Source organism: Anopheles merus, chromosome 3R, assembly GCF_017562075.2.
Source record: "Anopheles merus strain MAF chromosome 3R, AmerM5.1, whole genome shotgun sequence".
Lineage (NCBI taxonomy): Eukaryota > Metazoa > Arthropoda > Insecta > Diptera > Culicidae > Anopheles > Anopheles merus.
In genome coordinates, this window is record NC_054084.1 from 43254400 (window position 1) to 43361285 (window position 106886).

General features: G+C 43.5%; 10 protein-coding genes and 3 long non-coding RNA genes across 20 annotated transcripts; 7 read left to right on the forward strand and 6 right to left on the reverse strand.

Moving 5' to 3' along the window:
* The first annotated feature begins 19632 nt into the window (after nt 1-19632).
* On the forward strand, nt 19633-22392 carry LOC121595799 (cuticle protein CP14.6-like). Its single transcript, XM_041920027.1, has 2 exons — nt 19633-19796; nt 21341-22392. Exons 1-2 carry the CDS (start codon nt 19788-19790, stop codon nt 21725-21727), a joined length of 396 nt encoding a protein of 131 aa, XP_041775961.1. The 5' UTR covers nt 19633-19787; the 3' UTR covers nt 21728-22392.
* A 10070-nt stretch (nt 22393-32462) lies between these two features.
* On the forward strand, nt 32463-34025 carry LOC121596082. Its single transcript, XR_006005243.1, has 2 exons — nt 32463-32571; nt 32644-34025. It is a non-coding gene; the product is annotated as an uncharacterized LOC121596082 (long non-coding RNA).
* A 3139-nt stretch (nt 34026-37164) lies between these two features.
* On the forward strand, nt 37165-39287 carry LOC121597542 (cell division cycle protein 23 homolog). The gene is made up of 2 exons (XM_041923365.1): nt 37165-38431; nt 38505-39287. Exons 1-2 carry the CDS (start codon nt 37318-37320, stop codon nt 39263-39265), a joined length of 1875 nt encoding a protein of 624 aa, XP_041779299.1. The 5' UTR covers nt 37165-37317; the 3' UTR covers nt 39266-39287.
* Nucleotides 39288-39446: 159 nt separating this feature from the next.
* LOC121597437 (protein FAM92A-A-like) lies at nt 39447-41322 on the forward strand. 3 transcript variants are annotated; one of them, XM_041923189.1, is made up of 5 exons: nt 39447-40209; nt 40330-40362; nt 40433-40708; nt 40778-40933; nt 41047-41322. In XM_041923189.1, exons 1-5 carry the CDS (start codon nt 39544-39546, stop codon nt 41320-41322), a joined length of 1407 nt encoding a protein of 468 aa, XP_041779123.1. In that variant the 5' UTR covers nt 39447-39543. The 3 variants fall into 3 exon arrangements, with proteins under 3 accessions (XP_041779123.1, XP_041779124.1, XP_041779125.1); XM_041923190.1 differs by lacking the exon at nt 40330-40362 and having other exon boundaries at nt 39448-40209; XM_041923191.1 differs by having other exon boundaries at nt 39449-40209; nt 40778-41138.
* Nucleotides 41323-41569: 247 nt separating this feature from the next.
* On the reverse strand, nt 41570-42371 carry LOC121597438 (heat shock factor-binding protein 1). The gene is made up of 2 exons (XM_041923192.1): nt 42084-42371; nt 41570-42008 (listed from the first exon to the last, which is right to left on the reverse strand). Exons 1-2 carry the CDS (start codon nt 42180-42182, stop codon nt 41853-41855), a joined length of 255 nt encoding a protein of 84 aa, XP_041779126.1. The 5' UTR covers nt 42183-42371; the 3' UTR covers nt 41570-41852.
* A 164-nt stretch (nt 42372-42535) lies between these two features.
* On the reverse strand, nt 42536-44554 carry LOC121596108 (growth hormone-inducible transmembrane protein-like). 2 transcript variants are annotated; one of them, XM_041920750.1, is made up of 5 exons: nt 44350-44554; nt 43630-44108; nt 43094-43563; nt 42943-43026; nt 42536-42800 (listed from the first exon to the last, which is right to left on the reverse strand). In XM_041920750.1, the coding sequence occupies exons 2-5, from the start codon at nt 44098-44100 to the stop codon at nt 42791-42793; spliced, it is 1035 nt and encodes a 344-aa protein (XP_041776684.1). In that variant the 5' UTR covers nt 44101-44108; nt 44350-44554; the 3' UTR covers nt 42536-42790. The 2 variants fall into 2 exon arrangements, with proteins under 2 accessions (XP_041776684.1, XP_041776685.1); XM_041920751.1 differs by having other exon boundaries at nt 42536-43026; nt 44350-44551.
* Nucleotides 44555-45111: 557 nt separating this feature from the next.
* Nucleotides 45112-48662, forward strand: LOC121596107. Its single transcript, XM_041920749.1, has 8 exons — nt 45112-45419; nt 45525-45724; nt 45835-46033; nt 46130-46228; nt 46296-46432; nt 46496-47490; nt 47559-48189; nt 48266-48662. Exons 1-8 carry the CDS (start codon nt 45240-45242, stop codon nt 48480-48482), a joined length of 2658 nt encoding a protein of 885 aa, XP_041776683.1. The 5' UTR covers nt 45112-45239; the 3' UTR covers nt 48483-48662.
* On the reverse strand, nt 48569-52315 carry LOC121596109 (mediator of RNA polymerase II transcription subunit 15). The gene is made up of 4 exons (XM_041920753.1): nt 52052-52315; nt 51822-51961; nt 50685-51662; nt 48569-50165 (listed from the first exon to the last, which is right to left on the reverse strand). The coding sequence occupies exons 1-4, from the start codon at nt 52108-52110 to the stop codon at nt 48715-48717; spliced, it is 2628 nt and encodes an 875-aa protein (XP_041776687.1). The 5' UTR covers nt 52111-52315; the 3' UTR covers nt 48569-48714.
* Nucleotides 52316-53120: 805 nt separating this feature from the next.
* On the forward strand, nt 53121-55424 carry LOC121597144. Of its 4 annotated transcripts, none has more exons than XR_006005382.1 (3): nt 53121-53833; nt 53960-55144; nt 55251-55424. XR_006005382.1 is itself a non-coding variant. In XM_041922704.1 (3 exons), exons 1-3 carry the CDS (start codon nt 53300-53302, stop codon nt 54535-54537), a joined length of 969 nt encoding a protein of 322 aa, XP_041778638.1. In that variant the 5' UTR covers nt 53121-53299; the 3' UTR covers nt 54538-55424. The 4 variants fall into 4 exon arrangements, 3 of the variants coding, with proteins under 3 accessions (XP_041778638.1, XP_041778636.1, XP_041778637.1); XM_041922704.1 differs by having other exon boundaries at nt 53960-54391; nt 54535-55424; XM_041922702.1 differs by having other exon boundaries at nt 53960-54391.
* Nucleotides 55425-56655: 1231 nt separating this feature from the next.
* LOC121596157 lies at nt 56656-57846 on the forward strand. 2 transcript variants are annotated; one of them, XM_041920847.1, is made up of 4 exons: nt 56656-56771; nt 56840-56931; nt 57031-57132; nt 57251-57846. In XM_041920847.1, the coding sequence occupies exons 1-4, from the start codon at nt 56754-56756 to the stop codon at nt 57630-57632; spliced, it is 594 nt and encodes a 197-aa protein (XP_041776781.1). In that variant the 5' UTR covers nt 56656-56753; the 3' UTR covers nt 57633-57846. The 2 variants fall into 2 exon arrangements, with proteins under 2 accessions (XP_041776781.1, XP_041776783.1); XM_041920849.1 differs by lacking the exon at nt 57031-57132.
* Nucleotides 57847-59039: 1193 nt separating this feature from the next.
* On the reverse strand, nt 59040-60006 carry LOC121596270. The gene is made up of 2 exons (XR_006005267.1): nt 59858-60006; nt 59040-59789 (listed from the first exon to the last, which is right to left on the reverse strand). It is a non-coding gene; the product is annotated as an uncharacterized LOC121596270 (long non-coding RNA).
* Nucleotides 60007-67546: 7540 nt separating this feature from the next.
* On the reverse strand, nt 67547-72333 carry LOC121597440. Its single transcript, XR_006005416.1, has 2 exons — nt 70155-72333; nt 67547-69135 (listed from the first exon to the last, which is right to left on the reverse strand). It is a non-coding gene; the product is annotated as an uncharacterized LOC121597440 (long non-coding RNA).
* A 2605-nt stretch (nt 72334-74938) lies between these two features.
* Nucleotides 74939-80751, reverse strand: LOC121596178 (dendritic arbor reduction protein 1-like). The gene is made up of 2 exons (XM_041920892.1): nt 80171-80751; nt 74939-76876 (listed from the first exon to the last, which is right to left on the reverse strand). The coding sequence occupies exons 1-2, from the start codon at nt 80273-80275 to the stop codon at nt 75317-75319; spliced, it is 1665 nt and encodes a 554-aa protein (XP_041776826.1). The 5' UTR covers nt 80276-80751; the 3' UTR covers nt 74939-75316.
* Between the last annotated feature and the right edge of the window lie 26135 nt (nt 80752-106886).

The window sequence follows — 106886 nt, forward strand, 5'->3', positions numbered from 1 at the left end:
CAGCAACCTACGTAGAACGCATCCGAGGTGGTTGAGATGGGTGGAGGGCGAGGTGAACCCCCATCACTCGCTGTTAGGGTGTTCATTTGAATGCCATTATGATCCGTCTTACCGTACCTTACCGGGCCTTTCCATTCAGGCTAAGATTAATGAATTTGCACCTCGTTGAAGGTATGAGATGGCTAAGATGCAGCAAAAAAAAAAAAATAGAACGAAAAAGCACGCTCTACAGTGTGGTACAAAAGTGATACAAATGTAGTACATAATATGCACGTACAATGTAAATATTTCCAATTAAAATTTGTTGTCCTATTTAAATGTATATTGTACTCATTATTAATATAAATATTACTATTACTTATGTTTAACTAAATTATTGATGTCCTATAGACAAAGACATAGAAGAGCTTGAAAAATAAAGTATATGAAATAATAAACATGGACAAGGACAATGTGTATGATTGTATTTAGGTATTGTTCCTATAATCTAGATAACGTGTACGTTTTAGTGATATTTATCAAGAAAGCTTAGCCGCGTTCGAGAGGAAGATGCTCAGAAGGATACTTGGCCCCGTATGTGTGGAAGGACAATGGAGGAGCCGCTATAATGACGAGCTATACGAGATGTACGGCGACCTCACTGTCGTACAGCGTATAAAGCTCGCCAGGCTCCGGTGGGCTGGCCATGTTATACGCATGGAAACGGACGACCCAGCCCGTAAAGTCTTTTTTGTGCCGTCCACAAGGACAGAGGAGGCGTGGTAGGCCCAAATTGAGGGGGCAAGATGGCGTGGAGGCGTCCGCCATTAAGGCCGGGATAACGGACTGGCAGACGAAGGCGCGAGACCGTGAGCGGTTTCGGACACTCCTGAGGCAGGCCAAGATCGCAAAGCGGTTGTAGTGCCGGATAAGTAAGTAAGTAAGTAAGTTATCAAGAAAGCCTGAACAGCACTAAATATCATTGGAATGCATATTAGTTTTGAAGATACCTAATTTGATATGAGAAAACATCATTACTCATACATGAATTATGTTGATGGAATAAACCTTTAAACGTAATAAGCACGTACTGTTAATACTGTAAAATAAAATTAGAGTACTTTGAATTACGTCTGTCATTAACGTGAACCGACTGAGATTAGAACTTTTTTGATAATATCAATGTCAAATGACTTGAAATGAAATTTTATTATCACTATGATTGAAGAAGAAAATTCCAACGTATTAATCAAATTTTAAATATTTAATGTGAGGCAACATATATATATATATTTGTTTTATACACCAACATTAATTTTTACTTACAATGTATTGTAAGCAATGGTGTAACGAGAATAAATTATTTAACTACATCTATATTTCAAATAATAATTGTTTTGATACGATTGGTACAATTACTGAAGTTTTAACCTTTTTTTCTTACATTCTTATAAAAGTAATGTGATTTAAATAATCCTAGTTGTGGATGATGTAGTGGAAATTAGCAATTATCATATTAAAAAATGACCGCTTTTAAACTTGCCACTTTTACGCTCCTCTTGACAAACACTGTAAGTCAAAGCATGAATGATGCTATTTCTTACTTTTTAACCCTAAGCAAGAAACTCACAAAAAAACGACTCTTCGTCTAGAAGAAAACAAACCTCCCTTCCCAAAAACATTATCCCCACTCGAAACCGTGAACGAATCTCGCACAATTCTTAAGACGGATTGAAACGCACCCACACGACTGCAATAAAGCATGTTAACACATCGGCGTACTGCTTACACCCATCGGGCCGGCAAAGAGCGGGCCGCCCAAAAGGGAATCCCTTCTTGCGCGGGCCAATCTCACAATAAACCAACAAACACACCGTTCATCTTTACCGGTTGATTGCATTTGCATTGACCGCGGCAGTCCCAAGGTTTTTGAAGGGTCCACGGCCGGAGGATGTCAAAAAAGACGGACTTCCATTACTCATCACTCAGTGTGGCTCCGTTACCGCGACCGAGAACCTTTTTCCCTCATCGCAGCCTGCGGTTGGTCTGTGCACGATTGCGTGTTGAAAGCACCGTCCGTCCGTCGGGGAATGTGACGATTGCATTGTTTCAACTGGGGATGATGATGTACAAAGGGAAGATCCACATGCAGTGATGCCGTTTCTGTTAAAGGTGGCGCCCCACCACAGCAAGGAGGGACCAACCGCACTCGCGGTATCGATTTCAGGTGTTCGAAAAGACCTCCCCCCTTAAACTTTTTCCGTGGAAAGTAACAAACAGCAACAAAAAAATACATCCTCACAAATTAACAAATGTATGCCACGGGTCGGGTTCGTGTCTTTTGCAGCATTCAAGTCTTTTTGTTCTTTTGGCTCAGAAAAAACACCTTGAAAGTAACGCAAAATACAAAGGGATGTACAAGCCCTGTTTTTTTAGGATACCGAAAGGGATTGGTAGTAGAGGAAAAGGCATGTTGTCTCAAATTGTAGCCGCAAAAGACTAAGGCGTGTTGAAAATTAGTTTTATAATGCCCGTGTTAGGTAAATGTGAACAATTCTTGTGCACCTTCAAGTCTCTTGACGGCACTCACTATAATGGTGATACTTGCATACTATTAGTGAGGTTATACCCACCTTTCCTAATACTAGGTTAATAGGTATCAATAGGTATAATACGTTTCATCAATCCTGTTTAGCAAAAAAAATATTCATCTTTTGTAATAAATATGCACAAAACAGTTAAAGATAATGCTTAATACCGGCAAACACACTGTATTTTCCTTACAACTTTGTATCTTCCTCTATCTGCAATCGATGCTTGATCAACTGTCAGCATGACAGAGCATTGCGATGGTAAATGTTAGATTTTAGACAAACAAACAAACAGTCAAAAATGCAGCTTCTGAAGACACAAACGACACAAACGTATCGTATCGTAATGACCCCTCAATTATATATGCTCTCCGCATCCAGGTAATCGGCACCCTGATAGGGGTACTGAGTTATTGCTCCTCAAAACGTTATAATTTAAAAGACACGAATCGCCTGTGGGCACTTCTGTGATCTTCCATCATCGCCACGATCGTGTTCAGATCCCGATCGCGTACAATAGCGATTGTAGGTAGTAGACATGGAGGTGTAAGTCTTTGTTAAGAGACCGGCATTTGACGGTGTTTGTGATCTGTTTCGAAACCAGAAGGTTCAATGTCAGGAAACGAGTGACGATGTTATAACAGTGCTTTTGTGATATTTTGGCATGTGCAAGAAACCGGGCAAAAAGGTCAGTGGCCCGAGGGGCAATGAAGATGTACTTCGGTGTCATGGTGTGGCTGTGGCTAAATTTGGCATCAGAAGATTGTTGCTTTAATAAAACTACCTACCTGTTACACTGTATGGGAAGATGACCGATGGATAGGTTTATCAAACAGGTGCGTGATGAGACAACAGGGAATTGAGTAAGCGAATAGACAAGCTGCTCGGTTAATGCTTCTGTTTTGTTATGTCTATGTTGAATGTATGTTACGATGAAAAATGGCTTCTAATGAAGAGTTGTTATTGTAACAACTTGTCTTTAAAGGTTAGATTTTGAAATACAGTCATTATCCGATATACACTATCGTACGGGACCGAGCACAATAGCGTATCTCGAGTTTTCGCGTATAGCGGATTCCTATATACAAATAGTTTACACTACCGGTTCGAGGGTTGAAAAATATCACCATAGAGTTTTGCATTAATGTTTTTTGTTGTAAAACAGGTATCTTTTACACAAATTTAATGCAAAATGCTTTAAGAACATCTAGGAAATTCAACAATAGCATACAATATTTCAAAGAATTGAAATATTTGCAAAAAACACATGGAGCTGTCAAATTTAGAGGAATCGCGTACTGCGAATTCGCGTATATCGAGTATCGCGTACTGCGGATAATTGGTGTTATTCGCTGGACTTGAGGATAAATTATATTATGATTTATGGTGTCAGAGCCTTTTGCGTACAACGTTAAATTTCAATGTTAAAAAAACTTTACTTTGAAATTCCTCCCCATAAAGCGGTAGATTATTGTACATAAACTGTTTGTTTTAATGACAACTACCAAACTTCTTCTTCTTCTTTTTGGCGTAACGTCTTACGCGGACATGCCCGGCCTTTCGAGGCAGGCTTTATACAGGCTTTCGAGACTTAATTCATTACCACGCAGCCGGATAGTGAATTCTTGCTACGGGGGGACGGTTAATTCTAGACTTGAATCCATGACGGGCATGTTATTGAGTCGTTCGAGTTGACGACTGTACCACGCGACCGCCCCAAACTATTTTATTTGCCATGAAGTTTATGTACAATTGTGGGCTTCCCAATACTAAGAATATACCCTTGTATTACCATGAAATGATAATTCCAAAATGTGCCTGACAATAAAAAAATCTTTCCAAATTAAGCTCATTTGATTTGTTTCAAACTTCATTTAAACTGAAGCTTGAATAAAATGCAACAAGTCGTTATAGGTTAAGGAAAAGAAAATAAAAATACCACGAAAAGCTTTACAGCTTTCAACCTAAACGTACAGTCCTCATAAATACTACTGCAATCAACTAAAACACTAAGAATGTATGTGCGTATTACATAAGAATAAACTTTCGTAGTATTTTCGGAGAAGTTGATTCAAATAAAATATTTTTATATGATATAAATTGTAGTGTAATAAAAAAAAACTATATACCTGGGGTTTTTACTAGTTTTTTTTTACAAAATAAATGTTCTGCTTATTTTAAAATGAACACAAAGTAATGGCAGATAATAAAGAAAATGTAAAACCTCATGGAAAACTATTTTTAATACATTTTCTTGAATCATAAAAACAAGCATTAGCAATATTTTAATTAGCATTGAAAAAGTACACATTAAAACATGTTACTGCAGTTGTAAAAAAATAGTTATTCCCGTTGTTTTTTTTCATTTATTTTATTTTATTTCCGGTGGTTAACATCGTTGAAAAAATAATAATAGCTTTCGTGTCTCTAAAACTTCAACCCATTTTTTACTTGGTTTATAACCAATAGCATCAAAACGTAGAGGTCACAAGAGATCACAATCTCAATAAATACTGCACAACAACAGTCATCAACTGGTTGACATTTCAATTCTGACATCGGTAGTTGTTATTGTTGTTGCTTTTTCATGTTTTCGTCGTTTCCCATGTTTGAAACACTAATTAAAAGCAAAATTTACACAAATAATTTGTAGTATAATTGGGACGAATCATTCCACGATCCTAAACATTTATGCTTGTGCATTTTAAATATATCGGGCAATAATTCAGTATGATTAGTTATATTGAACATAATGCAACCAATAATTAAATATGTTAATAATTATGATAAAAAACAACACTAGCCTAAGAAAAATAAAATGGCTTCGTAACTAATTAAACCTTGAGCAAATTTTCATTCAAAGCAATATTCACACATCTTAATATTGGAGCCACGTTCCCTGCCGATCACGAACCGTATGAGTTGTCGATCACACCCTGCACTATCGCGACACCGATGGTATTTGATCGATAAAGTGCGAAAATTAATTTGTCATCCATGCTGTACTTGAACCGTGCGGAGGTCGAGTGGCGTACACTCCCCGATCGGACGAGCAAAAAGAATTAACATGGTTTCGAATCCGGCATTCCCACTGTCGCAACTCGTCACCACTTTAATAAAGAGTCGTGTCGTGTCTTCATATATCATCATTTTTTTTTTTTTTCGTTTTTTCTCAATCGTCATACCATTACCATGCAACAGCGCCGATATGTTATACCCTTAGGCATATTAACTAAACACTATTGACACCGTTTTCCTGGAATGTTGTACAGCCCTGTTTGTTACTGAAGTGATCGAAATAAAGAAAGGACATCCAAACAGTCCAGCTTAATAGGTCAGCTGAGATGCACATTCCTTCCATTTCGTGAACCTTATGACGGGGCTAGAATATCCACATTCACAAACATCAAGCGCCCCAAGGAACTAGCAAAGATCGCAAAGATAGTGAACCACATAAATTTTGTTTGCCCTTCCGATTAAGGTGTGCGTTTCATTGCACGCCGCCTTTTGTCCCCACTGCATGCGAAAGATGAGTTATTGCTACAACGAATTAAAAAGTAATCGCAATTTTTCGCAAAACACAGCCCCATCTCTCATCGTCCTGGAAGACGGAGCAAGCAAAAGGAGAAAATGAGTTTTTCATTTCTCACGCTTCTCCGCGAAGATGACAGATATTTATTTTGACTTTTTTTCTATTTGTCTCGCACCGCTGTGGTGTAAAAGGTGTGAAAGAATGGCGCTTAAACCTGAGGTTGAAAAGGTTAGAAAGAGAATCGGCAAGGAAGGAATGCTGGAGCGGTATGGTAGAATTTGTTTTGTTGCTGAAAAGAGGAAAAATATTAATAAAGATTCGTCCACCCTACTTCGAATGCACTTCTGCAACGCAAAAAGCTTTTAGCCAACGTTATCAAAAGGTAATCGTTTACGAAGGTTTAACGCGAGTAGAATCGTGCCGTCGAAATTATGGCCGTAGTGGCCATTCAAAACATCGCATCAAAAGAACGAATGAACCTCTAGCTCCCAGTAGCGCATACAGCGGCTACAAATGGCTAAACAGCTCAAAATAAAGCATAATAACAAGCCATGGCTAATGTTCGCAACGTGTACAGTGGCAATTGCAATTCATCCGTATCATGTTTCACTGCTCGTCTATTAAATCGGTCCCGGTCGTTTGTGACATGCTTCGGAGGGATTTAATGTTTTGGAATTATGGTAGCTTTCCAAGGAGTTAATGCTGTTACGTGATAGTTGCTTATTAGTACAATAATTGCATAAAATTTCGCTGATCTTTAGAGTGCGAATACTAGTGATAACGATCGATACCCCGCAGACAATGTTGCATTGATCACATCCCCATTATCCACTATTTAGCAATGCCTTCTTTTAAAAAAAGAAAAAAAGCACGTACATTTACTACCTATTTATGTGTGTGACGTTTATGCGATTTCTTAAGACACTGTTTTTGACATTCGTTCCATACCGACAGTAACGAAATGAAGAGTCCAACCATGAGGCGATCGTGCATCGTTTGCCTTTCGAAGTCAGCAGGGTTAAGTGTTACGATCCAGTTGCGCGAGCAGATAAATGTTACGTAGAATCGCCCAGTCGACCCTTCCATCTTTGCTCCTGCCCGACGCGTACTTGCAAGATTGTGGGCAACCGAGATGGGGTGCCCTTTTGAAAAGGCGAGAACCTCTCTAGCTGGCGCTGACCCTACTGGCGGATGGCGCGCAAGTGGTTCATGCTCGTGGTTGGAGATAATCTTGGAAAGTGATCCCGAACAATTTCTGGGATACCATAAAATTACTCTATCGTGCGATGCGATGAGGTGTAAATGATTTCGCACGAAACTCAACCGCCAATGGAGGCTGGTAGAAACTTAATCTGTGATGAATCAGTAGTTTCCGTTTGAGGGCCAGCGGTTTTTTACGACCCCAAACAGCGCCAAACGCTTTTGCTGTTGTAAAGTATGCACCTGTAAAAACGATCCTAGAAACAATCTCCCCGAGGGTGTGTGGAAGCTATGCCATCATCAATCATGGTTTATTACTTCCAGCATAATTCGTACCATTCACCAGCTACGGAAGATATCTCACGACAATAAAACAAAAATAGGTAGCTCGCATTTTAATGATGGCAATTAATTTTCGATTAAGGGGACAAGCTGGTAGAAGCGGAATCTTACGAGTGTGAAAGTGAAAAATGGGTTGAGAAGAACGCGGCCTTGGCGGAGACACCCACGACAGAATGCTGCAAAAACGATGGTAATTTGTTTTTGCACTACCGATGGTGCGGGTGTATTGATTTAATCCTTTGTTTCAGATTAATAGAACATATTTTAAAATCCACCTTTAGGGAAGTCTGAGAAATTGAAAGCTGCTGATTATAATTGTATTGGTTAATAAAATATGTATTTAATTCAATATCATTTCTCAGCTATTAATAATACAGCTAATCCTAATACAATTCATCTCACATTAAATACGTCAAGAATACGTTGAAAATTCATAATTTAGCAATAGGGAGTTTTGAGATTACTCACCAAATTAATTATTAACTACTAAAATCTCAGTTTTTTGACAAAAATGCAACTTACACTATTATTAAGCATTAGATCAGACAGTCGGTTCTGTGGTATAGTCGTCATCTGGCAAGACTTAACAACATTTATGAGTTTATGTATTTTCTTTTTTTAATTTATTTGTTTATTTATTTATTCATTTCTAATATTTTTTAGATACTCATCGATATTTGAGAGAACGCAGTCGCGTGCGGTAGTCAGGCATATTGAAATTTCCTCTCCAAGCGAGGCAACGAACCGCGACTCTAGCAAATCTATGTTGCAGATCAGATTCAATTTTCGCACACCGATTAATTCAGAACACCACACTACACAGCTGTACTCAAGGATGGATCGGACTAGACAATTATACAATGACTTTAAACACAAAGGATCTCTAAATTCAGTAGACTGTCGGATAGCGAAACATAACATTTTCTTTGCTCTGTGAGTAATGTTCTCAATATGTATATTTTGTTAAAATGATCAACGGACCTCATAAGCCCACTGGATATATGTATGAGTACAATACGAATATAACATATATTGTGTGTCCTAAAGTTTAGTTTTTCGTCCAGATCCCTTACTATTAATTAAGAACAACGTTTTAATTGCGTTTCAGTATTGTAGTAGCTGATGACAAATGGCCGTTTTAAGCGATGGAAAGACACGATAAAACATTTATGGATGGAGATTTCCAAGTTATTGATCGCACACCACAGACAGAATGAATTGATTATCTCCTGATGTCTAATACTATCATCACTGTTCCGTACTCTACTATAAAGCCTCACATCTTCCGCGTGTAAAAGAAAAGAGTTATCGGGTAACATATATATCAGATCGTTAATATACAAGGAAAATAGCAAGGGGTCGGGGTTGCTTCCCTGTGGTACTCGGAAGGGACAACTGATTTGCGAAGAACTTTGTAGTTAAATTTGACTGAATATGTGTGGCCTAGGAGGTATGATCTGAGGGGATCCGAAGGACCTTATTTAATCAGTTTGGCCAATAGGAATCGATGATCCACTCTAACGCGGCTTTGAGATCCGCATACACAGCATCATCCTCAGCGCCTATGTCTATAGTACGTAAGCAAAAAGAAACGAATTCAGTCAAGTTAGTTGAGACAGACCTACCAGGAAAGAATCCATGCTGATGGAACATGCTCATCATGTGTTCATGGACGGACCGTGCCTATCATACTTTTTTTTTACTACCAAATAAGAATAAGAAGACCAGGCAGCCATTTTCATCCAAATCTTCTTCTTCTCCTTGTTCTATTCTGCGTTCTGTACAAACTACGCTTTCATACCGGCCTATACAACAGACTTTATAGAACTATGTAGATTTATTTATTATGTTATTATAATGCAGATTATACACAAATTTATTAAATTTATTAGTAGCACGCATCCGTATTGTCATTATGGTTTCAGTCGTTGTAGGTTTGGTTTGGAATCTATATCGTCTAGCCTTATAAGATCCAACATAAAATCATAGGAATTTTTTTTCCGGATGAAATATAGGAGGCACTAAAAGGACTGGTTGACGATGTACTATGTACATAAATACTTGACATACTAACAGGTTGGCTGATAAGTCCCCGGTCTGACACATAGATGGCGCCGCTAGTATTAAATGCATATTATGTTGATATAGTACCAACCTTCAAATGATTCGTGTCAAAATTTGACGTCTGTATGTCAATTAGTTTGTGAGACAAAGCGTCTTTTGTCAAGCAACTTTTGTTATTGTGAAAAAAAATGGAAAAAAAGAAATTTCGTGTTTTGATAAAATACTGTTTTCTGAAGGGAAAAAAAATACAGTGGAAGCAAAAACTTGACTTGATAATGAGTTTCCGGACTCTGACCCAGGGAAATCAACAATAATTGATTGGTATGCAAAATTCAAGCGTGGTGAAATGAGCACGGAGGACGGTGAACGCAGTGGACGCTCGAAAGAGGTGGTTACCGACGAAAACATCAAAAAAATCCACAAAATGATTTTGAATGGCCGTAAAATGAAGTTGATCGAGATAGCAGAGGCCTTAAAGATATCAAAGGAACGTGTTGGTCATATTATTCATCAATATTTGGATATGCGGAAGCTCTGTGCAAAATGGGTGCCGCGCGAGCTCACATTTGACCAAAAACGCACCGTGCCACAAGTCATTGAGAACGATGGCAAAAATTCATGAATTGGGCTTCGAATTGCTTCCCCACCCACTGTATTCTCCAGATCTGGCCCCCAGCGACTTTTTATTGTTGTCAGACCTCAAAAGGATGCTCGCAGGGAAAAAATTTGGCTGCAATGAAAAGGTGGTCGCCGAAACTGAGGCCTGTTTTGAGGCAAAACCGAAGGAGTACTACCAAAATGGTATCAAAAAATTGGAAGGTCGTTATAATCGTTGTATCGCTCTTGAAGGGAACTATGTTGAATAATAAAAACGAATTTTGACAAAAAATGTGTTTTTCTTTGTTAGACCGGGGACTTATCAGCCAACCTGTTACATCTGATACCAAATTTCCCACTAGATAATCCTGTAAAACATTGTTAATATTTCCTTTCCTTCTATGAAATTAGTTAATTCGAATGTACAGCGACACACACAATAACCAAGGAACAGCGAATTTCACGAACGCTTAACACTTTTTATCTTTTTCAAAATGTTTAAATGATTAATGACGTCAATCGTTCACAAAAGTACACAGATCAATCTTACAACATAACGAACAAACTAGCTCATATCAAAAATATCAATAAAACTTTCATACTTTCCCTACACGTTCCCTTTAAAGTTTAGCCACCAAACCAGGATGTGTACATATGCAAATTGATTTCAATTGATGTAAAACTGCTCAAAAGCGCTTACGCGTCGCTTATGCAATATTGCACCAGTTACGTGTATTGCAATGATTACTACTCCCAGCAAATTGCCCTCTTCCTAGCTGCTGCCAGCTGGCTTGATTTATGGGATCGCACCGGTCAGGCAAAAGGCAAACAGGAACGACTCCAAAAGGCAAGCCAGTGCTCCCAAGAATGACTACAGAACGAGAAGCAGGAAAGAAGGAGGTAGGCAAACGGGACGGATAGAAATTGAAGCACTACTCTCCGATCCTCACTGCCCAAACGTTGCGACAGTAATCGGTCATAAATCATAGGCATTGTAATGACGTTTCTGAACTTTCCGGCACCGTACGCAGTACGGTCGGGGTTGAGTGACAGATGCGCACACTGGATGGACATTCCACCACACAAACACGTGGTAATGATCGGGTTGTGGTTAGGTCAGCCTAAAGAGATGCAACATTTTCCCGTGCGCTGGTGGGACAAAAGAGGTGGCGCACGTTGGTATCCACTCAATCAAAAATTTCCAAAAATAAATAATGCGACCGGAGTTTGTAAAGAGACGATAGAACATTAGTGACAAGGGATGGGCAGAATGGAGCGGCTCGGAAAGAATAGACTAGAGGGGAGAGGACACTATATTTATTCTACTTCGGCGGGCAGAACGTCACCCCGGATAAGTTGCTTCACTTGACATTTCAATTCACTGGGGAGCTCTTCGGACGGACACTGTGAGCGTGAACCACACGGACAAATGGGCACCATGGGAGCCACCTCCGGTACGGTGCAATTAGCTGCCGACATTTGGTGGTGCCTTGGTCGGTGCAGTTTGTTTAAGTTTATGGAAATTGTTACTCTAATGTCGCTTGTCCCCCTAGTCCGATGGATAAAGAGGGGGAGGGGGGGAGGGGAAGTTTCGCAAGGTCGTACCGTACCGAACCGGAGCTTGGACTCTTCTGTCAGATCTTTGGACGAACTTTCGATTAGTTGTTCGCACTCGAGCGTAACCTTGCCTACCGCGATATCGTTCTAATGAGAATTTTATGGATGGAGATATACCAAAAGCAAAATCCAACAGTATGTAGGGCGGTAAAGTAAACTTTTATTATGATTTAACAATATTCATTAATACCCAAAGGTAAGCAAGGTTTACCTGCTAATCAATGGGTTGTTAATTCGCTTCACCTTTGATATCGGTCGGTAGCTAATTCGTCTTCATCCACATTGCACGCGCGCAGGACGAGTCTGGTGTCGGAGGACTGACATTTTGATGTGAGCCCATCCGTCAGCAGACATCAGACACTGGTGAAGATGTCGGGCAACAAAACGATCCAATCGTCCATTAATCTCCACCTCGGAGCCAGCAAACTTCACCGCTTCGGGCCACGCGGGGTAAAGCACGCGTCCGCCGGCCATAATATACGAGCTGCGAACGGCGCGAAGGTGACGACGCCGGAGCAGGCTGCTTAATTAAAAGCAGTTTTCAAGCAAATTTATTGACAAGATACGGCAGTTTTATGAGTGCCCGCAGTACTTGCGCCACCTGGACAACTACTCCGAAGAGTAATGGACCGCTTGTTTTTTGCTTTCTTTTTATAAGCCTTCTTCATGTTGCCCGATCACGCCGGGTAAAGTCAACCGGTTAAAGTTTCGAAACGCTCATGTTCACACGCTCAAAAGTTGTGTCAGTGCATCGTTTATGTCGGGCTACCGGATCGTAAAAGATATGTTGCGAATGTAATTTGCCTAAACTCACAAGATCAAGTTCGATCGGCTGTCGGCCACCCGGTACTGATCGATAGAATAGAAAAAATGCGTCGTTTACCTCGATCGCTGCACTTTATCCTGCTCATCTTGATAAGGCGAGAAAAAACCAAAGCCTTTACCCTACATTGCAACATGCCCACGCGCTGGACGGCTTTATGAAAATTGCTTTATCCGAACCAATCGGACCCCCGGCCAGTCCGGCGACTGGCGTATCGTGAAGAAGCGCACCAACAGCAGCATCAGCATCCACAGCAACTGTCCGGATGATGCAATGCACCGATATTTCCATTGCGGTTTGGGAGGATCCTCCACCGCCAACGCCAGAACACACCGCCCAGATCGCCATTTGCGCAGCGTCGGCACGCGGCCGATCCTAGATTCGCGTGGCGGAGCGTGCATCAAACCCAGCCTTGACGCTCTTGCTCTTGGTTGCGCGTAAAATTGACTGACATTTAACGGTTGGCGCGCGGAATAATAAACTAATAATTTGTAATCATTCCAATACAGCATCATTGTACCGGTTTTCATGACGGTCCCGTTCAACCGAACGGAACGACATCATTAAAACAGAGAAAACGCAAATTATCCCAAGTGCCGCGGCACCAAAGGAAGAAGGTTCGCGTTGTGACGGACACGCTGGAGTGTTTTTGTTCTTTCCATACAGTTTTGCAGCACACCAACTATGCACCTTATAATACTTTGCATTGTGGCCTTTCGATCAATCAAAACAGATCACGTGCAGGTTTTTGGGGCGGGCGTACGCCTTCGACCCAAAGTCGAAATTAAAAGCCATCAGTCGTTAATTTTAAGTCATTTGATTTCACACCTGCCTGATAAGCCGTACGGCACGAATATTGGTAATGATTTTAAGCTTCCCGTTTGCGAACCAGATGTGAGAGGGCTAGTGTAGGACTGTTAAGGGTGTGATGGTGTGGAGCGATATTGGATTGTCGTGCGAGTGTGAGGGTGATTCTGATCTGACGCCTGAATCGTTCCATTTTACCTGTTAGTACCGGTTTAAAGCAACTAATGTTTTTCAAGAAGTCAGTGATGCGTCTAAGTCTGGATAAATTTAATAACCGTTCAGGCTATCTAATTGAGATAAATTATAATGAAATTACTCATGGATCTTGTTTCTCAGAATTTAATACGTGTAACTAATACATAGTTGTTATGAAACGTATTTCCAAACAGTATGCAAACATATAAGATGTATTCTTCTTCTTCTTCTTCTTCTTTGGCGCAACAACCGCTGTCGGTCAAGGCCTGCCAGTACCCACTAGTAAAGTGAGCTTGGCTTTCAGTGACTTATTGTTACCATAGCAGGATAGTCAGTTCTGCGTATGGGAGCACGGTCTATTCGGGACTTGAACCCATGGCGGGCATGTTGTTAAAGTCGTACAAGTTGACGACTGTACCACCAGACCGGCTCAATAAGATGTATTACTAATATTAAAAATATGTACAAATATGTTTTTAGAACCAACTTATGCCAGAAATAGTCTTTATACTTAACATGAATCTAATAAAATGGCATTCTAGTAGGGTGAAAAATTTGGAAATATTGCTTATTAATATCTTAATAATAATTAATCTTAATATCTTCTTCTATCTTCTATCTAATATTTTTTATTAATTTATAAATTGTATAGCATGATTATTGTTTATATTTATCAATAAATCTAAAAAAAAGTTATGTATACATACATGCAAATAATACTGAACTATCTTCTATAAATCAATGGAGTATTTTTATGACTTTATACAATTCTTCCTCTTGCAACAAGGACGTACAGCACAGCCAAAGCGCACAGACACAAATGAGCCCCCAATGAGGATGTGCAACTAATACCCGACCTAATCTCCGCCTGCACCACGACCTAGATGGAGACCTTACTCACTCACTGACGCCCGAGTATACGCCCCGGTGCATACAACCATCTCCACACAGGCAAGTCTAGCAAAACTCTGCGTTCGCGAATAAAATGTAGAAAAGTGCTTCATAAACGTGCCCTATCGATTGACCGAAACGATCGGCATCGCGATTCGCACTCGTGCCATCCCCGCAATGAGCCTATTAGCATACGGAGGCAATTAATGTACGAGGATGAAGCTCACTTTTTTTTGAGCTGCTCAAAAATGAGTTGTGAGAAAATGAGCACCGCACACGGTCTGACGTAACGCTGTGCAAACGGAACTGCGCCAAACCTTTGCAAGGGGGGGAGGGCCTTGGGCAGTGCATTACAACGCATTAAGTTATGGTACTGAAGGTGTTGCTTATGATATCACGAGCACTTGGCACAGTTGAGTGATGGTTGAAACAAAGTGCAAAATCAGTCAACGCATGCAGCTAAATAACGACTGGCAATGTAAAGAGCCACCCTACTTTAAACTGCAACCATTATCTGAACTCCTCATCCGGAATCGAACAAATATATTCGCAGCTCGACAACCTTAGCAAGAACACATTTTTGGGGTGACGCAGCGGTGCAAAACTGACATGATGAATGGGCAATTAGAATACACACCCAAATCATTAATAACCACTGCCCACGCAGATCGTGCTCGCGGTTCTTTTCGTTTTCGCCATCTGAAAGGTTTGCTCGCACCATAAGATTGTTAGAGCTGCCAACAAAGGAAAACAGTTCAATTTAATTAGTTCTTGTGCTTGCAGCCAAGCACTTTCTTCCAACTAATCTGTGAACCATTATCGAATGGTCACGACTCTACCATTCAAATCAGTGGCAAATCGATTAGTTCTTGAAAAAAGGAGGAATTTAGCCAACTGCCCATGATTAAACCGATCAAATGGCGGTAACCTTTTCTCCTTTGACATTGATAGGGTTTTGGGCTATTAATTTAAATTACGATAGCTTTTCCATTAAGGCCCAATGGCACGCTTATCCATGCGGCCGCTGTACTCGTTCGGTCGTCGAATGCATACCAGGCTCAAGCGACCGAAGATGACTTAAATGTCGAAAACAGAAGGATGAGTTACTACTTTGTAGCACACAAACCTGTGCAGTTGGGTGCGTGGGAAACGCTATCTGATCTAAGGTGGGATGACGCTTGTTCTTCAACGATGAGTAGTAGCAAATAGTATCAGTAGTATTAGTGGAAGAAGTAGCTGAAGCTTTAGTGGCAGTAGAAGTACTGGAAGCACGCATACTAGTTATCTCTAGTTTACACGAATGCATCAGAATCGTAGGCGGTTCAAAGACAAGGAATGCGGACGCTCGTAAACATCCGGTTTAATTGAGGCTAAGCTAAAACAGTGCTCCTAGATAAGTTGCTTTACAGCTGCAGCGCTCCCAGGTAGAACGCTGCTCCACCAGTGTAATTGAGTAAGTGATTGATGAAGCTAGAATTCAATGTTGCCAGGGCTCTTGCTGCACTGGACGAGCAGAGCTCGAAACGAAAACGAAAGGACGCATGAAAATAAAAGTAGTCCAGGTTAAACCCTAGCAAGCGCCTGTAATAATCTTTGAAAAAAGCGATAAGATGACGGCAATTGTAATGGCAACTATTTAGCAACTAGCAATTCAAAAGCGCTCAGGAGGGTATATAAATCATGAAGCTAATATTAAAATAATCCGTAAACATAAAATATAGAATTGCATATAAATTATCAGTGAATACAATGTAATATTTTAAATCGTATACATTGTTTCTAACGAGATCATTTGATAATCATTATTCCTTTTTGAGGGCTAAATTATCTGTGAGTAGATATTCCCATTTGAATTGCCTTTTTTATGAGGTACAGTATTGAATTTTTGTATCAAATTCTATTGTACAAACTACAAAAGATTCATTCTATTGAACAAACAACAAAAGATCATTAAGCACAGGCATCGTTAGGTCCATTTTCAAGTAAAATTCTAGGAACATGCATTTTGTACGGTAAAATGGTTAATAACGCGAATTATTTATTTAAAAAAATTAGTTTTTTGTATTTGTTTTAAGTCATAACTACAACTAAATGTAATTCTGTTTATTTTTAACCTTTTGTTAATTTATAATGAATAATAATAATTAAATAATTAATTACATTAATCTATCGCTTATTCAATGAGGCTACTTTCATGTAAATAACGTTATAAGCAACAACATCAACATTTTTGTTGGTCAATTCAGGAAATTTGATTAATAATATAATAAACAAATATTTTTCTCTTCTATGGGGATTCTTCATGTTCAGGTTCTGTAACGTGTAATTATTTGTTTATTTAACTTATGGCGATCTATTTGTACCGTTTCGATTATATATAGATTCATCATGACGACTCATTAATTGCGCCTCCACACATACATGTCATACATATTCTTTTGAGCATCGCATCGACTGTATGATATATTCATATAGAACTTACGAATAATTTAGGAAGATATTTGAACTAATTCCGATGTTGATTTAAAGCGTAAAATTAACTCTGTTTGGATTGTGTTCAAGATAATGCGGTTAAATAAAAAAAATGCAATTTTGGAACAGGTTCTGCGCTACATTTCGTTCGAAAACAAGAAGTCCTATTCTTTTTCTTTGAGCAAAGCATTTCCTGAGTCACAATCTTCATTATGTTTTGAATACAATATAATCGAATGTCTTTTTAATTAAATTCTGAAGAAAGTATAACTAGCGTTCCACTTTTTTATTTTTTTATTTTTTTCATGCGGTATTGTAGACTTACTTCAACGATTTCCCGACAAAGCATAATGTGTTGCGATGAGTCTTTGATTGGATCCACTTCATCTTATCTATCGCTCTTGTTATCTTAGAACTGTCATTTACATAGTTAGAACCACCTTGAGAAATTCTTTTTAGTGTGACAAAATAAGGCAAAATTACAACCTCTTCGCTGGGAAACATCTTTGGACTTTATTTTTGACTTTGAGTGCAAACTAATAACAATTTCTTTGATTCATATTGAAATAAACTAAGCTTTTTAAGAAAACGGTGCCTTGAAGCAGTGTTAATGTTAAGTTACATGATCGATTTCATCCAGGAATTGGCTCCAGGAATACAAGGAATTGAGATTTTGTTTATTTTGTTTTTGTTTTTGTGGCTGGTTATTCACTTATCTAGCAATGTAGAGAATTGATCATTGATATTGAGAATGTTTTGTTGAAATTTAAATACTTAGTTGTAAATTCATTTAAAGCTTATCATTTTTGAAACTCAAGCTAGGCCAGACTGCCACATTAAATTTTTATTTACACTGATTTATTTTAATGGATTACTACACATCTGACAAAATACACCATTTCTAATCACCAGCATCACTCACCATACAGCGAACTGGAATTATAATGTCCACCAAACGAACGACAAACACACACAAATATCGCGTAATTACAGTTTCGCGTGTATCACACACTAACGGATGCGCTTCGGATACGGGTTTGTCCAAAGCTGAAAGCAAAAAGAACCTCATACCACCCACCGCACGCAGCACGGAATAAAAATGCTAACCCAAAACTCAACGGGCGTTTCGTGGGAGGGAACGAAGCGGGGTTCTAAATTCTCGCCTGACCACCTGCCAAATAATGGATGATTAATTACGGTAGCATCGGTTACCCTTGTTTTTCGTCTAGATCGTCTCTTTGGAGTGCAATTAGAACGACATTTGCGGGTGGTATGCGATAAGCTTTGTTTGCTTTTCATACAAAGCAAGCTCGGTTCGGTTTCTCCCACCGTGTTGCGGGGGCATCTAGAGAGACTCTTCTTACACCTCCTCCATCCAATGTGTAACCTCTGAATGGGATTTTCGATCTAATCTACTGACCACCGGGGCTTCGAAACCTTGAAAACTGCCTCCAGCCACCATTCAAATGATGATCGCGTCACACTTTGCGCAGAAGTGACCTTTCTGTGGGGTGTTTTATTTGAGCCCTCTGCACTCCCGCCCCATTCTGCGCCCCATAGGTGGTAACTGTTTTCCGGGAGCGTTGTGCAAATAAAGAGCAGAAGATGTTGGGAATCGAGATGATGTCCACGGTGGTGTGACACATGTCGGTTTGGCAAGCTCCGAAATTGCCCCGCCGCAATGCTCCGCATGTCCATGCTGAATGGCGTGTGATTTCTCATTAATGTTACACCTAGCTGTAGTACTTTGCTTACGTAAGGTAGCGAGCCCGGCTTAACACGGGTCCAGTTCGGCATGGGTCATCTAATTAAAGTTCTTACCTTTTTTCGCTCAAACTATCCTTAGTCACCATCCTTAGTTCGGGGTAGTGTGGTACCGCCTATCACCATCGACAAGTGCAAGTTGGTGTTTGGTTGAAGAGGGGATATCGCCTAACCCCAACCATCGCGAACTTTTGCCAGCATGTCTACTATTCCGTGTGGGGGATGACTCTTCCACCGCCCGACCAGCGTTCGATGGGACGTCGAGCAAGAAATATTATGATCCCCTGCTTCTGGCCTTTAGATACTGCGGAAAATCCCTCGATTGAACTACTATCTGCAAGTGTGATTGGTTGCCGGAGGGAGGTTACTGGGCCGCCAGGTATCGATGCTCCTTGCAGACGAGCCGACGAGTGCATCACGCCATACAGCGGGCAAGCAGCTGCACTCCACAGAGAGTTTGTGTGTGAACGGGTTTGTGGATCCAGCGCGAGTGGGGATTTGAAGAATCATCTACAACCCTCACCAGGAACGCAAAGAACCTATACATGTGTATAGATGTGTGTGTGTGTGTGTGTGTGGGGAGGGATTAGATGGCGCGTAGTCTAGCGCCGCATTTAATAATAATCATATACTTTTTTTTTGTTCGTGCCTACTCTCGCTCTCGCACGATCGAGCTTACAAAGCAAACCGACTGTGCAGAGTGTCTTCAGGAAGGGAGGCCTGGGAAATTGAACGACACAGTGTCGAGTATAAATTCGCATCGGGTGACCCATCATCAGTATCATACCTCAGCCAAGCATCCAGTGCACAGCATCGCAGCATCAGCACACAGCGTTCCACAGTGCAGGATAACAGTTTGCAAGGATCAGTTTTTTAGTTCACCAGTGAATCTTAAACCATACAGAATAGAATCATGAAATTCGTAAGTGTTTTTTAGCGAGGGGTGGTGCGACCGAAATTAGTGGGATGAGCGGGAAGTGGGGTTGGTGGGAAGTGTGCAGTGTGTACAAAAATTCGAAGAAGCCTGTCGTGTTTTGTGGTCAGGATTTTATAAGGACATTGAATGTTTTAGATGTGTGAAGAGTGTCCCTGAAGTGAATAGAAACACACATCACAAACTTTAACGAAAGTGTTTACTAGAAGTGTTATCTACTTTAAACATTGTCTCAAACTTATGAAAAACTAAAAAACACTTAAAATCCTGGAACAAAGGAATATAAAGCCTTTGGCTCACTAATCTCTGAAGCTCACATCGATACCGATAGCCAGCCGTTGGAGATGTTATTCCGGATGGAAATAAGTCTGCTTCGAATCGTGTACCAGTCGGTGGGACTATCTGCTTGACGTCCAGCCTGGTACAACAAATCTACAATTTTCGCCTCAAATAGAAATTTGCACATGAAATTTTGAACTACGAAACAATGAGAAAACGTACTGTCTCATTCGTACTCTAAGCCTCTCAAAGTCTTGGAAATTTTAAAATATATAATTTGATATCAAAATAAAGTTTAAGTTTAATCAAACTTTTTAATTATTTTTTATATTTTAAAGTAATGTTTTAGCACTGAACTTTTCAACAATATTGCAATTATATTCTGTTGAAGTTTTATTTAAATTATATATTTATTCTAGAGCGGCAAAACAAAAGTTCAATTTCTCTTTTAATTAAAAGACACGTTTCGTATCGTGCGCTTGCGATCGACTCATTTCACGATTTCCATTCTCGGTTACTGGCCAATAAAAAATAATGGCCCATTTATTGAGGTCACTAATGACAGTAAGCTCCCAAGGAGGAGGATGCTGTGTATCGGGAGGCTGAGCCGGTTCCTGCCAACATAATCCACCCGTGCAAATTAACTGCAATTGAAATGAGCCACCATCGCCAGGAGTAATCCATCTTTGCTCCGATCCGATTGTCCTGGCAGGCGATTTGCATTAGTCAAGCACCCTATTTTTGTAGCTATTAATCGTTCAATTACTGTCTACTTCACTCATCTTGCGCTCGGCTCGTAAACTATGCGCTGAATCGATCGATCGATCGATCGTACGATTGCCGTACGCAAAGAAAAGTGGCAAACAACCGCTCCTAACGATACTGGCGAGCGACCGACCCCTAGTAGCTGGGACTGAATTTGCATTGCGTACTGGTCTACAACTCCCCCGATGACGATTGACATTCGCGGATGCGGTGAACGGCGATACCTCTAAATCAGTGCCACCTTTATCTGACACATCAAATCTGCCAATTTATTGTGTATGGAAATTGCGCAAAGAAGCTCCGCCATAGTAGATGCGACTCTAAAGGATGGGCGTAGTGTGTGTGGGTGTGTGGCATGTGTGGCTGTAAAACCGATCCGATGCATTGCAACAATGAAATGATCGCATTCCCGGAGGGTGCCATAAAGCTTACCATCGATCAAATCACGGTTCCACTAATCAGCGTACCGTTGGCGTGTTTCTCCACAGATCGTACTGCTCGTTGCCGCACTGGTTGCCGCTACCTCGGCCCAGATTCGCCCGCTGCCCATCCCGCTGCGGAATCCGGGCGTTTACGGTGGTCCCGAGGCGAGCGCCGTTATCCTGAACCAGGTGTACGAACCGAACCCGGACGGCTCGTACGTGTACAGCTACGAGACGAGCAACGGCATCCGGGCCGATCAGCGCGGCTTCCTGAAGAACCCGGGCACGCCCGGCGAGGCACAGGTGATGCAGGGCTCGTACTCCTACACCGGACCGGACGGTGTCGTATACACCATCAACTACATTGCCGACGAGAACGGATACCGTGCCGAGGGTGCACACATCCCATCCGCCCCACGGTACAACCCGCGCTATCCTGGCCAGTTCCAGTAGACGCTCCTAGTGAGGACGGTTGAGGGAACCGGAGGGTGATAAAGCGCGCGAGATCTGCGGGGTCTGTGATATTTATTAGCTAAAAGATCGAGCTGCTAAAGATCACTCGTACCCTTCGGTTGAAACGCCGTAATGATATGATTGCCCATCCTGTCGTCCAACCTACGAGGACCTGCGTCCTCCCATTTACCCATTTCCATACTGATCGGTCACCCTTCCACCTCACTCGAGCTCCATCCAATAGCCATTAGCCAGCCAGACCCAGCAGCAGCAGCAACCCGTGATTTGTAGTACAATGCTTCTGCTCCGCACGGCTACCACCTTTAAGTCCAACCATGACACTTCGACACCGCGGTAAAGCATCCGCCGTGCCGTGTGCGGATTGTACACGGTGCGAATTCGAAGACATTTAGCCCTGTGCGGACGGACGGACCATGATCGCCTAATGATGGTCGGTTCGGACTGTACAAGCACTTTTGTAAAATAACTTTATGCCCATCCCGCTTGACCAGCCGCCTCTGGCTGGGCCAGTATACTCTCTTGTTTATGTATCCATTCGTTTGCTGACGTTGCAGTTGAATATTGTATTACGTACCGATTTTAATAAATCACGCAACAGCCTTCACAAAACAGGCCACACCGAAACCCACCTGACCTCTGTTCTGTTTTGCAAGATAACTAACGAAGAAAGAACTCTTTGCGTCAAAGGTTTAATTAATGTAAGTAATAGATAGTGTGGTTTCTTCTGAATGACTCATTTTGCTAGGGTATTTACCTAGCATTCATTATTGTTTAAAACATCTTCAATTTTGTTGACCATTACGAGCATACAGTTGTTGAGAAAATCTTTATAGGTAGCATATGGATCAATCATCTGATCTGGATCATGCCGCAAACTTGATTATATTATAGACCAGGGGTCTCCAAACTTTTGCTGTTATAATTTTATAAGAAAATACAAATTTACTGTATTATTTTTTACAAACTTATATTATTTTTCCAAGGTTTTTGTCTTTAAAACGCAATATTTAAAATATTCATTGAAATATTTTTTATAATAAATTATTTATTACAACCTTTACAAAGCCATTGCAGACCGCATATTAGGCTCTCGAGGGCCGCACGCGACATGTGGGCCGTAGTTTGGAGACCACTGTTTTGGACTATTCGCAATAAGTATTTTAATACACTTAAAACAAATTCTTGACGTTTCTTCCGTTAGATTGTTACTACTTTTTGTCGAATCACTCACAAGTAAACGGTCTATTCTGGCAGACAAATTAAAACCATTATTCATCAGCCCTACATATTCCACATACACTTTAACACATACTTTAGAGCGGCCAGTAGTACCATGTACTGTGGTAAAGGTGAGATAAAACTGAACTGACTGAAGGAACCCTGCTAGTTGACTTACTGTATTGCAATACCAACCAGGCCATTCTACAGCTCCGCTTCTATGACTCACTCATTTCTATCAGTCTCCAAACAACTGTTTTACGTGTTTCGTTACGCTGTGATGAATATGAGCCTGCTGGAATGAAGCACAAAATTAACGTGATACCTTTATGTCCAGGTGCTAAAACTCACCCAGCTGTGTGATTGCTAAAAAATAACGCACCACGGCTGCAACGCAGGCCCACCAATCAATCGAACGAACCAAACCGGTAACATTCTGTATGTGATGCGAGACGAGCTCACCAGGTGATCTAACGCTTCCCAGCTTTGGCCAGGACTGTGGTTTGTGTTCAATACCGGTTGCTAGTATACCATTTCCGATTCGTGTTGCAACACAGCGCAATCTCGAGGAAGCGATCGACATACGGCTACTACACTAAGCGCTAATTACTACGATAAATAAACCATTAACGAAGCGCTGTAAGTCAAACATTTGTAAGCCATGGGAAGGAAGATGATGATCAGATTTATCGGAACGAAAGCATTTGTAAAATTAAATACGCAGAATGAGCGGCTACAATGTTGCATAAGCAAAGAGAGCTCATGATGTAACTACTCGGATACTAATTAGGAGATACAAAGAAATCGCAACTACGACTTCGATCTAAAAACGTTTGATGTGATGTGGCATTTGATTCCCTTCCCGAATATCCCGTGGTTCTGTGCGTGAATCTGATTTAGATTAGTGCATGCAAAACTCTGTAAGAACTTGTTATACCTTCGAAAATTATTGGACCAGAAGATAAACATACCCACATTATTCGCTTGCATAAGGTTGAGATGAGACGAAGCTATCTTTAAAAATGTTAATAAGTCTTCAAATAAATTCTGATATATCTTAGTCGACTGGATAATTGCCATACAATAAAAGCAAATAAATAATTTCAACAAATAAACTCTAAATTTGTTGAAATTATTTATTTGCTTTTATTGTATGGCAATCATCCTGTCGACTTGTAATGTGGTAGTGGCCTGTACGGTACATACTGTACATCGAACAGCGTCGCGGTAGATCAGTTTTTACTGACATGAGCCGAGGTGGAATAATACATCGATCGAACGGACTTTTCAGCACTTGATCGTCCAGGCGATCATAGAAACCTTTAGGAGGTTTCCCTTACTGGAAACGTTGGAGTTTAGAAGCCTTACCTTGGGTAGGGGGACATAACTAAACTCTTGAAATAAGTTGGAAGGCGAAGTATTAGGAAGTGTAACGTCCTATCTTGGCAGTCCGAACGAATCTGACTTGCCACGGTCGGAATTGGTTTTATTTATACTCAATAAGTTTCGTACATTTGGTTTTGGAATGTGTTTTTGTCCTAATTAAAGGTTATTGATATGAGGTGCAATTTATACATTGTATCGGAAGTGAGGTGTCTATCAATTTGTGCCTATGCTGCACTTTTAGTGTTTTTACAAAGGTTCTGGAAAGTTTCAACTGTTCTAGCCAAAGAACGAGTGCGTTCGTTGCTCTTTGCCTACACTGCGTTTTTAGCAATAAGTTGCTATGCGTCTGCTTTGCTGCAGTAACGCTTGAATTGCTTATGCTGCGCGATTCGGTTGTTTTCGATAAAATGTGTCTCAATGGTTTTTTCTATGAACGGTATGGTCTAGGTATGTTGCTATGGAGTGGATTGATTTGCTGATGCAATATAATGACTGTGTTGCAATAATGTGATTTGACTTTACGGAGTGTGTTACAATGTGTCTATAGCTGATAGTGTGTATTATAATAAGTTCTGTATAGCAGATATGCTACACCTCCCCCCTTTAATAGAATAACGTAATGAAATACAATGATTGAAGTTATTCTCCTGTGTACTTAATTAGTCTGTTTTTGTGTACTGTAGAGGTTTTCTTTGTTGTATTGTTCTGTATTACGCAATTAGGCCCTTGGTCGCTTACTACTGTGAAAGGTCCAATGTAGACTGGATCTAATTTTTTTCTGTTTTCATTTTCCAAATAAACCTGATCTCCTATCTTTATAATGAGTGGAACTGTATCTTTATTTAAAATTTGCTGTCTTTTATTCTTTGCTTTTATCAAATTTTCTCTGGCAATTTGGTTAGATTTTTGGAGTTTATATTTCATTTCGAAATAATATTGGTCAATATTATAAACTGGTTCTATTTTTGTTTTAAATATATCTTGTGGTAAATTCGCTTTTCTTCCAAATACCAGTTCGTATGGTGTGTAGTTTGTGTCTGTGTGTTCTGTTGTATTGTAAACAAATTCGTAAAATTTTGTCCAATCGTCCCAGTCATCATGATGTTCGTTTGTATAACTTCTTAGATATTCGTTTAGACATCTATGATTTCTTTCTAATGAACCTATTGTCTGAGGGTGGTAAGCTGTGCTAAAAGTCTGTTTGATTTTTAAGATTTCTGAGATTTTGTGTAATATTTCATTGTTATATTCTAGCCCTTGATCTGATTTTAGTTCTATAAATGTTCCAAATGTAAGAATAAAGTTTTCTACCAATGCTCTTGCTATAGTATTTGCTTCTTTGTTATGGATAGGTATTACTACGATATATTTTGTTAAGTCACATTGTATGGTTATTGCATACCTGTTGTTTTTGTTAGTTTTTGTTAGTGGTCCTACTGTGTCGATTGAAATTATGTTAAAAGGTTTTGTCGGTGTTGTAGTTACAACTGTGTCTTCCTTAGTATGTCTAGTCGTCTTATTAACTATGCATGCCTTACAATTTCGTACGTATTTCTTGATATCATCTTTCATATTTTTCCATTTGTATTTGTCCCTTATTTTCTGGTACAGTCTGTACTGGCCTATATGTCCTCCCGAAGGGGTCATATGATAATCTGAAATTATTCTCAGCCTATCTTTCTCTGTTGTTATGCATCTAGTTGGAGTAAACAGGATTATTTCAAACTTGGTAATGGCTCTGTTGGCGATTTCCTTAATAGTTTGTTGGGAATATTCTTTGAATAAATGGTCTTCTTCTGACCACGCTAGCTTATTTCTTCCATATTGCTTCGCGATTTTGCACATTTCTAGAAGAGCAAACTCTAATGCTTGACTTCCATTTACATCTTTTCTCAAAAGAAATTTTCCTAGTGCTTTACCATATGAAGTGGTTGTATATAATGAATTCAACGTTGTTCTTATTTCTCTGCGTACCTATTTTCAATACCTTTCTCACTTCTGAAGGTCTATCTGTTTTCCACATCGCGGGGTGATCAGTCCCTGTTGTTGCGATTGGTTTACCTTTGTTTATATCAGTTTGTGCGTTATTTTTCTTAACCATGGCTCTCGTATTAACCATTAAAATCGTTTTGGATTTTGGTATTGATGCCTTCAGGTCATCCGAGTTAAGGATTATTCTTGATAGTGCGTCTGCCGCAACATTAGCTTTACCTGCTAAATATTCTATTTCAAAGTCAAATTCTTCTAAATCTAGTCTCATTCTAGTCAGTTTAGAAGTAGGATTTTTCATACCAAATAAGTATGCTAATGGTCTATGATCTGTTCTAACTATAAATTTTTGACCATATACATAAGGTTTAAAATAATTGATTGCCCAATGTATAGCTGTAAGCTCTTTCTCGATAATTGGCTTATTCTTCTCTCCTGGTGTAAAACTTTTACTCGCAAACGCGACTGGTAAATCGTTTCCATCTGATATTTGTGATAACACTGCACCACATGCCATATCCGATGCGTCTGTCGTAATTATAAACTGCTTTTTAAAATCTGGATATTGTAAAATTGTGGGTGAGAGTAAGCTTTGTTTCAAGGTATCGAAAGCTGCTTGACATTCTGATGTCCATGCAAACTTAACGTCTTTCTTAATCAAATTATTAATAGGTTTAGCTGTCTTTGCAAAATTTTGTACAAATTTACGATAATAGTTACAAAATGCGACAAAACGTCTTGCTTCATCAGCATTAGTAGGAATCGGGAAGTTTTTAATCGTATCAAACTTCGCGTCGTCCGGATAAATTCCTTTATCTGTTATTTTATGACCTAAGTACGTTACTTCTGTTTTGAAGAAACAACATTTCTCTGCATTTAGTTTAAGGTTATACTTTCTTAGTCTATCAAAAACTTTACCTAAATTACTGATATGATGCCGTGCACTGCATCCAGTAACTATAATATCATCTATATATACAAATGCTAGCTCTGGTGTTAAACCAGCCATAGCGATAGCCATCATCCTTTGAAAGCTGTTTGGGCTAATGTTGAGTCCAAATGGCATTCTTGTAAACTGATAGTGGCCTGTAGGCGTGGAAAAAGCTGTATATTTTCTGGAATTTTTATCAAGCTCGATTTGATGAAACCCTGACATCAAATCCAATGTGCTGAAATATTTGGCTCTTCCTAACTGATCAAGTATCGTGTCTATGCGGGGTAAAGGGAATTTGTCTGGTAAAATTTTCTTGTTTAACTGCCGAAAATCCACTACTAAACGCCATTTCTTCTTGTCTTCAACTGATTTCTTCGGTACTAATAGTATCGGTGAATTATATGACGAAACAGAATGTTCAATAATATTATTTTTTAACATCTTTTCTACCTGCGATTGCATTTCCTCAGTTTGTGAATGTATTTGCTTGTAATTTGGTATATAAGAAGGAATGTTATCTTTCAATGAGATTTCCTGGGTATAAAAATTGTTAGTAGAGACCGGTTCATCTTCTAAACAAAATATTTCCGAGAATTTTGTGATAAGATTTTCTAATTCTTCTCTTGCTATTTGTGGAATATTTTCTACATGAATTTTGTTATGAATTTTCTGTATTCGTTCCCTAGATGTGTTTGATTTTCTCTGTAGCTGTTCATAATCTGCTAAAGGTTCGATTTCTGGTTTGTAAGATTTTATCTCAAAAGAAACATCTTTATCTGTGGTATTAATGAATTTGATATACTGATTACGTTTGGAGACTATTGTGTTTCCGCAAAATACTCCTGGTTGGATTTCCTGTGATAAGATGATTGAATCTTCTGTCAAGTTTGGTATGGTTATTTTTCGTACTACTTCACTTCGTTTTGGTAAAATATAATTTCCATTTACATTGTCTTCTATTGGATGTGAAATCAATCCGTTATCAGATGAGAAGTATATCATCCAATTAACATAATCAACAATACATCTGTGCTTTATAAAATCTTTTCCTAACAGTCCGTCAGAAAAAATGGATTCTACGTCTTCTATTATATGAAATTCATGTACAATGGAATAATCGCCAAAGTGAATTGTTGTCATAGCAGTTCCTAAAGTCTCTGATTCATGGTCACTAGAGCTTATCAAAGTTAATTTTTTAGATGTATTGATCTTGCAACCTGGTTTTAATTTACTAGCTTTAAGTACGGATACGGTTGCTCCTGTATCTATGATGAGTGTGCTATAGAATTCCTTTGCAATTTCTATTTTAACTTTAACAAAATTATCTGCATCAGTGTTTATGGTTAGTATAGGGTATTTTCTGATGCTTGAGAGTGGGCTAAAAAATTATTCTGTTCTTCTGCTGTTACTGTATTATGAATAGGCGCTCGAGTATTTTGCCCATTGCTATTATTCCTCTGACTGGATTGTACGTACTGATTTCTGTTGAAATTATTTTGTCGATTTGACTGCTGATTTCTGTTGTTGTTAGTATTGTTATTGTTGTTATATCTGAAATTATAATTATTTCGGTTGTTGTTCTGTCCATATCTTATGGGTGGGAACCTGGGTGGGTTTTGTGTTTGAAACCTATTATTATTTGGGAATTTGTTGAAATTGTTCCTTCCCTGGTAGTTGTTTCCATACCCTCTATTGTTCCTGGTAGCGTTTGAATATAGGATCTTTGTCTGATCATTCCTTCCCTTTTTCGTTTTGTCTTCTAGCTCCAACTTTACTGCTTGCTCTATTGCTTCATGCAAGGATTCAAATTTACTCGATCTCATTATAATTTTGGTCTCGCCATCTTTAAGTCCATAACTCAATGCACTGATTCCTGATTTAGTTGCCTTTTTTCTGGCTACTTCTGGCGCTATCTCTTCTGCAATATATGCTTCTTCTAGTTGTTGTGTTAATTTTTCAATAACGCTGCCAAAATCTTCTATCGTTCCAGTCTGTTTAGTATTGTCCATTTTTGATACTAATATCTCTGGTGTTACCTTTATGCTGCACCTATCTTGTAATTTGCTAACTATTTCTTCAATTGAGGTTGGGGTTTCCCCTACAACAATTCGCGCTTTTCCTGTAAGACGTCCTAGTACCAGTTCTATTACTGTTTCTTTATTTTCTGGCTTTACTATTTTCTTTAATACATTTAAGTTTGATACCACACCTTTCAAATCCTTCTCATTACCATCATACTTCGATATGAGAGAAGTGGTGATTTTAATTAATTCCATAATGTCCGCCATTTTGTCAGGTTTCGTTTCTATTGTTATGTCAAATTGGTTCTCTGATAATGTCGTATTTAATGAATCTGGGTGTCTTTCGAAATGTATTTTTATGCACTTATTTATTTCGTAGTATATGTATCTACTCTTTTTAATTAGCTTCGTTAATATTTCATCTTTAATATGCGATTCGTGCTTTCGTAGGAGTTCTTGTATTTCGTCGTATATTTCCTTAGTATTATCCCTTAATGTTGTTAACGCGCAAAGCCTATAACATTTGTTCAGCTGTTTCACCTGTTCATAAATTCTATCTAATATTTCTATTTTTTCGAATAATTTTTGCATATTTATGCAGCCTCATCTGTAAAATTGCATATTTACGGTACCTTGTTTAAATACATAGCATGTATTTGTTGTTGTTGCTGCTGATGGTGCTACGCTCGTTACCGGTGCTTGGTGTTTAATCGGTGCTTGATGTGAAGTTCTACGGTGTCATCATTCGTCGCTCGATGTCTTGTCGGGGTTGGGACACTTGTCCATTCTCGCCTGCCAATCCAGATTGGGCAATGAGCTCGCCTTATCTTTTCGTCTTCCACATTGGGAACGGCTGTTCCTTTCAATCTCGCTGGCCAAAACTTGTTTTGCACTGCTTTTTATTATTCCATATCACTTGCTCCACGAATCGTATAGATTACCAAAATGAGTTATATTATATAGGAAGTTGCATGTTATTGATTGCATCACGTTTTGCTAGAGTTTTCAATATTTTGAAAACGGTTTTAATTACTTTTTGCATGAGTATGATAGCAAGAAGTATCAGCACAATGTTCAGTTTTAACTCATGGGTTTCATGTTGCTCTGAGTGAACATTTTGTGTTTGAATAATGGCAAGATCATTATCACCATTAACATTAGCTTTGGGGTTTGATGCGTCGTTACTTATTTTATAAATATGTGCTTTATTGGTAAATCTATCGCATGGCAGTTCATATGTTTTTACACATTGGGATAGGTTCTCACAACAGTGTGTACGGGGAATGTTTGTACATCAATTCATTTTGCACTACACTGCACTAAATGTTTTTATTTTTCTTTCTGTACTGCACTTGTTTCTGGCAGTTCATACACCGTTATTGTTTACATGTAGGTCACTTGTGCTATCTTCACTGATTAAATTTCCGTAAAAAAAAATGCACATTTCACACTTTTGTTCATGCGTATACGCGACACTGCTCATATGACTTTCGGCGAGTTAACTTGCGCTTTACGTTACCGTTATACGTATCACATTTTTCTTGTTTTTACTTTAACTTCTGCCCGTCGATTGCAGATTATGGTCACGGTCGCCATGTAATGTGGTAGTGGCCTGTACGGTACATACTGTACATCGAACAGCGTTGCGGTAGGTCAGTTTTTACTGACATGAGCCGAGGTGGAATAATACATCGATCGAACGGACTTTTCAGCACTTGATCGTCCAGGCGATCATAGAAACCTTTAGGAGGTTTCCCTTACTGGAAACGTTGGAGTTTAGAAGCCTTACCTTGGGTAGGGGGACATAACTAAACTCTTGAAATAAGTTGGAAGGCGAAGTATTAGGAAGTGTAACGTCCTATCTTGGCAGTCCGAACGAATCTGACTTGCCACGGTCGGAATTGGTTTTATTTATACTCAATAAGTTTCGTACATTTGGTTTTGGAATGTGTTTTTGTCCTAATTAAAGGTTATTGATATGAGGTGCAATTTATACATTGTATCGGAAGTGAGGTGTCTATCAATTTGTGCCTATGCTGCACTTTTAGTGTTTTTACAAAGGTTCTGGAAAGTTTCAACTGTTCTGGCCAAAGAACGAGTGCGTTCGTTGCTCTTTGCCTACACTGCGCTTTTAGCAATAAGTTGCTATGCGTCTGCTTTGCTGCAGTAACGCTTGAATTGCTTATGCTGCGCGATTCGGTTGTTTTCGATAAAATGTGTCTCAATGGTTTTTTCTATGAACGGTATGGTCTAGGTATGTTGCTATGGAGTGGATTGATTTGCTGATGCAATATAATGACTGTGTTGCAATAATGTGATTTGACTTTACGGAGTGTGTTACAATGTGTCTATAGCTGATAGTGTGTATTATAATAAGTTCTGTATAGCAGATATGCTACAGACTAAGATATATCAGGCACACCAGTTCCTAAGCCAATTCCAACAATCTGAGGGATAATTGTTACTTGTATTTTACTTAGTCGCATGGCCAAGAAAGAGAAGAAAACGCCACCGACGTAATCGAAAGACTCATTTTTCAGTATATACTTTCCAGTCCAATTATTATTTGTCTTCATTGGTGCAACAGTAGTGTGTCTAGGTTTGTCGTTACGACAAATTAGCTTGGCAATCCGTGACAATTTGTTTATGAATAAGCATCATAGTTAATCTGACAAGTGAGAACTGAACGGAAATGAGGAAAAATCATCCATTTAATGTAATAAGAATTACTGATACGGTATAATCGCGTTACGTTATCTAACATTGAAACTACTCGTTACACTAAAATAAAAAAAAATCTGACGTCTTAAACATAACACTAACCACTCCAAACATCCATTTCTCCCACAATGGCACAATATGCTTGTTTACAGCTCTTTATCTCGCTCTTTGTGTACAGCAAATCACAGCCAGCAAAAAAAAAACAAACAACGAACGAGCTGGAAGCAGCAAAAATATTTACCCGTCAACCTGAACCACTTATTTTGCGATTCCGCTGCTGAATTGTTTATGTCGACCTTACCAGCACGTTCTCCAAAATCTCGTGTCACCTCCATTTACCACTTCCTGCTCTTTCTCCCGCGCCACTCCCTGTCAGCAACGACTATTTACGGGAAATAGATGGCGCTAATCAGCACGGACCATCAGCCGTGTGTACACTACCGATCAGCAAATGCCGGTGAAAATAAACTGCACAATGGGTAATGTACTCTGGAAGGCTACTCTCGGTTGGGTCGTCGAAAAGGAAAACTCCACTGCAGGACGGAGGCCTTACGGTAGTAGTACGTGCTACTAGTTTATAGTTCATAGTAAATGTGTGTGTTTTTTTTACTCGCTGTTATTTGCAGCTGGCTCCACCGAACGCAACAACATAGTATAGATAATTCGGTGCTAATTGGAGCATACGGTTTAATTTACACTATGTGCATTATATGCACCCCAGCTACGCTTCGGCCGGTGCGGGGAGTGTCAATAGGCCGATCGGTTCTATATATAAAAGAGAATCTGTCGTCCGTTTCCATATTCAAAATCCACCGGCTTGACATCAGTGCTGCAAGTGAACATTTTGTTTGAGCTAGTTCGTGATAAGCTTTCCTGTTGCGAAAATGAAAATAGTGAGCAATTTGCTTAAGGCTCTGTGTGCTGTGCTGGCAATGCTGTTACTACTTCCCGTAGAAGTTTTACCATCTCCCGTGCCTCAAAATCCAATCCGAACCATCGACGCCATCGACCAAGGCCCGTTCCAAACCGGACATCGAATTCGGCAGCGAGGACATCACAGGAAGTTCTTCCCAGCACCGCCGGCTATTACTGGATAATAGTAACAGCTTTGAGGCCAAATATAGTAACCAATAGGCGGCGAAACCATTTAGTATGTAGAGCCCTTATCATAAGTGTTGCTGAAACATTCAACAAATAGTTTCGGCCCGAAACTCCACCTTTGGGTTGTGTGCGTGTCTGCGAAATCGATTGAACCATGCTCGTCGTAAATTTGATTAGCACCAATCGCGACTTTAGCGTAAATTTGATCGAGCACGAAGATCTATATAAACTGAATCATAGCTGTAGTATGCGGTACATTCATTCAAGTCACACGCTTACTAGCGGTCACAGCGTTGGCTCTGCTAAATCGCATTTCCGGTGTGCAACGCAATGCAGCTAAGAAGCGTCCTCGTTCTGCTGGTCCTGCTGTGTGCCCTGTTCGATGCCGTCGCTGGTCAGCGGTCGAACGGTTTCCCAACGTACGACGATCATCCCTCGCCGTTTCGGTTTAACAGACCGATCGCTACGAAAAAACCACGGCGTAAGTTCTTCCCAGCACCGCCGGCCATTGTCGGATGAGCAAAGTGGAGTTCAAGCGCTTCCCATCGCCGAACGAAACAGTGCCTGCCAAAATGTGTGTACAAAAACCAAACCAAGTGATCGTTCTAGTATGGCTTCGATTAAGATAACTAAGATAAGGATAGCAAAATGGAGGAATCGATCCGGAAGTTGGACATGAAGGTGCAATCAGCAGCTAGCAGCTGAATTGTGTACATAACCATGTAACGTGTAGGAGATGAAATGAGGGTGTACGAACAGCTCAAAATTGCCACTAAACACTGTCCATTTAATTGTACAGTGAAAAATTGTACAACTATTTATACCATTGTTATTTAGTTAAGCATGTTTTGATTTGTTTTTGTTAGATCAAACATATAATAAACTTTTTTTATGTGATAATTGTTAATTTGATGTGTTTCCATGTTCCATGTTTAAAACGACGTGCTGATATTGGTTGGCTAATAGTATCATCATAAAACGTGCATCCGAATTCCCTTTAAACCTTTTCACTAAATGCATAATTAATACTGAATTAATACATTGTAACTATTGCCATCCCGGTTACCTCTGTTCAGTATGAACTAAGCGGTTCTAAAGTACTATGGGCTCCGAGGTCTCGAGGGTCCTCGAAAAAAGGGACCCACTCCCGCTCACAAGTAAATTAGCTTCTCATTCCTTCTCTAGTTTAGAATTCCTCTTACAATTTCTCGCTCAATACTTCAGAAAGGCCTACATTCGTGTGACCGCTTAGGGCCTCCACTAGTATTAATCTGTCACTGGCTATGGGTAGCAGGATAATCAGCCCTACGTATGGGGACACGGGGCTTCATCCCATGAGAAGCATGTTTGTTATACCGATCTTTATTATTATTGAACTGGGAACTGCGCGGAGGAGGTGCAATATACAAACTTATTCACTTTTAACATTCTATCATTTGGTTGTATTATCTGGCAACTCACTACATACTTAAAGTATGCATTTCAGTGCTTAGCGTATTATTTATTTACAGATTTTAAGATCACAAGTCCCGTATAGACAGAGTTACCCCATATGCAGGGCGGCATATCTTGCTATGAGTGCACCAAAAAGCTATTGATATGTGATGTGCTCTCTGGAGCGCGATGTGCCATGACTCCGATCCGACTCCGACTATTGTTGGCCCGAATACGACTCGCGCAAAATGAGAACCACTTCTTCTGTCCGGAGCCAGAGTTAGAGATGGATCAAGTTGGCAAAAATCCGGAGTCGGCTCCGATCCGACTCCGATAATTTCGGAACCGACTCCGGAAGGTAGATCCGCACAGCATTATCCGGAATCGTTTGAAATCGTCCAAAATCGTCCGGAGTTGTCCAGAGTCGTTGGGAATCAGAGTCAGAATTTTCCAGAGTCAGTCGGAGTCGGAGTCGTCCGAAGTCGTCCGGAGTCATTGGGTGTTGTGCGGATTCGGTTGGAGTTGGAGACTTTCGGAATCGGCCGGAGTCGACCTTCGAAACAATGGCCTGTTTGCGAAGTTCACGCACAAAGTAAAAGACAAAAAACACATCGAAATTAAATGCATGGTCACAAGCATATTGTACCGGATGGTTCCTGTTGACTCCGTTTTCGATCGTCTCCGATCGATTCTGGACCACTCCGAATGACTTTGAATCAGGTCGACTCCGACTCCAAACGACTCCAAACGACTCCGGACGGCTTCGGACGACTCCAACTCCGGGCGGATCTAGTAGTTCGGATTTTGTCGTGGTTGCGCTTCAAAGAGCACATCACTATTCGGAGTCGTTCGGAGCCGTTCGTAATCGGAGTCGTCCGGAGTCATCCAGTGTCGTTCGGAGTCGAACGGAATCGGAGTCAGTCGGAGTAAACTGAAGCCGTCCGGTGCAATGTGTTTGTGATCAAGCATTTTATTTCGTTGTGTACTGTTTTGTCTTTTACTTTGTGCGTGCCCTTTGTATACAAGTCATTGTTTCGAAGGCAGATTCCGGACGACTCCGACTCCGGACGACACCGTCTCAGGCCGATTCCGGACGATTCTGGACGACTCTGATTCCGGGTGACTTCGGACGAATCCGGACGACTCCGAACAACTCCGGATAACTCCGACTTCGAGCGACTCCGGACGAATCCGGGCGATTCCGAAGGGTTTCAGACGATTCCGAAAGACTTCGGATAATGTTGGACCCATGACGGACAACAGGGGCGAATAAAGCCAGTAGGTTCAAAGTCTCTATGTTAAAAAATAGGAAACAGGAGGGGCATGTGGTACGATTCGTAGTCATACTACGAGTCCGGCCCATCGACAAGCAGTCAGTTTACCGTCCACTCAGCTCAGCTAAGATGATGGCACCTTCATTCAGGCTGTTGGTTGCCGCTATGCAGCGTCTCAAAAAACAACAACAAAACAATCAAACAGCTCTGTTTCTCGCATTCAAATTGCAAACAAAAATCGTCAATGAATACATTCTTCGGCCTTCCAACAAGTACATTTAGGGACTCTGAGTTGTACCATTTTGTCGACACTAGTGATGGGTAAAGTTGGCAAAAACTCCGGAGTCGACTCCGATCCGACTCCGTTAAATTCGGAATCGACTCCGGAAGGTAGGTCCGCGCTGCAATATCCGGAGTCGTTCGGAATCATCCGGAGTCGTACGGAGTCGCCCGGAGTCGCCCGGAGTCGCCCGGAGTCGGAGTCATCCGGAGTCATCCGGAGTCGTTCGGAGTCATCCGGAGTCGTCCGGAGTCACCCGGAGTCGGAGTCGTCCGGAGTCGTTCGGAGTCGTTCGGAGTCGTTTGGAGTCGTTCGGAGTCGTCGGAGTCGTTCGGAGTCGTCCGGAGTTTCCCGGAGTCGCCCGGAGTCGGAGCCGTTTGGAGTCGTTCGGAGTCGTTCGGAGTCGTCCGGAGTCGCCCGGAGTCGCCCGGAGTCGGAGTCGTTCGGAGTCGTTTGGAGTCGTTCGGAGTCGTCCGGAGTCGTTCGGAGTCGTTCGGAGTCGTTCGGAGTCGTCCGGAGTCGTTCGGAGTCGAAGTCGTCCGGAGTCGTTCGGAGTCGTTCGGAGTCGCCCGGAGTCGGAATCGTTCGGAGTCGTTTGGAGTCGTTCGGAGTCGTCGACTCCGGACGACTCCGGTCGACTCCGGACGACTCCGAACGACTCCGACTCCGGGCGGATCTAGTGGTTCCATTTTGCCGGAGTCGGAATCGAACTAACAATAGTCGGAGTCGGATCGGAGTCGTGGGTGCGCTCCATACAGCACATCACTAGTCGACACACCATATCACCTGTCTACCAAAATACCCGCCAAAGTTGTTCACACACGAACTGTTTTTTTCCATTAGGGCAGGGTTGTCGAACATACTCTACAAGCGCTCTTGTCTAGAATTGAACAATATTCTCGCCATGTATAGGCTTGCATCTTGTTATTTTCTAAATCGAAATGAAATGAGATTATGGTGCGTTATAAATTGATCCACTGCTTTTACTACAAATTAAAAGAAAAACTAAACTGTATGTCTAAAATCTGTCACACATTTTGACGAACCGCGCTACCTTCGTGAACTGTCAGCGGTGCTCAATCGTAAACAATGGTTATGACAGCTTCGTCCAGACCGCGCCATAACAACAACTAGAAAAGCTCCGATGCTGTGTTGCCCAAAACTGTTGCCGGCAGACCGAAAACGATCGTTATTCATTTGTAGCTCTCAATATGGATCCTCCAGTCGATTTGAAAGTGGTAAAGCAAGACATCCTGGCAGGGATAGTTGAGTGTGAAAAGCGCTGCTTGTTGCAGTGTACCAAATGGCTGGCCGAATTGAACCACGGCCTTGCGGATACACCGGTGGAACTGCGCGGCAACAGCGCCTTCGAAAACGTGCACAGTGGCATCGATGCGTCCGAGTACGATAGCTACCTGCTGGCGAAAAGCTATTTCCTCGTCCGGGAGTACGACCGGTCCGCTTACTTCACGCGGAACTGCCTTTCACCGGTGCCGAAGTTTCTCCATCTGTACGCTACGTACATGTCGAAGGAGAAGAAACGGTTAGACAACATGACCGACAGCTCGGTCGTTAGTTCGGTGAGCCACGCGAAGGATTTCGCCGAACTGTTGAGCATCCTGCGAACGGAACACAGCAAAGACTCGCTGGATGGTTACTGTTTGTATCTGTACGGCGTGATACTGAAGAAGCTGGACCTAAACGATATCGCGGTGCGGGTGTTTGTCGAGGCAATTAATGCCGAACCGACGCTCTGGAGTGCCTGGTTAGAGTTAGCCCCGCTCGTGAACGATAAAAGAATGCTGGAAGGCTTGAAGCTGCCGAACCACTGGATGAAAAGCATATTCGAGGGATATACGTACATCGAGCTGTTCCAGAACGACGAGGGAATTAAAATATTTGAGAATCTACAGAAGAATGGTTTCGGAAAGTGTATCTTCATTCCTACGCTGCTCGCGATCGCTTACTCGAACAAACGAGACGTTGACCGGTCGATCGACATCTTCCAGCACTTGCAGAGTGTCGATCCGTACCGGCTGGACAATCTCGACTCGTACTCGAATCTGCTGTTCGTGAAGGATATGAAAACGGAAATGTCCCATCTGGCCCACAAGGTGGTGGAGATCAACAAGTACAGTCCCGAGACATGCTGCGTGGTAGGCAACTATTACAGCATACGGTCCGATCACTACAAAGCTGTGATGTATTTCCAACGGGCGCTCAAGCTGAACCCGCGCTACCTGTCCGCCTGGACGCTGATGGGGCACGAGTTTATGGAGATGAAAAATACGAACGCGGCTATCCAAAGCTACCGCCAAGCGGTCGGTAAGTATATGGAGCGGGGTGTGATTACTTAGCCAGAACATTTAATGAGGAATGCGCTGTTTCTATTTCGCAGAGGTTAACAAACGCGACTTTCGCGCGTGGTACGGACTGGGTCAGGCGTATGAAATACTAAAAATGACCTTCTACAGCCTGTACTACTACAAAGCGGCTCAGCAGCTCCGTCCGTACGATAGCCGCATGCTGGTGGCGCTGGGCGAAACGTACGAAAAGCTGAACAAGGTAGCCGATGCCCTCAAGTGCTACCAGAAAGCGTACAACGTGGGCGATATCGAGGGTGTGGCACTGTACAGCATGGCCAAGCTGTACGAAAAGCAGGGCGAAACCGAAAAAGCCATCCCTGCGTTCTTGAAGTTCTGCTCGGATGAGAAGCTCATCGCCGACAAGGCCTCGCTCTGCCACGCGTACATGACGCTCGGTAATTATTACGAAAAAATCGAAGACCTCGACAAAGCGTCATACTTTGCGTACAAATGCTTAGACTACGAGGAGATGAAGCGGGAAGCCGAATCGTTGCTGAAAAGCATTGCCAACAAGCGAGCCCACAAGGCAACGACGTCGGCGGCGGCAACAGCAACAAATCCGTCCGGAGCGGGCAAATCTACCGAGGAGGAAAAACCAACGCCGGAAGGCGTTCCGGTGGAAACGTACGGCGAGGATATGGAGATGGACGAAACGAATCTTTCCAAGCGCATCGAGGTGGCAATGGCGGAGGAGGAGGAGGAGCAGGAGGAAGAGGCAGGAACCAGCGAGCTGGCGGAAAGTTCCGACATGCCCGAGTTCCATATGGAAGATTCGTACGATGTGAATGAATGAAGGAATAAAATATCTCTCTATTGGGTTATCGATTTAAAATTTTATTCGCGTGAGAAATCATTGTTGCTACACGTTTCCACTGTCCACACACACACACACACACACGCACGTGACAGTTTCATGCCACCCTTGGTCATCGGTCACAAAGCGAGCCAAGCCGGTTGCTAGGCAACAACACTTTCTCAACAAATCATTTCTCTAAGCAAACCATTCCCTTTCTTCACATAACAGCAATACACGACTACATAAAGGTAGCTAAACTTTAAATCAGCCGGAAAATGCTTCGCAGCGGAAATACTACAACGCTGCTGTGCGATGAGCAGACCAAGTTTATCCTGGAGCGAATCAGCACGGTGGAGAAACATTTCGGCGAGCTGTGCGGCGCGTTTGCCGAATACACGCGCAAGGTGTCCCGAATGCGTGACAAGACGGACGAGCTGGCGCACACCACGCAGGACTACTGCGATACGGAAAAGCTGCATCCCACGCTGGCCGGTGCCCTGTTCAGCATGGCCAAGGCCGTCACGCTGCTGGGCGATTTTCACGACGCACGGGTGAAGCGGCTCGAGGCGAAGATTGTCTCCGAGCTGGCACAGTACGAAACGGTCTGCAAGCACTGCAAGGAAGACTTGAAGGAAGCGCTGCTAGTGCGGGACAAAGATTTGGCCAAGCGGAAGCAGCTCGAGCAAAGCAAAAGTCGCAACGGAAGGTTAAAGCGCAACACGAACGATACGGAAATTATCAAATCGAACCTAGAGGTGGAAAAGGCGTTGAAAGAAATCGAGCACCAGGTGGAGCGGTTTGAGAAGCAGAAGCTGCACGACCTGAAGGAACTGCTGCTAAGCTTTGTGCTGATTGAGCTCAAGATGCACACGCAGGCGGTGGAGGTGCTTTCGGCCACTTACCAAGACATCAGCGATATTGACGAGTCGAAGGATTTGCAGGTAAGGACAATTGGAGAGAGTATCTTACAAATAGTGAGGGACACCGTGTGAAAGGTAAAGGAAAGCATTTATTTTATTTAATATACTTACATGCTTCTACAACGTATCTGGAATGTTTAGAGCGTTCACAAGGAATTAAAAAGACAGAATCGGGTAAAAATTCAAGCACGTGACTGCCACCAAGCAAGGCATATTTAATGTAGCTCCTTTCCTTTACTTCCAGCAATTTAAAAAAATCCTCCAACAAGACACCGTCCCTGACCGTTACTTCCTTCAGCGCATCAAAAGCCAGTCCATGGGTGCGCTGAACGCTACCCTTGCTGGGTTTAACACGGGCCGTAAAAATAAAAGCCTCAGCTCAAACTCGCTCAATTCATCCCAGGAACAAGAGGAACAGGAGATTGTCACGGAATCGAGCGAACAGCAGCGAACGCAGAAAAAAGGTGCCACCGTCTCGAGACGTTCGAACAAAACGTCCATCCAATCAGTAGATTCATTGGTAAATCACAAATCTAAGGTAATAATAATCAGACTGATTTAAAAAAAAATCTTATCATCTCTTTTGCAGGACACATTGAAGCGTAACTTGTCTTCCGACTCGGAGAGCACTTCCGAGGAAGACGACACCGAGGACAGCGAAACGCTAACGGACGAAAACACGGATACTCCGATCAAGACGATAAAGGCAGCAGGTGGCTTGAGCGATTATGGGAAAAAGAGTCAGGTCGATTCGTCGTTTAAAATAATCAAGCTTAAAGACTACAATCCGTAGTGCTGACGGCTGTAAGGGATGCGTGAGACACGTTCGATTAATTGAGAATTTACCATTCATTACAGCGCAAGAATTGTATCGTTTCGGTTCGTAAGTTTCAATTCGAAAGCGGTACGATTAGAATGGACGGTTACTCTCCGTCGATGTTACTGGATCGTAACCTAGCAACCAGGTCTGTTGAATCGAATCGAACCGTATTAGAGATAGGAACCGTTATTACTAGCATTAAACGTACCGTATGCTTATGGGTGCGTTGGATTGGTGAAGGAATTGCACGGTTACTATGGTTTGATGGGATTGCTAACAAACCCAATGTTACTTACATGCCATTTTTACAATGAGTAATATACCTTCATGTTTAGAATCTACCCAAATTTGTACACGATTCTTTCCAACTACCCTTCCCTCTCATGCCGTACAGCATGGAATCGATTTTACTCTTTTATATTATAGATTCGTTCTTAGTGCTTACGTGTGTACACAATCGAAAGTATGCTACCGATGATAGTCCCAAATATGCCTGAACTGTTGTATTCCACCCCGATTGCCGTCGATTAAATCATACTTCTTAAACATATTCTTTTTTTCTTTTCTTTTGCTGCTCGTTGAAACAAGCCATACACAAATCTCTTTAACCGATTTACCAGCCTACAGTAAGTTTGGTACATTTTAAGCTTCTTCACTCTTCAACTCTGATAAAAATGAAAACTTCCGCTCCTGTAACTCAAGCGTAAATGCAAGGGGGTGGTGGGGTGTGTGGTTGCATGGGTGTGGGTGTATATAGGTATTTAATGCAAAGTGAGTAAAAAGCCCCCGGAATGGCCATAATGCCACGGCCTTGCTGCTGCGAACGGCGGCAGTGGGCACCAGTCTACTTGTCCTGCCCCTCGACGCCGGCCTGCTGCATCAGATCGGCAATACTCTTTTCAAGATCATCTATCCTGGTGCCCATATCGTCGATGCGGGAAATGATCTGGTCCGACATCGTCTGGAACTTGTCCTGCACATTCTGCAGCAGGTTTTGCACCTGGTTTGGAGGAAAAAGGTTAGCTTATCGTCAACTGTTTGCAAATGTACACTCTATCACCCTACCACTACTTACATATATCGTCAGTTCCTGCATGTTCTTCGGGTCTACGTTGCTGTTCAGCGAGTAGTTCTGCTCAGCATCGCTGTCGATTTCAGGCTTTGCATCGGCCATTGCGTCGCTCGGTTTGATCGTAAACTGAAGCACACAGGACCAGAGACAGTTCCACCAAACGACTGCTCACTGCCGGCTACGATAACTTTCTGAGATGTAAGGATATAATGCTACGATTTGTGGCACGCACGCACGCAACAACACCCAACCCGTACTTTGCAATCGAATAAACAAACTAACTCGAAGAGAAAAAAACCCTGAAAATTGCATCTTTTGTCTCTTTTTCGCGGAACTGTCAAATTTGCCAATGACAGTTGCCGGCACGTTGCGCATTTCAGCGTTTCTCAAGCGTTGGACAAAGTTGTAGCAATTAAAAAAAAATTCGTTATTCGATGAGAGGAAAAAGCAAGATGTTTAGTTTGGTTTTACGTTTAATTTATTTTATAATCAATGCAATTAAATATTCAAATGTTACAATTTATTTACATAATTAAGATGTTTCTTAGAACATATTTCATGAAGTGCTCCAATCCGAGGAAAGCCGAACCATTCAAGTTCTTGGATCAATAGAACAAAAAGAGAGTTTTGTATCCACTAGAAATTATGCCACGAAAGTCGGAAACTTTCATGTTTAACTGCTAGCAGAGGGATCTTCTCTAACGGGCGTTCTATTTCTCTCTGTGGAAAAAGCACATGTTTTAGGATGTTTTAAGGTTAGCGTGTTCGAAAGTTATGCACTATTTTTAGCTAAACAAAATACAGCTCCCTAATTACAGATAACCCTAAGCATTAATGCAGACACTGCGCAATACTACTTTACTTGCGACGGTTTCCACCACCGCCGGCCAAAATCGTCACAATTCGGATGAAAATGTTCAATGTGTCCATGTAGATCGAAATCGCTCTGTAATGAAAGCGCGTTCGTTTAGTAAATGTGTTCGTTGAGATAAATTTTAGTTCACTATACTTACGAATTTACTGGATCAAACGGCCGGGGAGCGTAGAGTGGATACATTTCTGCCCGCTTCACAATCTTTTGCGTGTCGTACAGGAGGAACCCGCTGAAAAGCAGCAGACCACCGTACAGCGAAAGTGAGGCAATGCCGGCCCCGAGAGCGGTCGTTGGCGGAAGCCACATCGAAGCTAGCGACGAAGCGAATACCACCCCCAAGCCAATCGCTAGCGGTCCGCCCATGTACAGGAACTTGTCGCTCGGCGCACAGACGGCCACGGTGGAGAGGCCTCCGACGATGCCGGCCGTGTACCAGGCGGCGCGTGTCAGGATGGCTCCTCCAACGAAGCACATTGGTGCGATCACGGCACCCAGGATGGCCGAATGGGTCGCCCATGCGAGCTGCTTCGCGCCCAAGCCGGGACTGTACGGAATGGATTGTGCCACCATTCCGGAACCGATCATGAGCGCGAATGTGGCGAGAACGGACTAAAAAAAAAACAATTTATTTTAATAAGCTACTCTCTCCGGCCGTTGGTAAGCACTACAACATACCATCCAACCATTTCTCGATACGAGACTCAGCAGACGGGGCGACCGAAACACGGCCACAGCACTGGCAGCCGAAATAGCGAGCGAACCGCCAAAATACAGGTACGTGTCCTGTATGCGCTGCTTCACGAACTCGGGCCACAGGTGCGAATTTTCCAGCGTGCTAGTGCCACTGCCCAACCCAAGCCCGTAGAAGCACAGCGCACCGAGGCCGAGGGCTGCACCACCCGCCACCGCTCCCTTGCCGATCGCGTACGCATTCGGACCGGGTGGAGCCATTGCCCGCTCCCGCAGCGTCATTCGCTCGGCACGCGACGTCCAGCTGCTGCTGCCCGGGCTGCTGCCTCCCTTCACATCGCGTGCGTACTGGCGGAACACTGGCTGGAGCTGCGGGCGCTTTGGAACTGTTTGCAGAGCCGATTTGATCAATGCCGACGAGACGAAGGGTCTACCACAGGCCAAACGGGACAGCATCTTCGGAGCTAGGATGGGGGTGAGGAGTAAACGTAAATGTAGAAAATGCAAAAAATACTGTTTCAAGCTTTTTCCTAATTGCCCTGCAGTGTTGTTCTCGGCATTGCGATAAACTGCGATGGCGATGGTGTTTATGATGTTTCGCCTCACGGCACAAAGCAAAGAGCATGATGAAATTTGGTGCAATCATAACAAATGCAAAGCACCGGAAAGAATCGATTGCACTATTGGCATTTGGCCAACACTTACCTTTTTGTTCGAAACAAAGGCGACAGTTTTTCGATGCGCGAAGCTATTGGAATTTCACAATTTCTGTAAAGAAACTTTGTTTAAACTTTGTTTTGTTTAATTTTCGTATTAGTCGACTGAGCGGACGAGTGACTGACTCAATTCTGGCAAAAGCGCTGCTGTTATGATTGCATATGTTATTTTTTTCCAAAGAAATTTCTCGGGTTTTCAATGACGTTTCGAGAAATTACGAACAATGGTCGTCCCTACCGGACACGATGCTAGCGTTCTTGGGCGTATACGCCATTTTCAGCAAATTTTCGTTCATCCTCATAAAAGTAAATTTACGTCTACTATTTGGACAATTTTTTCAGCTTGTTTTAATACAAATATCCCTTGATGCCACCAGCAGTTTGATCTAACCATCTCATCCTGAGGTGATTTGCTCAAAAATGTATTTCAAATACATCTACTAAACCCGAAATATGTACTAAATTGATAAGCGAAATAATGCAATGATATTTTCATATTATTTCACTCACGAGGAACAGTCCAAAAAGACCGTATTGCTGCAGTAGCATTTTCATTCAGCTAATTAAAAGCGCGCACACAAGCATACACACGCTAGATAGCCTGTTTTTGAACAAAAAGGATTGAGGAGCAATGGATTGTGCCGGTGGCAAAGCCAACTACGTTCAATCCGTTGCCATGGCAACCTTCATGGTAACCAGAGTAGCTGTGATCTTTTGTGCAGCATCATCGCACGACCGCTCAGGGCTCAGACCGGTGTTGGACAGTTTAGTTGAAAATCTGTAGCCGACCTAAACAGGTGTTCTTAGTGCGCTGAATACGCAGGAAGAGATACAGAGACAAATCGTTTAAAAAAAAACCTTCCAAAACTTTGTGCAACAATGAGCAAACAAAAGGATCGCAAAAAGTCGTTGGAAAAACGGCTTTATCAACTAGGGGCGACGGAGGAAATGCCGGCGCTGGTGCAGCAGACCAGAAAGATTCTGACGCACTTTCCCCATCTACTCTCGCTCGGCTGTTCCTACGATGAGCATCTTTTCCAAACGCTGTTCCTTTGTGAGGTTAGTTTCCTAATCCGTTGTACTCGCAGCGGCTAATATTTTTTTATCTCCTGCCCTTTCGCACGTTACATAAACTACACGTCGTTCGTGATTTTGTTTTTCCAGACCGCTATCAGCAAATGCAGTGTGGCCGAGAGGGCCAACTGCTCCGTGGACGAGGTTTTAATAACTGTGCTGGAAATTATGAAGCTAGCGTGTGTGTGCAAAAAGGTAGTCATATCGTGCCTGCACACATTGCACTCGATCATCCACAATCTGGACCGTAGCGAGGTGATGAATATGCATGATAAAATAAAAAGCAAGCTGTGAGTACGATGCGTGGAATGGAGGAGGATAACACTAGGCTACTACTTTCCATCTTTACATCATGGAATGGGTGCGTGGATTTATGTGCTTTTTTGCTCGTTATTTTCAGTTCTTATCTTAGCCAATTTTTCTGTGAAATGGAACATTTCGCAATAATGCGCGCGGTTGTCAAAATTCTTTATGAATATGTTCACAAGTGCGCTAGCGAGGATAGACGCAATGTGTTTTTGGATGTAATGGAAGATTTTACCGATCCATCGCGTAACCTGGGCAGCATAATACACTGGACGCCCGAATCGTTTACGATGGTAAGTACATATGCCTTACGTGGTTCGCGTGTTACCCTATTAACTTTTAATCTTTTTTCCGTTTTTTGTATTTTTTGTATCTCCTTTATGCACTAGAATTGTCGTACGTTTTTGAACAATATTCCGGAAAGGAAATATTACTCATTAGCTGCTACTTCGGCTGCAATTGGCAGCAACGCCATATGTCCTTTAGGGGTAATTGTATATCACCGTTGAAGTTATCGTTGCCATTTTCGCTAATCGAGAGATACCGTGCTTTCAGGGCAAGAATTTTATTTCATTCGAGTGGAATTCCAATCCAGCAGAACTTTCATTTGAAGCATCGTTAGCAGATAATTTGAACAGATCCTTCGAAGCGAGTATTGAGCTAAACGATATTCAAAGTTTAACGATTGTTGAGTAAGCTTTTGATAAAAAAAAACGTACGTGACAGGAGTAATATATCAATTTTTTTAAACCTAGGGATTTATATGCACCGCGAGTGGAGTGTTCCTATGAAAAGATCCAAATTACGGATGATTCTATCGTGACGTACGATTTGAATATTAACGCGTTGAACAATGAAGAGCTAGGTGTGTTGGCACAGCTGATGAAAACCATGATTCATCCAGAAAAACTTGTCTACAAACCTCTGCGCCCGGCGGCCGACGAAGATGAGGTTTTAATTCGTTGTGAGCAACTTTACAATACGAAGGACATTACGGACAATGGACCGGCGGTGCCGCCGCCCCCGTCGCCGCCGCTTCCGTCGCCGCAGAAAGAAAACAGTGTTACGAGCGATGCGATTGCTCGAAACGAAACGCCGGACAAAACTCCGACACCGGAATGCCGGACAGAGCCGGAGCCAGAACTGGAGGCTCCAGTTGTGTCGGCAGTTCCGTCGGTGTACAATGGCGACGCAGATACTTCTAATTTGTCGGAATCAAAGGAATTCGCACCATTAAGCACCGCCAAATGGCCGTTCAAGCTGATCGATCTTTCGGACGATCATAAGAAAGCTGCTCCAAACAGTGACCCGTATGACATTGCCCATTTACGCGAAGAAGAACGTACGCAAAAGCGGACAACAAACAAGAACGTTAAAGGCGCTGGAAAGGCGAATGGATACAGCAAGAAAACTGAGGAACCGACAAACGGTACGAAGACACAAAGTAAGAAGCGTCCAGCGTACATGAAATCGTCAACCCCGACCAAACGCACCCGCGCAACGGTGATGAAAACAGTTCCCAAAGATTTGGAAGAACTGTCAACAATTTACTGCATAAGCGATGATACCCATTCGGACGCTGATGATAGCGATTTCATACCCTACGCCATGCTTTCGGGACTTGGTAAAAGCAACCGGAGCAAGAAGCAAGAAACCATGCGTAAACAATCGATGCCTGTCGCGCGTAAAATGTCAGGACGAGCTAGAGACGTGAATGTGAAACAGCCAGCAGCTAATAACACATTGCAACGTTAGTGAACGATGCCTTAGTAAGGGATTTCTCACAAAAAGACTAATTTATTTTGCTTTGTTTTTCAGCCCAAAAAAATCCAACCTCACATGGTATGAAAACCAACCGCGGGAAAGAAAACACATTGAACAAACAGCCACAGTTGAACGATTCAGGAAAACAATGTTTAGAAAGCCGAGAAGTAAAACATCCCTTGGGAAGGAAACCGGCACAGGAGTCTTCCTATATGAACGGGAGGGCAAACTCATCTAGCTTCAATTGTTCCGAGAGAATCGTTGGCAGTGAGTCAACTGCACGAAAGTCGCCGACTCATTGCTCTTCCACTGTCCCGAGGGCGGTTGTTTTGCAAGAAACTGTTGCATCCCCCTTACGTTCGTCGAACAGGAACGGCGACGAAACGATACAGATGGGAATGGAAGTTTATGAAAATCCCGTAAACGCTGACCGGACTTCGACTACGACTACTCCGGCGTGCACCACAGTACAGACGATGATCGAATCAAAAGTACAGCCGCTTATCGTAGACCTCCGGCGCTACAACAGTGAACGAATTTGCACAGCATTGAACGAAGCGCAAGCGTTGGAAAACACAAACTGTGAGGAGTACAATGGTATCAAAGAAATATGTGCACGGACGAAAAAGCTGGAAGCGGAGCTTGAGATCCTCTATTGTAAAATGATGGCCATGATAAGAAATAGGTAAGCATCTAATGCCATTAGCCCAACATCGGCTCATTGTACAGTGTGTGTGTGTGTTCTTTATCCTTTTTTGCAGTAATGAAAAGGAAACCCTCAATCAGAAGCGAATGCAAGCTGCACAGCGCGATCAAGAGTTCATTCAGAAGGTTAGAGCCGAGAAGAAGAATTTGCAAACCATCTTCCAGGCGTGCAAAGTTCAGTATGATCAACAGCACAACGGCCGGGTGGCGCAGGAACTATGGAAGGTGATTTACGGACCCGATGCCAGTCTGACGAGCCCAATGTTAAACTAACCAGAAGGTAGTTGTAGTAATATTATTCACTTTGAGCTATTCCGTTTAAGTAATGCACTCTACTTTACTTTAATCTTTTGTCGATATTGATTTAAAAATGGTTCAATCGGTTATATTACATGCACAATAAATCCGTTTGGCCGCACGCACTTGCGTATTCTTGTGGGCGGTAATATAAAATTCTCTTCTATTGTGCACTCTCCACCTCGGCGTTCGGCTTCATTATTTTACATTACATGCCCAGCAGTACGCTTGTGCCGGTGGGTGCTACAATCGTTGGATTTGGCGAGCACGCCTGCCTGACCGACATTTCCCACGTGTCGAGCAGATGCGATAGCGTGAACAGTCCCGGCAGCTTGCAGATGCGCGCCATCAGCGATTTCTGCACCAGTATCAGGAATGGCGTCGCGTTATACTCTTGCTCGATCAGCGAACAGCTCGGGGCGGTCGATGGGTAGTCCTCCGGGATGGTGACGGCGACCGGCGGCACGCAGGGCAGATTTTTATCGTCCAGCCAGCAGATTAGCTTGATCGTGCGCGTACCGCTGATGGCGCACTGGTCCAGCGATACCTTGAACTTCTGATCCAGCCGAGCGATTTCGCCCTGCAGAATGTGTGGTATCTCCTGCGGTGCAGTGGTGCTGCTGGCGGTGGTGCTGGTGGTAGACGATGCACTTCCAGTGGTAGCGGCCGCTGTCGTGGTGCTGGTGGTGGTGGTAGTCGCCCCACCGGTAGTCACTCCGCCACCCGTTCCACCGGCGGCGCCCGTATCGTCCAGCGCCAGTCGGGATTGCTTTGCCGGCGGGGGCAAATTTTTAATATCCGGCCCGAACAGCGCTTCCAGACAGGGGCGGAAGGTACGCTGCAGGGTGTGGTTGCCCGTGGCAGCCTGCAGACTGCTCGAGACGGCCTCGACCAGCGGGTTGTTCGTTGGCGTTTCACGGATCGATCCCAGCTGGCTCGTTAACGCGGCCTCACATTTGTGCAGCGTCTCGAGCGGGATGCGAACGCTCGGATTGCTGAGAATTTCTAGCAACCGTTTCATCTTCGCAATCTTATCGATATCGTCGTTTTCCATCTTTGCGATCATCCGTTTCAGCGGCTCGATGTACTTGGTGAGGGCGCGATACTTCTCACGGTACAGCTGCTCGTCCTGCGGGTTTAGCGGGCTGGGCACGGCGCCACCCGGCTGGCCGGGCGTGTTTAACGAGCCGCCGGGCGACTGGCCGATCGTAGAACGTTGGGCCACCCCGCCCATGTGCGGGTTGGGCGATGGGATCAGGGCCGGCGAGGGTATCATCTGTCCCGGATGGGACGGCGGACCGTGAGCTCCCGGACCGACCGGCGACGGCACGGACGGGGAAGGCGACTGGCGCAGGAAGTTATTGGGCGTCACGCTGCGCACCGCTCCACCACTGCCCGGGTACACGTTTCCGCCCGGCATCATTTCCGGCGGCTTGCGCACCATCGCGTTCGCTCCCATTCCAACGAAATTTCCCTGCTGGCCCGCTCCCGGTCCGCCGGCACCACCCGCTCCGAGCATCTGGTTCGGGCCGGGGCCCATTACACCGCCACCGCCGGCAGGGCCCACCACTCCGCCAGGCCCCATTGCTACGCCAGGGTTCATTTGATTCGGGCCGGCGCCAGGGCCCATTCCGCCAGACTGTTGCTGCTGCTGCATGGCTTGCTGTTGCAGCGTAACACCCGGACCTCCGGGACCACCGATCGGTCCGCCAATCGAGCCGACGCCTGGACCAACGCCCGGACCCTGTCCCATTGCATTCAGCAGCACCTGTTGCTGTTGATGCTGCTGCTGCTGCTGCTGTTGGATTTGTGAATGTCCGTGTTGTTGCAGCTGCTGAAGCTGTTGTTGCTGTTGCTGGGGATGCTGCTGGGGATGCTGTCCATGCTGCTGGGCCAGTTGCTGGTGCTGCTGATGCTGCTGATGTTGCTGCATTTGCTGGTGTTGCTGATGCTGTTGCATTTGTTGTTGCTGCAGTTGGGGCTGGTGCTGTTGTTGCTGCTGTTGTTGTTGCTGCTGCTGCATTTGTTGCTGATGCTGTTGCATCTGCTGATGTTGCTGGGGATGCTGCTGCAAGTGTTGCTGCAGCTGTTGGTGCTGCTGATGCTGTTGCTGTTGCTGTTGCTGCTGCTGTTGTTGCTGCACGACTACTTGCTGTTGGACTTGGCCCATGTTCGTACCGGGGCCACCGTGTCCAACGCCACCCTGCACGCCCGCACTCAGCTGGCCCATCTGGCCGGGCCCAAGGCCCATCTGCACCTGGCCCATACCCTGCTGCTGTAGCTGTTGCTGGCGAACCACCTGGTTCGAGGCCATTCCCATTGCCTGCGGATTCATGCCGGCGTTCGCACCAACCATCTGGCCCATTTGGTTGCCGGCGTTCATCGTACCGCCAACCGTCCCCATTTGCTGTCCACCCATTGCGTTCTGGTTCTGCAGTTGCGCCTGTATCTGTCCCATCACCATCGGGTTCATCTGGTTTGGCCCACCGGGGCCTACGCCCATCTGCTGCACGGGTCCGCCCTGTCCTTGGGCAATGCCTCCCTGCTGCTGTTGTTGCTGCTGCTGCTGCTGCTGCGGCTGTGACATGCCGCCTTGCTGCTGTTGCTGCTGCTGTTGGGCCTGCTGCATCTGGTTGACCTGCATTGCGTTCAGCTGGGCCATCTGCTGCTGCTGACCGCCCATTCCCACGATCTTGCCACCGCTCATGCCGCCCGGCCCCATCCCCACACCCATCTGACCCGGCATTCCACCGACCATCCCGGCGCCTGGACCCTGCATCTGGTTCGGGCCACCCATCATGCCACCCATCTGATTGCCCGGCCCCATGCCCACCCGGTTACCCTGCATCGGGCCACCCATGCCACCCATCTGCATCTGCGGACGCAGCGAGTGCAGCAGATTGGACGCCTGCCCAGCACCACCCATCTGTCCCCCCATGGGACCGCCCGGTCCTACGCCCATCTGGCCCATCATCTGTGGCCGGGTGCCCTGCGACGCAAGGTTCTGCAGGGCATTGATGGGATCGGGCATACCGCTACCGCCCCCTCCACCACCACCGCCCTGCTGGCTGCTGTTGCCGCCACCGTCCTGCTGGGCCTGCTGTGCCGCCGCCGCTGCCGCTGCTGCCGCATTCTGTTGGTTTTTGTGCTTCGTGTCTAAACGGAATGAAGGATGAAGAACAGAAAAAGCAAATCCCAATAAGCGGCACTTCAAAACACCGGCTAGCGAATCCTTCCGGTTCCCAAATATCCAACCGCGTGTGTATGTATATGTGTGTTCAATCACCCAAGAAATGACACTTTTCCGACACTTACTCATCTCACGTACGTGCAGTATCAGGCGGGCGACAAACCCGAGATACTCATCCTTGTTGCGAGCCTTGTGAAACACATGGTTTTCCATCTCGATGCCATTCTTCGACGATGTCATGCCCGTCTGCTGGATGGCCTCATTGCTACAGTGGAAAGGAGAGAAAAAACGTTCACGCGAAAGTCCCACCGACACCGATCCGCGCGGTCTACCCCGCACACCGCATCGTACGTACATCTTGTTAACGACGCTTTGGCGAAAGTTGCTCGTCTTCCAGGAGTTGTCCTCGGCCATGATGATGGAGATGGATGGTTGCACACACTCGTTTTCTCGATTCTACACGATCCAATTAACGTTCAAATGCACTCAGTTGCTTCTGCAATTCATTTCTTGTCTCCGTGATAAAACTCTACACCGAGAGTGTAAAAGCCCAGACGCACTCTGCTGTGTCAAATCGCCAGCACTGCCAGCGCGTGACAGGGAAGGCGCAGGTGGGAAAGAGATGCAACCACAGAGAAGCCGAAGATTGCCGAAGGAGTAGCTGTCAAAATGTCATGTTCGAAAAGGGGGATATATTCGAAATAACAAACCGAAATGTCAAACTCGTTTATTGGTAAACAAATCGTGCTCGCCGGTACGAAAAAACGGGAACCAAATAGGGATTTTATCGATTTGATGCAAAATCTGTTTTCTGATGTAATTGAATTGTTTCAGAGCATTTATGTGGGATTAGCCTCATAATGTCGGACGTACGATTTAGTCGTACGATTGGAATGAAAAAGTTGATTTCGTAGGACGCCGCGTCCGATGTTATCTGTCAAACTGTACAACCTCAACTTATTTTTTTATAATCGTTAAACTATTGTAATCATCCAAATTATCGCAATATGAATTGAAAAAGCGGTTGACAGCACATGCAATGAAACACAGGCCCTCAGTGGCCCTCGCTACTCATGTGTTGTCATAATTAACAAGGTTTTAAAATAATTGCATAAACGTTCATTTTAAATGTTGTGCAATTTTAACTGTGTAGTAATGGATTAGACAATGTAAACATTATCGTATCGTATGGTACAGTGTATTCCCGAGTTATGAATTTAATTTTTTTCGAAGATGTCAGCGTATGTAGGCAAACGCGATCTTTAACTAAAAATTAAAATCACGAGATAAATTTCGGTAGGACGCAACATAAACTATTTCATATAATATTTTGTAAAAATGATGCAAATTTCTTATGATCTATAAATTTAATTGAAAAGGCAATTTGTGTATGAAAAACCGCGTTGCTTTGAATCCGCGTATCTCGTGACTATACTGTAGTAATGTGTCTTTTGCAAACAAAGCGCATACTGTGATATTGCTGATGCAATCGGAATTGCAACATTGTAGCACTTTGAACGCACACGAACGCAAAGTGATTCACCGGAAACAAATTCCTCTACCCGGCACCTAATAAAGCATCGCACGATAAATCGGCAGAACCATGTCCAAGGCGGACATATTGAAGGGCAAAATGCCCATTACCATGTTGCAGGAGATGTGCTTTAAGGTGAAAAGTACCCTGCCGATCTATCAGTTTCTGGGCGAAGAATGTTCACCCCACAGTGTCAATGTGAAGCTGTTCTCCTACATGGTGACGGCCCTGGGAAAGCAGGCTACGGGTGTCGGTAGATCGAAGCAGGAAGCCAAACACGAATCCGCCTGGCAACTGATCCGGTTGGCACTGGAGCTACCGGCCGGCGAGGAAGACGAGATGGTTGCGACCGCCGCCGAGGAGCGTGGATCGCTGGCGGCCCTAGAGATTGGCACCGATCGCGTCAATCAGGTTCGAGACATCTGCATTCAGCGTAATTTCCCGTTGCCCGAAATCGTGCAGGTGCGCAGCTACGGCCCGTCTCATGCGCCGGTGTTCGAGTTCGAGTGCCGCATCCGGGAGATTGTACGACGCGGGGCGCACTCCACCAAAAAGGGAGCCAAGCAGATAGCCTGCCAAGAGATGATTAAAACACTGCAATCGGTAGGTTGTGAATGAAGTGGCCGTGGTATCCGGTTTGGGAGCTTCTCCTTCATTAATTCTGTTTCTCTCTCTCTCTCTCTCTCTCTCTCTTTCTCTTTCTCTTTCTCTCTGTATTTACCTTTATAGATGCCAGTTGAGGAGCACAGCATGCAGGTGCTTTCACTCGATCAGGCTATTGAAGAAGCGGAGGACAACAACGAAAATGTGATAAGAACGTACCGCGAGTACACCCAATCGGACAATAAGAAAAAGCTTGGAGTTTCCATTGCGGACAGGCATTCGTTTTTCCTCGAGCTGCCCCAGGAACGAATCGACGAGGCCCGCCAGCTCCTGCTGAATGAGAATGAAACGGTGCGCGAAAAGTGTTACAAGATTGCAACGGCGCTCGGGCTGAAGGCTAAAATCACGATCGCCAACAGCAATATGCAAACGATCAAGGGCAGCACCATGAGTACCTTCGAATTGGTAAACCCGGACTATGACTGCTTCATCTTCGGCGAAGGCGAATTATTCTACAGCAATGTGGTTGATTATTTTGTTCGAATGCTTAATTGTAAGGTAGGTTGAGTTGATAGCAAAAACAAAACATTTCAAATACCATAATTTAATGAATATACTATTATAAAGCAGATATTATTATAAAAGAAAAGCTTGCTCTTCTTGAATTCTATTCCATTAACAATCTTTATACATATTCGCAGTAAGAGCATACCGACCGAGACGAGACTTGATTGCCCGATCCATAGCTATTCTAGTCGAACGCACTCCGATGGAGATTAAATGCCAAAGCTGTCCAAATTGTGCATCATGCGACTAACGGTCACTGTGCAGGCAAATGGTATTGCTCCGCTCCTGTCGATACTCAACTCCTCTCATGTACAGTCCTCACTCGAGATTGATGCGTCAGACTCCTAAGGGAGGCGAGGCAGCGAAGACTACTTGGATGTCCCTTATTGTGAGGCAGGGAGCGATGCGGAGAGATGGTATTCTCCTAAGCACGCGTGTTGTACGCCCCTAACCACAAACCTACGTACACACTCACATCATCCGGTATGAAAGTGTCTTCAAACGCTGTGCCCCTTAACCATCGGAGTCCGCTCTCTCGTAAACATAAACTGAGATGGAACTAGTGATAGTCGGAATCCGCTTGCGATATTGTTGCAGTCATTCGAAGCTGCCTGAAGCCATCGAAGTCGTTAGTTAAACGGTTCCGATAGTTTCAGGCTGGTCTGAACGGCTCCAGCAACTCCGACGGTTGTGACGGTACGATTCCAAACACCTATCACTAGACGAAACGATAGTGTGTAACGTGTAAGCTGAACAACTCGAGTTCTGAGAGTGTTAATGGATAATGTTTCGTTTGGAGTAAACAGAATGAATATATATTTTTTAATTATATTTTTTCTATAACTTCTAGCCGCTGTGTTCTGAAAACAATCTCATGTTTGCTGACGCACTGATGGAACCGTTGCGATTTATTAACATGGACGACATATCGCAAATCATTTCCGCCGAGCTGAAGCGCAACACAAACAGCGACAAAGCTGGGGAAGGAAAGAAAATTCCTCGCTTGAACTAAATGTGCTTCGCATTTCAATGCCGACGTTTCGGTGCCTTATTTTCATGGAAAATCTGTGTACTAAGAATGTGTGATCGTTACTGTGTATTTGAACTGTATTTCAAAAATACGTATGCATCAAGTGCATTTAGACGAATCACCAACGTGTTAACAGCTAGGAGTAAGATTACGGGAAACAAACTGAAATAAACTTTCGAACTGCTATTTGGAATTCGTCCAATAACGCTTTGGCAGTGCCTAAAAAAGGAATGAATGCAATGAGAATATTTGAATTGTTAAGGGAACTGCTGCTGTATTACAAATTTACTTTATTTTTTGTTATTTGTTCTGACATTCTGAGCAAACTTGACATGCCTGAATGCTTCCAAAATCATGAAATATACTCATATTCGGGCTGAACGTACTGAGAACATTTGAATTGTTAATGGAACTGCTGCTGTATAACAAATTTACTTTATACAAATTTACTTTATATACGTAGGACTGACTGACTATCCTGCTATGGTAACAATAAGTCACTTAAAGCCAAGCCTACTAGTGCAGCGGTCCGGCCCTCGGGTCAAATGCGGCCCGCCGCAAACTATTCGTCTTCAAACTACTGATGATCTTTTTTAGTATGACATTTTCATACCATCATCCGCTTTCAAATATAATTAAAGTGCTATGGAATGGTACTATGGACTAGTATGATACTAGTACTATGGACGGACCAATCAGTAGAGTAAGTGTTCGCTAACTGAATGCTTTTTAACTGAAATATTTTTTAACTGGATGTTCGCTTACTGGGATGGATCCCAGTAAAAAATCACTTAAACGTCAAACGTACAACATCCAGCATCCTGCGCACGCGAAAGGAAAAAGAAAACCCATGGGAATGGTTTTTATTTGATTGCTTTGATGGTTATAATTTTCTTTTCAGTAAACGTACATCGTCCTCTAACTGGAAAGTAAAAATATCCCATTTACCGAACACTTACGGTATATTCGAACTTGAGGTCAATATCCTCTGATCGTCTGGATTACAAAAAAATGGATTTTCGCTTTCGGCTAGTGAGAGCCGTATCCTGTTAAGCTTTGTTAAGTTAAGTTTTGTTTGACTATGAACACGTATGTTCGAAGAATGATCGGATTTATCATCCATTAATTATTGTTGATGTAATCTCATTTGTAAACATTATGGTCACCCTGTTTTTAACCGTCTTTTTAAAAAGATTTGACACAAACAGTAGAGGCCATTCAGTTTCAATTGACATTTGACTTGGCAGCTCGTTGTTTACAAACGAGTCTATTCCGTGCTGCATCAACATTCTGCCCAAAAACCATCATAAAATTGGTTTAACAATGAATTCTGCCACTAAGGTAAGCGATGGCAGTGCACATTCCTTTACCGGCTCACAGTGAAACTCACACTTTCTGCTCGTACTTAGGTAGGGGAGATTTTTACCGCTGCCGGTGCTGCATTCAACAGCCTGGGAGAGCTAACGATGCAACTGCACCCTTCGTCCGATTCTCCAACCGGGTAAGCAGATCTCGCAGCGTGCGACCGCTTGCATGATAAGAAAATGTGTGAAATTGTATTAAAGTGGCTCAATTTTAAAACCCGTTCCATTCACTCAAGGAGCAAATGGACAGATGAAGAAATAGAGATGCTTCGGTCCGCAGTCACACGGTTCAGTGAGGATTTGAGCAAAATCAGTCAGCGCATCAAAGGCCGTACGGTGTAAGTGGTTCGCTTTCCGGTTTTGGTGGCATGATCGTTTCTTCATCTGATCCTACCGCTGGCAAGGTGTGTGGGAACAGTCACATTAACTCAGCGCACACATGCTTCACCATTTTAGATCGCAAATCCGGCACACGCTCAAGAAGAAAGCGTTTGAAGATGCTGGCCTACCGGTCAGGCAGCTAACGCAACCCACTTCCACCCAGTCACATCACCTGCAGCAACAAGCGCAGCAGCAGCAGCAACAAATCATTGTTACGTCCTCTGCACACTACGAAGAGGGAGTTCCTTCCTCTACCGTAATTGCACATCCGATGGTGATCGAATCGGTCATAAAGGACGATAATACCGAATCGAGCGGGTTGCTTTGCCAACCGGCCGACATTTCGATGACGCTGAACCGATTAAACACGCAGGAACACGAGGCAGACGTGGAGGGAATGGCTTCCAGCGAAATGAAGCTCGAGTTCGAACCGGGCACGGAAGAAGTGGCCGGGTGAAACGAGGATGATTTTTACTACAGCGAACCGAAGGATTAGTACTGGATGTTAACCGGCAATACTATTTCGCGCGCGCGCGGTATGTTCTCTGAAAATAGTGTAACGTTGCAATGGGGATATGGGTAGCCTAAATTGAAACCAATCTTCCCTTCCTTCATGGTTGCTAGTAGATTCCTCTGTGGCCAACTCTATGACTTTAAAACGATCTCCCGAACAAAAAAGTCGTACATATTGGTTGTGCAAATGGTTGGGAAAGAAGTTCATGTGTGTGTGTGTGTTTCAGTTTTAATATGTGCGGTGTTCATTCGCAAGGGCCCAATATGTGGTGGTCGCATTGTCTTTTGTATAAATAAATGTGTGCATCGAGTCACTGATGCCTCTTGTGTCGTATCGTGCTGTCTTTTTTTTATCGAATCATATTCGGCTCCAAAGCTGTAGGGATTTTAGTTTGTCAGTTTCATTTCATTGCATACTGCGCGTTATTGAACGAAAGGAAGCGAATTTCATAATTACAGTTATCTACACGTACATTTATCTTTACTTACTTACTTACTTCTCCGGCGCTACAACCGGCGGCTCTGCGGTCTTGGCCGGCCTCAGGAGTGTCCGAAACCGGGCAAGACTTCGCGCCTTCGTCTGCCAGTCCGTTAATGGCGGATGCCTCTATGCCATCTTGCCATCTCAGTTTGGGACTACCTCGCCTCCTATGTGGATGGCCTAAAAATACTTTCCGGGTTGGGTAGTCCGTTTACATGCGTACAACATGGCCAGTCCACCGGGGCCTGACAAGCGTATCAACAAGCGTATTGTACGACAGTGAGGTTGCTGTACATCTCGTATAGCTCGTCATTATAGCGGCTCCTCGATTGTCCTTCCGCACATACGGGGCCAAGTATCCTTTTGAGCATCTTCCTCTCGAACGCGGCTAGGAGGGTTTCGTCAGATTTGGACAGTGTCCATGTATTAGAGGCGTATGTGAGTACTGGTATATATACATAGTCCGTCGCGACAGGTTCTTTGAGGTGAACTGATTTTTAAGGCTTTAGAATGACCGATTGGCAGCCAGCATCTTTGCGCGCAACTCAGCTTCCATGCTATTGTCGTTGCTGACCTTTGGCCCAAGATCCAAGACCCAAGATATCGTTGATCAATGTCTTATTAATAATATTTTTGCTATTTTTGAGTAGGTAGTAATTTAATATTAGTTTAAATGAATATTGAATGAACTTTTCGGAGAAAAATAGGGCTGGACGTAGACGTAAGGGGTACAAATCGAAGAAAAAAATATTAAAAAATATTTAAAAAGTAGTGTAAAACATATTTCTCCAGGTATTCTATGAATTTCAAGACTGTACGACTTATATATCAAAAGACAATGAGAAATAAAAATTGCAAAAATCACCCAGGTATTCAGTCATTGCCACTAATTATCGTTTATTACTCATTTGTTATAATAAAAAAAATCTAATATTTTATTTTGCCTTAAGTAACACAACTTTAACTCCCTCCACCCCATGTAAGAAATCGTAGAGTTTGACGAAAGCCCCTTGCCTCCCTAACAGCGTTACGTAATTGATGGATGACGCCTTTGGTAATGAAAGTTAAGCTTATCTCCATGTACATGCATCTTTACATCTTTAAAAATACAACTCAGTACAATATCGATGACAGGAACCTGTGACTGTTTCCCTTAATTCCTTTTTTTATTCAGTTTTAACGAACGGTTTCCACTGTTCTTTATTCAGAAAATACTATAAACTAGTTAATTTGGTCCGACTACTAGGTAAATGATTTCCGATGTATCTAATGGAACTCCAGAGTTCCAGCAAAGATATAAAACAATAATAACTGAATTACCAGGTACTTCTGGACTCTCACGGGGCTCATCATGAGTGTCTGTTTCTGAACCATCATCGAAAGAGAAATTATTCTTAATCTTTGTTATCAATCATGTGAATGATCCTGGACCCTAACCGGTTCTGGAACTATTCTGAAACATTCCCTGGAACTGTTCGCGAATCCATACCGGTTCTGGAACGTATCCTTTATCCTCAACGTTTCTGGAACTACGTATTGACATCATTCCTGGAATTGCTCCCGAATCAATGGTTATCCGTAAACTACTTCCGTTTCTAGTCGGGCTCAAAAACTGCATCTCTTAATTGTTATTATAGAATCATAGAACGGATTGCACACTTGTCCCGGTTCAGGAACATATACAGTACCTACTTCGATCCAGCAATTGATTCCACAACCACACTAGTCAATGAACCATTCCCCACGGCAGTTGTTTGACAAATGCGCCGTAACGATTCACCGCGCGGCTACATGAGGTGAAATATACAGCGAAATGAACTATTTGACAGGTGAAATATCTGACAGGTATAGCTAAAGGGTTGGGGAGACACAACATCCGCTTTCGAAATTCTATTTAAAATAATATCTTCTCAAGCAGAACATTCCCTAATTGGAAGAAATTATTAACTGTTGACTGAAAATTAACGAAGTACTCTATATTGAAGCTATTTAATGGATTTAATTACGATTTTGTGCACGTTATTTGTTTACATTGCACATCAGCTGGTTGCTGTGATGCTTTATCCGTCAGATATTTCACCTGTCAAATAGTTCATTTCGCTGTATATTTCACCTCATGTAGCCGCGCGGTCAGAGTAGAAATGTATCCTAATCTAAGTAGCCTGGAAGTAGAAACAATAATCTGTTTTGTGAAAAGAAAGGTAACATTATAATTGGAGAAGTAACAATTTTAAAACAGATACAATGCGTCTCCATTATGTAAGCAATTGTAAGAAATCCACAATTATAAACACATAAAATCCACAATGCCGAAAAAATGCTTCCAAGACACTGCGGCTACGCAAATACTTAATCGCACTCTTTGCTACCACCCCCATCACAAATCCCCCGGCAAAACCAGTGTACCGCAAATACAAAGTCTTCCCCCTTCCCGTAGACGTGTGTGTGTGCGAGTGCTGGATCAACAAGGCAGACAACAACGAAAACAAAACAAAACAAATCCAACAAAAAACAAAAAAAAGTAACACGCAAGAAAAACACTCTCACGCCGGTGGAGGAAGTGGGCTAACGTGCCGCAAACATGAAGACGATTTAAAAACACCGAACCGGCTCGCACTGGTTCGCCGAACCGGCTCACAACATCCCTCCCCCGGAGAGTAACACCGGTATGGTATGGAAGGAGACGGCACGACGGAGTCGTTTATTTTTGTTCCGTGCTATCAATTTGTGCGACCCCACACACATACACACAAACACACAGACACCAGCACATGCCGCACATCACCCGCGCCAGGCTTAATTCGATTTTCTTCATGGTCTTTTACATCGCGGGGTGGTTTTTTACGCGTCGGCAACGTCCTGCAATGGGGTAGAAGAGTGTGGAGGGAGATAGGGGTTGTTGTTTTCGTAAATAGTTCGCACACAGTGGGCCGGGAGGGTAGGTTCGAGTGGATGCAATTGATGCGGCAATGGGTGTTTGCACCCCGCCCTGACAGTCGACAGCTTGCGACTGGTGCGTGTATGTGTGTGTATGTGGGTAGGCAGCGTCGTAACCGGTTCGCGCCAGTTCGCGCCCGAAGCGCCCGCCATTATGTAGATCAACGGGGGGTGGGGTGTAGCAGCGCGTCATCTTTGGAACCGGTTGCGTCGCGCGGTTTGTGTGTTGTCTAGCGGAAGTAGTGTCAATCCGTGTGGCAGGGGTTGCGGGTAGTGGGAGCGCGCGCTCTTTCCAATTGGGGGGTTGGGTATCGGTTTTTTTTTGTTTTCTTTCTTCCTCTTTGTTTTGGTGCAGTGTGCGCGCACGGATGAACGAACGCGTGGGCATCGTGGAGTGGCGCACGTCGGCACATCGCGGCACAAACTTCGGGCGCAAGGTCTCAGCAGGCGAAGGTCGTCCATCGACTGGCGGTACCGCGAACCGTGGCCGTAGCGGGGCCCGGCTTCTTGCGGTTGGTTGTGCCGGGGGGTCTGTCGGTTGTTTGTCCGATGGAAAGGAAAGTTTCCAAGGTGGGATTTAAAATGGTCCAAAATTTCCCACTTTATTTCCGCTTTGCAAACATCTCCCTTCAAAGTAAGCAACAAGCTGTTGTGACCAAATCTCCAAGCAACAACGGCAACGGCATTGCTAGGCACAACACCACAGTTTCTAAAAATAACCACTCCGGATTGCTTGGATTGCTTATCGCGCTCGTACACTACGCCTCGTCGAGCTACTACGCAACTAAGAAATGGGCTTTGCGGGGGCCAATTCTACCGTTTTCACTAGGCATCGAAGGGAAGTTCCACATACATACAACCTCCACAACTCGGTTTTGTTGTCCATAGTGTTTAGCACCCTCATCCAAGGGCCATTATTGTTGATCGGGCTTCGATCACCACCGCGTATTACGCTGGCAAAAAGGTAGGGGAAGTCAGGGTTGGTTCGACACTGTGGGTAAGAATGACACCTCGCCGTTGTAGTGTTTATAGAACTTTTTGATAAATGATATTGGAACACCTTATTCAAATAAACTATTTCGAATATTTTAGTCACCCTTTACTGATCATAAACCTGTTATTTGTCAAAATAAACAATAAAACAAATAGATGGTGCTTGTGATTGACAGTTGATGTAAATGTATACTTCTAGGACTTAAGGAATTGTGGCGTTCATTCAACAAAATTACAGTTTCCGTGTTAATAGTATTGTTTTATAGGCACTATTGATTAGTTCTGTATCAAAGTGCGTAATTTTAATATTAAACTATAAAGTATAAAATGTCACCAAAACTGGTGTGGCCAATGGGGTAAAATCGACGCCACACTTGGTAACAAACTCGGACCCAAATAATGTGTTTAAAATTAGGCTTAGGATTATTAAAAATAATATTATTACGGCATCGCACGTATTTTAGGCCGGTTTTGGCTTAACTGAAGAAAGAAATAGTCGCTTGAATGGGATCATCATCAATTTTTTTAAAGGAATCCGAACCATTCACTCCGTAAACCAGATGCTTTTGTGTTAAAAACAATCGGCCATCCGAGTTTGTTATTTTAAAAGTTATAACCAATGTGTCGAAATCACCTCACATGATGTCGATCTTACCCGGACTGCAGTGTTGATGCAACAAAAACCACATTTTATTATTTTTATCAAAATGTTATCAAAATCAATCCAAGAACCGTAGTTTCTCGTAATATTGTACATAAAAAAGGTCTTTCGATGTCTACTAATAAGCTTACATTGGCAAAAGTATTGCAATCAGCGGAAAACCTTAAGGTGTCGAAACTACCCCCAGTTCCCCTACAAGCGCAAGTGACCATGCACGTGCCCCGTGAGCTGGTAAAGGTAATTTCTCAAATCTCGCCTCCCCAGTTTGCTCAGTGTCATCCGCCGGTCCGTACCGGAGCGTGCTGATAAGCACGCGTAAGCCACTGCCCTACTGCTAGACCATTGGCCGGCCCAATGCCACCAAAACTGGGAGTAGCAGCAGCAGCAACAGCCTTGTCGGCAGACATTGTCAGTTCCGTGCGTCCGGCGACCAATCTTATCTGCCCCGCAAGCCTCGTGATTGTGTCCGAATGTTGTATTCTTCCTTTCCAACCACTCTTATGCTACTTAGCAATAATAATCTACTCCCCTGTTTTCCCCTGTACGAGACGCAAGATCGTGCGAAATCACCGACACCGTGCTAAGCTGGGGCCGGGTTCACCCAAATCCATGGCCTCCACGTTATATCGGTTCACAGGGAGGGAGGGGGGGGGGGGGGTGGGTTGCGGGTTGGCCTTCTTTTGGGGTCCGGTCCTCGGGGAGATTGACTTGCGCAAAAGTCACTCGCGGTTATCTACACGCGAGGTGTGCGCCCGTTTCTAGGTCATTCACGTTCGCTGAAATCGAACTCACCGCTCAGCCGGCAGTAGAAGAAGAAAGAGGAATGGGAAGCCTTCGTGTGCACATCCTCGCTCACGCAGAAACATCGCAAGATACAAGCGGTCCGGACCCCCATCCCATTAAATGACACACACACAAACATACGGCGGGCGTGTGCGCGCGTGCTGGGACAGGTTGGTGCATTGTGACGCCCGAAGGTTAGGTTCCGGTTTCGGGTGTGCACCAGGCGGGAGGGGCATGTACGCGACTCGATTCCATCATCGCTTCCCGATGACGATGAGTGCGGAAACGGGGTGTAATGACCAGCGTCAAGGTAGCCGATTAGCAAGTGGGTTGCCGAATCACCCAGAGAAAGACACACACACACACATTGGCATCTCTCTTACACTCTGTCGTGTTGGCGGGATCTTCCGGAACGTTGGAGGAGGATTGCCAATCGAAAGAAGTCCTTGAACGGGGGCTGGGTTTGTCATTGCCGCCGGTCGTCGATCCGAGTCACTTTCTTGCACGATCTTCATCCTACACGTTTGAGTTAGCAGCAGTATCAAAGTCAGTCAGTCGGTCGGTCGGTCGGTTGTGTCGGTCGATGAACGCCTTGGATAGCTGAAGCTTCCATGCACCCTGTTCATGGGCAAGTTCACTGTGTCAGTACATTGGGGGAGAACAGGGGCTTTCCGATGACAAAGAGAATGGGCCACCGCGTTGAAGTACTTGAATCGGACCATACTCTCCCCCGAACCCGGTGTGTCGGTGTGGCCTTCAACGCGGGCGTATCCTTCAGCTGCAGGTTCACACCTCTCTGCAGTGTGCGCATGAGAAAGAAGGAACATGCACAAGAACCAGTATCTTGCAGGGTAATTTAACATTCACCTTAAGTAATCATGGTCCAAGATGTTTTTGGAATTGCAAAAGTGTGTCAATTTCCTCTTGCACACTATCAGTAGTTTTATTTTTGCTATCAGTCAGTGCTGTGCTGTCTCAGTGGGATCCTGCTTGTACTCTTTGTTAAAGTTATATTTTCATTCCTGTAGTCAATTGAATCAATGGTTGGCTCAAATCAAAACAGATGTTTTTACGTACATTTGGGCAGTTTCACATTTTCATAATCCACATGATAGGATTGGCCACAAATTATTCGCACATCAAAGTACGGCCCGAGTGTACGACATAGGACAATTTACCACTATTTCCTTTTTACTCCTACTCGTATGCTGTCTTGTAAAGAATGATTGACGAAAATGGACCTTTTTCAGTGTAGCCTCATATGTAGCCTGAGGAGCCTATATGCCCTGTTTGTTCGTGAAATGAGCATGTGCATGAGCAGGTCATTATGACCACAAATATGGCACGTTGAGTTTGACTTCAAATTAAGGTGTTTTTGTACACTTTGGCTAGAAAATAATGGACAAATTATGAACACCTTTCACTTGTTTATTTGTTTATTTGTTTATTTTACTCAATGCGCAGAAAGATTATCTATAGAATGGTATACAGTCTTTCCCCGAGTTACGTGACACTCGAGTTACGCGAATTTTTAGTTTTGACACTTCATACGTTAAATTTGTACCATTTTCTCCAACAATTGCCAAATTCAAAATAAACTGCAGTTTTGCTTAATGTTTGAAATCGCTAAATACACATAATTAACCGAATTATCTATAGCATGAAATAAGTAAAAATGAACATAAAATTATTAAATTTAATCATATTTTTTATTATTTATATTTTGGCCGATTTACGTGAATGTCCCTGGAACGCATTATTCGCGCAACTAGGGGAAAGACTGTACACAGCTTTTAGTGTAGCTTTAGAACTGTTCAATCAAGATGTTTGGAAGAAAGTTCAATTTTTTTTAAATGTAACATCAATTTAATGAGCTACAGTATCTTCTGAGTTTCTGGACCGTTCCTTAAACTACCTCACGGAAAACTGTCTACATATACCTTTAAGGATACTTTTTGTTTGCTTAGATCGGTCTTTAAAAAATCTCGGAAAACCAAAGACGTAAAATTTATAACGACCAATCAATTTCCACAGTCTTCGTTAGCTTACAATGGCTACACAGCTTGCCATTTTTGGCCGATTGGCCGAGTTGCGTAATGCGTAGTACAGAACGTAATTCATGTTTACCAGGTCCAAATGGGCAGTCCCCTCGTACAGGTCCATCCGGCTTCGTGATACTGAATGAGTCTCGAAAGCCTGTATAGGCCGACATGTCCACGTAGGACGTTGCGCCAAGTAGACGAAGAGGAAGGTCCTAATGAACCAGATGAATTAGTAGATTAATTATGTAGATAATTACGATAAAGATATAATTGTTCATCATTGTAATTTAAGTCAATCTAGTATAAATATCTTACTATTAGTGATCGAGAGAACTTTTCAGGAAACCATAATGTCAAAATTTAGGAAAAAATATAAGGCATGCGACTTTATTGTATCGCTACTAGTGATAGGCATTTCGGAGGGCATCAATGGATCCAGAGACGGCTCCGGACGGCTTCGAATTAACGGCTCCGCAGCAACGGTGGAGACGGCAGCGTAAATAACCAATCTATCTTCTCGCGAGAATGTAGGCCTTTCTGAAGAGTTGAGCGAGAAATTGTAATGGGAATTCTAAACTAGAATTGGATTGAGAAGCAAATTTATTTAAGAGCGGAGGATGGATCCCTTTTTTGGGACCCCTCGAGACTTCGGGCCCCACGCGGCCGCTTAGTTTGCTTAGTGCATAATCCGTCCCTACTAACACCCGATGTAATTGCAGTATTGACGGCAAGTCATGCATCGTGTAGCATTCGCTGGTTACGATTCACTTATAAAATTTTGTTCGACGTCCGACTCCTCAAATGTAGGACAGCTGACAGTATATTTTAGAGCCCGAACGGTTTTGGGCACTACCGGCCGAGATATTACACCAAGTCTCACTTTTAGTATTTAACTTCCCGTTTGAAAATTCATTGCAAAATAATGATTTTGGTGCACTGTGTTATACCCGGCTCAGGAGCCTGTTGGGACGGTGTCGTTGGTTTGAAACCGGCTCCGGCTTTAAAGCCGTTTTGCCCATCACTAATTTCTGCTGTATGTTGGCGACCAACCAAAGGTAAATATCAAATTTTTGCTTGAATATTACCCCAGCTAACTACTTCCCCTGTGGTCTGTCTGGTCTCTGGACAGCTCTTGGAACCACATATCGTATTATTGCCTTCACATTTCGATGGGGATACTCTTGGTCTTGGGCCGGTCTGGTGGTACAGTTGTCAACTCGTACGACGTAACAACATGCCCGTCATGGGTTCAAGTCCCGAATAGACCGTGGCCCCATACGTAGGACTGACTATCCTGCTATGGTAACAATATAAGTCATTGAAAGCCAAGCTCACTTCACTACTGGGTACAGGCAGGTGGTTGTTGTGCCAAAGAAGAAGAAGAAGACTCTTGGTCTATGCAATGTATGTATCTATGACTATGGATAATCTAAAACAGCAAAAAATTAGATCTAAATATTGAAGATTCTACGAAAATTTGATCTATATATATGCAAACGGATTGGAACTGATGCTATTGATTTAGACTTCGCTAAGCAATACGTAAATAAGCTACCGAAGCAGCGTAAAAAGTAATAATTAAATTAAAAATTAATGTAGCAACAATTAATGACTAATAAATTGAATATTCAATGTCAGTGCCATGTTGGTTAATAACTGGTAGCTACATGTCGGTTTTGAAAAATGATTTATAGCATCACACGCCTTTTGGTACCGCCACGGGTTTACATGAGTTTTTTCTTAATTACTTTTCCGATTTTTTTGCAATATCATAACTAAAGATTATCTTTATCGATGTATTCCGATAAGTGATTCCAGGATTTTGCCGGAAAGTCAGAACATATCTGAAACAATGATAAGTCCGTCCGTCCCAAATTCCCCAAAAAAAAGTATGAATCATGGTGCTCAACACAGTATTTCTCTCAAACACCCTATCTCATCCTATAAATGATCTACCGACCTTCAAGTATTGAATTAAACTATATTTCACAACAATTCACAACACCCGTCGTATCGCTTGTACTCCATATTTTGGAACATTGCGTCCGGGGTCAAGTACACACACGCCCGTCGCTGTACCAACTCAAATTTGCCCGCAAGCTGAATACCATTTGGTAGTATGATTCGCATTCATCTCCACTCGGTATGCTCCACTATCGGTCGGTCAGTCGGTTGGGGGGCCTCCAGCAAGCGCTCTGTCTCTGCGCTCAGTGTCATCGAGCACGCTCCGGGAACGTGCTGAACGCGTGATCATCACCGCACAAGGATCTTCACCCTCGACGGGAGCAATGTAGGGCTCAACGACGACCACGACGATGGTGCTATCACTGCTCACAAGCTGCTACCACTGCTCGAGCCGCAGTACCGATTGTGCGGTCCACTTTCCCCCGTGCAACGGTAGTCGACTCATCGACGGCGTCTCGTGTACTCCGCAGTCTCGCGCTACTAGCCGGACATTGGGTGGCCATCCACCACCCACCTCTACATATCAGCTGCATCACCTTTCGCCGTTCACGAACCGACGACCTCGCGTAGGCCATCGAAGGAATGTGAACCCGGGCAGCGAGAGCTCGGGTGTTTTGTGTCGATCATTCTCCACTCTGTACGCGTTGGAAAACCGGAGCAGGAGTGGTTTTGCAAACAAGCTGGCAAGGAACCTTCCATGCCTTACCCACTGTCCCCTTGATCACCTGGTGGCTGGATGTACCTCCAAGCGGGCGCTTATCAGGGGCCCGTTTAGCGTAATGCTCCGAGCGAGCTCTATTGCGTTGCCGCTCTAGCCACGGCCTGGTCCGCTTGTCTGCCACTACCACTATCAGCTTATTATTTCGACCCGAACGAACTCGATCCTTCGCTCCGCTCCCGACCCTCTGCATGAATCCTCAAGCTTATTGGTTGATTTTCCCACGCGTTTACCTAGTGGTGAAGGCTCTGCTCCATCCTCAGCCGGAATGGCCCGCCCCCGTTTCCAGTGCACGCTTTTGGGGCCGGGGCCAATCCACTATCACACGGTGAACCGTGGGTCCCGACCGACCGATTGACGTCAGTAGCCGCCGTACGGTTCTAAGTAGCAGAGTTCCATGTAGGGGGTAAGTCGGTGCGGTACCGGCCGGCTGGTGGATGCTGCCCAGTTGTTTATGTTGTTTGGCACGTCCGTACCGAGCTCTGGTGGATCCATTCCATCGATGGAGCGCTGGTTATGACTGGTTTCGCCCGATAGCTACACTGTACGGTGGTGAAGGCGATTGCAACTTTGCTGGGGTGACTTTTACTCCGCGCTTATCAGTCTGGACGCCCCTGGCTTGCCCGCGGTGGGTATTTTTTGTTGCGGGCAATTATTTTTATCACATGCTGCAATTGTTGAAGATGGGTTTTTTGTATGTATGTGTGTGTATGTGTTGTGCATGCTGTTGTTACTGCACATTTATAACCGTTTCCGTTTGCTTGCACGGTAGAGGTCAATGCAGGCGGGAACGAGACTTAACTGCGTATTGGAAAGCTCTTCACCACCAACTGCTGATTAAGAGTTGTGTAAAATGGCAGCTTTGTACTAGAAAAACAAAACCATTAGTCATACGGCCACCGGTTCTCGATCGGTAGTTTACATCGGCAATTATGCAATGCCCGGCAGGGAGTAACACGAATCCTAGAGGGAAAGTGAGTGCGCGCCATGTTTGTTTGAGCGCGTCAAGAAATTGCGCTGCAAAAATCGCATTCAGATGTGCTGGAGGGCAGCAACATCTGGCTTGCATTTTTAGTGTTGCGATCTAGCGAATGATCTCGAAGGAGCGGAAACGTGAAAATACATGTTTACTTCTATCACGCCTCTTTAATTGTCAATTTTGGGTTTTCTTCTTCTTGGTCAGTAGCGGAATATGAGCCAGTAGCCGTTGTGTACTGACAGGATCATTTGAAATAATTTAAAGTAAATGTATTTACTATAAAAAAAAGATTTTTGCATAAATTGTGTGTATTCTCAAAGAATTTTGCATACCTTTTTTTAATTTTAATCAAAATGTGTTCCTATTCCATTTACTTATTTAACTTTTTGTATGCAATTTTAATTTCAAACATTTTATTAACCGTAGCCTGTTTTAAGAGGCAACCAACACTACATGCATATAACCATACATATTTAAGAAATGATTATGAAGTTTCAGGAACTATTTTTTGTAGAGCTGCAAAGAGCAAACATTGATAATGATAATAAATATATGTCACTGCTATATGCACTATCCAGCAAAGACAGACTCCAAATAGGGAGGGGAAAGTAAATCTCAGAGGCCTGTGTAAGCCCGGTGCGATTGCATATTTTTTCTTTATTTACCAGCTACATTACAAAATGTAGGTCAATATTAGGTATACAAGACTGTAGCTGAATAATATGCCTTCTTCATAACTGTTAGAACCGTATAAAACCTACTAGAGAAACCCCACTTACGCTTATATTTCGGCTCTATGAATGATCTGCCTATGTTCTTGGTAGTATGATATTGGAAGGTCACCATCGTTAGTCATAAACACTTAACTTTAACCCGTAAAACTAATCGATAATACATAATCTCTTACCGCTACTGGAGTATGTATTAGATGGGAAACGATCCTTGTCTGATGTTGTTGGAGCGAACGCGTATGCTATTAGACCATAGGTTCACTGCGATTAGGGTTCACTTTTGTCTGTATATATGCTAAAGCGCCACTTGCTAGTATAAGTGAACCATAGTATCAACAGAGTGTTCGTGAAAATTCCAAGATAACAAACAATTGTTATTGTTGTGTACATTATTATACAGGTTTTAGATCTCTTAGTCTCTCTTTCACCGCTAATTATAAACAAATATTCATAGAAAAGTTGAAAAAAAGTTTGACCTTTTTTATTCATTGTAAACAATATTTATATTTAGGACCTTCGCGTGTTGCTTTATTATTTACCACCCTTACCCTTCCATATCTTATCCAGGCGCCACTGGCACAGATCCAGGTATAGTCTTTAGAAGGTCACCGTTTTTCTCTTGGTTACTTGGCCAAACTCCGTCAACATGAAGACATCAGCCGGACGGTGCGTGATCGGTTATCATACCCGTGAGTGTGGTGTTTATATCGCGGAGCGCCTTCTCTCTATCTCTCTCTCTCTCTCTCTCGCTCTCTCTCTCTCTCATTCTCTCTCTTTCTCTCTCTCTCCTCGCTTGGAGATTGCATGTTCGTATAAAACACTTAGTCGTGGTCTCAAACGCTCCCCCTTCTCCCTTTGCGATAGGCGATGAGCTTGCGCGAATACTGTCATATCATCCAGTCTAAACAGTCACACGCCCTCCTACGAGAGGTGTGAAGGGAAACTGGCCCACGTTCGGTCTGGGAAGGCGGTTCAAGGAAGGTAAACAATGCAACGACGCTATTTGCTTCTAATCAGCTGATAGGCCTGATGGGGTGGACTGTTTGGTGTTGCGAGAGTGGGGAAGGAAAAAACCGGACTGAACCGTTGATAAACAAAACTGGACACGAAAGAACAACTGAAGCCAAGCGCTGCCTCGATCGACCATCTGATATGCCAATGATCCTTGATTTGGTTGTTTTGCTTTTTTTCGAAGCGCCACTATCCCGAAAGCCTATTCCTGCGAACTGGTAAACAATTATCTTTCCACCGGTTTTGGTCACAACAACCATCAACATGTGCACTAATACGCACTAACCCGTTCAAAGTCCCTGCGCGAGGGCCGTATTTTGTGGGTAGGAACGTTTCCGCCCTTTCTGCACGAACCGAGTGCGTGATCGCTCATCGCGTATCTTCGCTGTTGCCGTTTGCTTGCCACACTGTGGAAGGGAGGCTGTGAGTGTGTGCTTCCGTGAGTCCGGAGGGGGGTGGGTCTCGCGTATGATGGACGCGTATCAAAGGGCCGGTTCTTTTTTTAAACCAATATTTTGTGACCTTCCGGCCTTACTTAGTGGGATCGGCAGCTGATTGTAGTGACGTTCTTCAAGGTATTGGGGACCGTTTTTGGGAAGGCACGAAATGACACGAAAAAAACAGGAAGTAAACATGTTTTGCGCGCGGCGTTACTCGACCCGATCGAGGCCAAAACACTAAGTGCGGGAAACGTCACTTCCTTGAGCGAGTCTGAGGAATGGGGTTTTTCTCTCTCTGTAGATGAGTATTCTTTACGGGCATGTGGGACAATACGGGCATGTTTAACAATTTAATCAATACGTTTTACCACTAAACATAAATACGTTTTCATTTGATTGTACTGTTGATCTACCTATATACGAATTAAAATTAATAAAAGAGTGCTTACCAACTTCTTAAGATTATTAACAAAAACTGTAAAATAAAATTCGATGTTTCACGTGATGCTAACTTGTCATGCGGGGCAAAATGGACACATCAATAAGCAAAAAACGGCATATAGCAACAACACATTAAACGTCAAAACATTGTGGATAAAAAGGGACACTACTACATCGTTTACTCAAGCCAGGGGTCTCCATACTACGGCCCGCAGGCCGCATTCGGCCCTCAAAAGCTTATTATGCGGCCCGTGGCAACTTTGTGAAGGTTAAAAGAAATAATTAATTATTGTGACTATTTTTAAGGATAATGTAATTGTTGCTTTTTAGAGACGTAGACCAAACTTAAGTAATAGAAAGCTATAGGAGTTTTGTATATTATGCTAGTATTTTCTTATAAAGACGAAATTGAAACGTTCACATTATATAACGGCAACGGAAAAATGGCCATTCACCATTATATGTGAAGCACAGCGGCTCGCAAACTGAAAAGTTAGGAGACCTCTGATCCAAGTGATCTGCTTTTGTATTACATTTTTGAAAAAATAAATCCTTGCAGAACTAAAACACCCTTTAAATGATTCAATCGACAATGTTTTCAAGCGGATGTTTTGAAACGGATTTGAAGCGGATGTGTAGACAAATACAACACCATAACTTCATCAAGCGCCATATGCCAGAAGTAGCTCACGCATTTATATTTTGCATTATGTTTTTTTTTATTATATATTATATAATTATATTTTTATTATATATTATATAATAGATGCATAAATGATCTTACTATCTTAAATTGTATAGAAATACAGTCATTCCCCGAGATACGCGAATTCAAGTTAGTTTTGACAGTTCATACGTCATATTACTCCAATCTTATTCGCGAACTGGTAAAAATAATACAATTATACTATAAAATTATAATTCGTATTCTAGTTGATTCTTGTTTGATAACAAGTTATGAAACATACATGGCGTTAATATAACACTCTAAAGAATACATTATGAGTCTTTCAGATTGTCTGCGTCACAATGATTAAATAAAGGGATCCCTTTTTGGCCCCATCTTCCTCTACAACTTTGATTGTTTGAATTACTAGTTTTATAAATCAATATCACATCTTCTAGATTGGTTGTGCTGCGTTTTTTATCTATTAACACAACTCGTTCATCTGATCTAGTTCTAACTATCTTATCTACTATCTTGTTTTGATATTTGTTGAGGAAATCACTGTCCAAACTCTGTTTTCAAAACTTATTTTTAATGAATTCATTGGCAAAACAATTTATCTCAACAGCAAATGTTTCTCGGAATTTTGTCCGCTGATCTGTTTTGCATCTGCAAACACGACCGCAAAAAATAAACCACATTTTCCTGGAAGCAAGATCAACAACCACCCGGCTGCGTCACTGACTTTCCACCCACCGGCTAGAGTGGTAATCTTCGGCCCGGTACCGACTCGGCCGGGGATTTTCGATCGCAAAAATGTGGGCCATTCCCAGCTGGTGGTGCGTACGCATAACGCATCTGTAGCCTCATGGTAGCGGCAACGAATGCCCAGGCATGCTAGTGAAACCAGTTTCTCCAATTGTCCATTAGCGGGCAATTGGGAAAATCCCATCGCTGCTGGTTTTGTCGGTGACTCGATGTCACGGGGGTGTGCCCCTCTCCCTGCACGTCCTCCCCTCCCGCTGGACGATTGGGCCGAAGAAATGCGCACCGAGACGTTGAAGCTAAGCCGGGCCGTGGGTAGGGTAGTTTCCTTTCATAAATACTAAACATTTTACATTAAACTGTGTGTATTAGTACACACCGACAGCGCATGTAACCTTTGGCCAACAATTTATCAACCGTCCAACGGTGGGGAATTTTCCACTGTTGGCCGTGCCTGCGCAACAACGTGCACGTGAACGTGTGCGCGCCCGTAGCTTCTCTCCCGGTGGCGGTATTTATGTTTGCGCATGCCCTTGCGCTGCGTGTAGCTGCGTGTGTTTCATCTATCGACGCGCGAGGGTGTGGTGTTTTCTGAGTGACATTGAGTCTTTGAAAAAAAAAAACATGGGCAAAGTTTGCAAGCAACTCAAAACGTGGACAAAGTGGACAAAAGTGGACAAACGACACAGCGCATCGATTTGGAATCAATACGTTTCTTTCAAATCTTTCCAAGGGCAAAAATAAAACGCACCAACACACAGGTAAAGGTTCATTTTAGAGCAATTCAGAAGAATGTATATTACTGACTTTTTGTTTCTTTTGTATGTAGATGTTTGCAATTGCATTTGATTTGTTTCATTTTTCTTTTGCATATCCAACATTAACCATCTTGTTTTGGCATTATTCAGTATGTGAGAGTGTGTGTGTATAGATACAAGATAATAGTAATATGGTACTACTAATTATTTAACACATTTTCAGCTTTCTCCTTTTTTTTCTTCTTCAATTGATCGTCATTCTCTTTCTCACTCTTCGTCTCTCGCATTGCATCGCACTTGTCTGTCACTCTCTCTCTCTCTGTTTGTTACTAACAATGCATTTCCTGTCTTACTGTGGCATTTCTGTTCGGTGTTTACACTGCTAGAAACGATTATTAAGGGCTAAAATAAATTAACGAAACACATTATTATGGAACAAAACGAAGAAAATAAGTCCTACTGGCGCTCTTCAGCTCCCGGCTACACTAATGCGCTACGCTTTCGCGATTTTTCCTCGTAGTTCCAAACATGGGAGATACAACATGCATCACGTGCGTGCTAACAGGTAGGTGCTAATCATCACAAAACACATGGAACAGAAAAAATTAAACAAAATAATAGAACAAAAAAAAAAACAAAAACAAAACACTAAACGTATCTTACAACAGACAGTAGAACCAAGCGGTGAGTCTTCTTTTCTGTTTCTCCTAGTACTGTTCTCCCTTAGCCCTGCTTGCTAGCTCCCTTCCCTTACTGCTAGAGTATATCTAGATATAGTAGTGATTGTGTGACAAGGATAAGAGAGAGTTACAACGCTAAGCCGGGTAATGCTAAGAAGGGTTGAAGGGATTAGGCTTAGCCTTGCCTTGCGTTTTTTGTTGTTGCTTGTTTGTAGTTCGTAGAGTTTGTAGTCCGGTAGTTTAGTAAGACAAAACGATCACAGATAGTGGGGCGTAAAGGGCGCTTCCCGGGGGACGCCCACACGCGCAAGAATTGTTTAAACCTAACTGGAGAAGGAGGAAAATTCATAAAACGGATCCCGTCCCACTGACGGCGCCAACGCACGTTGCCCTCTCTCTCACTCTCTCTCTCTCTCTCTCTCTCTCTCTCTCTCTCTCTCTCTCTCTCTCACTCTTTGACCCTTCCCCTCTCCTCCTCAGATAGCTGGAATGGTTGGCAGCCCCACCGTGAGACTGTCCATATGACACAAGTAAGCTGAGCCGAGGTGCATTCCTCAATGTCCGTCACCGCACTCTTTAGTACACCGAGGCTTGCTGTACGGTGGTGGCAAACGGGTGAGCCGCTGGTTGAAATACGGCCGCCAGCTGTGGATGATGATGGTGGTACAGGGCGGCACCTCCCGTTCGCGCACCCTCCGCCGGAAGGATGGCAGTCGTGGTGGTGGTCGGTGCATTTGCAGCCGCCCGACGTCCACCGGACTGGCCAGCGGATGACGTCACCTTGCCGCTCGTGTCCTTGTTGTGCCGTTTGACGTGCTTGGACAGATGGTCGCTACGCATGAACCGTCGCTCGCACACGTGACAGACGAACTTCTTCTCGCCCGTGTGCGTGCGCTTGTGGCGCGACAGCTCGTCCGAGCGGCTGAACCGGCGGCCACAGTCGGGCCACTTGCAGTTGAACGGTCGCTCGCCGGTGTGGATGCGCTGGTGCGCCTTCAGGTGGCTCGACTTGAAGTAGTTCTTGCCACAGTTCGGATGATCGCACTCGTAGATGCGGCGACGTTCCGGTTTAACCGCGGTCGGGCCAGCTGCACGCTGCTGCTGCTGCTGCTGCTGCTCCGCGGCTTTGCCGTCCTCCTTTCCGACCGCCGGTGTGGATTTGGACGGGATGGGGACGGTAGCCGTAGAGACAGCGAGCAGGTTGTGCGACATTTGCTGCGGCACGATGATGTACCCGTTCTGGGTGGCCAGGATGAATTGGGCGGGTGCGGGCGCGGTACTGGCGGTAAGCTTGGGCGCTATCACAGGAAGGGTGGTGGTGGGGTGGATGGGGGTTGAGGGCTGCACCGCCTTCGGCAGGATCGGTTGGCTGAATGCGGCGCTGGTGGATTCCTTCTTCTTGCGCTTGCCGGCGCTGTTGGAACTGCTGGGCGGGAATACTGGAGCCGGCGACTTGCTGCTGCTGCTGCTGGTGGTGGACAGATCTTGCACCATTTGGCTTTCACTGGCACTGGTGTCCGCGGGTGGGAAGGACGAAGAGGAGGAGGAGGAGATGCTGGATGCCGGCGGCGGAGATACTGTGGTCGGTGGCGGAGGCGACATTCGCGGCCCCATCTTGAACTTGTAGCTGCGGAATATGTTGAGCGCTCCGGCACAGGCCGACTCCTCTCCGGATGCGGGCGTCTTCGTGCACGAACCGTCCTTGTTGATGCGCATGATGACGCTTTCGCGCGGGGGCGCGCCACCCTGGAAGTAGCAGCGCTCCTCGTCCGAGCCGGACTTGGTAGTTTCGTCCTCCGAGCCGGAAAACTCCGACGGCGGTGGCGTCGGGGCACCGGAACCGTTGAGCAGCTGTTGCTGCTGCTGCTGCTGCTGTCGCTGTTCCTGCTTGTGGTGCAGCTGGTGCAGCTGCTTCTGCAGGGCGGCGTGCGATTCCAGCTGGTCCGGGTTGCGCACGTACTGCCGTTTGCGGGGCGGCAGATCGGACTCATCCTCCGACGCGTCCGAATGGTTCGGTGTGACGAAGCTGCCGCTGGACGACGGTGACGACGAACCTCCGGCCGCTGTTGGGGCCGCCTTTTCTGCCGTGCTTTCTGCCAGCTTCCGCTTCAGGGCCTGACGAATGGCGTTGGTTGTCTATTGGAGAGAGAGAGAGAGAACATAAACGAGATTGATTAGAAAATGGCCCAGTTTTGGAAATACTTTTCGAGTCATTTGCAACTATTACGGGACACTAAGTAGTATTTGCAAGATTACTGGAGAGCTTCTCTTATCGTGGGGTGGAGCCTACGGGTGTGTGGTGTGAACCAGTTTTGCCTTCAGCTCCAGTGATAAGAAACAGGGCCGCCTGCTTCCTCCCTCTGCTTATCAGACCGATCAGCGCACGAGACATTGAGTTGACCGTTGAGAAAGGGAAGGGGAATCCGAGAGGGGCTCGTGCGGCGGCGTGAATGTCAAATATTTTCTCACCAAAGCCCCGTGCGTCACATACCAGGCCTCTCCGCTTGCTCCCGACCGTCCTTTGCTGGAGGAGCTGCCATAAAACACGCAATCTTGCCATTGGCACACGCACACACACACACGCTAATTGCTTTACAGTGCCCCAATGCGCTCCCAATCATCGTGCACCGTTCGGTATTATTCATCGTCAATTCGCTACAGGGGTGTGGAGCACCTGGTGCTGCAGTGGTGGCGGGTGCTGTATCACCATCATCATCAGCGAACGTAGCGTGAGCGCGCCAAAAGCGAAAAAATCCGGTTCACCGGACCCAACAACAGCCGCTCCGCTTCGGAAGGGTGCGAACGAGGGCACACCTTACACCGTCTGCGTCTCTGTGTGTGTCTGTGTTATTCTCTCTCTTTTTGTCTCGCCGCCAACCACAGACGTCATCGAGTGTAAAAGGCGCGCGCGTTACACCAGCGTTTGTGCGCGCCAGCAAACCCGCATCTCTCGGTAGCGCAAACAAGCGAGAAAGAGAGTGAGTGAGAGCGAGAGAGAGAGAGAGACGGCGAGAGAGATCGTACGCGCACCGTAGCACGCAGCCCGCGGGTCCAAAGTTCGCTTGGCGGGCGAGTGTTCACGTGAACACCAGCTGATTGTGGCCGGGTCGCTGCGTGATCCGAGCGTGATCGCCGTGTGCGAGCGCGACAGCACGCTGTTTGTGTTCAAAATTGGCTGGGCGCGGGAGCGGGACGGCCTCGTAACGTGCACGGGGCCATTGGGGCTTGGCGCTTTTGCAGGCTTGGTGCGCGCGGTTTGGGCGCGTCACGCTCGCGATGCGGGAGGCTTGGAATTTGCTGACGTACGCGCGCGCGTACACACACCAACACACATGCAGGGAGCCAATCTTTTCTCCCATCCCTGCGTACAGAGGAGGGTGGCGGCATTTACAAAACGGTATTTCTCTTTGAAAAAATACAACACTTTGCTCAACATTATATAAATTGAGGTAATTGTGTTGAAATTAAAAAAGGGGGCAAAATAGAAAAAAAATATTTTAAAAGCACATCCGGAGTTTCGCAAAGAGCAGCAGCGGTGCGGTTTTAATGAATTATACACCTTTTTTTTCATTTGCCACCATGCCATACCACCGATCAAAGTACACTGCGCACACACCCCTCTCTTCGGTTGGGGCTGCTGAGAACAAGGGAATAAACTGTGTGTGTGTGTGTATTTGCACTGAGCATGTGTTCTATTTTTAGCAGCACAATCACACGCCCCAAACCCTAGTGCATCTCGAATGCACTTGACACCGACGAGCGGCACTGCAAAAAAGCGCCCACACCCTCGCGAACACCTCGATTAACACACGCCCCACATGTGTCATAACATCTGCTTTGCTTGTCATGGGTAGTGGAGGGGGCATGGGGGGCGGGGGTGCTGGTCGCTAATTCTACTGCTGCTGTCACTATCCCAGGAAGCACATCAATTTATCTTTCGGTCGAAAAAAACAAAAAAATGGCACCACCCCTTGGAGGGTGTAACAAGATTTGTTTTCGGCCGAAATTTCACAAGAATTAAATGATCACGATGGTGGCGCGTGATAGGCAACACACACACACACGCCAGGGGACCCATCTGACATCAGGCGGGCCACCAAACAAGCGAGGAAAGGGAGCGAAAAAGGGAAGCCGAAGAAAGGGGGTTTGCCGTGCTTTAAAAATAGTAAAGAAGCAGATTTCACCAGAATTGTCGGAGCGTTTAGCCCAGCGCCTTCTCGACCGAATATGTGGGGCAAAGTCGAACGGGACCTTGGACCACCGACAAACCGACGTGACACTTCGAACAAAATGAGCTTCAAAAGTTGTCTCCTTATTTCAAATGAAAATACGTTAAACACTAGCGCCATCTCTATAATGATTCGCTTACTACACTGACACAGAGAGGAAACTGCTAAATCCCCTTTTTGTTTTTCTTCGCAATTCCAATGCGTATTGTTTTATGTACTTCTCACATCTTTTGCATTGATTTGGAAACTTATAAAATGATTTTCTGGGTGTTTTGTCCAATAATTCTCACAAAATGTTGCCTCACACTTCCTTCGCCATTTGTATTTAGAAAAGTTGTTTACATCGAAGCAGCAGTGAACAGAGCTTACTTTGACAGAAGTGTTCGCCTCACTGGTAAATGACAGTACTTTCGTGTGGGACACTTTTGTAACGCCAGTGTCATGTCGGTTTGTCGGTGCTTGGACTGCTGCCCATCTGCCTGCCCCCCCCCCCATCGGTGCTCGAGAACGCGTGTTCCAACGCGCTCTTTGCGGACCCCACCGATGTATCCCAATCCCATCCCAACGCAGCAAACGGTGGAGCAAAAAAGTGTCTGACACGTGCACATCTTTTTTTTTTCGGGGGACCCGCCTGAGCTGAGTGCCAGTCTTTATCAGGCGTCCAGATTCCCTCCCCATTTTTTGCAGAGCGGACAGCATACTGCCGCCAATGAATCACGTTTCTAGGCAGTGGAAGTAATGGAATGACGAGTTGTGAAATTCCAAACTTCTTAAATTGTTCCCACAAAATCCGTTGGCTCACAACACATACATACACACACTTCTTTCTCATGCAAAGGGGTAACAGACACACACACATTTCACCACTTTACCTAACAACCCCAACCCAAAGCCACGGTCACTTTGTTCTTTCGCTGGGGGTGACAACGAACCCCAGACAGGTTTTCACTCCACGCGTCTGGCTGATCTTTCTGGAAGGGCGCGCGCTTTGGACCATCATCTGTTCGCATTTTTAGCAAGAAGTTGAGGGAAACGTGGGAGGGGGGGGGGGGGGAGGTCACTAATTCGAAAACTTTTCCATCACACAATGAACTGGTTTTGTTTTGCACTGCGCAAACACAAAGGAACTGCCCTCCACTGACACCTTCTGTTGTCCTCGACTACTATGATGGAAACGTGTCCATTCATGAAAAATCCTTACCTTCAGAAGATCATCCTGCTGCTGTTGCTGGTCCTGTTGCTGGCTGGTATCCTGCAATGGTGGCGTTGCCGGTGGCGATAGTAACACTGCCGCAGTGTTTTCCATTGCACTGTTTTTGGATTTGGCTCTTTTTTTTCAAATTCAAACACTTGCACACTTTTCCGGGCCTATTCGATATTGGCCCTAAAGATGACTGTCAAGACTTCACTTTCCGTTTTCCAAACGGGCTAGTTCACTTCACCGCACTTTGCATGTGATAAAGCTTACACGACTGCTGCCTGCTTTTCACACTGTTTGTGATTTTTCTCCACCTTCCCAAAACACAAACAACCCTTTGTTGTCTGGCCGGTTGGTTGATTTGATTTTTCACGTCTTTTGCTTTCCGTTTCCCTCACACTCACTGACACTGTCTGGGGGGTATTTGCCCAGACGTTGCTTTTCACGTGGCTTTTCTTTTCACCAACTTTCAAACTTCCGCTCTGCACAAATGGCACCAAGTTGCAGTTACAAATGCTCAATCACTCACTCACTCCGCCTTCAATGTGCACACATAAAACGATTATTTTATTCCGCACTTCTTGTTAAAGGTTCAGGTGAAACCTTCCTGCAAACTCCTTCTAAGTCTCGCGACACTGTTGGGTGTGTGTTTGGAGTTCACTTGGCAGTATGTGATTGCTGCTGCTTCTCGGTTTACAAAGAGGCACACAGTAGAATGAGACCCGTTCGCACAGAGACACGTCCGTTCGCTTCGGCGGCACAACACTTTGTAAGCGGTTTGTTTGTGGCTCGCTGTACTCTTGAATGGCGCGTTGCTGCTGCTGCTGCTCGTCGTGTCGATTGACGGCGAACGATGCTGTTGCGATTCCCGGAGTCTACGGGGACTCACCGTCGTACCTCGAACGCCCTTTCCCCCGTTTTTCCCCTCTCCTCCTCACACAACGAAACGGGCGTGTAGGCCGTGTTGTCGTCATCGACCGATAAATGCTCCATGTGGGATGTATGTTTGTGTGTCTGTGACTGTGTGTGAGTAGGGGAGGTTAGAAAAGAGGGCTCGGTTGGTGATGACGAAAACTGTGGAGTGGGGTACGGGGTGAGCTACACGGAACGAACGTGCTGCAGGCGAACGTGTGTGCGCACGCGCACGCTTTGCCTTCTCCCCCATGGAGAAGCGACGAACTTTTGCTATCAGGGCGAGCGCGCGTACGTGTGAGTGTGTGTGAGTGTGTGTGTTTGGGTGAATCTGTGTGTGCGGGAATGCGATTCGTGTAGGCTGTGCGTTGTTTTGTTCGACGTAGGGGTGTGGTGCGTGAAGAAATGGGGGAGGCAAGAATGAAGGGTGGGTTGCAAGGAGGCTGTGAGCTCATCTGCCCACAGGGATGAGTCGAGTTGCAAATCAAGTAGGCGCGCGCGTGTGCATTTTCTACTGATCGCTTTAGAGGGGGAGGCAACGGGTTCAAATGTAACCAAACCCTTCACGCGACGAACGCGCAAGGTTGTAGCAAGTACACAACGAACTGAAAAAGGGTATGCGCAACCCCCTCTGCACGGGAATTCCGAGAAAAGGTTCCGGCGCACACAGAAACACGGTGGGAGGTTCTGCAAGATTATTTTTAGGCCTCACAGTCGCCCGGTTTCGGGGTGGGGGAAGACTAAAGCCCACCGGCTTAAACCAGGGACAGCCCTGTGTGTGTGTGTTTACGCGCGCCAGATGTCGTCATCCCCGTTTAGGGGGAGTCTCGCTCACTGGCCCAAGGCAAGGGAATTTCTAAGATTGAAGACTGGACTTTGCTCTGGTGAAGATAAAAAATAAAAGGCTTTTTTTCTTCGTATGACGTGTTTGTCGTAGAAATATACGGACTACGCACCGTCGTCACATGATACGGAGCAGGCTAGATTGCGCTAACGCGTCTAAATACATTAATCTACTTTCGCGACTTTTTCACCCCTAATTCCTTTTGAAGTTCACAAAAGAAAGGTTTTTTTGTGTGTTTGCGCAGTCCAATAAACCCGTTGTGGACGTCAGTTTTTGCCGGCATAGATACTGATAATAAAATAGAAAACAACGTCCATCCATGCAGCCATATTCAATGTGACGTCAAACATTTTACAACCTCAATCGTCACCGCGACCACGCGTTTCCATTTTTCGGGGAGGTCGGGGTGGATGTACCTTCGGGAGAAGCAAGAAAGGCAGAACGAAATCAGAACAAAAAACACCTCACCGCGGATGGGTTCGTTTCGAAATCCATCCTTCCGAAACGGGCGCCAGGTTGAGGCGCTGAGAGCAACAATTCCAAACATTCCAAAGGGTGTCTTTCTGGTGTGGTGTGTGCCTATGTGTGTGCTTCCATGCGGCGATTGTACAGACATGCTGTGCATGAAAGTAAGCTAATCCAAGCAACCAACGGACGGCGCGTTCTGCTTTTTTGCTTTTTTTGTTTCGTTTCTTCTTTGATCCTCCCCAGACGGCCACAGAAAGAGAACGATAGAGAGAGTGCGCGCACCCTCATCCAAACGCGTGAACCTTCGCAACGTGGTGGTGGTTGCGCGCGCGGCTCAAGCTTGTTCTGGCTCCGTTTCCGTACCGGCAGTAGTGTACGTGTGTGTGCGCGCGCGCGCGTCTGGTGCGCCCACTTGTGCGTCTGTGTGTGTGTGCTGTGGTGGGAAGCGAATTCGAGGAAACACACCCCACGGTTTACTGTGTGACGGTCGTTCATTCGCTTCGTCATCCCCCGGTCGACACCTTTCGAGACGGCATTCCACTGAAGTTCCTTCCAAGCTTACCCTTCCCGTACCCTCGTTAATGCAGCTTGCAAAAGTACAGAGCAAGAGAGAGAGAGAGAGCGAGAGAGAGAGAGAGAGAGAGAGAGAGAGAGAGAGAGAGAGAGAGAGAGAATGTAAGAGAGAGTGTAGAGCGAGCGGGTTGGAGATACGTGCAGTGTGCGGCACACTGATCACGCATCGAACGACCGGCATCACTCGCTGTTCACGTGAACAGTGGCTGCCATTCGTAAACACAACTACCCCACACACTCACAGACACACACACTGACACAGTGTAGCAGCCCCTGCCGGGCGAGTAGTTTCTCTGAGCAAAGCGCGCGGCAACGTCGAATGACAGCAGCCATCCAACCAATGGGAACAAGGGGGCTCGGTTCGGTCGGTCGACGCGTCGTTCTCCAACGTTCGGTTGAGTTGGTTTGCTCGGGACGGGCTTGGAGAGCAGCGCGGTGCGGCCAAACGCTAGCAAATCGGAACCACCTTGCTGCTCCCATCATCCCCCCTCCCCCCCGTATATTCTCCAGTGCCCGCTCTCCCCTACAACGCGCGCGCATCAGCAAGTGTTCACGTGAACAGCGGATGACCAAAGCGGGGCACGTTCGGGCAGCGTTGCGTCGTCGTCGTCGCCCGGCATCGCGCCAAGGCAGTTCAAGGTGAACCGCGCGGTGGAACTGTGCGAACACGGGCGGGTGCGTGACGTCACCGGCGGCTTCTATCGTCGATTGCGTTGCTATTCGGTTCGTCGCACTTGCGCGAGAGCGCTCTCCTTCTCTCTCGCTCTCTCGCACTCATGCTCACACTTTTGTTTGTCTGTTTTTTGAGGCTGGCATCGCTTTCTCACCTCATATAACGGTGTGCAGCAGCAGGCTGTGGGTAAGGGTGTGTGCAAAAGGGCACCAAACGTTAGGAGGAGGGAGGGCGGAAGGGGGAGGGGAGATCGAGTGGCTAGCTGTCATGAATGGGACGCCAGGCTATAGTTAGGTTACGTCCGGTTTCGCCTGCAGCTTATTGGAATGGATGAGTGTATAGGAATGTGAGCGGTCTGTGTGTGTGTGTGTGTTATTTTTTTTTCTTCTATCGCTATTTTTTGCCCCTCGCTCCCTTTCACACCCAAACAGCGTGCACTTTTTTCTATCATTTTTTTCATCCTCTTCTTCCGTTGGTTACCCCCCCCCCGGGGAGGTGTGTTTGACGGTTTGTGTGTGTGTTCGGTTCGATTTGCCGCCGCTTGTTGTGTTGTTCCGCAAAAACCGTCGTCGTATCTCGTTCAAACAGGTTCACTCGCGGTATGACCGTCCGGTGTGCGTGTCCCCTCTCTCGCTCTCTATAAGACTGTTTGCGTTCGCGAACCGTCGAGTGTGCCGGCGGCAGAGATTAGCAAACACGAGCGAGCATGTTCCACGAGGCATGGTGAAATTCGCTACCGCTAATGTACGGAAAACGGCAAAACAGCGCCTTGGTGAGTCACGCCTGTCACCTAACACGGGTGGCTCCAGCATCATCTTCAGCGTCATCGTGGTGGCACACCATGGATGACGGGTGGCTTTCCTTTTTGGGGGGGTTCCGATAAATGTAATACAACTCGTGCGGTTGTAATGCTATGCGGCACGCTGATGATCTGACGCAATGAGAGGTGAGAATTGCCCATCTAGATAGGGGCTGAAAAGCACAGACCAATTGTTCTGCTGTTGGGACGTTCCGGAGATACCGGCACAGATGGGGAGATATTTCCAGCTTCCGGTTCCGGATGGTATTTATCGCTGGGGGATTTCGAATGCCAGTGCCAGATTTGATTAAAAGGATAAGGCAGGATTTTTGGAAAATCTTCTTATTTTCAGAACCACATTGAATGACCAATATTTACAAATTCACAGTAGAGAAAAGTAACTCGCATGACATTTAGTGACGAGGTTATTGAAAAGTTTGAATTATTGAAGTAATTAAAGTAATAGTAGACCAGTTCAATGGAACAGTATGCAGGATGAGTAGGCCGGTCTCGGGTAGCAACCGACAACTCGCACGTGTTTAACAAGATGCCCGTCATGGGTTCAAGCCCTTTTTGGACCGAGATGATCTTCCTCCTATGACTACTCCAACAGTCACATGCTCATGAATGATTAAGGCAGGCTTAGACCGCATAAGACTATTGCGCAAAATAGGAACATGAAGATTTTAGTTACGTCCTCATTTGTTTTTAAAGAAGAAGAGATCGTAAAGTAATGTAACATAAGTGTATCATCGTTGAAATATTTGTTTTTTAATTTTGCTTGAGCTGACCAACCCTCTACAAGCAGATCTTACTTTTCCGATATGTCCCGTTACAGGATTGGTGTCATTTATTGAGAACATGATTTGAAATTTAGGAAAAACCTTGAAACAATTTAAAGATCTTAATACGAGTAAATTTTTAAACATCTTATCGAGATCGAGAAAAAAACTAAGCCATTGTTCTACGAAACAAGATTTTCATCCTCACTACTTCGCTTTCATCTCGATTTGCTGAACTTGATAAGGGTAGTTCACTCTAGCTGCAACCTTCCACCAGTGTTGGGAAAATCGATTGCTGCCCTCGTGTGCCACCAACGCAAATGCTACATTCATTCATAGTACGATTTTCCCTCTCCTGGCATGCGCATTCTCCAGCTCCTGCTCCATGCTTCTCCTTGCCGTAGTTGCTGCTGCTGCTGCTGCTGCTCATTTCATTCAACTTTTGTTCGCTGTGAGTCGCAACGGAAAAAAGGACACGACAAAAGGTCAAGAGGCCATAAGCCGGGTCGCATTGTGCCAACCGAACCGAGCGGGAAAAAGCGTGTTCGCGTTGGGGAAAATTCGTGCCCACGCGCGTTACACCGCGATTGACGCACATTGCGCCTTTGCCGTCATTTGGAACGATTCAAAGAGATAGAGAGAGATAGAGACAGAAAGAGAGAAAGTGAGAGAAAGAAAGGCAGCTATTGTGTAAGCTAGAGTGTGCCAAACGATCCACCCTACCGTCAACAATGTACGTCATTGCCGGTTGGTTTGGAAAATGAGCTCGTTGGATGAAGCGTGTTGGAACCGGAAAAAATAGCAGCAAAAAAGCAGGGTTTTGTCCTTCCTCCCGGGGAAAGCTTTTCCTGGCATCGAAAAATAGAGGCAGTGGTGTTTTCTTTTTTTCCACTAAGACTGCTGCTCCTTTCCCATGGACATGTGCCACCGTGGTAGCACAATGAAAACTGCCCACGCACGTTCCCATTACAGCGGGAAGGAACGTTTCCATCCGGTGCCGTTCTGTTCTTGCCGGTATGAAGGGGGATCGAACACAGGAAGGGGGGCCACTTTCATCAGTCTAATCGGTCCCGGGTGGGAGAGTGCGTGAGTTTTTGTCCTTTTGCGATTGCGAAGCCACTCGACCGCGAGGACAATGAGGTGGGTGTTTCCAGCACCCAACACTGCGACGCGTGCTGGTTGATGTAGTTTCCACTCGTAGATTATGAATGAGTCGTAAGGCATTGGGCTCGGTTGGTTGTGGGTAGGAACGGAGCATGTGAAGGTGGTACGGTTTAAAACAAGGTTGCTGAGATACAAGACATACACAGATAAGCGGTTGCGTGGGCATCGGGAAAGTGTTTGCTCTTGGATGGTTAATAATACACTTTCAACAGGCTGATCGTTGTCCTGCTGGTGTTATCCTGCGTGTGTGTATTATTAGCATGTAATCCATTTTAATGTTTGTTCAATTTTTCCAATGAGATTACTCACGAAGATGGCAACGACAGTTAATCAAAGTTGTGTACGAAGGTCGCCTAATGTTATGCAATGCGCAGAACAATATGAACTGTTTAACGTTTGCTTCCACTCAACTTAGTTTTCTCTGTAAAACATTTATCTAATTTTATTGCAATCTAATGTAAATCTAATTATTGTAACAAAATATTACGTTCGATAGAATCATACTGAGCAAGACAACATTAGTCATTAACCTGTAGATTGAGATTACAAAAAGAAAATATACACTAACAACCTAACTAACCACAACCAACAAGCTGTAATGTTGAAGCGATCAATCAATTCATGTTCTGAAACCATCGACCAATTGGAATTCTTTTCCTTCTCTGTTTGGCTTTCAAAATCAAATGTACATGCCCGTGTACCAAGAAATGGCCCAAACTGGCCGTAGATTTATGGGTCCACGTGTAATGAATGGTGGGTTTTTCCCTGTGATGAACTGGACTGACCTTTTGAATCCGGTTGACCAACACGAACGCCCAATTTATGTTATACAACGAAAGGAAAAGCGGATAATTTTCGATAAAAGGCTTTATTCTGAAAACCCCTTCATGCCTTCTTGGAATCCTGTTCCGGGAGGTGTTGAGGAATTGTGGAGCTTACAGAAACAGAAAATATATCGTGCTGGCAGGTTCGGATGTCTTCAAAATCCGTCTCTATCCATCTCATGCGAAAACCCCGGGCACGAGCTGTCAGCAGACGACCGGCGTTTTATTTTGTGAATGAATCCTTTTTCCTACCCAGTCGTATGATGCCGGTGGGAGAGTATTTTACAGCCGTACAGGCCACATCGACCCGGCGCATTGACGTCAATCGAGCAAATTGAGCTCGACCGGCAGGATCGCCAGGAATAGAGCAGGAGAAAAGGCGAAAGAGAGAAAAAGCGAGAGAGAGAGAGAGAGAGAGAGAGAGAGAGAGAGAGAGAGAGAGAGAGAGAGGACCTACCCACTGGGAAGGAAATAGGTTTCACGTGCCATCAACTTTCTGTTTTGTTTTTCCGCCCCTTTTGGAAAACCCAAACATTGGTTCGTGGGTTTGTGCCGTTGCTACGAAGTGCTGGATGAAAAAATCGATGATTTTCTATTTTTCTCCTCCAGCCTCGTAGTGCCGAAAGGAGTCAGCGAGACGAAACGGAGCACGGAGTTCGATCTCACTCTCACTTCATTCATCAAATTACGCGCGCATGTACTGTAAAAAGGACTCGATTCACAAAACCGTCCTGCTGACGTCATTACGCGAGCTCGGCTTGGTGTTACGTTAGCGGGTTCGTGTCCTTCCGTCCCATTCCTTACCCAGCATCCCCTTGCCCTCACGAAGGGGGTTCGCTCGGGTACCGGTAGCCGGGGCCCGGTCCCGGCAGTTTGCTATTCACAACCCGGTCGACGGCAAACCGGGCAAACGGGCATGCGCAGGACCTTGATCTTTGCCTTGGGTTCGTCCTGCCGGGGGCTGCCTTGGCACTGAATCCTGACATTGGGCCGGGCGGCCCTGGAATGTCCCTGAAATTGCGTGGGCGCACCAAAAGCCTTGCGTACACGTGTGTATTTTCACCGGTATCGGCTTTCCTGCCATGAATGGCGAAGGTGGGCGAGTTCCTGGAACCTGCCGAATGACGTAAGTCGGTCGTCCTTTCAATGCCCTTTTGCTGGAGTGTGCGAATTTACGTCAGTCCACTGCTACCCCCGCAATATCGAGCGGAAACCGGCCGGGCAAATTGATCACAAACATCTACCGTCCTTTTTTGCCGGCGTGTCAGGGAAAAGTTGATGCGTTTGCTGGAGCTTATTTTCTTTCGCCTCCAAACAATCATTTTTTTCCAATCCTGACGGTAGATTTATTCCTGGGAAACGGGTTGTTGCTATTGTTGTATTTAATCAAGGTAATGCGTACGATTTGTGATTATCTTAATCAACTCTCTGGAAATGCTGCGTGGGCTAGGCAGCAGAATAAACGAAGGTAAACAGGAAAAAAGCTCCACCACGGAGGGAAAAGCTTAGCTCGAATGGTCAGGTTCAGTATTTTACACTGTCTTGGGGGAAAAAAGAGGAAAACATATTCAGCATAGTTTCCCGGCTGACCCGGCAATGCCACACCCGAAGGCGAACGATATGTCCTTCGAATTATCGATCTTTCGGTGGTCAAGTCATGGAGATACCGGGGTTTCGGGTTGATATCATCACGTCAACTTGGAGCTCTTTGGAAATGTTTTTTTTGCTTTTCAGGTTATCATCATCCGATGAGTAACAGGTTTCGTCGAGAAAAATAAAACTTGCATTGTCCGTACAATGCTCTTCGGTTGTGTTTGTAACGATTTCAACCATTTCGCAGACCCTTCGCCAGATGTAAAGGGAGTAAAACAAAATGTGAAGGCTGTTCAATTGTTTTGTAAATAATTAACCATATCTGTAGCTATCAACCCGCCCAGCGTTATCTAGCATTTAACAGACATTTTTTTCCTTCAAAACACTTTCTTGTTATGATTTGTATGCAGCGATGATAAAAAAGCAAGTCAACGAAACGTCTTTCCCACTTCCCCCGTAAATACTATGAAAAAATAGAGCAAGCAAAACAAACGTCAGACGAGCGATCTAGTTGCGTGTCGGTTGCTAGGGAGGCTGCCTCGTGTGAATTTATCGTGCGAGTTACCAAGTGCGGGTTTTTATTTCAGTGTGATAATTTGTTGTGTCCCTAAAAAAACGAAAACAAAAAACATGGTTCAGCTGGGTCGGGTCGGACGGCATGTGTGTTTATTTGCTACCATCAAACTGGGGTGGGCGCCTGGGCCGTTTTATGTGTTGTGTTTGCGAATGTGATTTGTGCCCCACCCGGAGGAAAGGTGAGTTGATGTTTATTCCAATGCGATGCCGCACGACCGGTCTGATCCGGATCTGTTTTGCTCGGTGAATGTGAAACGAAAATAGGGGAAGAATTTGGCGTAACACTGATGGGTGGTGAGCTGTAGAGGGTTGAGGAGTATATTTTGGATGGAATCGATTGTGGTTCCATGAGAAGAAGGTACGGAAACCTTTCGTCAAGTTGCTCTGCGAATCTTGGTTTGTAAACAGCAGTATATAGCTATACACGACACGATTGTCTGACTCGATTGCATTTGATATGAGGTTCGTTGTTGGACAATCGCTAATCCTGGAATCATCGACTGAAGAGTGTACTTACTACGATTTATCTTTCTGTCTGAGTTCCTATCGTGGAGAATGTCGGATGATTTACATAATTATTCTATATACAGACGCATCACGGCTGTTCTAACAAAAATATAGTACCAAGAACCTCTTTAATCTTACCGTCGTCTACCTGTAATTCGATGTAATTCGGTTCCTTGAAGTTTAATCCACTCTTTGGTAATCTTAATCTTCGTAGGAGAGTCGTAGATGAATGATGCTCATAATTTCGGCGTATACACAGATCTGTTTTTTTGAATATGTATTATAAGGTACCCGCCCCCAGTTTTTAATGACCACCGGAGACGGATTTATGCATCTTTGGGCCCTTAGTGGGGGAACGATTTGGGTCCCCTAGTTTCCCCCCATGTCCCAAAGTCCCGATAATAATATCGCATATTTTATAAAAATCTTTTTACGAATACTAAATACATAATCCTAAATTCGTTAGAGTTTAATTTTCTTCGGTCGTTTTATATGGCCGTTAGTACATTATTTTAGTAGTATCTATAGTCTTCGTGTAATCAGGCTTACATATTTTACATATTTTTAGATTGTCCATCATCGTTGTTTTCGGTAAAAGTGTAAGTGTAAAAAATCAAAACTATACTCAAATACTAGCCAATGTTTGGTGTATGAAACAATTTATTCTCTATAGAAGTTTATCAAAACAAATACGCATTTGGTCGTTTTACTAAGCTTAGAGTCTTTTATATTGAAATGAGTCAAACAATGAAATGATAAACTGTCGTTATTAAAACTCCAGACTTTCCAAATTTCAGTACTGATCTAGTTGTTCTACCTTGAATCAGTTGCCCTCACCCTAACCAATTTGATCACTGTAACATCCTGACAATTGGTGTAGTACATCTAAAAGGCATATTTGGAAAGCCTATCAAAAAATCTGAATTTTACTTATTTGTACTTTTGCATGTTTAGAAAAGAGTTTGCTATTCATTTGTTTGTTCAATCATGTATATGAGAAGTGAAAGCCACTACATAATGTTTGTGTGATTTACTGTTTCACAGATAAATAAAAATTGCCTGAAATCCAAGCGTCCGACAATGATTATCCTGTACTTGCGTATTTGTAGTCTTTTCGTCTTTGTAGTCGGGAACATCGACGAAAATCTCCCAGGAGCTCATTGACTTATTGTCATGAGAGGTTTTATTGTTTTTAATATGGAAGAGTGCAAAATTATGTGAAGTTTATCTAGGCCTTCAAAAATTATCTCCAAAGTTCGCAATAACTTTTGATTGCTATAAACGTTATCACATTCGACGTTAACACATTCCATACACTTTCTTGTAAGATTGTACTAAGATTGAGAAAGATTTAGTTTTCCGTTCATATATGCCATAATAAAAAAAAAATCACTCGCTCATAAACAGAAATAACATGTAGAGGTTTAGCTCAGAGCCCTTTAGGCCGGGGCAGCTCAGTCCGCTTGTAGAAAAATCTGCCTCTGATGATCACCATAGGAAATGGCTCGCCTTGAAACGAAATTGGATTTCATTAATTTCGGAGCAAATGTCTACATACGTACATTGTTTAAGTACTTTAGGAAATATTGAGGTATCTTATCTAGACTTTTTAATTCTTATGAAGGATCCCTTTTGAATTCATTGACACAGTGTTGATATGACTGACGACAAACCAAAATTTTGACTAATATGACAAGATTTCTATCCATGTCGTGGCATGATTACAAAAGGATAATTTAGAAGTTCAATAACTTAATTCGATTATTTTTAATTTAGCTTTAGGACAGCAAGATAGCAAGACTTTAATCAGAACACATTCCATGAACAGATATCTCTTAATTACAGAGAGAGAAACTTAGCAACAATCTAAGACATGCAATACGGCAATAAACAACGCACCTTCGCCAGAGTGGCAAATGGTTCTTCTGTTGAATCTCAAAGGAATGTGTCATCATATAAAAATAAGCCTTACAATTCAGATACGTTCTTCCCTCCTACCGGAACTCATCCGATCAGAATGCGGACGTGTAGTCATGTGTACAATGTATCTGGCATCCATTACGTGATTCCACGTTTGGACGCCTTTGCGATCATCAACTGCTTTTGCTGCCCACATTTAACACACACGCATACATGCATTCTTTCTGATGGCGCGCTGCTTTCCAAACAGCATCGTGTGTTTGGGCGCTTCGAGAACCCACCCCAAAACGATGACGCACTCGTTTGGTGATGCCTGGTGCTTGATGATGCCAGAAAAACAAAAACCGGTATTTCTTCTCTCCGCTTCGGGCCATTTCAGTTGAAGAAGTTTGCCACATTCACCCCACCAATAATTCGGATAAGATGTGGGAATCAACTTTCGAAGCGACCGAGCATCACCACCTTCGTTCGCTCCTTTACTGGTGGTTGATGACGTACCGGTCATGACGCATATATACTCTGCCTCCTGCCTAAGAAAGGTCTGACGATTCGCGTGAACTGAGCCGAACACTCGCTGGGATATTCCAATGAATCATCTCGGACCGATTTGAAAGGAAGGATCTAGCACGCGCCCTCCACCGTACCACAGACCATCGGCCTTCTTGTAAGTGCAGTGTGTTTGATCGGGGCGTGTAACCGACAGTACGCACGCGCCCACTGTACAGGCGGTTTTTGCAAACACAACACTGCTAATGAGGTGATGACGCAGGTATTTTTGCCTGCCTTTGGTCGATGGGCAACCAGGGCAACCGTCGGGATCGTCGGATAGGTGAGACTAACATCTTCGCCGTCAACTACACGAACACGATGGTGCAACAATAGTCGGGGAGGAAGCACAAAAACAAAACCATGACCGAGCAAGTATTATTCGGTGTTTGCTATTTTCGAGCATCGCCCGTGGTTGCACGCCCGCAGCACTCGATGGCGCACGGTTCATTCATCGATCGATCACGGCTAGACAGTGTGGTTATTATGCAGGTTTGCAGCTGTCCACAAATGGTGCACATGGGGCACATGTGCTCTGAGTGGGGCTGATGGTCAACTATTTTAGGTTAGGGATGGGTCCCCTTTTTCCCGTGCCATAAATAACGCATGATGCATCAGGAATCACAATGACCATACTACAGGGTGGAAAGTTAATCATTACTAGCCTTAAAAGTCGGTGATCCTAACCATTTTCCTGGGCCAGACAAGATACAAACAAAAATGAGTACTGTACCTGATATGACAAAGCCAAAAGCACGTACTTACATGGGGTATTTTCAAAGTTACTTTTATGATTGTTTAACTACAACTTTTTAATTGATTGGCTACAACATGGTTACGGTACGTTTCAGTGACGTAAAGATCGGTCATGATTTTTAATTGCAGTCATACAGCAGTACCCCGGGTCAAGCCTGTACGTAGAGTACGTACTTGGAAGCATGATCCAGTCTCGGATCTTGGATCAACATCCTGATTCTTGTTGAATTTCCCAATTGATAAATTTCAACGCAAATCGAGTTGTTAAAACCAACCGATCAGCGCACGGTGGGTGGTTTTGTTTGCTTCTGATATGAACCCAAACAACAAACCCCACAGCTGGTCGCGAGAGAAGAAAAATACCCGACATAAACAATTTTGTAAACACCCGGAACAACAACAAGCGGCGGGCGCATGGGACAAACAAAATCGCCCAATTCTTGCCAGTAAACAACGATCACTTTAAATGTTGTTGTGCTGCTACGAAAGAAAAAAAAATTAAGGCAGGAAAGAAATGCGTCGCTATTTCTTCGCAAACGATCTTGGCGAAAAGTGTAAACACACCGCTTTAGAGCATTCTGACATCAGCTCACGTTTTGCGGATCTGGTTTGTGTTTACCTGGCTGGTTTTGGTCAACAGAATCGGTTTGCTGTTGAAGTTGTGTTCTGGTTTGTACCGGATTGGCGTGCCGTTTGCTGTTTTGCGTATCATTCTGTTGACACAGGCCGGTTTAAGTAAAAGAGGCGGGATGATGACCTGCCTGATGGTCACGCTGTTAAATGGGCAACGAGGTGTAGGAAGGGAGAATGGTAAAAACCTAAATTTACAAGCTGCGGGGTTGTATACAACCTGCAAAAATTGCACGCAACATTATCAAAACTTGTCGTCATTTTGAATTAGGTTTTTACTAGTGATGGGAAGTTAGCTATGTACAGTCTTTCCCCGAGTTACGCGACACTCGAGTTAGGCGAATTTTTATGTTTTAACAGTTTAGATATCAAATCAGTGCAATTTTCTCTATCAATTGTCAGACAAAAAATAATTATCAATTTTTTAAATGTTTTAAATCACTAAAAAACATAAATAACCCATTTTTCTACACGAATTGCATCAAATAGTAATAAATTACATAAATGTACTAAATTTAACCAAAAATCATTATTAATCAAGTATATTTTGGCTGTAATACGTGATGTTCGACTTACGTGAAAATCCGAGTTACACGAATGTCTCCGGAACGCATTATTCGCGTAACTTGAGGAAAGACTGTATCTACCAGGTTCGCTTCGTTCCTGCTATTGAACTTCGAATTTAGCCTAAAACAAATTGTGTTATGTTTCGCTACATTCTGTTCATTTTGTTATTCCTATACTTTATGCAGTACAACATTCAGATGAATCCAGATGATCCAGTAGAATCAGTACAACATTCCAAAAAATCCATTCTGAATGTAATTACATGCAATTTGCCCGGATTAAAAATATGCAATTAGTAGTAAAACTATAAAACAAAACGCTTTATGTAGCTCTTACCGAACGGAAAGCTGTTAGATAAAAACAGCTGTTGGTTTGAGTCAGGTAATTCAAATGATAATCGGCAAATCAAGTTGTCTAACACGGATCATAAATTAGCATTTTTGACACTTTTTCTCTAGTACTCGAATTACATAATTGGACCTTATGTCTTAGTTTATAGTTTTCTTCATTGTTGTTTCATGACGGATTATAAACCTTACATAGTGTTGAAATAATGAATATGTTTTGAGTCCTTAATTTATTTGCTCCTGCAATAATGTTTTAATAAAGAGTGCCCATTTTCCCCGTGTTCTCTAAACTTTACACGGATTTACAATTGATTAAACTGTTTCGGGAAAATCGGTGCGCCTCGGTCATAGATTTTTGCATGGTGAAAATGTTAACTTCATCCCAACGTATAATATTTTACTAACATATTAGTAAACTTAAAAAAATATCAAAATCATAATTAAATTTTAAAAGAAGAAAATAATCAGAAACCCCTAAAAAAGCTGCCAACAGGTATTTTTAATATATGCGATGAAGTTATATGTATATATTTTTTCTATTATTTTTAGTTTAAGATGTTTAACATTGGGTCTTTAATCTAAATATTCGAAATATTTCGAAAAAAGTGAGCTCTTTGCGTGCGTGCTCCCTTAAAACGCCATCTGTTGGCATACAATAAAACAAAACTTGCGTACAAGATTCAGATGATTGTCTACGATTTGCTGATTCTCGGTCAACGTGGACTTAGGCGGCGCTCTGGTAGCCATCAAACGAGACGTCCGGCTCGAACAAACTAATAGAATTTGACTGGTTCGTGATGATGTTTGTCTTGCTTGTTTGAGAGTGTCTGGCGGTGCATCTACATATACAGTAGGTGGCTACTAACTGGATGTGTTTTACTGGAGTTTTTTAACTGGAAGTTCGCTAACTGGAGCGATTTTCAGTTAAAAGGCTCATAAATGCAGGGCTGTTACAGCTAGCGCGGATTTTGCGTTTCGCGCGGATTTCGTGCGTTATACTCTTCATCGGCGCGGATTTTGCGGAAAAAATAAGTACAAAATCGTCATTATCTGGGAAAAACTCGAGAAGGTTTCCGAGACGGAGGTATTCTCTAAAAAGAGGTTATTTGAACCATACACGCAGTAATGAAGAATGAATCGTTAAACTTCGCTGAAAAGGACACCAAGATGTTAAGCGCGATAGCGCCAAATGATTTGAAGGGGTTCAGTTTGTATCGGCAGAAAATGACCGATATTGTCAATTACGCTATCGGACCATTCTTCAGGGACCTTTTCTTGAAGGATGTATGGATATTTTTCGAGCCACCTGACGAAGCTGATGTTCTTCCATCTGAATTCCGATTTCTCGGTAAAGCTGATATTCTTCTGGGCAAAATTCTCGCAGTACTGGAAGCTGCTAAACTCTCTTTAGACCACCTTGTCATAATAAGCAGGGATGGCCCAAAAGTCAACCAAAGCCTTGAAGTGCAAAATAAACAGCAAGCTGACTCGAGAAAGAGGATTTCAGTTAGTTGACACAGGATCATGCCCAGCCCATATCATACACAATGCTGTTAAGTATGCCTTGAAAGAGTTTAGGATTGAGGTGTCTGAGTTGGCGAAGGTAGTTTACTACTATTTTGATGTACCATCCAAATGGGAAGAATTCGAAAAAAATTGCAAGGAAAACCCAAAAAAGTTCGTAAAATTTGTTGAAACACGTTGGGTAATGTTAGGCAATGCACGCTGGTCCTACTAGCGAACATAGACGAACTTTTTGCATTGAAAGCCAAATTTACTCACTCGGAAAAAAAGAGTTATTATGAAGAGATTATTGTTAGGATACGGTCTATAAAAGGTATCAAGTCCGTATTTCGGTTTGTTATTGAGGTGTGCAGTGTTGCCGAAAAGTTAATTAAATTTCTGGAAACCAATGATTTCGTTATTTTTAAATTTACGAATATATAAAATCTTTTATTTCGTGTTGGTTAGCAAAAATTTATGAAGTCGAAAAGCTAGAGACTGTTTTTGAAACTAAACATTTGGACTTAGACAGTGGATTAAAAAAAGTTGGCGAGATAATTTTCTAAGTCACAAATGAGACAAATGAACAGGTAATAACCACTCTTAAAGAAGGTATGAAAAATTATGTGGTAAAATTAATAACATATTTGCTTGAGAATAACATTCCCCACGAATTTTACCATCTCGTTTCTTACATGAAACCTACAAAGGTTTTCTCCATTAAAGCAGAGGAAAAAATGTTGAAACTAGCTGAAAAGGTCGATTTTAAACTCGACAAAGTTCGTGTTTTTGAAGAAATTGTGGTACTAAAAAAATTGAAGCATTCCCTTCCACCTTATAATGATGGTTTGGAATTTTATGCTGTTCTTTTCCGGCAGCATAATTTCATTGAACTCAAAAAACTGTTCCAAATTGTCATCACCATTTCCCATTCCAATGCTGAGGCTGAACGACGCTTCTCGTCTTCCAAATTGGTGATGACAGAAAAAAGCTCATGTATGTCAGAAGAACTCTTCAACCATCGAAAAAACATAATCAATGGAATATAATTTTTCCACAATGATGTAGAAAAGTTTATTCCACCAAAGGAATTATGATTAAAAGCAAAACTGGCTAAGCAGACACACAACGAAGAAGAAGAAGAAAGAAAACCAAGAAAAGAAGAATGAAGAATTAGGATTGAGCAGCAAGAAAAAGGAAGTTGAAGAACAGAAAAATGTAGTTCCCTAATTCAACAATTATATGTGTTGCTTTCGTATAAGCTCGGAGTTTATGTTTTGGCGCCGATTTTAAATTTTGGTGCGGATTTCAGTTTAAGTTTTGGCGCGGATTTTAAATTGTGGCGCGGATTTCGCGGTTTTTAAATTGAGACTTCTGTAACAGCCCTGCAAATGTCAAAACATGAAACATCCGGAATCTTACGAAGAAAATTCATAGCAAATGTGCATTTTTCTTACAAATTTAACCTCTCATTTAGCGGTCACCTACTGTAATTATTTACCAGGGATTGGCAAATTGAAGAATTTCACGTACACTGCCGGCCAGTTTTCATACAGCAAACATTATTTTTGTACATAAACTGTTTTCAGACTACAGCCTATTGTTTATTATTTATTTGTCATTTAGTATCTTGCATAGACTTGCTGGGACACTTACTTATATAATAAATTCTTAATTCATCTACAAACTTAGCTACAGCGCTATCAATCAGAAAACGAGAGACAATTGGTTTTAAACTGAGTTATACTAATATTGAAGTCAAATAATCTTTGATGTTTGTTGAAGCTTTGTATCATTTTGTTAATAGGTGCATTGAAGGAATGTGCAGATCTTGAGAACGTTGGTGATTATGATTTTATATATATATATTTTTAACTTTTTTACATAACATTTTGTATGAATGTTCAGTCATTCTGTGGTTTGTAAACAGTGTTGTATTTCGTTATGTTTCCATTGATAAGGAATGAGATTACCGTTTATGATATTACTTATGAACAAAAATCAAAATATTATAGATTCTTGCTAGTAAACAACATTGATTTGTTTTTCTCATTGATTAGTAATGAACTATTCATCATGTAAAAGCAGTTCCCAAAAATATGATTGCACAAACAGTAAATGCATCAACTCAAATTCGGGAGTTTGCAAAACTATTATGATTTTTGCTCTGATTGTTTTGCACAAAAAAGTCCAACAAGGTTCATTTTTTCCGTGTCAAATTCTATTCGACAGATACTACACCAGCTCCTAAACGTTTCTTAACGTTGCAATTTGCGTAGTTTTCTAGTTTGTAAAAATTCACTACTAATTCACATACTAATCTAATGGACACATTGGATTTCATTTAAAACTCATTATGTACATTAACAAAATAACAGTACAATACATTTAGATGTTTTCTTTTTGAATTAATTAAAATGATGTTCCATGCTCCAGGCAAACTGTGTTGTATTTTCTTACCGGGTTTTACATATATGCAGAACATGTACAACTGTTCAAAATTTTTAATCATTTTAACACTTCATCGAAACGCAATACCGGCGCGCTGGACTTAGAAAAATGCGCAAACCAGTCAACGCACAAAAGCACCTATAATGTAATTAATTATGGTGTGTATTTCACTCGGTGGAGCCGCCCGGTCACTGAACAGTGGGCCCCTTATAACAAAAAGCAGGATAAAAGTAATTTTCATTCCATACTTGATTTCTTAGGTAAAATATAGATTTGAAAATTTAATTTGAACAAAATATTAATTCTGTATCAATATATAACAAATACAATAATAATTTATAAACCCTATTATGCACACATATTTTTCTTTGGTTCCGTAACGAACATACGGGGTTATACTTAATATACCTACCCGAACTGCCAGTTATTGCTACCGAACGACGATCTGGATGGAAATTGATCTTGCCTGATCTTTAAGAAGCTTCTGTATGATATATCGCCGGGCCATGTTCAGTTTTTTGTAATATATCACCTGGCAAACATATATTTCGTTATCTTCATATACAATAATTCCTTAATAACGTTGTATAACTTGATAATCAAAGCATTGCAGATACGCCTTCTAATAAATTGCTAATATAACTTATATCCATATATCCAGATATATATATATATATATGAGTTATAATATATAAGTTATATTAGCAATTTATTAGAAGGCGTATCTGCAATGCTTTGATTATCAAGTTATACAACGTTATTAAGGAATTATTGTATATGAAGATAACGAAATATATGTTTGCCAGGTGATATATTACAAAAAACTGAACATGGCCCGGCGATATATCATACAGAAGCTTCTTAAAGATCAGGCAAGATCAATTTCCATCCAGATCGTCGTTCGGTAGCAATAACTGGCAGTTCGGGTAGGTATATTAAGTATAACCCCGTATGTTCGTTACGGAACCAAAGAAAAATATGTGTGCATAATAGGGTTTATAAATTATTATTGTATTTGTTATATATTGATACAGAATTAATATTTTGTTCAAATTAAATTTTCAAATCTATATTTTACCTAAGAAATCAAGTATGGAATGAAAATTACTTTTATCCTGCTTTTTGTTATAAGGGGCCCACTGTTCAGTGACCGGGCGGCTCCACCGAGTGAAATACACACCATAATTAATTACATTATAGGTGCTTTTGTGCGTTGACTGGTTTGCGCATTTTTCTAAGTCCAGCGCGCCGGTATTGCGTTTCGATGAAGTGTTAAAATGATTAAAAATTTTGAACAGTTGTACATGTTCTGCATATATGTAAAACCCGGTAAGAAAATACAACACAGTTTGCCTGGAGCATGGAACATCATTTTAATTAATTCAAAAAGAAAACATCTAAATGTATTGTACTGTTATTTTGTTAATGTACATAATGAGTTTTAAATGAAACCCAATGTGTCCATTAGATTAGTATGTGAATTAGTAGTGAATTTTTACAAACTAGAAAAACTACGCAAATTGCAACGTTAAGAAACGTTTAGGAGCTGGTGTAGTATCTGTCGAATAGAATTTGACACGGAAAAAATGAACCTTGTTGGACTTTTTTGTGCAAAACAATCAGAGCAAAAATCATAATAGTTTTGCAAACTCCCGAATTTGAGTTGATGCATTTACTGTTTGTGCAATCATATTTTTGGGAACTGCTTTTACATGATGAATAGTTCATTACTAATCAATGAGAAAAACAAATCAATGTTGTTTACTAGCAAGAATCTATAATATTTTGATTTTTGTTCATAAGTAATATCATAAACGGTAATCTCATTCCTTATCAATGGAAACATAACGAAATACAACACTGTTTACAAACCACAGAATGACTGAACATTCATACAAAATGTTATGTAAAAAAGTTAAAAATATATATATAAAATCATAATCACCAACGTTCTCAAGATCTGCACATTCCTTCAATGCACCTATTAACAAAATGATACAAAGCTTCAACAAACATCAAAGATTATTTGACTTCAATATTAGTATAACTCAGTTTAAAACCAATTGTCTCTCGTTTTCTGATTGATAGCGCTGTAGCTAAGTTTGTAGATGAATTAAGAATTTATTATATAAGTAAGTGTCCCAGCAAGTCTATGCAAGATACTAAATGACAAATAAATAATAAACAATAGGCTGTAGTCTGAAAACAGTTTATGTACAAAAATAATGTTTGCTGTATGAAAACTGGCCGGCAGTGTACGTGAAATTCTTCAATTTGCCAATCCCTGGTAAATAATTACAGTAGGTGACCGCTAAATGAGAGGTTAAATTTGTAAGAAAAATGCACATTTGCTATGAATTTTCTTCGTAAGATTCCGGATGTTTCATGTTTTGACATTTGCAGGGCTGTTACAGAAGTCTCAATTTAAAAACCGCGAAATCCGCGCCACAATTTAAAATCCGCGCCAAAACTTAAACTGAAATCCGCACCAAAATTTAAAATCGGCGCCAAAACATAAACTCCGAGCTTATACGAAAGCAACACATATAATTGTTGAATTAGGGAACTACATTTTTCTGTTCTTCAACTTCCTTTTTCTTGCTGCTCAATCCTAATTCTTCATTCTTCTTTTCTTGGTTTTCTTTCTTCTTCTTCTTCGTTGTGTGTCTGCTTAGCCAGTTTTGCTTTTAATCATAATTCCTTTGGTGGAATAAACTTTTCTACATCATTGTGGAAAAATTATATTCCATTGATTATGTTTTTTCGATGGTTGAAGAGTTCTTCTGACATACATGAGCTTTTTTCTGTCATCACCAATTTGGAAGACGAGAAGCGTCGTTCAGCCTCAGCATTGGAATGGGAAATGGTGATGACAATTTGGAACAGTTTTTTGAGTTCAATGAAATTATGCTGCCGGAAAAGAACAGCATAAAATTCCAAACCATCATTATAAGGTGGAAGGGAATGCTTCAATTTTTTTAGTACCACAATTTCTTCAAAAACACGAACTTTGTCGAGTTTAAAATCGACCTTTTCAGCTAGTTTCAACATTTTTTCCTCTGCTTTAATGGAGAAAACCTTTGTAGGTTTCATGTAAGAAACGAGATGGTAAAATTCGTGGGGAATGTTATTCTCAAGCAAATATGTTATTAATTTTACCACATAATTTTTCATACCTTCTTTAAGAGTGGTTATTACCTGTTCATTTGTCTCATTTGTGACTTAGAAAATTATCTCGCCAACTTTTTTTAATCCACTGTCTAAGTCCAAATGTTTAGTTTCAAAAACAGTCTCTAGCTTTTCGACTTCATAAATTTTTGCTAACCAACACGAAATAAAAGATTTTATATATTCGTAAATTTAAAAATAACGAAATCATTGGTTTCCAGAAATTTAATTAACTTTTCGGCAACACTGCACACCTCAATAACAAACCGAAATACGGACTTGATACCTTTTATAGACCGTATCCTAACAATAATCTCTTCATAATAACTCTTTTTTTCCGAGTGTATGTACAACTGTTCAAAATTTTTAATCATTTTAACACTTCATCGAAACGCAATACCGGCGCGCTGGACTTAGAAAAATGCGCAAACCAGTCAACGCACAAAAGCACCTATAATGTAATTAATTATGGTGTGTATTTCACTCGGTGGAGCCGCCCGGTCACTGAACAGTGGGCCCCTTATAACAAAAAGCAGGATAAAAGTAATTTTCATTCCATACTTGATTTCTTAGGTAAAATATAGATTTGAAAATTTAATTTGAACAAAATATTAATTCTGTATCAATATATAACAAATACAATAATAATTTATAAACCCTATTATGCACACATATTTTTCTTTGGTTCCGTAACGAACATACGGGGTTATACTTAATATACCTACCCGAACTGCCAGTTATTGCTACCGAACGACGATCTGGATGGAAATTGATCTTGCCTGATCTTTAAGAAGCTTCTGTATGATATATCGCCGGGCCATGTTCAGTTTTTTGTAATATATCACCTGGCAAACATATATTTCGTTATCTTCATATACAATAATTCCTTAATAACGTTGTATAACTTGATAATCAAAGCATTGCAGATACGCCTTCTAATAAATTGCTAATATAACTTATATATTATAACTCATATATATATATATATATATATATATATATATATATATATATATATATATATATATATATATATATATATAGAGAGATGTAGATTTTTTTTCTTATTGAGATTATAAATCATATGGCCGGTAAATAATTATGTTCGTATGAAATGATTGAACTAGGCAGAGACGGAGCTTTCTTGTATTCATTTAGCAAGCGTAAGACATGGTACTTACTTACTTAATTATCCGGCGCTACAACCGCTTTGCGGTCTTGGCCTGCCTCAGGAGTGTCCGAAACCGCTCACGGTCTCGCGCCTTCGTCTGCCAGTCCGTTATTCCGGCCTTAATGGCGGACGCCTCCACGCCATCTTGCCACCTCAATTTGGGCCTACCACGCCTCCTCTGTCCTTGTGCACGGCCTAAAAAGACTTTACGGGCTGGGTCGTCCGTTTCCATGCGTATAACATGGCCAGCCCACCGGAGCCTGGCGAGCTTTATTCGCTGTACGACAGTGAGGTCGCCGTACATCTCGTATAGCTCGTCATTATAGCGGCTCCTCCATTGTCCTTCCACACATACGGGGCCAAGTATCCTTCTGAGCATCTTCCTCTCGAACGCGGCTAAGAGGGTTTCGTCAGATTTGGACAGTGTTCATGTCTCAGAGGCGTATGTGAGTACTGGTACTATATAGGTACTATATAGTCCCAGCTTCGTCCGTCGCGGCAGGTTCTTGGAGGTGAACTGATTTTTCAGGCTGTAGAAAGACCGGTTGGCAGCCAGCATCCTTGCGCGCAAATCAGCTTCCATGCTGTTGTCGTTGCTGACCTTTGATCCCAGATAGGTGAATTGTGGGACGACTTCAAAAGTGCGTTCACCTATATGCACGTCACGCCTACGTAGATTTATTTGATTATTTGTTGGCGGGCCCGCTGATGTTGCCACCATCAGTTTGGTCTTTGCCTCGTTTATCTGCAATCCGAGGTTCTCTGCCGCCTGCTCGATCCCTTGGTAGGCTTCTGCTACATAGGAGAGCCGCCGACCAATGATGTCTATATCATCAGCGTATGCCAGGATCTGGGTTGACTTATAGAAGATGGTTCCCGTAGTCTCCACCCTCGAGTCACGGGTGGCTCTCTCTAGCGCCAGGTTGAATAAGAGACAAGCAAGCCCGTCCCCCTGGCGCAGACCTTTGGTGGTAGCAAAAGGTCCTGAGAGTTTTCCATCCACTCTCACCTGGCATGTGACGTTGGTCATAGTCATTCTAACTAGCCTTATCAGTTTGGCCGGCATTCCAAAAGAGCTCATAGCGTCATACAGTTTTACCCTGGCTATGCTATCATATGCTGCTTTGAAGTCAATGAAGAGATGGTATGTGTTGTGTCTGTATTCGGCCATCTTCCCCAAGATCTGCCGCATGGTGAAGATCTGATCAGTGGTAGATTTTCCGTTTCGGAATCCTGTTTGATAGTTTCCTACTATCTCTTCGACGTGCGGGACAAGGCGATCCTGAAGGATCAGGGAGAATATTTTATAGGCGGTATTCAACACCGTAATACCCCTGTAGTTGTTGCAGTCCAACCTATCTTCCTTCTTGTATATGGGGTAGATGATGCCGAGATTCCAATCACAAGGCAACGATTCGCTATCCCACACCTCAGTAACAATTTGATGAATCTCGTTTTCTAGTCGTGCACCACCATTCTTGACCAGTTCGGCTGCAATTCCGTCGGTTCCGGGTGCCTTGTCATTTTTCAGCCGACGGATAGCCTTTCGTGTTTCTTCTATGCTAGGTGGCAGTAGCATGACACTATCTGCTAGTGGCGCTTCTAGCTGTTCGCTAAACTGGTCATTGAGTAATTCATCAAAGTACTGAGCCCACCGCGAGAGGACCTCTGGCTGGTTACTGACCAGATCTCCATCCTTGTTGCGACAGCAGGTTACCTTAGGTACAACGTTGTTTCGGTGACCTGCTATCGCTTGGTAAAACTTTCTTGTCGGTCCGTACGCCTCTCTGGTTTGCTCGAGTTCCCGCATGTTTTGCTCTTCCAAAGCACGCTTCTTGGAGCGGTGAACTCGTTTCTCTTCGCGTCTAAGCCGTGAATATTCCTCTGCGCATGCCCGCGTTCTATGCCGTTGCTGCATTGCTCGGTATGCAGTATTCTTACGTTCGGTCACTTGTCTGCATTCATCGTCGAACCAGCCAGATTTGGTGTTGCCACGACGTGGTGGGAGTATATTTCTTGCACAGTTTATTAATTTTGTTTTTAGAGCGTTCCACCTCTCGCTCGTAGTTTCGTATCTGTCTTCTGGTAGTAGAGACTCTTCTAAAGCGGTTTTGAATTCCTGTGGGACAGTAATGTCCCTTAGAGAGTCCGTGTTGAGCCGAGGCTGCGTGTTTTCTCCGCCCCCATTGGCGCGGGGGCGGGCGATTCTACAACGTATCACTAAGCCAACCAAGTAGTGATCGGAATCGATATTGGCTCCTCGATAAGTTCTGACGTTTAACAGGCTCGACTGTCGTCGGCGGCTTATTAACACGTGGTCGATCTGGTTGAAGGATTCTCCACCCGGGTGCGCCCATGTAATCTTGTGGATTTTTTTGCGCGCAAATTTGGTACTTCCTACAACCAGATTGTTCGCTGCGGCAAACTGGACCAATCTACTACCATTATCGTTACTGTGCTCATGCAGACTGTGACAGCCAGTGTATTGGCGGAACATTGGCTCCCTACCGACTTTTGAGTTGAAGTCCCCCAGGATGATTATGAGGTCATGCCTGGGGCACGCATCTACGATTCAAGCGAGGCGGCCGTAAAAAGGTCCTTCTCCTCTTCCTCTTTATCTTCGGTAGGGGCGTGAATGTTTATGAGGCTTATATTAAAGAATTTGCCTCGCATGCGCAGGGTGCATAGCCTATCGTTTATAGCCTTGAAATCCATGATTGCGGGTTTCAACCGGGGACCTACGGCGAAACCCGTTCCGAGCACGCGGTGGCGGTCGTGGCAGCTGTAGTATATGTCGTAGCAATGCTTACCACGCCTGTTGTGCACACCGTTCCCTAGCCACCGAATCTCTTGTAAAGCTACGAGGTCCATGCTCAGTGTGGCTAGGGCATCATAAAGTTTTTTCAAGGCTCCGGCTTCGCTTAGAGTGCGTACGTTCCATGAGCCCATTTTCAGAGTAGTCCGGGGGCATTGCGTATGGTCGGTATCGGGATGTCCGTTTCGAAAACTTCTGTGGCTTTTCGTAGTCGTTGATTCATGGGACTGGGTGACTGGCCCCGCGCCCACGTGACCGTTTTGTTTAGCGTCGGGTTGCCCCCCCGACGTTCAGGCACCCAGTTTCCCGGGATACCCACCCCCCTCCTGGTTCGCCATGTGCCACCATCCGCCCAAGGGGTTGGGTCAAGCCCGTGTACCCAAGCTTGGATATGTGGTGACACATGTTACCACTCTGCACGACGAGGACGTGTCGGAATAGGAGTTGGATGGGAGAGCCTGTATTATCCCTCAATGGGGCTTCGGATCCCATCCCATTACAGAGCAATGGTACTACGGGTTATAATTATACGAGGTAATACTTTCATCAAAAAGCCTCTTTTATTCATTTAGTTATTCTCTTGCACTATAAACAGCATGTTCACGTCATTTATATTTCTGATAATAGTTACTCTCTTCAGCTGCTCATTTGTCCTCTTATTAGTGACCCTCTTTCAATGAACTACAGTTGTAATAAGATAAAGCTTGCATGGTACATTTGGCATGCTATTAAAATTCTCAAATATTAATGATCAATCATCATGCCATCGATGATGATCATATTCCACGATCAAATTTCATCAACAACTGCTCTAAACGTCTCATGTGTATTTTGTCATTAGCCATTCTTCTCCAGAAACGATTTTATTTAAAGTGTCATAAAAATTCCAATAACTGCCTAAGTTGCATTAAGTAGCGGTCAATTTCTTTACGTATCTTTTATTTCGATGTAAAGTTTTGACGTGGTGTAGATAAGTCTACGGTGTTTTGCGATGTTTAAATTTGGCATGATGTCAAAGCCACGTGATTTAAAAAAATTAGAGGAAGTAGTGCACACTAAACTCTTTATCATCTTATGTAATTGACTTATTTTAATAAAATAAGCCTGCCTGCCTGTCTCTCGTTGGCCTC

Excerpts from the sequence above, each read along its gene's own strand:
- LOC121597542 (XM_041923365.1), top strand. The coding sequence starts at position 37,318 with ATGGATCCTCCAGTCGATTTGAAAGTGGTAAAGCAAGACATCCTGGCA. Across the intron at positions 38,432-38,504 it reads AAGCTACCGCCAAGCGGTCG|AGGTTAACAAACGCGACTTT; the intron begins GTAAGTATATGG and ends TCTATTTCGCAG.
- LOC121597437 (XM_041923189.1), top strand. The coding sequence starts at position 39,544 with ATGCTTCGCAGCGGAAATACTACAACGCTGCTGTGCGATGAGCAGACC. Across the intron at positions 40,210-40,329 it reads ACGAGTCGAAGGATTTGCAG|AGCGTTCACAAGGAATTAAA; the intron begins GTAAGGACAATT and ends TGGAATGTTTAG. Across the intron at positions 40,934-41,046 it reads ATTATGGGAAAAAGAGTCAG|CGCAAGAATTGTATCGTTTC; the intron begins GTCGATTCGTCG and ends CATTCATTACAG.
- LOC121597438 (XM_041923192.1), bottom strand. The coding sequence starts at position 42,182 with ATGGCCGATGCAAAGCCTGAAATCGACAGCGATGCTGAGCAGAACTAC. Across the intron at positions 42,009-42,083 it reads TGCAGGAACTGACGATATAT|GTGCAAAACCTGCTGCAGAA; the intron begins GTAAGTAGTGGT and ends CCTCCAAACCAG.
- LOC121596108 (XM_041920750.1), bottom strand. The coding sequence starts at position 44,100 with ATGCTGTCCCGTTTGGCCTGTGGTAGACCCTTCGTCTCGTCGGCATTG. Across the intron at positions 43,564-43,629 it reads TATCGAGAAATGGTTGGATG|TCCGTTCTCGCCACATTCGC; the intron begins GTATGTTGTAGT and ends TTTTTTTTTTAG. Across the intron at positions 43,027-43,093 it reads CCGTTTGATCCAGTAAATTC|AGCGATTTCGATCTACATGG; the intron begins GTAAGTATAGTG and ends CTTTCATTACAG.
- LOC121596107 (XM_041920749.1), top strand. The coding sequence starts at position 45,240 with ATGAGCAAACAAAAGGATCGCAAAAAGTCGTTGGAAAAACGGCTTTAT. Across the intron at positions 45,725-45,834 it reads GATAAAATAAAAAGCAAGCT|TTCTTATCTTAGCCAATTTT; the intron begins GTGAGTACGATG and ends CGTTATTTTCAG. Across the intron at positions 46,034-46,129 it reads CGCCCGAATCGTTTACGATG|AATTGTCGTACGTTTTTGAA; the intron begins GTAAGTACATAT and ends TTTATGCACTAG.
- LOC121596109 (XM_041920753.1), bottom strand. The coding sequence starts at position 52,110 with ATGGCCGAGGACAACTCCTGGAAGACGAGCAACTTTCGCCAAAGCGTC. Across the intron at positions 51,962-52,051 it reads CAAAGCGTCGTTAACAAGAT|CAATGAGGCCATCCAGCAGA; the intron begins GTACGTACGATG and ends TTTCCACTGTAG. Across the intron at positions 50,166-50,684 it reads CGTTGGACACGGTGGCCCCG|CCATGCAGCAGCAGCAACAG; the intron begins GTACGAACATGG and ends TGCAACAGCAAG.
- LOC121597144 (XM_041922702.1), top strand. The coding sequence starts at position 53,300 with ATGTCCAAGGCGGACATATTGAAGGGCAAAATGCCCATTACCATGTTG. Across the intron at positions 53,834-53,959 it reads TGATTAAAACACTGCAATCG|ATGCCAGTTGAGGAGCACAG; the intron begins GTAGGTTGTGAA and ends TTACCTTTATAG. Across the intron at positions 54,392-55,250 it reads TTCGAATGCTTAATTGTAAG|CCGCTGTGTTCTGAAAACAA; the intron begins GTAGGTTGAGTT and ends TATAACTTCTAG.
- LOC121596157 (XM_041920847.1), top strand. Across the intron at positions 56,932-57,030 it reads TCGTCCGATTCTCCAACCGG|GAGCAAATGGACAGATGAAG; the intron begins GTAAGCAGATCT and ends CATTCACTCAAG. Across the intron at positions 57,133-57,250 it reads CGCATCAAAGGCCGTACGGT|ATCGCAAATCCGGCACACGC; the intron begins GTAAGTGGTTCG and ends TCACCATTTTAG.
- LOC121596178 (XM_041920892.1), bottom strand. The coding sequence starts at position 80,275 with ATGGAAAACACTGCGGCAGTGTTACTATCGCCACCGGCAACGCCACCA. Across the intron at positions 76,877-80,170 it reads AGCAGGATGATCTTCTGAAG|ACAACCAACGCCATTCGTCA; the intron begins GTAAGGATTTTT and ends TCTCTCCAATAG.